Source organism: Rhinolophus hipposideros, assembly GCF_964194185.1.
Source record: "Rhinolophus hipposideros genome assembly, chromosome: 20".
NCBI lineage: Eukaryota > Metazoa > Chordata > Mammalia > Chiroptera > Rhinolophidae > Rhinolophus > Rhinolophus hipposideros.
Window position 1 is genome coordinate 10,229,953 of NC_138066.1, and position 107,721 is coordinate 10,337,673.

At 44.1% G+C, this 107,721-nt stretch overlaps 1 protein-coding gene across 1 annotated transcript; it reads right to left on the reverse strand.

Moving 5' to 3' along the window:
- Positions 1-3,302: 3,302 nt before the first annotated feature.
- DNAH2 (dynein axonemal heavy chain 2) lies at positions 3,303-100,716 on the reverse strand. The gene is made up of 87 exons (XM_081029769.1): positions 100,395-100,716; positions 96,754-96,815; positions 94,295-94,465; positions 86,048-86,276; positions 85,366-85,476; positions 84,988-85,226; positions 83,628-83,819; positions 82,794-82,951; positions 82,233-82,320; positions 81,687-81,892; positions 81,088-81,217; positions 80,634-80,816; positions 79,563-79,777; positions 68,992-69,138; positions 68,034-68,190; positions 67,544-67,783; positions 67,074-67,262; positions 66,728-66,875; positions 66,059-66,251; positions 64,407-64,607; positions 64,165-64,321; positions 63,641-63,815; positions 63,060-63,223; positions 61,816-61,977; positions 61,609-61,712; positions 60,473-60,629; positions 60,242-60,324; positions 59,945-60,125; positions 59,452-59,590; positions 58,182-58,399; positions 57,817-57,918; positions 57,345-57,470; positions 56,554-56,664; positions 56,063-56,251; positions 55,522-55,625; positions 55,234-55,423; positions 54,570-54,750; positions 53,716-53,843; positions 53,236-53,388; positions 52,832-52,957; positions 42,356-42,574; positions 41,997-42,114; positions 41,650-41,786; positions 40,690-40,827; positions 40,443-40,601; positions 37,751-37,903; positions 37,464-37,555; positions 36,931-37,129; positions 36,552-36,776; positions 35,505-35,609; positions 34,558-34,746; positions 34,261-34,346; positions 33,991-34,121; positions 33,687-33,836; positions 33,154-33,321; positions 32,736-32,896; positions 32,325-32,464; positions 31,039-31,171; positions 30,792-30,931; positions 29,286-29,496; positions 28,954-29,070; positions 28,638-28,779; positions 27,801-27,970; positions 27,522-27,638; positions 18,719-18,883; positions 17,890-18,015; positions 17,605-17,753; positions 17,466-17,532; positions 17,178-17,328; positions 16,561-16,709; positions 16,258-16,391; positions 15,971-16,115; positions 15,632-15,831; positions 14,023-14,149; positions 12,339-12,525; positions 11,988-12,136; positions 11,653-11,836; positions 11,227-11,417; positions 6,227-6,418; positions 5,871-6,055; positions 5,409-5,637; positions 5,180-5,331; positions 4,949-5,063; positions 4,294-4,470; positions 4,121-4,195; positions 3,813-3,963; positions 3,303-3,667 (listed from the first exon to the last, which is right to left on the reverse strand). The coding sequence occupies exons 1-87, from the start codon at positions 100,696-100,698 to the stop codon at positions 3,513-3,515; spliced, it is 13,668 nt and encodes a 4,555-aa protein (XP_080885895.1). The 5' UTR covers positions 100,699-100,716; the 3' UTR covers positions 3,303-3,512.
- Between the last annotated feature and the right edge of the window lie 7,005 nt (positions 100,717-107,721).

Consider the following 107,721-nt stretch of genomic DNA (forward strand, 5'->3'; position numbering starts at 1 on the left):
TAAAGTCTTTCCACCACACCACACCCGTGCCCCTCCCCCTCACAAAACTCCAGGCCAGGGTTTCCCACCTGCGGGATGCTAAGGCCAAGGGAAGGGAGAGAGGGAAAAGATGGCACGGGGATGGAACTGGACTCGGGGCAGAGGTGGGGGGCCGGAATGGAAAGGGGAGGAGGCCACATTGCCTGGCAACCATCCCAGGGCACGTGCACTGGTGACATCATTCCAGGCCACCTCTAACACAAACCTTTGACCCTTACGGGCGGAGAGGGCCGCTGGCTGAGCTTCCTGGGAAATAGCCTTAGGAATTCTGGGAACCCAAAAAGGAGAGGAAGCAAGGTGGGACCAGGACCCAGGCATCCTGCTCCTGCCTTGATCTCTTTTACTCCCAATACGAGTCCAATTCCAGGGACTCGGGCCGCTGGGCTCCACCTCTCCGCCTCCAGCCTTGACCTCCCAACCCATATTTCTGACGGAGTCCCGACACGCCTCTCAGAGATACTGTGCCTTCTCTCTCCTGGGCAAGATCTCAGGTGGGAAGCGGGAGGTATGGGGCGGGGGTACCAAGTCCCGCAGTACTTCGTCTCCCATCTGTGGGATCCCGCGTGCCCCTGCCGGCCGCCAGCCGGAATCTGTCTGGGTCCCTAACTCTCCTGCCCCTCCCCACGCTGTTCCAGGGCGGAGTCTGTGGAGTTGAAACCAGGACACGGCTAGAGGAAGTTATATAACCGGGAGAAGCCGGGAAGGACAAGTGGAGAGGGGTACAAACAGCTCGAAAGAAACCGAGGGAGGTGCAAAGAGCACCAGAACGAGTGGGGAAAAAACATCAGGAATGGGAAGGATTTGGGTGCACATCAAAGACGAGGAATTCACGCGAATAAGGGGCGTGACGATGGCCCGGGAAGAATCACCCGAGTTGTCCCGGGCTTCCCCGCAGCGCTCTCCCCCGCCACCAACAGCAGTTAAGCCTGAGCGAGTGAAGCCACGGGAAGGGGCTCTGGTCCCCGTTCCGTTCCTCTTGAGGCAACCCAAACCAGAACCCGGGAAGGCAGCGTTTGAGTATAGGGGCCAGAAACCACAGCTCCGCCCAGCCCACCTGGGAAAGTGGCGCGCCAGCTGGGGGGGTTGGTGGGAAATTCGGCCCATTCCACCCAAGGCTGAGCATTAATGGTTCGAGACCTCGCGAAAGATGGCAGGCGTACCCAGAGGTCTGAGTCCCAAGGGGGTGAGGAGCCCAGCCTAGGACCACTATACAAACACAGACTCAACGTGGGGGGTGGGGCAGCGAGCGCCGACTTGCGGCGCAGGCGCAGGGGGGATTCGGGCGCGTGTGGCGGAAGGAGGGGCACTGGGCGCGAGCGTGTGGGAGTGCACGTGCGGGTCCCGGACAGCTACTCCTTCCTTCCCTCTGCCTCTGCCCCTCCCCTCTCCCTCTTCCTGTCGCTCTATAATGCCTCCACCACATTGGCTGCCAGGAGCCTGATGTCAGGGACGTCTGCTGGAGCGGATTGGGCGGACGCGAGAGTTCGGGAATCTGGCTCTAGAGTCTGGCTCTCCAGTTACTCTGGCAACAGGGCAAGCAACCCCCGGGGGGAAGGGGAGCGGAGCGGAGCTCAGCGCTGCGCCTGGGTCCTTCCTCCCTCCGGAGGACCGTCGAGTCCATTTTGGTGGCAATTCGTTGCCTCCCTCCTTACTCCTAGGCTCTCCCTGTCCGGAGAACTAGGCGTCCTGCCCTCGACCATCCCCAGGCTCCCAGCCCCCCCACACTCACCAACTCCCATCCCAAGATACTGCCATAAGCCACCGTAGACTGGTAGCGAAGCTGCGTTGCTTAGGAACCAACCCGCTTGCCCCTCTCCACTATTTACCCCAGTCCGGAGAGGCGAAAACTGAGTCCCCAGCCCTCTCCCCATCCTCAGCCCTCCGCCCTCCCGTCCACAATTTCCTGTGAGGGACTGAGAAGACTGACTGGAAGCCAAAAGAGCACCTCAGCCCACCTTTCCTTCCGGCCGGGGTTAGGGGCTTCGGTTGTTTCATGGCTTTATCCCCCACCTCACTCCTCTCAGTTCGGGCTGTGCGTCTCGCCCTCGCCATCTCGTGGCAACGTCAGGAAGGTTCAGCACGAAAAAGGGCGAGGGGCAGGAACTCGGGAGAGGGCAGAGTGGGACAAGACCCACTTGCGGGAGACGAGCGGGGTGACGCCGAGTAAAGGGACGTGATGTGCAGTGGAGTGGATGAGGCGGAGGCCACTGCAGGGAGGTTATCGGGGCTCCTGGTGTGAGGGTCAGAGCTGAGGCTGTACCCCTCACCTGTGGGAAGTGGCCCAGGGACCGGAGACACATCCCTACTTGACCACGTCCGACCTCCAGAAGCCACCGCACAGATCTATCTGCAAACTCTGACCTTTAGTCCTACCCGTTAAGTGTTAGGGACCGCCGCGCCCCGCCCCCCCTCCCCATTGTCGGGAAGGGGAATCCCAGCCCTAGGTGGACTGGGAGTCCTTTCAGGCCCTTCTTGATACCCAGAACCCAAGCCACCTGCCTCTCAGCTCTTCCCCCATCCCACCCTGCTCTCTTCTAGGGGACCCGGACGTCCTGCGCCCCAGTCTTCCCAGTCCTTTACCGAGACCCAAACGTCCATCCACAGCTCTATTCCGCCTGCGACTCAGGCGTCCCGCCCCCCTGAGCGGAGATGGTTTTCCTCTTTCGCCGCTCCCCGTTACCTGATTCTAGGGCGTTCCAGGTGTTCAGGCTCCCCAAGGTCTCCTTGGGGGTCGAGCGGCCCCCCCTCTCCCAGGTCGGGGCTGGGGGGGCCGCTCCGCCCCGTGGCGCAGTTGGATTTTCCAACACAAACACCGCCCCCCCTCCCCAACCCCGCCTCCTTCTCGTTGTCCCGCCCCTCCTCGCGCCGAAGTCCTCCCTCTCGGGCCCTGCCCCGCCTTTCGCCAGTCCCGCTCGCTTCAGCGCAGGTGCAGAATAGGACGCCGAAAGCGGGTTGCGGAGTTCCGGGTGCAACGTACTGGGTCTAGCCCGGATCCCTATCTGACAAACTCTTATTCCATTTGGATCACGCGCCTTTCCAAGGTAGGCCCCGCCCCCATTCTAGTCCAGCACCAATTTAACCACACCCTCTTTAGGCCCCACGCCCTGCCCTTTCGTTCGAGGCCACGCCTCTGTCTCAAGGTCTCCCACTTCCCTTGCTCTTTTCCCCATCCAGTAGCCTCTCACTGCAGTTGTCATCCTTTGTAAGGCCTGCGCTTCATCTCTCCCCAAACCCTCACCATCCCATTGAGAGACATAGGGCTTGTGGTCTCGGGTGTTTTACTGCACTGAGCTCCAATGTAATTCTTCCACCTTTATAGCTAGCACGCTAGGTATCTCCAGGGTCTTATTGCACAACAAATTCAACCAAGGTCAAGGCCTGAGTGAGGTCCAGCCTCGGCATGAGGTGCATTGTCAGCTTTGGCTCCTAGAGTCCCTGACCCTCTCTCAAGCCAGGAAGAAGAGGAGGCCTTCTCAGTTGTCCAGGCTCATGAGTAGAGCGGTGCCCCTCTTGATCCAGTGATCAGATGTCATGGTCCCACACCGGAGGTCGATGCCAATCACAAAGGAGACTCTGTCTGAGCTGCCTGCCCGGTTGGGATAGTAGTAGCAGGGACAGGAGTACATGCCTGAGGGAAAGGAGAAGAAGGAGTCAGGCCCCTGGAGCCTGTGGGAGAACAGGGCAGCAGCAGGTGTGGGGGAGGAATGAAGCAGAAGACTGGGTTAGGAGCCAAACTAGGGGTGGGGCAGGCAGGTCTGAGGGAGTTGTCCCACCCTTGGCGCTCTTCTTTCGGCTCTCTGTAGGCCGAAAGTGGATGGTGGGCATGAGGCAGACAAGCTGCATGGGTTCTGCCTCCACCAAGCAGGAGTTCTTCTGATCCCAGCCAGCACCTTCCAGGTACAGGCCTCGAACCCAGACACCATCCTGGGGAGACATGGGGACAGATTGGGGAGAAGTCTAGACCTTGGTTGCCAGTATCCCTGACCTGCCATCTCTCTTCTCCCTTCTCAACCAATTAATTGTTTCCCACCTTTGCACCCCGTACCCGCCTCCACCACACCCAAGCACATCTGGCTCCCACCTTGGGTGGATACACTAGGTTGCTGTCATCCACAGTGGAAACGATAAACTCCCAAGAGAGGCTGTCCACTGAAATCTGGGGATTGAAGGTGAGAATACGGGAGGACCTCCAACGAGGAGAGTAAAGACATGTCCCCAGCATCCAATCCACATCACATTTTTCACATGGCTTACATTGTTTTGGCGAGCTGAAGACTGCAGTACAGCAGTGAGGAAGCCAGTGGGAAAGGTGAAGCCAGACAGCCAGAAGATCACAGGAGGCCGAGCACGGCTAGCCCACAGCTCAAACTGCTCCACACGCATGGCCAAGTCCCGGGTCCATGCAGCCAATGGCTTTTGTGAGGGATATGCCTGGAGAAGGAGGCAGTGTGTATTCATTCATTTATTCATGCGTTCACGTCCTTATTTATTGAGCACTTGGAGCAGAATATGTGGTGTCAGCCCCTGCTCCCCAACTTCAGTTGGGCGAAGCACTCCAAAAGCCAACTCCCAGGAAACAAGCATAAAATGACAGCTATTTATTAAGAATAGCAACAGTAATAGCAACCAGTTACCATTAATGAAGCACCTACTGTTATGTGCAATACTGGGAATCTTTGAAACATCCTTGGAGAGGTTAGTAACTTGCCCTAAGTAAGCTTCTAAATTAATAACTTGTGCAAAGTCAATCAGTGAGTGTCAGAGCCAGATTTCAACTTTGAACCTGTCTGGCTCCAAAGCCCAGGCTTACTGCATTTTGCTATATGCCTACCTAGAATAAGGAGATTGGGGGCACAGGGTAAGAGGGGAGCTTATTGTTGGAGTAGGATCAACAGTGGTATAATCTTGCCTTTCCCCAGAGTGGAGGAACATGGGCATCAAAGATGCAATTGAAAATCTCTTCCAGGTTTGTAGACATGACGATGAGACCCTGGATGCCTTTTTCCAGGTCTGTTAGTGAGAACCTGAGCAGGATAGGGTGGAGGGTTAGAGATGGGATGGAAGAGCCATCCTAGGCAGAGGGCGAAGGCCTTTCCTCTTGCCCCCTCCCAACATACCACAGAGTCCCTCTCCGTCTTACAGAATGGTCTCCATAAGCTTGTTGTATCTCTGGATCTCCTGCAGAAGGACCACATTGAGGGGGGAGGGGTCCAGAGCCAGAAGTTTTTGGGTCCCCTCATAGTCGATCATTTCAGGAATCTTCTGTTTCACATCAGTGGCCAACTCGAGGACCTGATGAGGCAGAAGCCCTGAGTGCAGCCCTCTCTTCCTAATGGCTTTCTCTCCCCCAGGTGTCTGTCTCTTCTTACCTTCTCTTCCCGGCTCTGGCCTCCAGCCCTGGTGGGTGTAATCTGGGGTTGCAGGGAAAGCAGAGTCTCAAAGAGAGTTCGTGCCTCAGTGATCTGGGAGGCCACATCTGCATTGGGGTGTTGGCCAAAGGCCTCAGGGGGGTCCATGCCAGGCAACATGCTGATGTATTCCTTGTAAGAGGCCAGGCTCCCATCTTTGGGGATGAAGTAAGTCTCCAATACTGACAACCTAGGGAGCCATAGCATAATTATCTGCACATTGTAGCGAGACTGAAGCTTCAAATACCAGGGCAAGACTCTAGTCCCTATGTATGTCCCATTTGTCCAACACCCCTCCCAACCCCACACATTCTGCCTTCTCCCAATCTCATATTCTCTCCTCAAACACTGCCCCTACCCCCTGTCTTTCCACCTGGTTTCTTTGTGTCCTCTGGCCCCTGTTCAGTGCCACCTCCCCCTCACCGGTAAAAGGGGGTTGATAGAGACTGGTCACAAAAATAGTCATTGATGTAGGTGGTGAGCAGACGCCGGTCCCAGTCATCTGTGACATGCCCACCGTAGTTGACACCGGCAATAAGGTACTTGAGTGCGTCCCAGGGTGTCTCTTCATACTCGTCCAGATAGAGGCTCAGCAAGTTCTCTGACACCTGTGAATAGTCCCAGCACACGCCCCCAGCCCCACACACAGTTATGGCAGAAACTCTTCCAATTAGACTTTAACACAGGCTTTCTGTCAGTGGGTATTCCCACAGGGGAGCCATGGGACAGGAATTATAAGGAGAGAGGGCAGGGATAAGGGACCCCTGGTTAGCACAAACCTCAAAGTCGGAGTCATTGAAGCCATAGACAATGTTCCAGCCAAGCTGCAGGAACTTTTTGCGTTCAAGTAACACAGAGTGGAAGAAGCAGAGTGCAAACAGCAGCTTCTTATACTTGGCTGGTTTGGAGCAGCGAGAAAACTGTGGTTCCATCATCAGTTGGTAAAGACGTGTCATGTTGGCCTTTAGGCCCTGAGGACAATAAAGTATAGAGGATAGAAGACATGAATCTTGCTCAGCCCTGCCACTAGCACCACCATGTACAGTTGTGGAGGTTGCTTACTGCACAAGGGCACTGGCTGAAGGGGTGAGTGGAGGCTGGAATTTAGCCCTTGATCAGCATACCAAGATGTGCACTCATTCACAAGGCTGAGTGCCTTTCTCTAATTCACACACAGGCACTGTATGGGCTAGTGGCAGTCCTACCTTCTTGTCGCCCGCCTTTTGATCCTCTCAGCCACAATGTTCTCAATGGTGGGTAGGCCTACTCAATTTGGGAGTACCAAAAAATAGGAACAAAGATATACATGCAACTATGAATGAACAAAAATGTCCACTATTATTTGCAAAGGTTCAGTGTAGATTGAAAGGGCCATAGTATATCATCAAAGAGGAATATTCTGTGTGATTGGATTTATCAGGTTTCATGAGCAAGCTGAGATTTGAACTAAGTTGTACAAATGGGAAGGATATGACTAGGCTGAGAGGAGAGCCTCGGTTTCTAGGAGATGGAAAGAACAGAAGGAATAAAAGCACAAAGGGGACAATAAGTGAGATGAATCTAACTAAAGTAAAGTGCAAGTGTTCCAGTGGGGTTAGAAGAGCAATTAACAAATGGAGGTGCAGTAAGAACAGTTTGAGGCATTTGGACTTGATTCACCAGGCCACTTTCTATCTTGAGTAGAACAGTGATATGTTGAAACAATGTTTTAAGAAGACTCATCTATGATGGACAGAATGGAATAGTGAGAAAACTAAAGAAAGAATATTGGATAGAGCAGTAACAAAAATTATGATTTTTTAAAATTCCATTTATAATATCAAAATACATAAAGTAGGAATAAATCCAATAAAATGTACAACGCTTTAGAGAGAAAATTGCAAAACTTTATTAAAATAAAGAATAAATTAAGAGACATAGCTATCCTCATGGATTAAGAGGCTCAATATCCTAAAGATGTCGATTTCCTCCATATTGATCAACAGGATTTTTTGTGTGGAACTTGACAAGCTAATTTCAAGAAGAATAAGGTAAGGAGACTTGCCTTACCAGTTATCAAGAATTATTATAGAGCTATAATGTAATTAAGACAGTGTATAGTGATCCCAATATAAACAACTTGATCAATGAACAGAATAAAGGGCTCAGAAATATATGTATGGAAACATGATTTAAGGCTGAGCAAGCATTGCAGATCACAAGGTTAATTGTAGGCTATTCGATAACGGTACTGGGAGAATTGGTTGTGGAAAAACATTAGACCTCTACTTCATTCCACACTAAGAAAAATCAATGTGAAGTGACTAAAAACCTGTAAGTGAAAGTCGAATTAAAAAATTGTTTTGAAGACAAGTATAAAAGAGTGTCTTACACACTTGGAGTAAGCAAAGGTTTCTTGAACAAGTCATAGGAAGACAAATCATAAAAAAGAAGCTAGCTAATTTCAACTTCATAAAAATTAAGAATTTCTATTCATTGAAAAATAACATAAAGAAAAAAGACAACCCACAAAACACATAACTGATAAAGGATTAGAATCTGGAATATAAGAACTACGCAGCATGAAGAACAGCATGAATGAATGTCAAGCACATAATATTCAATAAAAAAAGCAAGTTGCAGAAGAATGTATACAGCATGGTTCCATTAACCACACAATCTTTTGTGTTAAAATTGTAAAGATGGGGGTGGCCGGTTGGCTCAGTTGGTTAGAGCCTGAGCTCTTAACAACAAGGTTGCCGGTTCGATCCCCACATGGGCCACTGTGAGCTGTGCCCTCCACAACTAGATTGAAATAGTACTTGACTTGGAGCTGATGGGTCCTGAAAAAACACACTTAAGTAAATAAAAGGGTTTTTTTTTAATTGTAAAGTAAAGAAAGTGACAAACACAACATTCAGAATAGTGGCTTCTTCTGAATGGGGAGTGAAGGCAATGAAATTGGGGAGAAGTGCATCAAGACTTCGAAGAAAACAGTATTCTTTCTTACACAATATGATGGGCATACAGGTATTTATGGAATCTCAATCCTTTAAATTATCTTGACTATTTTATAAATATTATTTTGTATCTATTTAATTATTTAAAAATTATATATATATATATATATATATATATATATATATATATATATATATATTTTTTTTTTAAGGATAAGCAGGCAGTGATCAAAACTGGCTTCTTTCACAGGACAACAAAATGGCAATACTTGATCTAGAAAGGATCCTGTGCTGGGGATGGGAGGGGATTTATAAAGGACATGATTGGGTCATTTAACAAAATTGGAATATGTAATAGATTTGGATTAAAATATTGTATCAATTTACTGAAGTTGGCAACTGTGCTGCAGTTATATAAGAAAATATCCTTCTTGTTAGGGTTGAACCATTTACATTGAAATACACTGAAGTATTTAGTGGTAAAGGACCATGATATATGCATCTTGCCTTCAGATGGTTCAGAAAAGGTGTGTGTGTCAAGAGAGAAAGAGAAACAGAGAGAGAAATCCAATGGTATGGCAAGTGGGGCAATGTTAACAAGAGACGAATCTGGGTAACATACATGTGGGTGTTCTCACAACTTTTCTATTAAGTTTTAAATGATTTCCAATAAAATATTTAAAAACATTGGCCTCTTTGTTAGCTTCCAAAAGAAGTCCACTTGTACCAAGTAAACCCTGAATGTTTTACTTCTACTGACGGTATGGTGGATCGCATGGAGGTTCTGCCTTTCACAGGAAGCACTCCTGGGCAAAGCCAGGATGGACCCTCTACTCTTAGGACTGCCCCATTGCAGAGCCATCTTCTCTGATTCCTCTTTCCTTCCTCCTAGGGCTTCCTCAGATTCATTACTACCTCCCACTTCATTATGCAGACCTAAATAGCACCCACCTCCGCACTCACTCTACCCATCACAGTATGCTCAACCTAGCTACCAAGGCACACACCTCTCTTAGAAGGCAAAAAAATAAAAACAGAAAATAGAAAATATTCTGTTACACTCAGGACACATTTCTGGACTGTTCAAGATTTTGTAATGGGGGCACAGAATACTTTTGTTGGCAGAAGAGAATAAAAGGTAAATAGAAGTCAACTTTAAGCATATTTTTAAAGAAATTAGTGGCTTCATTAACAAAAATAAGATGAGGAGATAATCTATGGTGGAGAAGCTGACGACTTGTTTTGGGAGTATGGGATTTACAGTGCTGGTGTGCCAGGAAGAAATGTTTTATAACCAGATGGAATTCAGACCTGGAACTGAGTTTGATACTGGAGCCAGAGATGGGGATTGAGTTGAAATCAGGAAAAGGACAATTTCTCTGTCAAGTTGTGAAAGGAGAAAATGTAAAATAAGAAAAGTTGGAGGCCAAGGACTAAGTCTTGAGATATAACCACAGACAGGAGGAGAAAAACACAGAAGTAATAAATGACACGGAAAACCAGGGAAAGGGACAGTCAGCTGTGTCAACTACCCAAAATAGTCAAGGAGGGTTTAGAATGATGAAAGACACCCAATGCGTGGGTACATTCAAACAGTACTTATTTATTGAGAATCTACTATATACAGGTAGGTCCCTGTGCTACTCATAGGATGAGCAAACTGTTGAAAGAAAAAAAAACACCATATGTCCTCTGCCCTCGTGGAGCTTACCATCTAGAGAAGACAGGTATTAATGAGAATCACACAAATATATGTAAAATTACTGCAGTGGTAAGGACCAGAAGGACTGGTAAATGTTTCATGAGTGTGTGCCACTGGGATTTTTACCGAGAGATGGAGGTCAGAGGCTTCCTGAGACTAGAAGGAGCAAAGGAGGAGTGAAGAGAAAAGAAGGGAGAGCAGTATGCACAAAAGCCTTGGCACAAGAGAATGCAGGGTCTACTGAGGGAGGAGAACAAAACTATTTAAAAATTAATGGTGTAGGTAGAGCAAAGAAAGTAAAGGGGAGGATAGCTATGGATAAAGCCGGGGAGAGATACACAGGCAGTGTTTATACGGGTTTTGATCTTGACTAAATGCAATGAAAAGCTACTAAAATAGTTTAAGCAGGGGGTAAGTGGGTGGGGTGTAGCAACAGGATCAGATTTTTTTAAATAAAAAAGATGAAATGCTGTGATTTGAGACAACACAGATGGATCTTGAGAGTACTACACGCTAAATGAAATAAGTCAGACGGTAAAGGACATGAACTGTCTGATTTCACTCATATATGGAATGCAAAACAAAAACAAACAAATGAACAAACAAAAAAACAGACAACATGATCACATTTTTCATGGATCAGTATGATTGCATTCAATGGTGACCTTGTAATACGGAGATAAAAATTTCAATGAGAGTTGGAGGGAAGAAAGGAGAAAAGGGCTGGGAGTCCAGCAAGTGTGACATTAGGGAAAAAAATGTAAAAAAATTTTGGGAGGCTGGAAGGTTCTGTGGAGTATTTACTTTTCAGTGCCTCAGTTTCCTATCTATTAAATGGGTTAATAGTACTTACCCAGTGGGGTGTGTGTGTGTGTGTGTGTGTGTGTGTGTAATGAATTAATAAATGTAAAGAACTTAGAACAATGCCTGCCTGGAACATAACACTGAGGAAATGTTAGATATTACTATTATATTCTAAGAGTTTGGCACAAAGAGCAGAGAAACAAGGTGAAATTGTTTAGAGACAATAGAATCGAACAAGCCTGCTGTTGTTAAGGTTAAGCCCTCTCTGATGCTAGTAGGAGGAAAGGCTGACCAGAAGGCATGGTTGATGTTGGCTATCTACAGTCTCCCATACCTTTGGTGGTTCTGTGGTCATCTTGATGCTTGCCTGCAAGATTGAGATTGGGAAGTTGGGGTGGGGGCTAGAGCTGAGCCAGAGGCGGAAGGAAGGGTGAGGATCCTCCACTTGCAGCTGCTCCACCAGTTTGTCCAGATTAGGCATCCAAGATAGTGACAGGTGGCAGTTAGCCAGAAACACCCAATGTCCTGCAAGGAGATGTTGCATTCAGTGGTACCCATTCCCTAAGCTCCCTCTGTCCCCACACTTTCCATCTGATTGTGTGTGTGTGAGGAGGGAGGAGTCCAAATGCTCAGATCTGCCACTCCGTGGGCCTTCTGGAGAAGTGGGAGCTGCAGTTATGGTAGTGTGTTTGAAGCTGGAGGTTCTGGGGAGTAGGACCAGGGCCAAAGATGGGGATAAAAGAACAGGAATGACACTGACCCTGAATCACACCCTCTCGGAGGAGCCGAGCAGCAATGGGGGCCTGGCCCTGGCCCAGGGACAGGGCATGGAAACGCTGGGCCATGCCTGTGTGCTCTGCCAGCTGGAGCAGGGCATTGGTGGGGTCCACACCAGGAGACAGGATGAATACCAGTGGAGTTCGTGGTGTTGAATCCTCTATCACCTGCCAGAAGCACAGGGGAAGGCCTCAGGAAGAAGGCCAAGTAACACAGTGGGAGAAAGAGATTGAGGAAATGCATATGGTAGCTTGGAGTGAAGAGAGGGAAGCAAGAAGGACCCAGGGGTCGTGTGGGCAAAGAAACCAAGCCACTGACCAACTTCATGTTTAGTACAGGTGGCTCAGTGAAGCGGGAGCCAAGGTTGGAGATGATGAAAGAAGTAACACAGAATGCCACTCGGTCCTGCCGTAGGGAGCGAACAATCAACATCCGTTGCATCTCATTGCAGGCATTCTCCCATTCACCTGGAGATGAGATGAGGAGTTGCGGGGAAAGTCTGGGAGAGCAGGGAACATAAACAAAGGGACACCTACAGGGAAGGCTCTGCTAGGAGGCAGATGCACTGAGGGGAACTTGGAAGGGGGATGCAAAATAAAAGGAAGGGCAAGCACACTGGCTGAATGGAGAGAAGGAGAAAGGCAGGAGAGGGAGGAGATGCCTGGGCACCTGGCAGCATAGCCTTTTCCGGGGTGGGATTGGTATACCACAGGTGCCAGTCACGAGGATACTGTTCAAAGGAGTTCATGAGTCCGTGGAAGTTGGTCAGTTTGTCTAACTCTGTGATGTTATCCCAGTAGGCATCTGCCAGCCAGCTAGTACATGGGTTATCCATTTGGCCCTCCCGATCCAGGACCTGGGGGGAAGGAGAAAGGGAACTGATCCAGAACACTTCCAAAGAAGAGTTCCCTTTTTTGTTTTAAACTTGGGAAATCCAAGATGAGTCTTGCATGAAACAGAATGAAAAAGTGAATACAGGAATCTGAGATGGATTCGAATCCACTTTTATTGGGGAAATAAATGTGGGGGTCTAAGTCTCTGTGCTGATACCACAGTTCAAATTTAGGAAGCTGGCGCCCTCTGGTGGTTGTCTGGTAGTAATGTCTCTTGCCCCAATAATATCAATTGGCGCCCTCTCTCTTCAAAGAAGCGCAAACTATTTAACAGTTCATTCACTTATTTACTCTCTTTAACAAATATTTATTGTTCACAAACTATCAATTGTTTTAAGCACTTAGGATACATCACTAAACAAAAAAGACAAATATCTTTGCCCTTAAGGAGCTTATTTTCCAACATGGGAGGGCAGATAATGAACCAAAACATAACAAACAAGTAAATTATCTAGTATGTTAAAGATGGCAGTGCCATGGGGAAGTAGATTAAGTTGAGGAGGATATGGAAGGTTGGAAGTGCTGGGGGTAGTTTAAAGTATTAAATAAAGAAGTCAACAAGGTATCAGTGACGTGAGATTTGAATCAAGTCTTCGAGGAGGTGAGAGAGAGAGGCCAAATGACAGCTGGGGGAATAGTTTTCCGGCAGAAGAAACAGCCAGTGCAAAGGCCCTATGGTGGGAGAGGCCTGCTAGAGCCAGGAGGCCTGTGCAGCTGGAGTGGATGGAGTGAGGAGCTGGGCGGTGGCAGGTGACATCAGGGAATCCATTTTAAAAGAATCTCTCTTGTCCCTGTGTTGAGAAATCAGGGCTGGGGAAGCATTGGGAGGCTATTGCTAAAATCCAGATGAGAGATGAAGTGAAGGTTTCAAAAGGAGTGAAACTGCTATTCGAGAGGGTGGGAGAATTACTGGCCCAGGGAAATGTGGTATTGTCGTCTGGCAGGTTCAAGGGCCCACTGAGGTTCATGATGGTGGGTTTAAAGTGAGTCCAGTGAATGTGGATGTGTTTTTCTCCAGTCATGTTCAGCTACATGGGCCACACAGAACAGGAGAGCTGAATCTAACCAGAGTGGTAGTTTTGCCAAGCAAATGCAACACGGGTGAGGGAGAAGAGGGAAGGAGGTGAAGTGCTTGCAAGTGAGACAGTATCATGGTGACGATGGAAATCAGGCTGGGGAAGAAGTGGCTTGAGAAGCAGTGAAAGAGTGGCAAGATCATGCCAACCAGTAGGTCATAGGTAATGGGCCCCAAAGCCCTGTGTATAATGTGAGCAAGGGGAACGTGGCAAATCATCTCCAGAGGCCCAGGAAGCTCACCATACACCTGCTCCTGGAAATTCTCCTCAGCTCACTCGATGGAGCCTTGGGCCTTACCCTCTGCGTATGGAGTCCTCTTCATGCTCACCCCCATCCCCAACCTTGACCACCCCACACGCGGATGTGTCCTCTGCTCAACTCACCACGCCCCCACGTAGAAAGAAGTTGTACTCATCCATGTTGAGCTTGCCAGAGGTCTCCAGGATTTTGGCACACATCTGAAAACTGAACAGTAGCTTGTGGCGCTCAAAAAGGGTGCGGCAGGTGTACCTGGGAGAAGGGGACAGGGAGGGTGGAGGAGGCAGGACACTCAACATCAATGTTTACTGAGCAAAGATCATAAATCAGAGTCCTGCACAGAAGAAGGACCCTCATCAGCATCTAATCCAAATCTCCTGTAAACAGACAAACACTCAGGAACCTAGAGAGAACATGTGATTTTCTCAGAGTTCACTGCTAAAAGGCAGTCATTCATTTCCATTAAAAAATACCCAACATTGATTGGACCCCCTACTATGTGCCAGGCACTCTGCCAAGTCCTGAAAACACAAAGATGAATAAGCCAGAGTCTCTGTCCCAAAGGAAGTCAGGTAGTGTGGGAAGGACAGACGAGAGAGGCCACTGATCATGCTCCAGTGTGAGGAGTCGTGTACAGGGTGGCAGCACTGGGCAGGGGCACCCACCCTGCCTGGTGGACACAGGGGAAGTTCCTGAGAGGAGTTGCCCCAAGGTGCAGTGGAGTTATCAAGTGACATAGAAGAGGAAGGGAAGGGAGGACTCCAGGGAGAGCTTAGAGCAGAAGCAAAAGCAGGAGTCAGAGGGTGGGAGGAAGCAAGCATGGAGGGGAAGCAGGCATGGAGGCCAGTCAGCGGTGCTTGGGCATCCAGTGTACGGTGGGGAAAGGGGAGGCAAGAAGGGGCCAGGTCCCAGAGGGCCCTGTGGGCCCCCCGAAGAACAGCATGGTCAAACTTGTGTATTTCAAAGACTCACACTGGCAGCTGCAGGAGCACAGATTGGAGAGGGACAAAGAGGTAGGATAATCTGTTAGGAGATGGTTGTGCAATTCAGAAAGAAAGATCATTAAAGCCTGAACTAAAGTGCAGTCGTAGCAGTGGGGATAACAAGGAGGGAACAGTTTGCAGAAAGGCTTATAAGTAAAACCTGGTGACTAATCTGAGAGGCAGGGAGAGGGAAGAGTCAAGAACTTCCACTCTCTGGCTTGGGTGACTGGGAAGTGGATGTTGGTGCCATTCAGGGATGAGGGTAGATAATGAGTCTGATCTGAAACAAGCTAACCTTGAGGGGTCTGTGGAATGTCCAGGTAGAGAAGTCAAGTACCTTGCTACTTAGAGTTGTGAGCCACAGACCAGAAATGGCAGCATCACCTCGGAGAGTGTCACTCATGCAGACCCTCAGGCCCCACCCCAACCTACTGACTCCGAATCTGTATTTAACGATTCCCTGTGCTTTATAGGCAGGTGACCATTTGAGAAACACTGGTGTAGTAGACAATTATATATACAAGTCCAATGCTCAAGGAAGAGTTAAAGATATAAAACTGGGAGCAGTCAGCACACAGGTGATGGTTAGGCCATGATAATGGATGAGCTACCCAAGGAAGGTGTATGGGGAGGAAAGCAGGGGACCCCAGATGAGGCATGGGAAAGCACTAAGGCTGAAGTAGCAGGAAGGGTCGGGATTAGAGCCTGCCACGTGGCCTCCTGCCTAGGGCACAAGGGAGGAACCTCAGACCTGTAGACAGCGTAGGTGTGGTATTCATTCAGGTAGTCAATGCGGTCCTCCAGCTTGTTGCTACGATGGCTCTTGTCAATGCTGAGGATAAAGAGGCTGATGTAGGCATCCAAAGAGAATTGGTACATGGGGTCGATGCGGCCCATATCATTGAGCACGAAGAACAGGATCGATGCCCGCTGGGCACATGGGCGGTAAGCCTGCAGAGGGGGCAGTCAGGGCCACAGAGGGGCACGGTAAGGGGCAGGGGCTCAGGGAGGAAAGGGGCTTTAAGACAGCACAATTGGAGTTGGATCTTGATGGCTGGCAGGTGCCGGGCTGGAGGGCCCAGGAGCTCACCTCTCTCGCCAAGTCAATGTTGATCTCCGTGGTTTCACTGACCTCCAGCTGCTCAGTGACCTCGGTGGCAGTAATCTTAGAGGTCTGAAGGGCATTCACCAGCTGCAGGTCATCTAGCAGGGAGCCTGTGGCTTCATTCAGCAGCCTGCAGGGAAGCCAAGAAGCACATGGATGGAGGGGCTAGGAGCACTGGGTTGGATGGGGCAGGGACTCCATCAGCCTCCTGGGGTGCTAATTGTGTCTGCTACTAGACCAGTGGGAGGGTGGGACAGAGAAGGTAGTCTCACCGAAGGATCTCATCCTCCAGCTCCTGGAGCTTCCTCTTGCCAGCAGCAATATTGATGACTAGTGAATCCTTCTGCTCTTCCAGCTCAGGCCGCTCCTTCCGGACTACAATGCCCAGCAGTTGGGCCTCCAGGCCCTGGAAACACCAGGACTCATGGTCTCATTCCAGTGACCATCACCCTTTTCAGCCTTTTACACCTCCCAAGCCCATGATCCCCAGCTACCCAGCACAATCGCAGACTTTTTCTCGATCCTGCCGAACTCTACAGCACCCTAGTTCAGTCTAGGCATCAGCCCCCACCCACCTGTTCTTTGACTGCAAAGTTGACAATGGTGGTCTTGGCTGAGGTCTCAGGGCTGTAGTGGGGGTTGGAGAGCTTGGTGGTGATGTAGAAACGGAAATTGGTATTGTATTCCACCTCCTTATCTCCAATGCGCATCAGCAGCCGACCACCTGTACGCACAGGAGGATCAAGGGCAAGGACCCCATTGACCAGGTTCCCCAACCGGCATCTCCCCAACCGGCAGTGACTCAGACTGGCCTAATAGCCCTAGCCCAGAACTGTCTGAATAGAAGGTCAGGTACCCTGTTTCCCCCAAAATAAGACCTAGCTGGACCATCAGCTCTAATGCGTCTTTTGGAGCAAACATTAATATAAGACCCAGTCTTATTTTGCTATAAGACCGGGTCTAATATAATATAATATAATATAATATAATATAATATAATATAATATAATATAATACAATACGAGGTTTTATATTAATTTTTGCTCCAAAAGATGCATTAGAGCTGATGGTCTGGCTAGGTCTTATTTTCAGGGAAACACGGTAACTAGAGGACACAGCCCAAGAGTCAGCCCTTTCCTCCCCAGTGTCCTACTTGTCTGGTTCCAACCCCACAATAAGCCTGGACCCTGACCAATTCGAGATACAGATTTGTTGAGCACAGGGTTGAGTGTGGGGTCCAGATATTCCTGCACGTTCTGGAGCAGCACTGGGTATCCAAACTGGATGGCCTTTTCCAGGATTCGAAGGTAATCGTTCATCTGCAGATCAATAATCTGGAGGCCCTAGAGAGCAAGGAAAAAAGATGGAAGGAATACTGAAGGATTCAAAGGAAAAAACGGCCCCAGAGTAGGAGCTCAGGAAGAGACAGGCTTGGGAAGAGATTCCAAGGGGACATAGGCAGCCCCCGGCAGCATTATACCTGCTTTCCTTCCATGTTCTTGATCCATTTCAGGGCCTGTGCCTGAGGATCAATCATTAGTGCCCACCTGAAGGAGGAAGTGTCCGTCAAAAAACAGGTTCTGCCCTACTCCTCCTCAGGCTCCCAGCAGCATCCTTACCTGTTGCCACGGGTGACAATGATGCCATTCTCAGTGGAGAAGGCATCTGAGGGCAACCCTTGGATGTTCCAGTCCCGCACTTTGGTCGGATTGGACAGGAAGTTATCGATGGTGAAGCGAGGTGAGCAAGGAACCTGAAGCTCCCGAATCTGGGTAGGGAAGAGTCCCAAATTTCAGGATGGAGATCTGAGCCCAGCACCTCTTGCCCTTTCCCGACAACTCTTATTACTCCCAAAGGGCCTGATGTCAGAGCCCAAGATCTCACTCATCATGCCTGAGCCTCACCTTCCTGATCCAGATCTGGTTGACAATCTCATCCCGATAGTTGGTCAGGAAGGGTCCCATGTAGGACAGGAAGGCAGCTGCTAGGAGACAGTCGCCCACCAGGAACCCCAGGTCCTCCTCCAGGCCCTGGAGGACAGGAGGGGAGGCGTAAGCCTGCCTGGGCCCCCAGCATTGGGAAACACATGGACCGCTTTGAAGGCATTCTCCTCTGGACGCTATCTAGATCAAAGAGTTTCTTTTCCTCTCCTAACTCTTTGTGCCCTGAGAACTCTAACCTAGTTCTAATTATTTTTGAGTTCCCACCTTGGACAGCAATTCTATTTACATTCTGGTGATAAGGCCTCAGCTTTTTTTTTTTTTTTAATTGATTTTATTGGGGTGACAATTGTTAGTAAATTTACATAGATTTCAGGTGTACAATTCTGTATTACATCGTCTATAAATCCCATTGTGTGTTCACCACCCAGAGTCAGTTCTCCTTCCATCACCATATATTTGAAGGCCTCAGCTTTTGATGAAGCCAGGAGCTCACGGAAAGTAGAGACAAGATGCCTCGTGACTGTTTCTATCCAGTTGGTGTGTTATCTAAGGGTCCTCGTGTGTGCTTTCTAACACGGAAGCAGATCCCTAATGGTACAAAAATCTTTCCTTCCACTCTTCTCACCAAAGTGAGGAAGGGGAGGGGGGAAACTCCCATCCCCCATTCTTAGATGTCCCTACACCCAGGTATTCCCATTTCCCCTGATTATTCCTCAACCTAAAGGGGATGGGAGCTCTTGGAACTGGTGGGCAGAGAGGAAGGAGAACCAGGTGGTACAACTTATCTCACCTTTACTGTCTCCTCCCATCGGGCCTTCTCACCAGCCAAGCCTGACACCAACATCCCAGCTCGCTCCAGCTTCAGCTCCATTTCCTCAGACTTCTCGCGAAGCTCCTCCTTCTGTGCCAGCTTCTCATCATACTGTTTCTTCAGCATCTCCAGTTTCTCAGCCACCTGGGAGGCATCAGAGTACAGGGCTTGAGTCCAGATTGTTCTGGGTTCAAATAACCAATCTGCTATTTTGTGGCTGAATGACCTTGAGTAAACTGATCTCTTTGAGCCTCGGTTTCCTCATGTGCAAAATAAGAATGATAACACCCACCTTATAGGGTGTTGTAAGGAGAAAACAAGACAAAATATGTGTGATAAAATGAATTTTCTTTCTTTTCTCTCCTTGAGCCTGGAAACTACTTAGTAATGAAACTCAAGGCTGGGTAGGAGACATCCTCTTGCAGCACAGTAAAGCACACAAGATATGTTGGCAAGAGAGGATCAGATAGCACAAACATGACTGCCACTCCACGCCACAGGTCATACCTAAGGTGGGACCTTGAGAGAAGAAAAAGCTAGAAACGAACCCAGAAACTGCTGGACAGAGGAAGAGGGAGTCCATTCAAAGAAAAGGTCCTGGTCCAAGGTCCCACATCAGAGATGGAAACCTGGGAAGAGCTTTACCTACTAGAGAAGCCTCCCTCAATTCATTGCCAACCTGTGGGCTCTGTGGAGGTTGGAATATATCACTCAAATCTGAAGTAGAAAACTGATTGCGCTTCTTCCAGCACCCCATATGTGTGCCTGACTGGTGAACAATAATTGTGCCTGGGTACACACTGTTCCCTGTCCTTTTCATGATGAGGTATATGAGGTTAGAGTTACACTAAGTGCCTGGTACATAATATGCACATCATAAACGTTAATTCCCTATCCTGTTGCCATCCCCACTGGGAGAGGCAGCCTGCAAAAGTACAGAGTGTTCAGATCCTTGCCCTACTTTACTGAGTGAGCTTCATCTGGTTATTGAAGGATAAATGTGGATTGTAGCACAATACCTAGCACAGAGTAAGCAAGCAGTACCTGGGCCCAACCACTGAGACTGACTTCCAAGATGGTATAGATAACTCTCCAAGAATTAGTCTTTAAAGCAAGTGGAGGTTCAAAATGTCATCTCTGAGTTACAGGACAGCTTATAGGTCAAGCTGTTAGAAGGTAGTCATCTGTTAGGCGGTATTAACATCTAAAGAAAGACTGTGTCACTCAGAAGGGGCCACCCAGAGGAAACTCCGGCGAGGGGAAAGGGGCACCCTGGCACCCACACACATGGGTGGGGTTTAACTTCGATGGAGGCCATGTATCTTTGCCGCCTGACACCTGTCATCAAATTCACGTGACCTCCTTCCTGCACTGAGTTCTGACCATCAGCAACACTAATTGTAATTTGGCTTTCCATAGCCTGTGGGGAGGCAGCCAGCCACTTGATGGTTCTATACTTCCTTATTTATCTTGCCTGTGGTATTGTCTTCACTGTTTTTATGTTTTATACAAGAAATACTCATGTATGCACAGGGTTAAAACCCTAAGTAATATAATAAAAGGAGTTCTCAATGAAAAGCAGCAGTCCTCCAGCCCACCTGTTCCACTTCCAGTCCCATCTTCAGTAGCAAATTATTCTTTAACTATGCTTATTTCTTCTGGTAGTTAACTCCTTATCTCTGATAGTATGCTTATGCCACTATTTTTAATATATATTAAACTTTCGCAGTTTTTGAATTGTTGCAGTTTTAATCTTTTTAATTAAAAATGCTATGAAAAATTAAAAACCTAGGAAAAAGAATAATATAATAAACACCAATATACCCATCACATAGATTTAACAGATGTTGGCATTTTGCTGTATTTATTTCAATTACTCGGTTTTTTGCCAAAGTATCTTAAATCACAAACTCATGAAATTCCAGGCCTAAATACTTCATAATGCATCTCTCTAAAAAAAAAAATCATAATCATAATGATTTAGGCCATTACCACGCCTAACATCTTTGTCATTCAATTTCATTTCAATTTAGGCCATTACCATGATTTAGGCCATTACCACGCCTAACATTACCACGCTTAACATCTTTGTCTTTTTCAAAAAAATTTTTCATTGTTTGAACAGTGAATCAACATTCATAAGGAACAAAAACATATACCGTGAAGGATCTGTTTTCCTCCCACTCCTGACCCAGTCCCCAGTCCTAAGCCCCTGCCTGAGAGGCAACCACTATCAACAATTTCTTGTGTAGCTTTCTAGACAGAGTTCATACACAGAGTCCATTAATTATAAAGAAAATACAAACACCAGAAAGGTAGGGCCTTGTTTACCACTGAATCCTTACACCTCGACTAGTGCTCAGCACTTACTAAATATTTCTTGAGTGGATGAATTGTTTCATAAAGATAAATGGTAACATACAACAACACTGTTCTCTACTATTTTTTACTTGTCTCCAAATCGGTTCTTGTTGAGCTACCTCATTCTTTTTAAAAGCTGCAAAATAATCTTGTGTATGATTGGACCATTTTTATATAACAAGTCTCCTACTGGTAGACATTTGTGTCTTTCCAACATTTTCTATTATTAATGCTGTAATGAATGTCCTTGTAGGGGCATAAGCACATCTTGATGCTATTTTTTTTATTTTTATTTTGTTTACTTTGTGAATAAGCAACTTAAAAATTCAAAAGGCATAAGGGCAAAAGAAGTCTTCCTCCCAACTGTGCTCCATCCACCCAGCTCCCTTCTGAAGGTAGCCAATGTGACCTGTTTCTTGAATATCTTTCCAGAGACATTCTCTACATACCATGTTTCCCCAAAAATAAGACCTAACTGGAAAATAAGCCGTAGCTTATTATGACATTGCCCTGAACATAAGCCCTAATGCGTTTTTTGGAGCAAAAAGTAATATAAGAACCGGTCTTATTTTCGGGGAAACATGGTTTACAGGTGTATTCTATGCTGCTGTTTCCTGGTTTATGAATTTCAGATTATTTCTACTGATTTTATGCTATGATAAATGAAGACTTAATCCCCATCCCTCCACACCACCATACCTTTCTCTCTACTCCCAATAGTTTCAGTTCTTCTAGGTACACTTATAACTTTAAATAACATATTGAACCCTTGCTTTATAATATCTACTACAAAAGCATTGAGTCTGATGTTTCCTTCACCTCCCCCACCTGCAGCCACCTCCCAACATTTTTAGCTGCGCTTTTATTTTTACATTGTCAAGGTTGATAACTTCCCCACTCAGAAGCCACAATCAGTCTTCTGTACTTTGTCTTTAGGTTGATTATAAAGGTCGAATGCCATAAAGAGCATCAATGTTGTTACGATCTGGGCTGGTGCCCAGTGTGAACGGGGCAGCTGGCTGAGCTGCTTGTGGCTGAGGCACATTCTACTAGGTCACTGTCCATGCTGAACTGGTTGTAAAACATTTTTCTGTTACACCTGATTATGTGTTTTCTCTTTCAGAAATTCTTACTGGTTGGATTGTCTCTTTTATATCTCCGTTTTCTGGTTTTGCTTTGTTTTTGTATTATATTCCTTGACTCTATCCACCCACTCTTCTATTGAATGTTATACTTTGATCATTTTAAAATTTTCCAGAATTCTTTCTTTTTCTGTTTGATCTTTTTCTCTTACCATCCTAGTTTTGTTTTGTGAATGTCATTTCTTCCTTAATCACTCTCTGATGATACCAATATTTGGATTAGGTTTGCTTTTCAAGTTCTTCATTGTAGTCTGAATTATCTCTCGGTTTAGTTTTTCTTCTGGGGTTGTGTTTTGTTATAATTTTTTATCTTGATCATTCCTTTGCATGTTGGAAGACTTCTTCCACGCCTTTCCTCACCCCTTCTCTGGGGGAGGTGCGTGTCTGATCTGATTGGTGAAACTGGGAAGAATAAACTGGGAATGCTCAACAGAGCTCATGCCCTTTCTTTTTAAGGGGTGAATACAAGTTCCACTCTGCCTGCCCCAGCAATGCCCAAAACTGGGTAAGTCTGTTTGAATAAGGGGTCACTACTAATAGAGCCACTCCCCCACAGATATCAGCCACATCCTCCAACTTTGTCTTTAAAGGTGATGCTTTGGCCTTTTGTTTTCTTAATTTGTTTAGAACCCAGGGATAGGACAAGGCTTCTAGTTCTTGTATCCCCTCAAGAGTATATTTGCAGACCAGAAAACCCATTAAGAAGCTTTGGGTGGGGCTTGGGGTTTCCTGGGCATACTGTGGGGTGTGGACAGGTGTTTTGACTCAGGTGATTTGTAGAGGCTCATGTTAGGCCCCATGAGTTTTTATACTTGTGTGGTTGACTTTTAATTGCTGTCACCTGGGTGAAAGGCTTTAAGCCGACCCTGCATTATTTTGACCTTGGCAGATGACTGTGGCTTTGTCCATAGGTGAATGGCTGTTTATATAGAGGCAGGACTGTTTAAAGCAGGGCAGGTTCAAGGAAACAGGGTCTGGGCAAAAAAAGATGTGGTCTGCAAGGATGGCCTTGACTAAGAGTGGGGGCGGGGGGTGTCTCAGGATAAAGGTTGCTATAGTTACAACACAAAGATGGCCCCATATTGCTGACTAGGTTGAAGCGGGGTTAGATCATTTTTAGGCACTGATAGACCATTAGACTTGCAGCTTTTAAACTGGCAAGGCATTAGGTTTTGTGTGTACTCTAGATTTTAGCTTTAAATGGTTATTGCCAGGCCTAGGTAGACAGCACTAGATCAGCTGTCCCATCATTCAATTTTCTACTCCAGGCTAAGGAAGCAAGGGTGCTGGCACTAACTTGAAATCCATGTGGCTTGTCCAGAGGCTTATGGAATGGAAATATTCCGTTTGGGTTGAGATTCCAGGTGATACAGTTAGAGTAGAAAGCACACAGGTAGTACCTACACCTTAAGGGAACATCTGTGAACAACTTAGGAGATTCAAAAGGGAGCAAAGCCAGGTCTTGGGACACAAATGGCAGAGAACTGGTTCCCCACGAGGCCCTGGGGCACAGGCTTCAGCAGCTTCAATAGCAGCTTCAGTTCAGGAATCTTCTGGAAGTAATTTTCTAGTTAAAATAAGAATGGGGACAAGGTAAAAAAACCTTCCCCAAGGGGCAGTTTTTGTAGACCTCAGCAATTCCACAAAGAGAGGCAGCACTATTAGCCACTATAGAACAGGACTGACCATATCTGATCACAACACAGAGCACGGAACCCTGAGCTCCAGGTGGGAACTGAAATTAAAAGGATATACACGGGGTTACCATTTGGGTGATGAAAAGTTCTGGGACTAGATAGTGGTGATGGCCGCACAACATGGCGAATGTACTTAAAACTACTGACTTGTACACCTTAAAATGGTTACAATGGTAAATTGTATGCGCATTTTACCACAGTAACCCCCCCTCCAAAAAAGAAGGTATACATATGTGGATTCCCAATGCCCCCAATACAGCAAATACTTATTGATTGCATTATATCCCTTATGTTAGTCTATTGCTGGAGGTTTCTCCCAGTTTAAGTTCACAGGTCACGGTTTCCAGATAACTGACATTCTGGTGAAGCTGAAAGCATGATTTTCTCCACGTATCCTTATTCCTGAAAAATACCAATGAGTTTTTACTCTGGCCTTTGGGGCAATAACAACTGGTTTCTGGGAACATAATTGTATCTGGAAGTCCTATGTGCCTTATTAACTCCTTGAATTCTTTTTTATTTTCAAGTGATGCTCATGAGAGACTTGATTTTGAACGAACATAGCCTCTGAAGTCCTACAGGAACCACGTCCATTTCCAGTGAGTGACAGCCCTGATTATAACATGAGGAAACAGACCGAGATCCTGAGAACCCCTCAGCTAAGACTGGGCAGAATAAGAAATCGGGGAGGATGGATTGGGGACTTTAAGAATCTTGGCTTCTCTAGATTTTTAACTCACGAAAGCAAGATGATTTGATTTCAGATTTTAATTTATTTGGACTTTAGTTTGCAAAGAGATTTCATCTTTGAAATTTAATTTCTCCCTGGGGGTTATATTCAAATTTGTGGAATTTCTATGTATTGTTATTATTGTAGCATTTTAATGCTGTCAGTTAATCTCACTGCATAACCTCTACTATACTATGTTGGACAATGTGACACATTTGGAATGGGAAGTAAGAAAGAAAGTGAATTCTCAGCCTTGAGTACACCATTGCCTTGAAGTAGATTAAAATTCTGTCCTGACCCATTTGAGAGCCTTCTGGGGCAATTTCTAAGCTGGTGGATCATAACCCTTGCTGCATGTCAGAATCTGACCTGTAGAAAACATATTTTCAGGGCCCCAAACAAGTGAGCAATGGTTAAAACTCTACTCAAGCTTTGGATTGATATACAATATATTTGGGCTCTGGGCCCCTTTCCAGACCTTGGGAGCCTAGAGCTATGTACAGGCTTTCCTACCTCTGACTGGCTCTGACAGGGAAGCTTTCAAAATGCTGATTTCCAGGCTCTGAGAAATCTCTGAGTACCAGAGAGTCGTACTTAGTTGGCCTGGTGGGAAACCCAGCATCAGCACAATGCTCTCTGCAAGCGGGTGAGTAAGCGGGCCTGCTTCTGAGGTGCTATTAAAAGAGGCATTCGGCTCTTATACGTCACTGCCTTTATCAGTAACAAAAGAGGAATTCCAGTTCCCTGTCTACTTACCCTTATCAATTAGGGGTTCTCAAGAGTCCTAATTTGGGGTGCTCTGTTAATATTTGTCCAGTGAATGACATTGTTGGCAGCTGACCCCAGAGGTCCCATTTTTCTCATGTGAAGGAAACAACCCCTAATTATTTGGCCCAGGATATGATGAGAAAACTTTCCAAATGGGTCACCACACCTGTGATTATCCGGGCTTGAAAAAGAGAGTAAAAGAGTGAAGGTTTCGGGAGAGGTTGGGAGGTGACAATGGCAGCAGGAACGGGGTAACGGAGGAGCGTGTGCAGACAGAAGCCCACTCGCCCCAGCCAGGTTAATTCTGCACGAACAGAATCAGAAGAGGCCTTAAGGGCAGCTTCACTCCTGACAGTAAAGATGTTGCAGCAGGAAAAGACCAGATGAACCGTGGTGGCAATGGGCTTAGAGTCAGGAAACGTGGGTTATCGCCCAGGTCTGTTAGTAACGAGCAAGTCACTTAATCTCACTGAACCTTGAGCTCTTCATCCGATTTGAAGAGGTCAGACCTGGCTGTTCTCCATAGTTAGTTTTGGTTAAAACCTTTTGAAATAGTATGACCAGCTTCAGTTATATAAAAATTTTAAACTTCTATATCGTTAAAGACAGCACCAATAAAGTTGGAGGACAAATGAAGATTAAAAAATTGAAAACAGGGCCGGCCTGGTGGCTCAGGCGGTTAGAGCTCCATGCTCCTAACTCTGAAGGTTGCCGGTTCTATTCCCACATGGGCCAGTGGGCTCTCAACCACAAGGCTGCCAGTTCAACTCCCGCAAGGGATGGTGGGCTGTGCCCCCTGCAACTAACAATGGCAACTGGACCTGGAGCTGAGCTGCGCCCTCCACAACAAAGATTGAAAGGACAACAACTTGAAGCTGAACGGCACCCTCCACAACTAAGATTGAAAGGACAACAACTTGACTTGGAAAAAAGTCCTGGAAGTACACACTGTTCCCCAATAAAGGCCTGTTCCCCTTCCCCAATAAAATCTAAAAAACAAGAAAAAAAAGAAAGAAATGGTTAAATAAATAATGGTATAGCCATCCACTGGAATAGCATGCAGTGATAAAAAGAAAGCAGAAACTTGTTATTACCAATATGGAACAATCGTCAACATATAGGTAAATAAGATAGAAGGTGCAGAACAGTGTGTATAATGTAAAAAATTATAACATATATATTATAATTTATATATAATATATTACATAATATAATATGTAATTATATAATATAATAATTGTATAATTATATTATTATAATTATAATTATTATATGATAATTATATTATTATATAATTATAATTATATAATATATTATATTATATAATATATACATATTCTTATATAAGCATAGAACACCCCAGATGGATAAACAAGAATTTGTAATATTGGTAGCTTTCACGGGAGGGGAGCTGGTGGCTAGAAAGCAGAAGATGGGAGGCAGCCTTTTTACTGGATATTCTTTTGTACTTTTTGAATTTCAAGCCATGTGATTGTGTTACCTATTAAATTGATAGAAAAATTAAATAATAGACTGGAAGAATTTTGAACTCTTAATAATAGCGCTTTACATTCTGCCTTATTTGAGAGTTGTTTGTACACATATCTTACAGGAAATCACCTTTGGATTGTCTAGCCTGCTTACAATAAATAACCACCTCTGCTCCAAGATGATCCTGTCCCCCCAAGTATTTGCTCAGACACCCTCACATTCTTCCTCGTCCACAGTGATATCGACACTCTTGCCCTATTCCACCCTATCTCCCCTTTCCAGTGAAGACCAATTTGCCACAGAGATTTCGTCAGTTAATATCTCAGGGCTCATCTCCAGAGGCCATGACAGAGACGGCCAGCTCCCAAGTCACCTTGCCAAGGGCTCCTCGGGGACAGTGCCCTCTGTGCCTTCTATAATCAGCTTAGCTTTCTGAGCCAGAGGCTGCCCATCTAAACACAACATAGTGAGGGAGTCAGACAGGACTAGAAGGGAGAGAGGAGGAGAATTAGATGAGAAGAGATGGATGGTAATGAAGCATCCTAGAAATTAGGGAGAAGGACCACTGTAGAAGAGACTGGTATCAGGCTCACCTCCCGCAGCTTCTCCTGGGCCTCAGCCAATGCTGCTTGCTTCTCCTGAAGTTGGGCCAATGCAGCATTCATTCGGATCCGCTTGGGCTCCACCACCCGATACAGCCGCCCGTACATCTGCAGGGAGAAAGCCAGGCTGTGGGGTTGCCCACCCCCCCATTCACCTGCCAGCCATCTTTCCTTCCCACCTGGGTCTTCCATCCCTCCAGCTTTCTCCTGTGTGCATTGCCCTCTTCACAGGCCTGCCTCTGCTCCCCAGCCCTGCCCTCCACTGCTTACCTCCATGGCCCGTACCCACATGCAGAGGGACTTGGCAGCAAGCGAAACACGGCCGATAATGTCAGGCTGGAAGTCGGGCTGCGCACAGTAGGCCCCGATCTTCTTTAGAACCTTATCTGAGATATTGTCCTTATCAAAGTTGATCAGTGATTTAATGAAGTTCTGTTCCCCTGTGGGATGAAGATTGGGGGTCTCAGCCAGAAGGCCTAACCACCCCTTCCTGGTCCAGGTTTCACGCCCACTGCTTAGGCATAGCCATGTTTTTCCTGGACTCAGTTCCCAAGGCCAGAATATCTGATTTCCACCTGAATTCCTTCCACTGACCTTGCCCTTTCCTCTAGAACCTCAAAGTCCCCAGGGCCCTCCACAATCTTCCCAGCCTCATCTCCCATCACTTACCTGAACACTCTCACCTGAACCACCCCACCATCACTCTTTCAGGCTTGCAGGCTATATTCTCTCAAGGGGACTCAAAGCAGAGGAAAACCACAAGAATAAAACAGAAAGACTCTTGTTTTCCATTTTCTGATTTTTGTCCTTTTTTGGAGGGAGTAGGGGGTTGGGGGGGCATAGACATGCCTGCCTTTGGAGTATGAGATGTATTCCAATATCTTTATGACAATTCTCCCCCCTTTTTTTTGCTTAAGTTGAGTTTTCTGTTACTTACAACCAAAGAATATTAACTGATATTTGTCTTTACTTCTAGGCTCTACGCTCTCAAGGGTCAGTACAATGTCTCATTCATTTCTGCCTCTCAGAGTGCCTTCCACACAGCAGACGATTAATAATAAATGGTGGGTGAATTGATGTTAATTATCTCTTGGTTCTCTAGCTTACCTAGCTGCCTCTTGGCCTCTGCCCAAGTGGGCTCATTGCCTCGAAGGATCATGACTGCCTGCATCACTATCTCCACTTGGGCAGGCGGCCGTCCATAAGACTTGATCTCTCCTATATCCTTCTTGTTCAGAGACTCCAGGGCCTGGGAAAAGGGATTTACTTAGGAAGCAGCAGCAGTTAACTCAGGGGGCAAGAAAGGTCCTTCATGGAGACAGGACCCAGCTGAGGCACCCCCTCTTCTCCCCAGAACCCCGGGGACTTTGAAGACAAAGAAGGCCGGCCCTACTCCCTTCCCTGGGCCTTCCCATTGAGATACCCGCATGGCCTCTTCCAGGGCTGGCAATGCCTCTTCTAGATCCTTCTGGGCATTGTCAGCCAGTGCTTGGCACTTCACTTCCTCAATTGCAATCTTCTCACTATTGGCTGTGACGGCCTAGGAATAAAAAGAGGATGAGGGATTTGTCTTCGCTTTGGACAAAGGTGGGGTAACAGTGTTGGTGTTAAGGAGGAAAGATAAAGCTAAAGAAAACCGGGGGAGTGGAACGTGTCTCCCCTGAGGCAGTGACTGATGGGGACCGGGAAGCCTCTGCCCAGTGGGTGCTGATAATAGGTAGGCATGAGGGGCGGGACCATTGTGGATCCCCCAACCTTCTGTTGCTCATCCGCTTCCCGCTTCTGCTGCACAATGATGACCAAGTACTCCTCACACTGTTTCTGGAACTCAGCCACCTTTTTCTTGGCATCCTCCAGCTCCAGTGACATCAGTTCCACCTTTTCCCTTGTTTCATCAATCTTAAACAATCCTGTACGCAGCTTATTGGCCTGGTCCAGCAGCTCCTGCCGCTTCTCTGCCAGCAGCCTGGGGGACAAAGTAGAATAAGGTCTGGAGAGGCTGGGCTCCCAGAAAGGGGAGTGCCCCAGAAAGTCTCCCTTCTCAGTATGTCTCGGGTCCCTGTCCTCCTTTCCGTTGTCACCACTACCCTCGTCAGTTTTTTATCATTTCCTTCCTGGATCATTGCCAACTGCTTCCTAATTTGTCTTGGTGCTTCCAGAATCTCATCTCTCTGATTTATTCTATACACGACTGTCAATATAAGCTTGCTAGACACTGTTTTTATCACACCACTTCCCTACTTGAGAATCTTCCACTGTTCCCCACTGTGCAGAAGGCAGGGGTGCTGCAGTGAAACAGAAAACACAAACCTGTCCCGAGGGGGTGGCCATCCCTTATCCTCAGCCTGTTTTTTCCATGTGGGAATGAAAGTGGGCTCAGTATTGTCAAAATTTCTGATTTTTAGAGAGAAGCTAGAAATCTGGATTTTTCTAACGCTCCCAATTTTTAATTGTTGGCAACTCATTCAAAAAGTTTTAACATCATACGAGCCAAAAAACAAAGTCTATGCAGGATTGTTTTCTGGACAAAATAAGAAAATGCATGTAAAGGGTTTAGCATGGTGACCAGTAAATAGTAAACACAATGTAAGCCTATGACCCCATGAAGGCAAAGACTTAATTTTGTTAACTGGTATATTGTGAGTATCTAGAATAATGCCTGCCACATAGTAGGTGCTCTAAAAATACTTATTAAATTAATAAATGTTAACCATCATTATTATTACCAATAGCTTTTTCTTCACCTTGATTAAAATATTGAATCCAATAAATGAGGTGTTTTTTCTTACCTTTCTCTTATATCCTTCAAAGCAAATTATTATTGTTACGCACATAAAAAGACAGCACAATTTAATGAATGAATATATAATTCTTGGGAATGGTGGAAAGTCTAGAAACGTCAAAAGTAGAGAGGAGAGGACTGAGTGTATATACCAGGGGTATATATATATGGCAGTGTCTCCATTGTGCTGTGGTTGGATAAAGAAACATCATTCCAGAAAATAAGGACAGAGTGTGGAGAGGGGTCATTGCCAGAGGGCTCTAGAGATGGCCATACCCCCTGGGAGGCCCATCTCTCTTTTATTAACTTCCTGGGCAAAATTAAGACCCCTTGCATCTCTGCCATTCCACATCAGAACCTGGGCCCTTGAGTCAGTTCCCTTGGCTAACTGCGGGATCATTTCCATGATATCATTTCCCCGATTGTCCTCAAAGACACCAAGCTCCGTGGCCCTCCACGTCCCCTACTCTGCTTCATACTTCTTATATCCAGACACAAGTTCCAGGTAGTTGGTGGGTGTGACGTAGTTGTGTCTTCGCAGTTCCAGAAGCATCTTCTGGGAATACTGAGCCACTGACCAGTGCATGGTGACGAAGATCTTGGCCACCTTCCTGTGGATCTGAGGTTAATGGAGAAAGGATGTAGGACAGAGAGTGAAGGCAGACAGAGCACGGAACTGGAGGAGAGCCCAGGGGATGTGGAGAGAGCTGGGGATGAGGGTCTCACATTCTCCTGAGTCCCTAGGTCCACTCCCATGAGGTACTTCTCCGCCACCTCTAGCAGAGCCTCATGGGGCCATTCCGAGAACCAGTTGATAGTTGTGCAGTTCACCAAGGCAGGGTACTGACGGATCCAGTTCCTGGTGAAGGGTTTTAAGAGGTGGTTGAGTCCATTCACAGACTCAGCCGCCAACTACTAGCTTTGTCACAGGTCCACCCGCTTTCCAGGACCCTAACATAAGTGCCCCATCCTCGTGCTCCTGTATCTCTTTGTCCAGATTCTACTCGCCTCAGAACTAGATCAGTGTAGTATTTAGAAACAGGTTCTGGGATCAGAAAGACCTAGTTCCACATCTGCTAGGTGTGGATCTTGGGCAAGTGACCTAACCTTGTGAACATCAGTTTCCTCATCTCTAAAATGGGAATAACAAAACATATTAATTAGGGTTATTAGGAGACTCAATGAGGTGACACATGTAAAATACTTAGTACAATACCTGGTACATGGTAAATATACCATATACCATAACTATTTAAAAAAATGGTAACCCAAATTGTCTCTCTGTATAAGTTCTTTGTCCTACTGCTACTTTCTGATGTCCTTAAAAATCTCGCCATACCAAAAATGGACAAACAATATGTGGTTTATACATACAATTGAATATTCAGCCTTAAAAAGGAAGGAAATGCTGGCACATGCCATCATATGGATGAACCTTGAGGAGATTATGCTAAGTGAACTAAGCAAGTCACAAAAAGACAAATACTGTATGATTCCACTTATATGAGCTATCTAGAGTGGTCACTCCTAGAAATAGAAAGTAGAATGGTAGTTTTCAGGGGCTGGGGTTAGAGGAAATAGTTGTTCAGTGGGTATAGTTTCAATTCTGCAAGATGAGAATGTTCTAGATGTGTGTACAACAATGTGAGTGTGCTTACCGCTACTGAGCTGTACACTTAAAAATGGTTAAGATGGTAAATTTTATGTTACATATTTCTTACCACAATTAAACTTTTAAAAACTACTCCCTTACACCCCCCCCACACACACACACACGCACACAGAACAATCTAGTCATATCAAAAGGGAGTGGACAACTCCTCTGTAAGCAGCAGGAGCTGCCTGAAAGAAGGCCAGGTCTATGGAAAGGAGAGGGGGCGTTCATGGCATAGAGACTAGCGCATGGGACCACTCACAGAAGGCATGGGAGACGAAAATAGGGGAGGAGTACCCCTGTGGAGAGTGTGGGGCTATCACAGGGAGGGAGGGAGAAGGCTATCAACAGGAGTCACCTGAAAGGGTCGCCCACAGGGCTGAGGCAGAGAATGATGTGCAGGTTGTTGCGCACGCGCTCGATGAGGTAGGCAAAGAGGCTATCGGAAGACTGTGGCACCTGCTCTGCCCGGGCCTGCTCTACGATGTGTGTCTGAATCTGCACAGAACCCAGAGTCAGAGGGCTGCAGTTTCAATGGCAGAACCAGAGTGGGCAGCAAGTGAGGCTGAGCTGACAAGGGGTGGGGTTTTAAGCAGCTCCACCCAATAGGGTCCCTTGAAGGAAGATGGCTGAAGAGGAACAGCTCTTCCACCTGATGGGGGGATGGACAGAGGGGTTTCACAGTAGCATATTCTGGCATCTGTGCTTCTTCAGGTATTACTTGGAAGGCCAAAAAACCAACTGGCCAAGGGCATGGAAAGGATCATACCTCTTCAAATTCATCAGTCTTGTAGAGATTAGGGACCTCGCCTGAGCTGAGGATGTTGTTAATGTCCTCTAGGAATGATTCGTCAGCAATCTGGGTGTCCACAAAAAGGAAGGATGTCGCCTTGAGTTCTACTCCAGCCTGGCGGTACAGACGCTTGATATCTGGATCAGATAAGGGAACGAGAAAGAGGGGACCGACAGACTCTTCAGATTCACCAGCCTGTCCTTTATTCCTCTCCGGAGATTTAGGGGCCCTCCCCCAGTCTGCAACACACACAACACCATCCTATACCCACATGGGCCGGGTATGGCTCACTATCTGGCTTCCATTTCTCCTCTCTCTCATCATCACAGGAAGTTAAGCATCTGATCTTTCACTCCTAACCCCAAACCCACCCGTTTGAGAAACCCAGCTGTACCTTCTCGGAACTCCTGCTTCCGATAATGTTTGGTGACTTCGATCTGGAAGGTGATGTACTCGCAGATGGATGAGGCCAAGCGGGCAAGACTCTGGCGCCCACTGCCCCCAATGCCCACCAAGAGCATGTTGCCCCGAGGTTGTCCAATCACCCGCACAATCCGTGTGACTGGGGGTTGAGGGTGGGGGATGAGGGCAATGAGTTGGCTGAGCAAACCCAGGGGACCTCCAGGCCCTAGGCTAGAGATTGGGATCCCTGAAACGGAAGTAGAGGGACCAAGAGGTGTGGGAAGAAGTTAGGGCCTGAAGCCCTGGTGGCCATTCAACTTTTAATCTCCACCATGTCTGTTAAACACTACTGTCAAGGAAAAGCCCCACACATTGCCACAAGGGCATCTGGGGCCAGGGAGGAAGGTAACTTCCAGGACTTGATTTGGAAGAGATTTGGGAGAGACCTGAGAAGGGATCCATATTTCATTGGAAATACCCCATAATTGGGCTGCTGGGAAGGGTGTGGGATTAGGAAGTGCTCACTGTGTTCAATAGCCTCTCGGAAGAGCACTAGTTGCATCGGCACAACAGCAGGTGATAGATTGTATTCATTTAGAGCCGTTTCCATGGCTGTCTTCAGTACTGTCAGATCCGTTAGGTCTTCATACACCTTGGGCTCCCTCAGGAAGTCCCCTGGGCCACGGGAAGAGGGGTCAGAACCTCAAATGCCTGGCTTTCCCCAGACTTCTATAAAGGACCCTAAGCATCAGGACTCCATGCCCTGACCCTCCTTCTAACCCATCTCCGAAGAGTCTCCAACCTACAGTAGCCACAGCTCCCAGCTCACCAAAAATAGGAGAACGTTTGTTGGGACAAAGATGATGAAATGTGAGGTCAAAGAAGGAGCCGAGTTTGTCACTTAAGATGGCCACAAAGGCTTCCATGTCTGCTGCATCAACCAGTCGGTCAGAGAAGACTCTGTTGGGAGGGAGTTGGGATGAGATCTGGGAATAAGTAGGAGAATGGCCCTAGGGAAGGGAGCATCAGGGAGGGGTGGAGGCCGGGCTTGGAGCAAGGCTGCTGGAAGCCTGGACCTGGTGGGGCACAGGCATCTCACCTGAAACATTCATGGATCCAGAGTCGTGTGATACTGGGCTTGGTGTCGTGGAAGTCCTTGTTGGCTCTAAGCATGCCCTGGAACACCTGGGGAAGAGGTGTGGCTGGTGGAATGGAGGGAGGGAAGAGATTCCCTCTAGAAATTTTAGAGGTAAGGCCAGAGAATTTGGCATTCTAGGCTGGAGGGGATTGGGGGTGTGTGGGATGCTACTGAGCTCCAAGGCTTTCTTTGAGGAGAAGAAAATGCCTGTAAAGAGGTCGTGTCAGGCAAAAGGGGCAAGGTCAGATGGAGTTTCACCTTGGAGATGTCTCGAAGGTTGAAGAGGTAGTGGATCTTGGCGGGTGTGGGCAGGAAGCGCTGGACCACCGTGTTGTAAACCTCTAGGGTGGCCTCAGTCACCACATTCCCAATGGGCTTCACCTCTTCCTCAAAGTCCTGAAGCTTCTGATTGATCATGGTGCCAAATATTCGGATGATCTGGGACTCCTAGAAACAGGCCCTCGGATTCACTTTCACAGGCTCCTGGTCTTTCAGCCAGGCCTGGGATGAGGGTAAGGTGAGTGAAGAAGTACTCATCTTGGGCATAATTTAAAGGGCACCAAAAAAACCTCAGAAATCAAGAGAAATAACATTTTAATGCAATATTTAAAAATCAAAATTAATGCAAAATATCCGTGATGAACAAATACCAATATTTTAAATAAAGATAAGATCAGTATTATTGATTTTTCTTTTTGCCTCAGGCTCCAATATGGCTCAGCATGATACTGTGCCAACCTTATATTTATTTAAAGTTTTGGTATTTTTTTCATCATGAATTTTTGGCCTCAATTTTTTAAAAATATATTGCAATACAACATTATTTATCTTGATTACTGAATTTTGTTGGTGCATCTGAGTGCCACACTCGTGTCACCCTACCCCTGGAATTGCTCATAGCTCTCAGCCTTGTAGGATTTACCTTCCTTAGCTTATTTGGGACCCCTGTATTCTCCGCCCACTGGGATAATAAAGCTTCACATTCCAGAGCCAGCAAGCTATACTTTCATCTTGTGGCTCTCCGAGCTCAGGAAAAGCAAAGGCTCCTATGGATAGCAGTCTCTCCTCCATATATTATAGCTCCTTGTATGCGATTCTGCTCAAAGGTCCTTTGGCCCCATTCCTTGATCTGCCCCCTCATTTTTTGGGACATAGTTGCTTTTGCCTTCCACAGTCCTCCCTCCACCAGCCCCATTCGCCCTCACTGTGGGGAAGGTCATGTTGATGATGTTGAAGCGACTCTGCAGTCTTGGGGAAATGACAGTCCGTCCACCCCCGGGAGGGCCCATTGCAGCCATCAGGAACATGTCCTGGAGAGCAAAGACAAGATGGGGCAGAGAGACAGGTAGGAAGAAGGGATGAGAGGAAGCACAGAAATATGGAAGATGTGAAAGTAGCCGGGAGGAAGAGAGTATAGGAACGGACAAATGGGAAGAGGGAAGGGTACAGAATGAGCAGGAAGAAACATAGAGTGATAGTGGCAGGGGAAGGTGAAGGGAAGAAAGGGGACTTTTTTTAGAATTATTAAAGTAATGTATTTGGTTTTTTATTTCATCATTATAATCCATGTGCCCTAATTAGAAAATAGAGGTAAGTTAAAACCCAACATCTGATTACATCTTTTACACTTTCTTTTTTCTTTTTTTAATGTATATGTCTATCCAAGTGTGTGTATGTATGTATGTTCTTTCTCAGAAACATATAAATATATTAATTACTAGGTGAGTTTTAGGCCCAGATAGATGGGCACCCCAGATCAGGCTGGAATGGCTGCTGCCCCTTGACTCAGGAAAAAGAAACAAACAAGATCCCCAGAATTCCATGGGAAAAGAACCAGGCCTAAAAGGAAATGCCTGGCTCCTGGTTGGGGAGTAGAGAACTGATACAACAGGGGTGGTTACTGCAACAATGGGAGGCAGAGAAGCGCCGGACAGGGGAGATACAAACCCTGGGAACCTAGAAAGTTCTGGGTGGCATCAGGGTTGGCATGTGAGTGAGGTATAAGAGGCCTGGAAAAGGAGTGGAAGCTATAGGACAGGATCTTTTGGTCGCGAAGCACAAGACAGGGTCAATGAGGAGTTAGTAATAGGAATTCATAACCTAGGGAGCCAGTTATTTCGGTCCTGAGAAAGACAGGATACTCCTGTGTGAAGAGAAATACAGGATTATAGGATTCTATCCAGGCCTCTCACTGGAGGGGGAACTGAATTTATCATGGGAGGGAACAGAGAACAAATTCCCTGAACACTTACTCTGATGTACTTGATACTCTGCTTCGTACGATCATACCAGAAGCCATAGTCAATCCAGAGGCGAATCAGCTCCAGGGGCGGCTGGGACCCAAAAGTGTCCTTAGCTGGCATATTTAGGTCATCCATAAAGGTGATCATGCTTTTGCCCCCAGCTGGCACGTAGACACCCTTGGTTCTCTTTTCCACCCTGCTCTCAATGATGCTCTGCACATTATTGGATGTGGTCTGGTGACAAAGGTACAGAATGAATGTTTGGGTCCCCCAAGAGAAAAACGAAGATAGAGAGGAGCGTCCATCAGGTACTTGAATCCCAAGGGAGAGCAGAAGGCAGGGAGAGGGTGTGGAGCAGGCAGCCTGACCCCTGGGTCCTGTGACACACCTGTGCAGACATGTTGACAGTGAGCACCGACCACTGGCTGGAGGGCAAGGACTGCAGAACACTCTGGGCAATGGAGGTCTTCCCAGTCCCCACGGGACCCACCAGCAGGACAGGATTCTGGTTGACCACCAAGGCACTCACGAGGTGGTTGTAACGAACAGTGTCGACAGTGGGCACGATGATCTTATAGAAAGGGGAACTAGGGAGGAAAAGGAATTGTGTCTCAAGGATCATTGGCCCACTCATTTCTAACTCCCCCTTCATTCTGCCTCCCGGTATTTAGCTTCCTCTGGCATCACCATTCTCTAATCACCAACCCTGCCTCTTTTGGGGCCTGGGTATCAGGCATTCTCCTTAGGACGCTGTTCCATTTCCTCTCAATCGCATTTCCTATATTCAAGTGTCGTCTCTGCTCTGGAATCCACCCTCTCCTTTTATAAAGCTCACTTTTCCTTTTATCCCCAGCTCTTTCACCACATCTCCCACCTACAGCAGCCCCAAGTCCAAACCTCTCCCCAAGGCCTGGTTCTCACTTTGAAGGGTAGCGCCAACTCTTAGGGAGCTTATCCTCAAATGATGTCCAACTTCGTATCTTGGGATCCACAAAATACTCATACACCGTGTCCTGAGGAGGGAATGTGTCTCAGGTGACCAAAGCCTCCTTTAGTTCTCCCCAGCCCAGAAAATGAGCTCACAGACCCCTGGTGAAAGAAAGAGAGCTGGGCTGCCAGGCTGAGACTCAAGAAGAGTCTGAGGATCAGGGATATAAATGAGTTCTGGAAAAACGGGTAAATAGGACAGCTGGGTTTGGGCCCCTGACCTTATTGGGAAAAGAGCCCTCCATCTCTCGGAGGTAACTGTCAATCTTCTTGCGGCTCTCCTCATCCACAGAGGCACACACAGACCAGATCATGCTGAACACAAATGTCAACTCTACCATGGAGTTATAGTTTTCACCATCAGCTGGGTTCACCTGGATGGAAAAAGAGAAGGAAAAATACACTAAATCTGTAAGAGATGGAGGGATCTCCTTTGGCAGATCATCACTAAGGCTTTCCTCCATCCCTGGTTCTGTAGCCCAGCGGTGGCCCTGAGTTTCTTCTCTACTAAATTATAAAGACATGGCAGGGATCCAGCCACACCATGTCTACCCTGAATAAGCACCCACAGGTGCTCAAGAAGACAGGTCCAGAGACATTTGTGGTGACTTCTTCGTAACTGCAAAAAATGGAGATGACCTATATGTTCATCAGTAGAGGAATGGAAAAATAAAATGTCGTGTTCTACCATGGAATAGTATATAGCTGTTAAAAGCAATGAAATTAATCTACATGGAGCAGTGTAGAACTCAAACACATATTGTTGATTTAATAAGCATATTGCAAGAGTGGTATATAGCACAATACACTTTTTATTTTATTTTATTTTATTTTATTTATTTTTTAAGGGCACCAGGACCAACTATCACCAGCTGCCCAGGTACCAAAAAAATCATGCTTTCAAAATCTCTTGATGTCGATTCTGCATGCAGGGCAATCAAGCTGCCATGCATGTGTCACTCATGACAGAGCTCTTTTTGTGCACGATACATTTTTTTAAATCCCACATTTTCTATAGATACCTATGGACTTAGTATGTAAATGCGTATTTTTAAAAGGCCTGGAATGACACATACCATGTTTCCCCGAAAATAAGATCTAGCCAGACCATCAGCTCTAATGCGTCTTTTGGAGCAAAAATTAATATAAGACCCGGTATTATATTATATTAATTATATTATATTATATTATATTGTATTTATTATATTATATAAAACCGGGTCTTATAGTAAAATAAGACCAGGTCTTACATTAATTTTTGCTCCAAAAGACGCATTAGACTAGGTCTTATTTACGGTGAAACACGGTACAAACACACTACAATAGTTACTTGTGTGGAGAGGGGAGTAGACCAGGATTGGGAGGGCAAAGGTGATCAAAAATGACTTTACAGCTTTGTGCAGTGGCAGTATCATAGCCAATGGGGTTTATCCGAGGCGCGATCATTGCTAATTGAAAAATGACTTTAGCTTTGTATGAAACATTGTAATTTTTAGAAAGGAAACTAGATTCAACTGTTACCTGAGTAATTAAAAATTAAAATTTTAAATGTACCAACTGATAGCAGAAATAGCATGTTTAGAGCTCAGGCTCTCCACCTCCCATCCAGAGGACACGAACAGATGCTGTTCTTTCATAAGGTGCCTGTTGCACGCGGGGCCATGCAAACTCCACTGGACTCCTCGGGCAAAATGGCCAACAAATGGCTGACTCAGCATCATTTGTGTCGTCTCTAACCTACTATGTGAAACAGCCACAGGCCCATGGGCGGGGAGCTCTTAAGGATAGGTTCTGAATTAAGATAACGAAAATTGTAGGTAATGTGATATACAGGACGCTGTCCAATCCAGAATATTGTACTTGGTCTTAGAATAATCCTCAATCCTCAAAATATAGGTGGGAAATTGTGTTGAGACTCTATTGTCCAGCATATTCAATCTAGAATCCTTAGTCTATCCTTCCAGCTCACCCCAACACATAACACATCTCACTATCCTCTTCTGGAGAGGTCTCTGCTATACTGAAGAGGGTCTGCGTGCAAATACCATCCCCAGATACCATCCCCAAATACCATCTTCTCAGTGGGGAACGACTCTCTCATGTCTCTGTCTTTTTGTGAAGGCCATTCTCTTTCCCTAGAACGCCCTCCTCCTTTTGTTCTGTTCATCAGTTTTCCTCCCCCTCTGCTTAATCCCCTCCCCAGCCTGTCCTCCTCAGCACCCGGATGCCACTGACACTATATTATTGTCGTTTTCCCACGTTACTTTGAATGTTCATCTACATAGTTTTAATTTACATGAATTGTACCACGAATGGCATATACTGGTATAGCTCTTAATTATTTGTAACTTTATATTAACAGTTTAGCTATCTGACAATGTCTTTAAAAACAATACAAACCATTTCTAGGCAGTAATTTAATCTCAACAGAAAAACATCCAACTTTGGTCCTTACTCTATAATTCTAACTGAACAAAATTTCTTCTTAAATATCAATGAATCTAAAAATTTCTAAACCCCCTCATCAGATTAGGTTGGGAGCTCCTCCCAGCAGAAATATCCCAAGGCGTCATATATACCAAGACTTAATATTTATTTTTTGAAAGGATGGAGAAATGAGGAACCAAATGAACTGTCCCCAGTTCCCAAAATGTAAGTAGGAAATTACAGTGAGACCCATCGTGTACAATATCCAATTTAGAGACCTCAGGTTGGCCCTCCGGCGCATGTGCACAGTCACCACGTGTGCGCACACACCCCTCACTGCCTCCATGGTGGGTGAGGCCTCCCTTGCTAGTCTCCGCTCCACTCAAGCCAGGTGTTCAAATTGTGTCTCAGACACACGATTTCCCTGAAGTTGTCCCTGGGTGGTCATGAACGCTTCCTGCCTGGCCCTGCTCTGGTCCTCCTTACCCCATTCTCTGGCGTGGCCAGGGCCGAGTACAGCTTGCAGAGGGAGATGATTCCACTGTATTCGGGGAGGGGTACTGGCTCGTTGCAGTTGTCCTTCTTGAAGGTCAATATCTTGTTGATGAATTTTTCGAACATGCGTTGAAGGGGCTCTACCTCGGTCTGGAAATGAATATGAAGGGGCTCTTTATTCATTCTTGTGTCCATAGGCCACTCTGGTTACCTTCCCTCTCCTCAATTCCCATCATACCTTTGGCCTCTTCTCTAGCCATGACTGAACGTAAGGCTTCCAGCCAAGGTCAGCGTAGTCAGTGTACACCATCCCGCAGCGAGACACAGTGGCTGGAGAGGCCATGGCCAAGTTCTCCACTTCAAACAGGAGGGATACCTAAGGATAAACTTTGTCAAAACCTTGTCTTTTCCTCCACCCTGCCCAAAACTCTGATGTCCCAAGGTGTCTCTACCAAGTACTGTGTTTCCCCAAAAATAAGACTTAGCCGGACAATCAGCTCTAATGCATCTTTTGGAGCAAAAATTAATGTAAGACCAGGTCTTATATAATATAATATAATGTAATGTAATGTAATATAATATAATATAATGTAATGTAATGTAATGTAATGTAATGTAATGTAATGTAATGTAATATAATGTAATACAATACCAGGTCTTATATTAATTTTTGCTCCAAAAGATGCGTTAGAGCTGATTGTCCGACTAGGTCTTATTTTCAGAGAAACATGGTACCAAGTGTGGCAGGATGAATAAAGACCTGAGGTTTACAAAGATATGCTTGTTAAAAGAACTTAGATCTTAGTCAAAGTTATCTTTAGGAAAAAACACTTTCTTGCTCACATTGAATGGATGGAAAAGTGTGGGCTTTACAGCCCGTGAATTCAAAACCCCAGGTGCATAAGCAAAGGTCCTGCCTCCTATGTCAGTAGAAATGAGCCTCAGAAGGGCTCCCTCAGTCTACCCAGTGTTTCCTAGTACACAAGTTTCTTTTCTAAATAATAGTTCTCCACATCCATGGTAGACAGGCAATTTTTCTTCAGTCACAGCTTCCCCTGAATCCAGGCATCGTCCTCCTCAGCTCTCTCCTATAGAACTTCCTCTTCTCTTAGGATCCCCCAGCTCTTCCCCTTAGCTGTGCCTCAGGCCCTCCAGTTTCTGCGTCTGCTGGGCCTCGGTAGTCAGAGCACCCCCATACCTGCTCCGGCAATGCGATGCGCTCTCCATTGATAAGGGTCAATACTTTGTTATCATCCATGACGGAGTTCATGCTCTCAATCCACAGTGTGTCCACAGGGCCATCGAAAAGGATCCACTTCTCATCAGGTTTCTCATCTTGGTAGAAGATGGAGGATAAGGAAACCACAGCTTTCTCACCTAGCCCTCCTTCCACATTCATCTCCTCAGAGATGCAAGCTGATGCTTCCTTGTGCCTCAGCATTATCCAAGCAATTTTCTCCCAAATCGAGCTTTCTATCCCCAGAATGCCCACCCCCTTAGGAGATTTAAGCATCTGCTCTCCACACCCCATGATCCTTTGCATACCTGAACATGCTATGCGCATGACGCTGGACAGGATGCCATCTGTCCATTCATTAGTGTTGAGATCATATTCCCCATACAGCTCCCCTAGGGACAGTGCCTTAGGATTCAAAGGGAACTCCTAAAAATGACATAGGAAGGGATTTTGAGCTGCGGGCAGACACAGATCCCAAGATCTCCCTTTATTTCCAGGGATTTGTATTTGCCTCTTCTCTCTCATCTCCCCTAGGCCTCCTTGGACCCAGGCACTGCCTCCTCGCCTGCACTGCCTTCCCTGACACCTATGCTGCCTTGCTCCTAGCCTCCACCATCTTCCTGCTACTCAAGTCTCTGCCAGTGACTTCACCGTCCCAACTCCGTACTCTAACAATGTTGAAGTTGGGGTCTCCAGCGCGGCACAGGGAGGACAAGGAAGACTGAAGAATTCGCCACGAGGTAGTCTTGCCGCTGCCTGTGCAGCCCACAATCATGGTGGAGTGGCGGGAGTTCTTGGTCTCATACAACTGAATGACCTTGGTGAAGGTGAATGGCGTGGCCTGCAGGCCCATATCTCGACTCTCCTGTTCAATCGTCTCCTGCAGCTGAGAGAAGGGAAAATACAGGAAGTAGGAAAAAAAGGAGGAGGCGTGCAATGGACTTTCAAATCTCCCCAAGCCTGGGAAGATAATGCTCAAACTGTTAAAAATGGCAATAGGACCCTTTGCACTCTGGCAACTGTTCATTCCCTGGGAAACTGACCAATTGCACAGTTAAGAGATCGGGCTCTGGAGTGAGCCAGCCTGGGTCCCCAGCTTTCACCTTATGTGAACCTGAGTAAGTTACTTCTGAGTCTCAGTTTCCTCATCTGTTAAATAGATGATACTTTCCTCATCCAGATAAAATAGTCAGCATGAAACACAATGTCTGACACACACTGTACACATTTTTCCTAATATTATTCAACAAATATTTATTAAGCCTCTATAGTACGTGCCAAGCGGTGTGCTAGGTGCTGAGAACAAAGTAGAGTTCATCCTATTGCAGTCTTCGCAGTCTAGTGGGAGAGCCAGACAGGAAACAAATCATCACCTAAGTTAAAAAGGAATGCTTGTAGAACCATGACTATGTGGATCAGTCCAGAATCGTGTGACATTTTTAAACATACAGCCAATGCCACCAAATAATTTCAAATAGATGCGAGATCTTTACTTGTGTCTCTCAAACACCAGAGGCCTCACCACTACTATTTCTTTCCACTATTTGAGAATTCGTTTTAGTAGTATGTTTTTATATTACTGTAGAATGTGTTGTATAGATGTAGATGTGAAGAAAATCAACTCCATTATTGTATCACAACCTGAATGTCTTTAGCAAAGCATACCATGATTATCTGTGTTCCTTAAAATGTAGCCATAAATAGTTTTGTTAGTAATGGCTAGAATGGCATCACAACAGAGATAAATAGCAAACTAGTGATAGTATCCATTATAAACAATCATCTATCACAAGACCACCAGGAGGTATGACCCCTGGCACATACTGCATTCTTTGTCTTACCATTAGTACCTGAGTTAGATTATAAAAAAGCACTGTATAGGGGTCTGCTAGTGGATAACTGCTGGGTCATTGGTCCATTCCAACCCCACATTCCCGTAAGTAAATTATGCTATAATAAATTATGTTATATTCTATGGAGTTTTCTGCTTTGTTCGTCTTAAAATACCTTCTTGTTGTGGTGGCCATTACACGTTTTCCCCACCATAGGACACATGTGCATGTTTAGCATTATGCCATAAGTTTAAGATGTCACATTTTCTTTTTATTCAGTTTAAAATATTTTCTAATTTCTTCTTGGACCCATGAGTTATTTAGAATTGTATTACCTAATTTCTGACCACTTGGGATTTTAAATTATATTTTGTTATTGATTTCTAGTTGAATTCTATTGTGATCAGAGATCATCCTCTGTACGTTTTCAATCATTTTAAATTTATGAGCCCTATACTTAAAAACCCAGCACAAGGTCAATTTTGGTAAATGTTCCATGCACACTTGAGAAGAATATGTACCTGCAGTAGTTGCATATAATGTTCTATATGTGTCAGGTCAAATCTGTTGAAAGCATTCCAATCTGCATTTTATGGACTTTTTGATCTGCTTCCTTTATCAATTTCTAAGAGAATATCTCAAGATTTCTCACTAATGTTGTGGAAGTATCTATTTTTCCTTTTAGCTAGTCAATCCTGTTTTATGTATGTCATAGCTATATTATTAAGTGCATACAAATTTAGAATTGTTATTTTTCTGGGCATTGGCCCTTTTATCATTATAAAATATCCCCCTTTACCTTTAATAGTCTGCTTGCCAGAAAGTCTACTTTGCTTGATATCAGTAGAGTTACCATTGTGATCAGAAAAAATTTTTTAAGTAAATTCCTTTGAAATTTTTGAGGCAGATTTATGGCCTTTACATGGTCAATTTTCCTAAATATTCTATGTGTGCTTGAAAAAAACAATAGTTATTCTTCAATTATTGAATGTAATTGCTCATAAAATCAGCCTCAGCAAATTTAAGAAGATTAAAATCATACCAAGCATATTCTCTGATCACAAGGCTTTGAAATTGGATATCAACTGCAAAAAGAAAGCAGGAAAAAACACAAATACATGGAGATTAAACAACATACTTTTAAAGAATGACCGGGTCAAAGAAGAAATTAGAGGAGGGATCAAAAGATACATAGAAACAAATGACAATGAAAATACATCCTACCAAAATTTTTGGGATGCAGTGAAAGCAATTTTAAGAGGGAAATTTATATCATTACAGGCCTATCTCAAGAAACAAAAAAAATCCCAAATAAATAACCTCATGTTGCACATTAAAACACTAGAAAAAGAAGAACAAATGAAACCCAAGGTCAGCAGAAGAAAGGAAATAACAAAAATCAGAGCAGAACTAAATGAAATAGAGAACAAAAAGACAATAGAAAAAATTAATGTGACAAAGAGCTGGTTCTTTGAAAAGATTAACAAAATTGACAAACCCTTGGCTAGACTCACTAAGATAAAAAAGAGAGAAGACACTAAATAACAAAATCAGAAATGAAAAAGGGGAAGTTATCACGGGCACCACAGAAATACAAAGGATCATCCAAGAATACTGTGAAGGACTATATGCCACCAAATTCAATAACCTAGAAGAAATGGACAAGTTCTTAGAAACACATAGCCTTCCTAGGCTGAACCATGAAAAACTGGAAAATCTAAACAGACCAATCACCAGTAACGAAATTGAATCAGTCATCCAAAATCTTCCCAAAAGCAAAAGTCCTGGACCAGATGGCTTCACTAGTAAATTCTACCAAACCTTCAGAGAGGATCCAATACCAATCCTGCTCAAACTCTTCCAAAAAATTAAAGAAGAGACAGTACTCCCTAACTCATTTTATGAGGCCAACATTACCCTGATACCAAAACCTGGTAAGGACAACACAAAAAAAGAAAACTACAGACCAATATCTCTGATGAATACAGATGCAAAAATCCTAAACAAAATTCTAGCAAATCGAATACAACAATGCATTAAAAAGATTATTCATCACGACCAAGTGGGGTTCATCCCTGGGGCAAAAGGATGGTTCAACATCCGCAAATCCATCAATGTGATACATCACATAAAAAAAAATAAAAGACAAAAATCATATGATTATATCAATTGATACAGAAAAAGCATTTGACAAGATACAACATCTATTTATGATTAAAACACTTAATAAAATAGGTATAGAAGGAAAATACCTTAACATAATAAAGGCCATATATGACAAACCCTCAGCTAATCTCATAATTAATGGTGAAAAACTGAAGCCCTTTGCTCTACGTTCAGGAACACGACAGGGCTGTCCCCTATCACCTCTGCTTTTCAACATAGTGTTGGAAGTCCTTGCCAGAGCAATCAGGCAAGAGAAACAAATAAAAGGCATCCAAATTGGGAATGAAGAAGTTAAATTGTCACTCTTTGCAGATGACATGATGCTATATATAGAAAACCCTAAAGACTCCACCAAAAAGCTATTAGAAACAATCAATGAATACAGTAAAGTTGCCAGCTACAAAATCAACATACAAAAGTCCATTGCATTCCTATATACTAACAATGAAATCTCAGAAAAAGAAATACAAAACACAATTCCCTTTGCAATTGCAGCAAAAAGAGTAAAATACCTAGGAATAAACTTAACCAAGGATGTGAAAGACCTATATGCTGAAAACTATAAGACATTCTTAAAAGAAACTGAAGAAGACACAAAGAAATGGAAAGACATACGGTGCTCATGGATTGGAAGAATCAACATAGTTAAAATGGCTATATTACCCAAAGCAATATACAGATTCAATGCAATCCCTATCAAAATCCCAATGGCATTTTTTAAAGAAATAGAACAAAAAATCATCAGATTTGTTTGGAACCACAAAAGATCCTGAATAGCTAAAGCAATCTTAAAGAAAGAAGAACAATACTGGAGGTATCACACTCCCTGACTTTAGCTTGTACTACAGGGCTATAATAATCAAAACAGCATGGTATTGGCAGAAAAACAGACACATAGACCAATAGAATAGAATTGAGAACCCAGAAATAAAACCATATAAATATGGACAGATAATTTTTGACAAAGAAGCAAAAAACATACAATGGAGAAAAGACAGCCTCTTCAATAAATGGTGCTGAGAGAATTGGATAGCCACGTGCAAAAGAATGAAATTGGACTGCTATCTGTCACCGTGTACCAAAATTAATTCAAAATGGATCAAAGACTTAAGCATAAGACCTGACACAATAATAAACTGCATAGAAGAAAACATAGGTACTAAACTCATGGACCTTGGGTTCAAAGAGCATTTTATGAATGTGACTCCAGAGGCAAGGGAAGTAAAAGCTAAAATAAACAAATGGGACTACATGAAACTTAAAAGCTTCTGCACAGCAAAAAAAACCATCGACAAAATAAAGAGGCAACCAACTGAATGGGAGAAGATTTTTGCAAACAATGCCTCTGATAAGGGGCTAATATCCAAAATATACAAGGAACTCATGCAACTCAACAACAGAAAAACAAATAACCCAATTGAAAAATGGGCAGACGACCTGAAGAGACATTTATCCAAAGAGGACATACAAATGGCAAATAGACATATGAAAAAATGCTCAACATCACTAATCATCAGAGAAATGCAAATAAAAACCACAATGAGATATCACCTCACCCCAGTCAGAATGTCTATCATCAACAAGACAAATAGTAACAAATGTTGGAGAGGCCGTGGAGAAAAAGGAACCCTCATACACTGTTGGTGGGAATGCAGACTGGTACGGCCATTATGGAAGGCAATATGGAGGTTCCTGAAAAAATTACAAATAGAATTACCATATGACCCACCAATCCCTCTCCTGGGTATCTACCAAAAAAATCTGAAAACATTTATACATAAAGATATGTGTGCTCCAATGTTCATTGCAGCTTTGTTTACGGTGGCCAAGACATAGAAACAACCAAAATGTCCTTCGATAGATGAATGGATAAAGAAGTTGTGGTGTATATACACAATGGAATACTATATGGTGGTAAGGGAAAATGATATAGGAACATTTGTTACAACATGGATGGATCTTGAGAGTATAATGCTAAGCGAAATAAGTCAGACAGAAAAAGCAGAGAATCATGTGATTTCACTGATATGTGGTATATAAACCAAAAACAACAAAAGAACAAGAAAAACAAATGAGAAACAAAAACTCATAGACACAGACAATAGTTTAGTGGTTACCAGAGGGTAAAGGGGGTGGGGGATGGGAGATGAGGGTAAGGGTGATCAAATATATGGTGATGGAAGGAGAACTGACTCTGGGTGGTGAACACACAATGGGATTTATAGATGATGTAATACAGAATTGTACACCTGAAATCTATGTAATTTTACTAACAATTGTCACCCCAATAAATTTAAAAAAACCACTAATTGTTGATAAAAAATTATATTGTGATATTCTACTGAATAAAAGATAATTCTATTTGCCAACATGGAACAAAAAGAATGTAATTGTTATAGATGTTTTTATATCAAGATTGTGTTGTTCAAATCTTTTATATCATAACTGATTTTTAGTGTGCTTGGTCTATCAGTTACTAAAAGATGTTAAGATCTCCACTACAATGGTAGATTGTGTATTTCTCCTTGCATTTCTGCAAAATTTTGCTCTATTTATTTGGAGGCTATATTATTAGGTATCTCTAAATTTAGGAGAGTTTTATCTTCCTGGTGAATTGAACCTTTATTATTAAGTGATCCTTTTTATTTCTAGTAATGCTTTTTGCCTTAAAATCTATGTTGTCTGATATTGCTACCCCAGTTTTCTTTTGATTAGAATTTTCCTGATGCATCTTTTTCTATTCTTTGACTCTCAACCTGTTGTCTTTATGTTTTAGGTGTGTCTCTTGTAAACAGTATTAAATATTAGTATAATGTATATCAATAGATGCATTTGACAAGATACAACATCCATTTATCACTTAATAAAATGGGGATAGAAGGAAAATACCTTAATATAATAACGGCCATATATAACAAACCTCTAGCTAATATAATTAATGGTGAAAAATTGAAGCCCTTTGCTCTATATTCAGGAACAAAACAGGGCTGTCCCCTATCACCACTGCTATTCAACATAGTATTGGAAGTCCTAGCCAGAGCAATCAGGCAAGAGAAAGAAATATAAGACATCCGAATTGGGAATGAAGAAGTTACATTGTCATTTTTTGCAGATGACATGATGCTTTATATAGAAAACCCTAAAGACTCCAGCAAAAAGCTATTTTAAATAATAAATGAATACAGTAAATTTGCCGGCTACAAAATCAATGTACAAAAATCCATTGCATTCTTATATACTCACAATGAAATCTCAGAAAAAGAAATATTAAAAATTCCTTTTGCAATTGCAACAAAAAGAATACAATGCTTAGGAATAAACTTAACCAAGGATCTGAAGGACCTATACACTGAAAACTATACGACATTTTTTTAAAAAAGTGAAGAAGACACAAAGAAATGGAAAGACATTCCCTGTTCATGGAGTGGAAGAATCAACATAGTTAAAATGGCTATATTACCCAAAGCAATATACAGATTTAATGCAATCTCCATCAAAATCCCAATGGCATTTTTTAAAGAAATAGAACAAAAAAATCATCAGATTTGTTTGGAACCACAAAAGACCCCGAATAGCCAAAGCAATATTTAAAAAAAAGAACAATACTGGAGGTATCACACTCCCTGATTTTTGCTTGTACTACAGGGCTACAATAATCAAAACAGCTTGGTATTGGCGGAAAAACATAACATGGAAAACCATGTGCAAAAGAATAAAACTAGACTGCTATCTCTCACTATGTACCAAAATTAACTCAAAATGGATCAAAGACCTAAACATAAAATCTGAAACAATAAAATGCATAGAGGAAAACATAGGTACTAAACTTATGGACCTTGGGTTCAAATAGGATTTTATGAACTTGAAAGGGAAGTAAAGCTAAAATAAATGAATGGGACTATATCAAACTAAAGAACTTCTGCACAACAAAAGAAACCATCGACAAAACAAAGAGGCAACCAACTGAATGGGAGAAGATATTTGCAAACAACTCCTCTGAAAAGGGGCTAATATCCAAAATATATAAGAAACTCATACAACTCAATAACAAAAAGACAAACAATCCAATTAAAAAATGGGCAGAGGACCTGAATAGACATTCTCCAAAGAGGACATACAGATGGCCAACAGACATATGAAAAGATGTTCAACATCATTAATCATCGGAGAAATGCAAATAAAAACCACAATGAGATAGCACCTCACATCGGTTAGAATGGCTATCATCAATAAGACAAATAACAAGTGTTGGAGAGGCAGTGGAGAAAAAGGAACCCTTATACACTGTTGATGGGAATGCAGACTGGTGCAGCTGCCATGGAAGGCAGTGTGGAGGTTCCTCAAAAAATTAAGAATAGAATTACCATATGACCCAGCAATCCCTCTCCTAGGTATATACCAAAAAAAATCTGAAAACATTTACCCGTAAAGATACATGTGCTCTGGGCCAGCCCGGTGGCTCAGGCAGTTGGAGTTCAGTGCTCCTAACACCAAAGGCTGCCGGTTCGATTCTGACATGGGCCAGTGGGCTCTCAACCACAAGGTTGCCAGTTCAACTCCTGAGTCCCGCAAGGGATGGTGGGCAGCTGCCCCTGCAACTAAAAATTGAACACGGCACCTTGAGCTGAGCTGCTGCTGAGCTCCGGAATGGCTCAGTTGGTTGGAGCTCATCCTCTCAACCACAAGGTTGCCGGTTCAACTCCCTCAAGGGATGGTGGGCTGCGCCCCCTGCAACTAGAAAATGGCAACTGGACCTGGAGCTGAGCTGCGCCCTCCTTAACTAAGATTGAAAGGACAACTTGACTTGGAAAAAAAGGCCTAAAAGTACACACTGTTCCCCAATAAAGTCCTGTTCCCCTTCCCCAATAAAAAAATCTTAAAAAAAAAAACAGCTTTCCTTCTCTTGGCATTATCCATTTTCTCCAATATGTTTTTTCCTATTTGTTTTGGCTGCTTTCACATTAGAGGCTTTCCTCCGATGTGTGGTGACCCTTGATTTTCTGATTATATATAAGGGTGGAGGACTAAAAACTGAATGGAAGTCCTAAGTGTGAATGGGGCTGATAGACTGTGACTATATCTGTAGATGATTTATCTGGGACTTTCATTGGGAAATTACTATTCTCAATGTCTTGGGCATTCCTGTTAGGCTAGACAGATTCTCCAGAGAGAAGTCTTCCAATTTCCTGTCTGGCTGCCAGCATTCTGGGAGCTGAGAGATAAAAGAAAACTAAGAGTCTCAGCATTTGATGTGTAAACATTCACTTAATCCCCATTTTTAATAGGGTTTACTCAACTATACCTGGTGTCCCCTAGTCCAGAGACCTACTCTTTTGCCCTCTAGTCTTCTGCCAGTGTGGGAGAAACATGGTCAACCAGGGTCACAGAGAAGGAGAGATTTAGAGATCTAATTGCTTCCAAGACAGTTTGCCTCCAATCCTTCTTGTTTTAGCTACAACTCCTTTATTCCCTACTTTCAGAGGTATCTAATTCCACAAATGCTTAGCCTTTTGAGAATTGCCTCTCAGTTTCTCCCACTTTCAGCCCTCTCAGGTTTGCTGAGTAAGTCAAAACTTATTCATTTGTTTTTTTATGTCTAAAATTTTTGTTGTTATATCCTCTTCCATCCTCCCCATCCTTTTGGATATGGACACCTTATTTAAAAGTTCTCTTTAGAGTAGTTGTAGTAGATTTTCAAAAGTTAAAAAAGAAAAGTTTTTAATTCATCTTTCTTACCTGGAAGTATTCCCTCTATATATTGAGTTGTTTTTAATTTCAATTATACTATTTTTTTATTTACCGAAATTCTATTGGTTCTTTTTCAAATCTGCTTAGTTTAAAAGTCTCTTGTTCCTGGCTTATAGTTTCAAGCTTCTCTTTTATTTCTTTACACATATTAAATTTAGTTACTTTAAAATTCTGTGCTGATTATCTTCAATATCTGAAGTCTTTGGGGATCTGATTCTGCTGTTCTGTTGTTCTTCTGCTTCCCATTGACAGTATCTTGTTCCCTTGTGTGTTTTGGGACTTTTGACCAGAAGCTACTCATTTTCTTGGACTTTTATCTTGAATTTTTATGAGAATTCTCTGAGGCTTGAGTTGAAATTTCCTTCTTCCAGAAATAATTTGCATTGGCTCTGACAGTCACCTGGGGGAAGCTAACAATCTGGAACTACTTAAAATTAAGTTTTAAGTTTGAGATTTTTGGAATTACACAGTAGAATATATAATGACCAAAGACCGTGTGAGTGTGGCTTGTGGTTGGGAAATCTCAAAGGAGATTTTACCCCCTCCTCCCATCATCGGTCAAGACAAGAAGTCTCTTAGTTTTATGGACTATTTCAATGGTGGGTTCCTCATTTTCCCATTTACTAAGGGTGTCTTCCCTTGCAGGCGGAGGTTTATACAGGACTGGGTTTTCTATTGTAACTCTAACCTCGGGCTGCATTATCTCCTCTCCCAGTGCCTTAAACCTGACAAAAATTTTCAGGGAGAAAACCAGATTTCACATTCACTTATCTCCCTGTTTTTATCCTCCTCTCGCCATCCCAGAATTCTTTCCGTTTTGCCATCTTAGCAATGCATTTAAAAACATATTCTTTATATATTTTTATCAATCCATCATTTTAGTGGTTTCAATGGAAAGGATCATTTCAGGGTATCTAAACTGCCATAATGCCAGAAAAGAAAATTCCTGTACTTTCTAAAATCCTCCTCCGCCACTTACTTCCATTCCACTGCTCTCACATATCAAACAGCTCCTAGCAATCTCTCCATAAAACTCCCTGAATGAGGAGAGAAGTGGAGGCAGGAGAGGGTGATGGGTATAGAGAAAGTAGAAAGGCCAGTGGATTAGAAATCTCAATGAAGTTAAAGAACTGAAGAGTGGAAGTACCTGATCCAGTGAGTCAGATGGGGGGTGGAGCGGGTGGGTAGGTAGTTGTGGTGAGAGAGTAGAATGCTTGAATACCAGCTCTACATCCTCTTATAGACTAGGAAGCCCAAAGAGAGGCCAACTGGCTTGCTCAATGCCACAATTAGCGAATGAGAGAACAAGTCCTGGGAGCCAAGTGTAATGTTCCCAGACATATGAGATCACATATGAGATCACATTTGAGGTCAAATGAGTATTAAGGAACAAATACCTTGCCATAATCAATGACAGGCAGCTCAATGCTAGGGAATAGATCTTGCATGATGGCATTGAATAGTGGCACGTCGATTGAAGTTAGCTTGGCAATGTTCATATCTCTCATTGAGAGCAGCAAAACCTAGGTGGGAAAAGACAAAGAGTCAGGTTGGAGGAGTCAGGGCCTAGGTACTCACTAGGCCCTTCCTCTCCAAGGGGTGAGGGGCAGAAGCCAAGGACAATGGATACACCTGAGCTAATCTTTAAAAATATGACAGGTAAAACTCAGGCAACACAGGGGACAGGAAGAAAGGTGGGAATCCCAATCTGGGGAAAGAAAGGATCTGAAAAAGTTTAGTAAAGGTGTATAGGACCAGTGATGATGGAGGTGAAGGCTCGGGAGCTGTGTCCTTGATCTACCTCTTCATCAGACAGATCTGGCTGCAGACGGCGCTTCTTGCCAGCATAGCGCAGAAGGGAGGTGAGGGCACGTAGGCCAAAGTCATAATGGTCTTGTCTGGAGAGCTGCTGCACAGCCAGGGAGTAAAGTGTGTACACTTTCTTGGCCAGAATCTAGGGAATGAAAACAGAGGAGGAAACAACCCATCTCCGTACAAATCCTTCTGCTTCATCTAGGGACATTTATGGCTACAAAAAACTAGGTCCCAGGACTTGAAGCAGCTGGGAGGTGGTCTATGGACAATCCTAATGAAAAGACCTTGTGAATCATGCCATCATGGAGGAGAGACCTGTGAATATTTCTGCCTCCATATCCTACTGACAATAATCTATGTTCCTCAGAGGATAAACTGATTGTGGGGCCTTCACAGAGTTCCTTTATCCAGGAACTAATCATGGAAGGGAAAGAAAATAATTGGAGAAAAGAGATTATTGGAATACCTTGCAGTTGCCAAAGCCCTCCCCAAAAAGAATAATTTCTGCAATAAGAGTAGAATCAGGCACCACCATGGCAATTGGACGGAACATGGATTTAAGATTCTCAGGAAGCTCTGTGCGACCAGCATAGCCTGAAAAACAGCAACATTTGTTAGAATCTATACTGCTTCCCAAAGACCCACTCCCCAGTCAATCCCATTTTCCCAACCCTAGCTCCATCCCCATCTCCAACTCCAAGATCTCTTCCCTTCTCATCTGATTCCCGGCTCCCCCCATACTAATTTGCATCTCTTCCCTATCTCTGGGCCTTTCCTTACTCTCTGCATGGCCCTGTTCCAAATTCAAATCACAGAGCTGCCATTTTTTCATCTCTCCAAGTTCCATGTATAATTCACATCAGTCCTAATAGAAATCACAGCTGTTTCTCTGATTCTTAGTACCTAAGCCCTTTCTTATTTTCTTCTACACCCTTCCCCCAGGGCAATTCCTAGGGAACAGTAATGAGAGACCCTAGTGCCTGCACTTTGGGGAAATTCTCTGATCCTCAAAAGGGATGGCAGATAAATCAGAACTCTGGGAGCTAGCCCAATGGGAGAAGAGAGTTAAGTACCTTCAAAGCCTAGGGCTACATATATACACATAGCAGTTATTATATTAATCTCCTTAGGAAGAACAGTAAGATTGCCTCCCCTTCTCCCAAAAAGTCATATGTTTATCCTTCCCTCATACTTTATTGTCTTTAGCCACATTTCACTTGGCTAAATACACTGGCCTGAAAGGAGGGAGCGAAGGACACAGTCATTTGCCCTGGACACCGAGTTCTCCCCCAGGAGCCCCGTTTATTCCCTGGCTCTTACCAGGATTCATGGTGATAAAGATCCCACAGGACCACACCAGATTTATCTCAAAGCCCTCAAAATAGAAGCGGGTGAGGCTGGCAGCCAGGGCGGATAGGATGGACAGGATCTGCTGGGCCACCACCGACAGCACCTCAATGTTGATTCGGTTGAACTCATCAAAGCAGCCCCAGGCACCCGTCTGTGGGGCGGGAGGCAGAGTCATTGGGAGCAAGAGAGATACCCCAGATTGGGAGAAACTGGAAAGTGTGGCTAACATAGCCCTTCCTGAAGTGTTTTGATAGGTGAGGGGGGCATGGGAGCCCAGAATAGCACTGTTGTAGTTTCTGGCCAGAGCTTTCCGTCAGACACGGACAGTCTGGGGGAATGCTAGAAAAGGTGTGGGTTGGAAAGAGACCAGGATAGGGAACATGTGAACATTGAGTGCCTACACTATGTACTAGTTTACATGCATTATCTTATTTAATCCTTACATAATCTTTTGATTTTGCAAATAAGCAAAGTGCAGCTCAGGGAGATGCAGGAACTTCCCCAATTGTAAGAACTAACTAAGGCGATGCAATGTTATAAATTACAAAGCACTGAACCAGATCTGGGTTCCAGTTGATTTTCTGGGACTAAAGGTATTTAAGGGACCTCTGGGACAGGGTGGCAGGATGCTGACCTGGGCCAGGCCTGAGTACATTCGGCCCATGGATTTATAGTCCAGACCCTCGGAGCAGTTGACCACAATGACGTATATGCCAAGGGCCTTGCCCAGGTCCTTGACAGTCTCAGTCTTTCCTGTGCCTGCTGGACCTTTGGGGGAGCCTCCTCGATGCAAGTGCAATGCTGTGGTCAGTGTCATGTAACACCTAAGAATTGAGGACAGGACTCAAGTCAGACTGTTGGAAAACTTACTCAGCATTCACTGCCCCCACCCCGACCCCCCTGTTCATCCCACATGACCAACCTGTCTGTCAGAGGGGTGATGACAAGCCGACCAGAATTACCCAAGTACTCATAACTATACTGGAATTGTGTGTTGGTCTGGCGGATCATACAGTCGTCGAGATCCTGGAGAAACAGGGCAGAGTAAGAGAGAGGTGGCTTGGAGGAAGAGTTAGAGCTGGGAAATGAGTGAGAATAGCGCTGGAGATGGTGGGGAGGTTACAGTTAGAAGATGAGGGGTTCAGTTTAAAGTTAGGAGGAGAAAAGAGTTTAAGGCCAAGATGGAAAATGGGTTTGTATGGCATGTACACCCCAATCCACTGCAGGAGCTGCCTGAAGCCTTTCTGAATCCTGATGAAGTGACACACATAATGAACACCGACTAGAAAATGGTTTGCCACTGCTGACTTAGGAGATTTGCAGAAGAATTAAGAACTGGATTAGGGCACTGTGACGGGACTATGGCATGGATTAGGATATTACTGTATTTAGAGAATAGGAATTTAATTAATGCATTAGGATGAGGTTTAGGGTGTATGAGTGGGGAGCTAGCCCATCTGCACCTTCTCCCAATAGAAGCGCAGTTGGCTGAGCCAGTCAAAAGAATTGACATCCATGAGGCCACTCTTATAAAGCTTCTCCAACACATCTCGGGCATGAATTTCTATGGTCACCAGAGCCACAATTTTAAGCCGCATGATCTTGGTCAAGTTCCCCCTGATAGCTTCTGAATACTTATTCAGCATTGACACCTGTAGAATAAGGTGGTGAGGAAGAGAGTGGACAGAGCAACACATTCAGTCAATCATGCCTCATCCCAGCCTCACGCAACTTTCAGCCCCAGTGCTAATCCCAACCCCACTATAAGTCCTGACCCCCAATAACAGCACAGGAAAATGTTCTTCTAATCCACTCAAACTTTCCTCACTGGACTTCTCCCATAAAGCACCCTCACTATGACCCTTTCCCATCTCTAATACTGACTCCAAATTTATCATCCCCTCCCTCTCCAACTCTAACTCCAAGCTTATCACATACTTGTTGGGTTCCCCACCTGCTTCTTCTTCATGACCTTGAGGATTTTCTTGTCTCCCCGCTCCTTAGCTGTCAGCAGGCACTTGGTGACATCAGCCGTCCACTGGATCTGACTGGCAGTGATCACCATCTGAGGCATGTGCAGAGGTTTTATTCCAAAGCCCTGTCCCTGGCCACCCACACAGCCCAGCTCCCAAATCCCAGCTTCTCCCAGGACTAGGTGCTACTCCTCTCCATATGCTAATCTGCTCTGAAGGGTGGGGCAAATGCCTAAGGTCAGGAGCTAAGGGTCTGGCATGCAGGGTTCCAGTGCTGCAGCCCAGAATGAGGCAAGAAACCTGTATTTTGAGACTCAAGAGTCTGTCTTTACATTCGCTGCTCCCTCTCAGCCCTATCTTTCTTGTTCCCTCATTTCTATTGACTCAGCCTGTTAAGCCATATGTAGGTCAGGAGCAGAAACCTTATCTTAAAAGCCATTTTGTCTTGATCCTGTCTTGCTTAATCTTCTAGGGGCCTGTGATCAGCAGGTCTGGGTGGTCCGGACAGTGACCTCAGACCAGGGTGTGGAGCTAGAGGACTTGGTCATGCCCCGAAACCCTTTGTCAATGAAAACCCCTGAAGCATTGAAGGGGGAGTGGCCTCGTTTACCCCTCCTATAAAACTCCACACCCCTCTTTGCTTGGGGAGGTTATGATCTTTTCCCTCTGCTCTAGCCTGACCTCCCGCAGCTCAAACACGCCAAATGATTTCTAACAGACCAATCTTGGTCTCTCGCCACTCATTCCTCCAGCCGTGCCTAACACAGCTCACCTGGCCAGCCCACTCCTTCACCCATTTGTCCCTTTTGTTAAGAAACTTCTTGAGGGCCAGGCGGCAGTTCCGGAGAAGGTCTCGTAGGGTTACTCTCATGATCCGCTCCACTTCACCAAGCCAGGACTGGGGTGGGGGGGTGGGTGGTAAGAGAACAAGATGGCTCATCCTCAGAGCCAGAGATAAGAGTCCCCAGAGGGAAGATGCTTAAGAAACAGGACTGCAGGGCTTGGACCCAAGAGGAAAGCAGGACCTGAGCACCCTCTGGCTTGGGCCCCTGGGGGACATGGAGGACAGGAGGCAGATTCATTTTCAGGTTCAGGGAAGAAGTTACAGTTTTTAGGAACAGTCTGTGGGAGGGCAAAAAGTGACTAAAGTCCCTTCACAGAAACAGTTTTTCCTCACAGAGCAAAGCAAATTTCCTAATGGGAGGAAGCATCAGCTTGATTCTTAAACCCTCACCACAACTCACCTCCACAGGCCCTTCTAAAAGTACTGAGTGGAGAAAATCAATATATTCGCCATCACCTGAGAACATTCCTACAGCTTCCCATTTGCTGCTGGGTCCCCCAATCTGCAGAAACAAGAAGCTATTAATGGCCTGACCTGCCCACCCCTGGTATCTGCCTAGAAGGTATATGGGCCCTTTGAGGGTAATTTCTGTTCCTCTCCCCTGCCCTCAATATTACCAACTTTAAAGAGTTCTATCACAGGTGCTCCAGAATCATTAACATCCCCCTCCCATTGGGAGGTCAGGGTCCCCACCAAGGCCTTCCAATACCTTGACATCAGCATCCCTCCCCTGCCTTCCATCTCATCATGGCCACCTCTACTGACCTTCTGCAATCTCAGCAATTTGATGTTGTCAAAGCATTTTTTGAGGTGTGGCTGCACTGCCTCTGGGTTGCGAGACTGGCCCAGAATCTCCAGTAGGTCATCATTAGATAAGAAGTAGAAGCGGGGGAAAATATGGCGCTTGGTCTCTAAATACATATCTAGAGACTTCTGAATGTCTTCCAGGATTGTGTTCATTTCTATCAATGTGTCCAGGAGGCCTGGGAAGGAGAGCAATGAATGACATTTGGTGGCCCTTTACCATTGCCCTGAGTAGATCTGGAGTCTCCAACTATGTACACTTTGCCAGGTCTTGGGATACAAATTGCCATAATCATCTTAGGAAGCAGAGAAGAATCCCCAATCATTCTATCATGCTTATCTCATTCTCTTCATGAATCCATTATTAACTATTTATTACACATTATTACATACGTTATACATCATGCATTAATTACACATTGCATATGATTCTATTAATATAACTACATCATCCATCAGTATTTAGAACAGTCCCATTCCACCAAAGAACGTAGGGCTCTGCCAGTCATCCCAAGAGCCTGAAAATGAGAGATTATCCTACACATACACAATACAACAAGTGAAATCATTAAATTCAAATACAGATGACATACATATGCACACAACGAAAGAGGGCTGCAACCCCTGGAGGCTCCAGTGTCCCTTGTGACATAGTGAAAAGAGCACTAGACTGGGATTGGCATGAAATCTTCAAAGCGATAAAAAACAAGGACCTCTAACCAAGATTACTCTATCCGGCGAGGCTATCACTTAGAATCATAGGAGAGATAAAGAGCTTCCCAGACAAGAAAAAGCTGAAGGAGTTCATCACCACCAAACCAGTATTACAAGAAATGTAAAAGGGACTTCTTTAGAAAGAAAAAGAAAAAAAATAGAAATATGAATAAGAACTTATCACTAAGAAAAAAAAATCTCACTGACAAAGGCGAACATAATAAAAGCAGCGGATCAACCAACACTAAAGCTAGTACAAAGGTTAAGAGGCAAAAGTAGGAAAAGCCTGTGTAAGTACAACAGTAAATTCTCTTAATCACTACGTTGTACTCCACTCAAATATTTGTCGAATTTAATTTATTGAACTATTATTTAATGCTTAGAAGAGGCAATGGTAATGGTATGAGAGCCAGGTACAACAATCAATCTTTCAATAAATGAAGCCTGTGGCCATGATTTCACATATACACAGCACCAACTGAGGCTACGTCAGGGCAAGAGGCCCGGGAACTCAGACCTGGATAGTGGGTACTTCGGAGGGCATTATTGTCCTTGCTTATTCGGTCCATGATGGATTTCCAGTTGCTGTTGACCTGGTCAAATAAGGCTGATTCATTGGGCAGCTGCTTGCGGATGTCATCTCCTAGGAAGATATTCTGAAGGGCCAAGAATTGGGGTGAGAGGCTGTTTCTCATATACTCTTCACACTCTGTTCCCTCCTCCCAGACCAGGGATAACAGTTGAGTAGAAGATAAGGAGCATTGGAATCAAAGGCAAGAGGCCAGGTATCTGGGTCCAAGAAAAAAAAAAAGAAAAAGGAAGAACAACGAGGCTTTTCAGGGAGGGAACTGAAGATGAAAGGTAATAATTAAGTCAGATGCTTGGGTCCTCGATGAAGAATGGCTTTAGCGGTGGGGAAATGAGGCTGATAAAAGGGCAAATACCTAGGTCCTATGAAAATAAAGGAGTAAAATCAGGGTATAAGAAGAGCTCAGGCAGTGAATCCTGACCTCTAGGTACATCCACTGACGTTGTACTGTAAGCACCATCTCAATAACTTCCAAAATGAGGGAGAGGCAGCGCTCCCAGTGGTCCACATCCTTTTCGAAGGCCTTGACAAATTGAGATGCCTTCATGGTAGACAGAGCCACTTGGTTATCTTCCAGTGCCTGGAATACTTCCTCTGTACCTCTGCAGAAGAAGGCATCAAAATCATTTTCCATCCCCATCTGCCAGTCCTTGGTCCCCACTCTGCAGCCCAGGTCTCATAGCCTCCCCCCCTCCTCATGCCCAGAGGCCCTCTCTACCTGAGTCGGTGATAGCCCTTATCTTTGTAGGGTACTATATCCAACTGAATCACATCCCAAGTCTTAGCAATGTTTTGCAATGCCTGTAGAAAGAAATTGGGGGACAGAGAAATCAGGTATTTAGTCCCCAAGGGGAAGAGGAGCTGGGATAGACCATCAGATGATGAAAAGCTAGAAGCCTTTGCTCCAGGCTTAGGAAGTGGGGCAGTATGGGAAAGAATTCTGTCATACCAATTCGATAGCCAGCTCTTTGGTTGCTGAGGCAGAAATCTCCCCAATTTTCTCCACATGTTGATCCATCCCAAGCTCCACAATCTGCTCCAGGGTGAAGCTTTCAGATTCCTGATCAAACTCCCTTTCGATCTCATCCCTGACCTGGTCCCAGTGCCTGCAGCCAGGGACAGAAGGTCAGATCAGGAGGCTGACACTAAGCCCTACTGGAAAGTATCAGCTCCACTCCTCAGGCTTTCTCCCATTGGGATATTATCATTCCATGTATTGATGAAGTCATGATTCCATACCTATTTACTAAATAGTGTCTAGATGCAATCTTAGGCACTGTGGGGGAATACAGAAATTGAGGTACTGATTTTCTAGAGAGGGAGCTAAAATGGATTTACTGTAGGTTTTCTATAGATTATGCACTGAGCTAAGTGCCTTACATGAAACATGTCACTTAATTCTCACAACCACTCTATAAATGAGGAATTATTGTCATTGTATTTATATATAAAGAGACTGAGGCTTATAGAGGTTAAATAAGTTAAGAAAATAAAGTGGTTAGGTTATACGTAACCACATAACACTTAATGATGAAGCATTGCCAAAAATATTATACTGGAGAACATGCAAAAGAAGTAAACTTATTTTCTCCTAAGTGAATAGACAGATAATTAATTATTAAAACATCATTGATAGACTATTCTATCCTCAATGGTTTCAAGGTCCTCTACTATCACATAGTAAATTCCAGAAGCATTAAAAGAGTTCAACTTAAAAAACAAAATTATAAAGTATTAGGAGAAAGTCGTAGAGAATTTATAACTCTGGAATGGGGGAGGTCGTAAGGTACAGAAGCAAAAACCAAAATGGAAGAAAGTTATCCTTTTGGCTGAATTAACATGAAAACTTTGTACGATAGAAGGCATAAAGTTTAGCTATGACAGATAGCACAAAGTGAGAGGAGACAGAGAGGGCAGGAAACAGAAAATGAACCAGGAACAGTGGCAGGCTCTAGTGAAGTCTTCTTCCAGATTTGTGTTTGAGGACAGAGGGGCAGAGAGAGCTATGATCACCGTCGAGGGGACAATTGAAAGATTCAGGTGACAGCACAGGCCAGAGGGTCACCCCAGGAGAGGTCACCTTACCTCTCTCTAAGGGCAGGGTTTCGCAGGTCTGAGATGAGAGGCATGGTCCTCTTGAACTGCTCTATTTTGGAGCGAGTGGTTTCAATGATTTCCCAATTTCGGTCCTGAGCAAAAGTGGGAAGCATCAGAAGAGCTGACGATCTTTCCTACACAGTTCCCCTTCCTACATCGGCTTCTCTTCTGCCTCACCCTCCTTTCTCCACACACCTTATACTCTTTGGCTAGTCTTGTGAGGCGACGAAACAGCCCATGGGCCATAGTCTCCATGGCCTCTGTCTGCAGGGTCAGGAAACGGCCAGTCTTCCACTGGTTCCAGTTCTCCTCCCAGTCCCGTGTGATCTCCCAGACTTGCTGGAGTGCGTCCAGCTCCTTCATGACCGAGAGCAGAAAGATGTGTGTGTTAAGTGACATGACTCTTGCCTTCCTCCCTGACAAAACACTCAGGTTCTTTGCTCCTCTTATTCTGAAAAGCTTTTCCTTCCAGGCAATATAAATGCCTCCTCAGTTCAGATTGTTTTCTCCACTCTCTTGCCTTAAGAGCTCCTCAAGTAGCAAGCACATGAAAGTATCCTCAACATTAGTCATTAGAGAAATGCAAATCAAAACCACAATGAGATACCACTTCACATCCACCAGGATGGCTAGAACCCAAAAAAAGGAAGTAAGTGTTGGCAAGGATGTGGAGAAGCAGGAACCCTCCTACATTGCTAACAGGAGTGTAAAATGGTATAGCTGCTGTGGAAAATAGCTTGGCAATTCCTCAAAAAGTTAAACACAGAGTTACCATATGACCCAGCAATTCCACTCCCACCTACATACTCACAAGAACGGGGAACAGAGGCTCAAACAAATATAAGTACACACATGTTCATAGCAGCACTACTCACAATAGCTAAAAGGTGGAAACAATCCAAATGGCCATCAGCTTGGTAATGGATAAACAAATATGGTAAATTCATACAATAGAATATTATTCAGCCATAAAAAGCAATGAAGTACTGACACATGCCACAACCTGGGTGCACCTTGAAAACATTATGCTAAGTGAAAGAAGCCAGATTTTAAAAGCCACATATTGGATGATTCCATTTATATGAAATGTTTAGAATAGGCAAATCCATGTGCACAGAAAATAGATCAGCGGCCAAAAAGGGCTGGGGAGAGAGAGAATGGGGAATTATTGCTAATGAGTGTAGGGTTTCCTTTTGGGGTGATGAAAATGTTTGGAACTAGAGGGAATAGTTACACAACATGGTAAATATACTAAATGCCACTGAATCGTTCACTTTAAGATAGTTATTTTGTTATCTGAATTTTACATCAATTTTTTAAAAGCTCCTCATGCACCCATCTTTCCTGATCCTAGCTGTTCTTGTAGTCCCTTAGGACCCATTCTCCTGTCCCCTGCCCCCTATCTTTCGTTACCACGAGGGCCTAGCTCAGCACTCCACCTTCTCCAGGTTCTGCAGGTCCTTGGAGACTGGCTGCTCAATCTTGAAGATGCCCAAGTTGGAGCGGAGACTGTTTTCTTCTTCCCTCATGGCACTCAGCATGGCCCGCACTTGGGCGATCTGCTCTAGAGCAGAATGATGTCCCACACCACTGGTGAAGGGGCCTATGGGAAATCCAAGATGGAGTTCAGATTCCCACTCAAGGCCCCTGAAAAGACCATCATCGCTCTCCTGTCTTTTTGTGGGTAAATCCCACTTCTTCCTCACACGAGAGGGAAGGGAAGGAAAATAAGAAGGAATGCATTGAACAATTATGGTTAATCTTACCAAAACTATTAAATGTGGCTCAAGAATCAAAAACAGGTGGAACTCGAGAGGTGGGTATAAGAAAACTGGAAATATTGTGAGCTGGGCTGCCTGTGGACCAAGTCAATGTTTGTGCGGCTAACAGAAGTGCACAGTTCCTTTCTTACCCCAGCACCAGCCTTCCTCCACTTATCCTTGTTTGCACCTCTCCATAGGCTTTGAAAGGCTAGGTCAAAACGACAGTAAAGAAGGGGGAGAGGTTGATAAAACGATACCTTTGGCTTCAAATTCTTCCAGAAGATTATGTGCTTTCTTTTTGAAATCATCAGCTGAGTGAATAAGGCCTGTCTTGAATTTATCCTTGTATTTCTTCAGCATCTGTTCACTGTCCAACAGAGTTTGTTGGAAGATGACCCACTCGCCATTGAGACTGTCCAGCATCTCCAGTACCTGGGGACATCAAAGAAGGGAGGATGACCCACGAAAAGGAGGTCTATCCTTCTCCCTAATGCTTCTAAGGGCTCTTTTCTGATCATCTGACCAAGTCTGTGGCCAAGTTCTGCATGCAAAGAAGCCCAAAGAAATCAAGCAGTAAGCTGCTGGGCCTAAAAGAAAACCATAAATTGACCAGAAATATCATTTGAATTAGTTTTGGCTCTCAGAAGGTTTTGAAACTTGAGTCTTCTCCCGTGCTCTCCCTCCTGACAGCACAAGGGTCTGCTATGTGGGAAATTGGCTACCCCACAACCTGCTCCTGGCATGGGCCCAACTTGCTGGACCAAACACCACTGGAACTCACACTGTCCTGAACTGGCACCTCATACTTCTCAAGAATGGTGAATTGCTCATGTATGGGAGGGATCTGGGTCTCCACATTAAGCAAGTCATGCTGCAGAGTATCCATGAGTTGCAAACTGACCCCCAGTTCCTCCAACGTCTGGGGAGGGCGGCTGATCCTGAAGGCAGGCAAAGAGAGCACTGGTAAGTGGACAGGGCAGGGCCTGCCCTCCCCACACCTGTGCCTGGCACCCATGCCCATACTTCTCCGCGTTCTCCTTCAGGTAGGTATGCAGCTCCAGGAGGCGCCAGGCTGCCATCTCCTTGAGCAGACTCGTGAACTTGTTCTGCCACTCGTTGCAGTGCTGTACCAGCGAGAACTTGAGATGCGAGCAGTCCAGCAGCACAAACTGGATGTTGAGAACTGTCTCCTCCTTCTGCACATTATTAGCAACCTCCGTGTAGCTGCAAGGGCCCATATTCCCACTCAGATGTTGTTTTCTTCGCAGATGTGCCTACTGCCCCAATGCCAGTTCAAGTTCTCATTTCCTACTACCCAGACCTGTGCAGCAGCTCTAGCGCATTCTTCTATTCCCAGGTGTCCACCCCAGGCATACGGCTGTAATCATGTCATTTTCCCAACCACTGCCACCGGAGAGCTGCCAGAATCCTTAGCCTGGCTGGCATTCAAGGCTTTAGAGTGTCATAGATATGGGTCGAGTTCACACTGCTGCTCACTAACTCTATGACCTCAGGCAGGTTATTTAACTGTTGGGAGCCTGTTTCCTCATCTGTAACATGGTGATAGGAATAGACCCTACCTCAGGAAGTTGCTGAGAGAATGAAGTCGGCTGCTACATAGAAATTCCTTTGCATTCTTCCTTTTCTGTTCTAGACTACTCACTATTTGGTAAACACGCTTATGTGTTCCCATCTTTATGCCTTTGCTTATGCTATTTTCTTTACCTGGAATGCCCTCCCACTGCCCATCTCTGCCTGTTGAAATCTAACCCACTTTGTAAAGCCCAGCCCGAAAATCACTCCCTTCATGAAGACTTTCCTAACGTCCCTGGACTCGAAATTTCTCTCTCCTTCCATTGAATTGCCCCGGCACTTTATATACCTTAATCACACATCTATCACATTGAAGCCTGTATAATAATAATAAGTACATTAGCACAGTACTTTAGAGTTTACAAGATGCTTTCATATATATTTAATAGTCCCACAACCTTTTAAACTACGTAGTGTAATATCTATTTCATAGGAGACTGAGGCCCAAAGAATAGAAGTAACCTGCCTAAGAAAAAAAAAGTAACCTGCCTGAGATTACACAGGTATAAAGTGGTAGACCTGGGGTTTCAATCATTCTCAAGATGCTATGACCACTGCTCTTCCAGAAATACTTTTATCTCCCCTACTACATTATAGCCCTCAAGAAGAAAACATTTGTTTATTTCTTCTTTTTATTCCTCATGACCCATAGGACAGTGGTGTTTATTGAACAAATAAAAGAACTAGAGGATAAAGAGATGGGAGTTCTTTGCCTGCCTTCAGAATTTAAGATTCTACTTCAATTTAACTTCAATCTACCTTCTTAAAATGAAACTGTTCACTTCTCTCATCTTTCAGATCCCTAGTATTTCTTCCTTCCCAACAGAACAGATCCCTAGTATTTCTTCCTTCCCAACTGTGGGTATACCCCACCAAAACGGCTTTTTCCCTAAATCTTGTCCAGCTCTTATCTGATCCCTACCTCTGAGAAAGAAATGTCCAATGCCCTAGGTCCTGTTCTTTTCCTATAGTTGAGGAGACATTTCTGCACCTCCCCCTATACCCAACCCTCCTTCCTGAGCCTAGGTCTGGAACTCCTCCTGAAATTCTATACCTCTTCGAGACAGACCTACTCTCCTTACCGGGCAATGTCGGCATCAAAAGAAGAGACTGGGGGGTTGAGGCGCTGATAGCGACGAATGAAAGAGTCCTTGTTGATCTCCCAGATCTCCCGATACATATCCCAGGTCTTGAGGTAGTTCTGCAGCAGGCTTGCATTATTGGTCATACCACTGCTGATCTGGGCCTGGATCTTCTTGATGTCCTCATCTCGTTCTTCAAAACCCACCAAAGGCTTCTTACTAACTTCCATCCCAACCCAAGCTCTAGCCTGGCCCCGGGTCGCTGCCCCAGATCTTCTATGCCAGTACCCCTCCTCAAAGAAATATGGCTCACACTTGAGCATTAGAAAATAAAGGAGGCAGAAAGGAAAAGTATGACTCAAATCTGTACAATTTTGATGTCTCACCTGTTGATAACTAGACGTCTTATAACCCAGCCCCAGTCCCAAACTTGTCCTTCCTAATCTTCCAGCCCAAATCCCAAATCCCAAATCCCTTGAGCTTACTCACCTTATCTGACCTCTATCCCAGCCTTTGCTCCCTTCCCCAATCTGGCCCCTTGACCTGCATTTTCCATCATGGAGATGACTGGCCCAGTATGTCCGGTAACAGCCCTGGTCTCTTCTACTTCTTCCCATTCCTAAGCTTCTGATACCCCTGCACCAGGTGCCCCTCCCATTGTCCACTCACCCACGATTGTATGGATGGGGTCACGCTGAAACTTGTGTTTGGTGAGAATTTCAGGGAGGTGGCGGAATACAGAGATGGTGGAGAAAAGGTGGTTGCCAATGTCATTGACTACACTTGCTAAAGTCTGCAGAGTGGGTGAGAATTCCACCTGTGGGAACACCATGGAGAGAGCCTTGACACAGGCCATGGAAGAGGCAGGCCTCAGGACTGGAAAGGTAGAACACCTCAGAACCAGGCCTGGAGGCCATAGAATAAAGCCAAGGCCAAGGGCCAAGTTTAAGGATTGAGGGAAACTGGCAAATAAAGTGTGATGGTTTTGGGGAGTTGAGGGCAAACTGGTCCCCACCTGTGCTACACCTCCCTGCACGTCATGCTGCAAAATTACAAGAACTCGGAAGAGCGGGTTTGGGGTGGTTTTTCCATCCCCATTGATAGCTTTGGACAGTTCCAGCAGTGACCACTTCACGTTCAGGCGCAGGGCCTCCTCCATCATGTGGTCCAACCGAATTGTGTACAGCATCCACTGCTGCTGAATCTGGTGGGAAGAGGGTGGGGGGAGAGAATCCCTCAGGGAAGACAGAACAGGTCTTGAGAAATGAGAAGCAGCCAATAGGGACAGGAACAACCTAACCAAATAGAAAGACAGGACGCTGAGTCCCGAAGGAAGAAGGTTTGAAAGACTGAAGGTTATGTGAATCCAAGACTAGAGCAGGATGTTTGAGCAGCACACACTGGGAAAGACCAAGAGAATGGTCTGATGGGACTGGGGTACTGGGGACTTCCCCAACTTCAAAGCCCTGGTCATAGGACCCCTACCTCAGGACCATCATTCTTGAAGATTTCATAGGAGTTGGTCATGATTTCCACCACATCCTGGTGCAGGTTCACCAATTTCTGTTGCACAGCTGCCCGATGCTCTCTTTGGTCCTCCTCAAATTCCAGGTCCCTGTACACCCGTTTGCCACTAATGCGCACCAACAGGGTTTCTGATATCTCTTGGGCTCGCCAGCCAATGGTCAGAGTGGATGCCTTGAACTCATTCACAATTGTCTGCACCTGGAGTCGGACCCCACCCATGGTGGGGAGGGCATGTTTCAGCTTGGGAAGAGACCCTCTGGGCCTAATTCTATCCTCCCACCTGTCCTCTGGCTAGAGTTGCAGACTTTAAAACAAAGTCCTTCCCCAAGCACACTTAGTTTCTTTCACACTACGGCCTGGTCTCTCCACCACTACCCAAGACTCAGGTATTCATTTTCCATGCATCAATCTTTCAGTCAGCCTTTAGGGTCTAAGGACCACGGCCTACCTTGCTGGCATGTACGCGGCACTCTGTGATGAAGAAGGCACTGGCCCCCTTCAAGGCCCAGTGCAGTTTCTTGAGCCCAGGATGGATCTTCTTATCCAGGAATCGGATACGTTCTTTGAACAGGGCCTGCTCATCTGGGGACAGCATGGCAATAATCCTGTGTATAAGAGCAGACTGGTAGTGGATGGGGACAAGCTCTGAAGACGCCTCCTCCACACCAGGAAACTTGGTGTAAACTCTGAAAGTTCACAATTCTAGACTAGTGCTTTCCAATAAAACTTTCTGCAGTGAAGGAAATGTTCTACAGTTTGTGCTGTGCTGTCCAATACAGTGGCCAAGAGCCACATGTGACTACGGGGCATTTGAAATGTAGCCTGTGCAAATGAGTAACTGAAGTTTTAAAATTTATTTAATTTCAATTAATTAATAAAAATAGAAATAAACACATGCAGCCAGTGGCTACCATATTGGACAGTTCAATTCTAGATACCCAAATAAGACTGCTGGTTCCCACTCTTTGGAATTGAACTGGGCTAAGAAAGATATCCAACCCAAAACAAAGCCTCACTCCAGAAATAAGTGCCAAGGACGTTAAGAGAAGGGGTGCAAGCATGGCCTTGGTTCAATGAATCTGATGTTATTCTGTGCCCATAATAAATACCACCCAGTTTCATTCCTAGAGAAGTGACCCAGGCTTACAATATCTATGGCCCAAGTGCCCTGTGGGTGGGAGGGGACCTCGTTGCTTTTGCTCTCTACCCTAAAGTGAGAGGACAAAACTGCAAGAGACAGGAATCATCATAGAGCCATAAGAGAGAGTATGGGAAACATTTCTTTATGTTTGTGGACAATAAAAGGATGGATACGGTATGAAATGGACAACGTTCTGGAGCAGATAAGACAAAGAGGAAGCATAAAATAACATATAGAAGGGCTGCAAGGAGAACTGGAGCCCTACCTATTGTAATCTCGAGCAACAAGTAGCAGATTTTCACGAAGAATGCGCAAGTCCTCTGCGCATTCAGCAACATTCACCACATAATGGGGCGTCTCAAACAGCAGCCGCTCCCAGTAGTCAATCTCCACAAAGAGAATCAGCAGGAACCTTGGGGAGAAAAAAAAAGCAAAGCAGCTGAGGGTACCACTCAAGGGCATAAACTAGAACCAATGACAGACTGAGGGGGTGCAGGGCTAGGCAGCATTGAGGCATTTAATGACAAATGAATCAGAATCTCCAGGTAAGAAGGCTGACTGGACTCATGGGCTTTTGCTCCCCTCCCCAAAACACTAAAACAACAGTAAAGGGATTTTTTGTTATTTAAGGCATAAGCCCACAGATACAAGGAGACAACAACAGAATAATTTTGGAAGCTGAAAAGCAGATGGATAAGGAGCAGAACTGGAATCTAATCTAGTAATGGAGACAGATCAGAAGGCTCTCCTGATGGAGCTGGTTCATGCTATAGGGCTCTCTAAAGTCCCAGAGGCTGGTGGCTTCAGGGATCAAGGAAGTGGGTAAAGGAGGAACTAAAACATAAAGATGAGGTGAAAGTTTAGGAAGCAGCTCTCCATGTCTTCCCCAACTCTGCGCAGTTAAATAAGTGTACCCTTCACCTCAACAAAAGACTGAAGACTTCTTATCTGGAGAAGGTGATGGGGAAATTGACCTTAAAATGGTTCCCTGACACATGGAACTAAGCTAAAATGGTGACCTGAGCGGAGAGAGAGGTCCCTAGCCTAAGCCCCAGCCCACTTCCGCATAACCCCCTCCAAGCCACACTTTGAGCCAATCACCAGACGACACCTACCCCTTCCCCGACTCAAGGAAGTCCCCAACCCATAAAAACCTGCTCAAAACCTTACTAGGGGCTCAGTCTTTTGGGAAGGATCCCGCTGAGCCCACCTGCGTAATAAAGCTGACTCTCCTAACTCTCTGAGTGCCGCTTGGGTTCTTTCCGGTCTTGGATTCTGCAACAAAGGCAGTACAGAAACAGAGGGTCTTTGGACTGGGGTCCCCAGGCCCAGTTGAAAAAGAGGATAATGTACTGAAAGAAGGAGGCATTAAGTGACCATGTGCACACTGAAATTTAAGACCTCCAGCCTTCTTTTCCTACAGAGAAACCAGCACTCTGGCAGTTGGAACTTCATCCTCCAGAAGGAAATTTGAAAGATTGTTTTCTGTTGTTTTCTGTGGCCTATGACCAACCAAAGAGGAAAAGTGCCAAGGATAATGACCTCAGGATTCCCCCAGAAAGCAGTCCACCTGGATAACCCTAAAGTGAAGGTCACAGTTGAGAAACCCCACTACCTGCTCAACAGAGCTTCCAGTCAGCCCTCCAGCTCCCTTCCCTTAAAAATATGGACAGACAGCCAAGGATCAGTGGCCTCTGTCTTTCCTAGCACAGAAGGGAGTCCAAACAAACAAACAAACAAACAAACAGAAAAAAACATTTAAAGGGGAACAAAGATGGAACAGAAAAAAACGCTGCTCGTCCCAAATAAGAAAACTGCCACTAACGTCCTCAGAGATATAGAAGAAACAAAAGAGCATCCATGAAACAAAAACAAAGATGTCAAAAGAACACTTGGAGGTTAAAAATGATAGCAGAAAATTTAAAAATCAAAAGAAACATTAAAAAATAAAGTTGAGGACAGCCCGATAGCTCAGTTGATTAGGGCGCGAGCTCTTAACAACACAGTTGTTGGTTCAATTCCCGCATGGGATGGTGGGCTGCGCCCCCTGCAACTAAGATTGAGAACGGCGACTGGACTTGGAGCTGAGCTGTGCCCTCCACAGCTAGACTGAAAGTCAACAACTTGGAGCTGATGAGCCCTGGAGAAACACACTGTTCTCCAATAAAAATTTAAAAATAAAAGAAATAAAGTTGACAAAAATTTCTCAGAAAGTAAAGAAAAAGACACAAAGATAGAAGGCAGAGAGGACTTTGCATGAAAAAAGGAACAGAAAACTCTACATTAATATTTTTTCTATTGATTATATGTGGGAATGATAATATTTTGGAAAGATTGGGTTGAATATTAAAATTCATTTCACTTGTTTCCTTTTTCTTTTAAATGCAATGCCAGAAAAACCTTAATTACGGAAGTAGCCTTCATATCCAGTGACCTCCTCCTTCCCATTCCAGCTGCCACTCCTATGCCGCACCCTGGAACTCATGAGCTTCACAACACCTCCACCTCTGAGATAATACATTCAGACATCCCACCCCCTGAGCCCAGCTTCTTGCCCCCATTCCAAGCTCTTGTATTCAAGCCTTCTTAATGGACCTGTTCTTGGATCTCATGGAGACCTTCAGACCACTGACCCGTCATCTTTCTTCCTGCCTATTCATCCCTCCCATCTCTGCTTCCTTCTCCACAGACCCTGCCTTCTGTCACTTTCACCACTATTTTGTCAGTCCTCACTAATTTGCCTCATTCCTTAACCTAAGCCACCTGGCAAAAAAAAAAGAAAAAAGAAAAAGAAAATCCCAACCCTGGCTAAATCCGCTGTCCTCTCCCCTGTGCCCGTGTGAAGGAGGCCCAGCAAGGGTGGAGAAAATAACAGGACCACATAGGTTAGCACACTATACCTTCAAGTCTTGGGTCCCAGCTGCACTCCCCTTCCTGTTCTCACAGTGGCTGTTTGTAAAGTCCTCTCTACTTTCTCAAACCTGCCCCCTCCCCACTCCTCTCCACAGAAATACAACAGTCATCAGGTGAGAACTCCATGCATTTCCTGCTATAAAAATTAAACCTACAATTTCTCCCTTTTATGACAGAAGATGTCCTCCTTCCACCCAAGGCCAACCCCTCTTCCTGGGCTCTGTTCTGACAAGGTTTCTTCCTGCTTTTTCAGATGCCATCTTTTGCAGCTCTCTCATACCCACAACCTACTAGTTCCTCCCCATCAACATTTAAGTAATAAGGCCAAGTTTCTACAATCTTACAAAAAACAAAAACAAAAACAGCCCTCCCTCCACCCCGTATCCTCCTACAGGTCCCACACTGCGCTCCCCTTTTATAGCCTACGCTCTCACAAGGATTGTGCTCATGAACTCCCTTCATTTCCTTTCTTCCCACTCCTCAATCCCCTGACAGCTGCCTCCCCTTCACTTCTAACAGTGCTCTCATCAATTCTCGCCAGGACTTCTTGTAGCTAAACCTCACGGACCTCCTCAGGCCTTGTCTTCCTCCATAGGCCTTAACGTCATGGTGGATTCCTCTCCATCTTCCCTGGACACACTCTTTCCCTGGCTTCTAGACTACAGTTCTCCCCTTGTCTGCCCTGCCCTTCAGTAGAAGTATGCTTATCTCTCTAGTATTGGAAATCACATTCAGCTAGACACTGGAGACTCAGCAAAAAACCCACTTTCCCTGCAGCTCCCTTAAATTCGGTCTCCTCAAGCTGGGCCATGGCTTCAGCTGCCTTCTGATGACTCCCAAATCTACATGACTAACCTGAGCCCTAGACTTGAATGCCCACCTGTCTACCTCCCTTCTTGTCCACAGACACCTCACACTCACTGTGTCCAGAAACTCATCATATGCTCTGCAAACCTGGAGCTCCTGTCTCGGGGAATACCATCCCCACTGCCTAAACCACAATCACATGTTCTCCCTTGACCTCACTTTCCAACATCCAACCAACTACCAACTCTTGTGTTTCATAGTCAAAAGCAAACTTCAGAAATTCCAATATCTCCAAGGCAAGTATAGCTCAAGTGTGATGATAAATGGCAACTAACATTCGGCCTAAAGTTGAGCTAAAGAGTTCATGGTCCGTCTAGAAGAGTGACAGCTCCAAGGTCCAAGGCAATTGCTGCCATATGGGAATGGGGGCCCAGTGTGAATACATTGTCTGATATTTTTTCAAGAGAGGCCAGAAAGTGGGTTTTTATATAAAATCTCCTGACTTAAGTGCTGACAACCAATTCAACTGAAAAATAATTATAACTGGGGAGCTTCTGAACTGCTGACAATGTTCTTTCCTTGACCTGGATGATAGTTGCAAGGCTGTTTATTTTATACCTATTTGTTAAGCTGAACATGTATGTTTTAAGTACTTCTCTGTGTGTATATGTTTTGTAACAAAAAAATTTTTAGACGATAAAACTATTTAAACAATAAGATTATTTGTAAAAGTGGCTGGGTACTAAATTAACTTATTAAAATCAGTTTTCCAATATAAAACTGTAACCAGTTAAACATTATCATGGAGAAAGAGACCCATTATAATTAAAACAATAAAAAATTAACAAATTAACAAGAAATGTTTATATAACATTTATAATGTTATATTAACATTTATGTATTATAACATTATACATTATAACATTTCTTGTTAGTTGGTTTATATATGGAAAAATGAATTATGGACAAAAAAACAGGACTTAAAAAATTGAAAGAAAAATATAGTATTCTTGGATAGAAAGACTCAAATCTTAAAGATGTTCATTCTTCTTAAGTTAACTTATAAATTTAACCCAATCCTTATTCCTATAAAAATAGGAATGGGATGATTTTTGGAACTAAACAAATTGATTTTAAAGTTCTTATAGGAAATATATATTTAAAATATCCAGGAAAACTCTGAAAAAGGAGAGTAATGAGGACAATAATTAAAAGTTTGATTCCTGCACATGAACAGACGTCCCAGAACAGAATAGAGAATCCCAAAATAGACAAAAATATACTTGAGAATTTATTCTATTATAAAAATAGCAGTTCAATAAATGAGATTGGGTCAACCGGTTAGTCATCTGAGGACTAAAAAAAAATCTCAAGTTGCATCTGTTCCCTTCTCCCCTACATAAACAAAATTTTCAAATAGATCAAAGATCTAAATGTAAAGACTAAAATCACAGTGCTTACTTCAGCAGCACATATGCTAAAACTGGAATGATACAAAGAAAATTAGCATGGTCCCTGCGCAAGGAATGACATGCAAATTCACGAAGCGTTCCATATTTTTCCAACAACAAGGATGGGCCTTAAGGGTATTATGTTAAGTGAAATAAGTCAAACTGAGAAAGACAAATACCATATGATCTCACTTATATAGAGAATCTAAAGAACAAAATAAATGAACAAAGAAAACAGAAACAGACTCATAGGTACAAAGAACAAACTGATAGTTGCTAGAGGGAAGATGGGTCGGGGAGCTGGGTGAAAAAGCGGAAGGAATTAAGAAATACAAATTGGTAGATACAAAATAGTCATGGAGATGTGAAGTACAGCACAGAGAATACAGTCAATAATGTTACAACTATGTATAGTGTGGGGGGGTACTAGACTAATTGGGGGATCACTGCATAAATTATATAAATGTCTAACTACCATGCTATAGACCTGAAAGAAATATAAAATAATATTGAATGTCAACTGTAACTGAAAAAATAAATAAATAAATAAAATCACAAAATACCAGAAGAAAATATGGAATATTTTAAAAATAAAAATTCTTGAATAAAAATCACTTGATGTTTAAAATCTGTGTGGTTGCTTTTATTTTGTTAATGAAATTGCACTTTTTAATCACAGAACAAAAGGCCCCACAACCTGAAGATGTGCTCATGAAAATTTGCATTCTATTATTTAGAAAGAATATTGAGGTAAACATTCCAGAATATTTTGTCTGTTCTACAGGAAAGCACTGAATTAACAACATAGGAAATAATATCACATTTCAAGTTTTTCAAAAGATTATATTGTCACCTTTGTTGGAGAGGAATATTCCAATGAAGGGAATTATTCTCAAGTGCTCATTTATTTGTGATAAATGCTGTAAGAAATCATGGAAAAAGAAATGCTGTTTTTCAAATCTTGCCAATCTCTACTAAAGTATGTGTTATTTTTGAAACTGTCAAAAGTCTTCAAAGTGAATAAGCCTCTCAAATTACAAATGAACAGTAAATTACCATACATTTAAAGAAAGTCTCCAAAGTAAAAGAGAGAGGCAAAATTAAAGGAAAATTACCTTAAACCTAGAATACTAAACTCAGCCAAATGTCCAAGAAGTGAAACATAGGACACAGTTGTCTATCATACCAGAATTCAAAAAATTGACCTCCCGGGCTGGCCCCGTGGCTCAGGTGGTTGGAGCTCCGTGCTCCTAACTCCAAAGGCTGCCGGTTCAATTCCCACATGGGCCAGTGGGCTCTCAACCACAAGGTTGCCGGTTCAACTCCTCAAATCCTGCAAAGGATGGTGGGCTCCGCCCCCTGCAACTAAGATTGAACACGGCACCTTGAGCTGAGCTGCCTCCCGGATGGCTCAGTTGGTTGGAGCGCGTCCTCTCAACCACAAGATTGCCAATTCGACTCCCGCAAAGGATGGTGGGCTGCGCCCCCTGCAACTGGCAGCCAGGACTGGACCTGGAACTGAGCTGCGCCCTCCACAACTAAGACTGAAAGGACAACTTGAAGCTGAACAGCACCCTCCACAACTGGGATTGAAAGGACAAGAACTTGACTTGAAAAAAAAAAAAAGTCCTAGAAGTGCACACTGTACCTCAATAAAGTCCTGTTCCCCTTCCCCAATAAAAAAATCTTTAAGAAACAAAAATTGACCTCCCATGCACCATGTCTCAGAAAGCTAGTAATGGATGTACTCCACCAAACATAAACCAAGAAAGAGAAAGACAAAAGAGATAGGAAATCAAACAAGAAAAGAGGCTCAGGGAGGCCCCAAGATGACAACCCGATAGCAGGCCTCGAAACCAGACTGAAGCAGGAGGACAGGGAGTTCCAAGAGGTACAGCTCTAAGAACAACATGAAACCAGTACCATACCTTACAAGTCAGATAGTGAGGAAAAATATTATTCACAAGGGTTTTATTGGTTGGTCTGGAAGAATGAATGATAATGAACAGTGTGCTAACAGAAACAATAAGGTAATTATTAATTCCAAAATGAAGAAACATTGTACAAAGAACTGTAACAACAACAAATTACTTGGATCAGCAGTAAATAATAGTGTCATATTAAGATAAACACTGAATATTGATTTAACAAAAAATTGTGCTATAGCTATACTGGGAGGGCGGAGGGATGTGAATATATGTGGAAACATTGCTATTAGCATAAATATATTCTCGTATGTTCTTCAAACTGGAGGCCTTGAATTTGTCTCCCTAAGTATCATGGCAAGCCCACTTGGGCATGTATACTATCCAACATTGCACCAAAATGTTTCTTCATTTTCTCATCTTGATAAGATTGTCAAAATAACTTTAAAGCAAATTATCAAATTTTAGTCAAATGTCAGTCAACAGGATGGATTTGGTTAATACTTTCCTGATGTTGGGCTGAAAACCCTGTAAGAAACTTTTTTCACAGTGATGTTCACTCTTTGCCAGAAGTATGTCAATAAATTTCTGGAATGCAAATTTTATTTTATTGACAAATATACTTTCTAAAAATAAATCAGTCTAGGGTATCATTTTCGTAAAGTATTTTATAATTTGTCCTCAGACAAGTGGTCAGGCACTAGAGGTAGGAAAGTGAAGCTTAGCTTAGTTTAGTGTTGACAGCCCAGAATGAACTGACAGATGGAGAAAGCACTATATGATTAGGGAAAAAAGGAGAAAGTGAAAGACCTAGACACAAAAAACAAACAGATGTCAGTGTCCCCTATCCTGCTCTGGGGAAATTCCACCTCACAGAGCAATCTGCTACATACATAGTGATAACACAGCTCTTTTCAGCAAGGGTATAGACAACATCTGGAATATGTTTGTGGTTGAGTGCAGTCTGTAAAGCTGATCTGGCCATAAAAGGTGGTAAAAGCCAATTTGGACTTCAAAGTTCAAACATTTGGGATTTACGGTGGAGTAACAAAACCGCTTGTGAGATAAAATAGGTGCTATTAGGACTGGAAGGCTCCCAGAACTAAGGGAGAGGCAGGTAATTCTGAGGACAATCTGGACATCTGAAAAGCATGCAAGATCTTATCTAGACATTGAACACAAAAGAGTAAACCCGATAAAGTTATCTGTACCTCCTTGGAGTGTTAATACATTTTGGAAAAGCTGAAACTGTCTTGAATTTCTTTACTAGTTTGATAAGCCCAGACTTTTCAAAATCCTTCCCTGTCATAACATTCCCCACCCCCCATACATTATTTACTGCATTGAGGCAGTTTTACCGTGTTTCACCGAAAATAAGACCTAGATGGACAATCAGCTCTAATGCGTCTTTTGGAGCAAAAATTAATATAAGACCCAGTATTATATTACATTATATTGTATTATATTGTATTATATTATATTTTACCTGGTCTTATAGTAAAACAAGACCAAGTCTTATATTAATTCTTGCTCCAAAAGACGCATTAGAGCTGATTGTCCGGCTAGGTCTTATTTTCGGGGAAACATGGTATCTTAAAAATGTAAAGCAGCTTATAAGAGATCTCTCTAGAAAAAACTACCAAAGGATAGGAGCACCTCTTTTCTCTGGAAAAAGTGTCTAGCAATTATCTGGGTTTCAGCTAAACCTAGGGCATAAATAATTGGCCCAAAGTTGTGTTGTTATGGTGTACTATAAAGATTATGCAAACTGGGGGTGGCCAGTTAGCTCAGTTGGTTAGAGTGTGGTACTAATAACACCAAGGTTGCCTGTTCAGTCCCCGCATGGGCCAGTGAGCAGTGCCCTCCTTAAAAAAAAAAAAAAGATTATGCAAACTGTATTTTAGATAAATATCTAATGTATTCCTCCATAAGAGATGATGACAGCAGACAGAAATGTTCTCTCTTAAGTTTATCCTTACTAGATGGACACTAGCTCAAACATTAGGTAAACACATCGCTGTAGAGCGTAGGGAACAAGGTGTAGGAAACCTTGAAATCCTCTAGTATAGAATATTCAGAAAACTTATAGAAATTTTACAACTTATAAGTCCATCAATAGTGGACCAATTAATTAAATTACAGTATAGCCAAACTATGTGCTGTTATGAGCCATGAAAAATAATTACACATTTCTGTTCCTACAGAATGGAAAACCTCCCACATGTATTGTTAACGTTAAAAGAACTTGCAAAAATAACTGGTTATAATGTGATCCTATTTTATGTGAGCAGTGTATATTTTTTATTACATGGTAATCATGGTTATCTCTTAGAGGCTGTGTGCTGGATTTTCACTTTTTCCCTTATATACTTCTACATCAATCTTTTTTTTTTTTTTTGCAGTGAGTGTACACTACTTTTGTAATTTAAAAATACTCAGTAAATATTTTTAAAATTAAAGAAAAACAACCATATGAAATGGGGGGGAAGAATAATTAAAAATATATAATAAGTCTGTAAGAGTGGTTATCTTTGGGGCAAGTTTTTCTTTCTTCTACTTTTATGCATTTTGCAATTTTTTTAAATTATCAATCATTTTAATGGAAAATTAAATCATTTTGAAATACCATACAGAAGTGTGCATAGTATGCTAGTATTTATATTAAAAAGGATACTTATGTAGACATACACTCTTATCTCTGGAATGTTACACAAGAAACTGGTAATATTGAATCTTCAGAGAGAAACTGAGTCACTAAGGGGCAGAAGTGGAGGGAGATTTTTCATTCTCTACCATGGTATAACTTTCGAATCTTATAACGTGCATATATTATCCTTTCTGAAAGGTTAAAATGTTTTAAAAACTAAAATTAAAAATTAAAACTCTCTGTCTCCCGGACTCCATTTCTACACGGGCCTTCTCTGGCAAAGCCCCTTCTACATTTGCCCAACAAATAAGCGCAGTCTCTGAGTTAAAGCCAATGGTAATAGCAACAGTCTAGAAGCATGGGACGCAACTCTTATTATAAGAGCTGAAGCATAGCTGATAATAAGAGGGAGCCAAAACCAATCAAGTAGATATTTCCTTCCAATTAAGAAAAACACTATCACCAGAAGCTTTGTAGTCTCTGTGGGCAGATTTATTTTTCTCTTCTGCATCTTAGGTGGAAAGGAAGCATGGCTCCAAGGGTAGAACTATTCACTCACAGAGTAACAGAGGGCAGTGACTTTTCCATTGTAAACATTCCCTGTGCCTATCTCAGTTCCTAGCGTATGGAAGGCACTCACTATATATATATTTTAATAACTAATAATGAATCAATTAAATTTTAAGTAATTGTAATATGAAAGTGTCGTAATTATAAAGCTGCGGAAGAGGGCATACTCTGACAACCCCATCAATTCTCAGGAAAGCCCACACATCGTGGCTCGCGGTTTGGGTGATTTAGCTGAGCCATCATGGCCATCTAGTGGCAGAACACTTACATCACCAGTTTAGTAGGTTAGTGGGGGTTTTCTTTTTTTTAACCAATTTTTTGAAGATAAACTATCAAATTAAAATGAAGAAATGATAGCAAACATATTATAATATAAGAGAGAATTAGAGAGAGGAATGGAGAGAAAACCAAGAGATGGGAGTTAAACTCTTGGGAGAGTTGGGGAAAGGGAATGGTACCAAAGACACAATAAGTAAAAGGAGAAGTCAGGTAAAGGGAAAATGAGTGGAGTTGGGTCTTGTACTTGTCAAAGTTGACATCCAGCATGCCCGCCTTCTCTTGGTTGATTCGTAACAATGGTGTATCCAACCGCCGAATGCAGTCCTTGTCCAGTGTTGATGTCCAGTCTTGGAAGGTTTTTCGAACCAGTTCATCAATGGCCTGAACCATCTGCTGATAGGTATGTACACTCTCCTCTCCAGTTCCAATGTGAGGTAAGAAATGAGCACTAGAAAGACACTGAGGAGTAAGAACAACCAATGGGTAGAGCTTACTTGCCACATTCCTCCATGTTATCATCTCCCTGAGACCACACACACACACACACATCACCAACAACAACAATATGTGTAAGGCTTGCCATGGAAGTTGATTTTGACTACTTAGAGGAAAGGTAGAGCCCAAAAAGAAGGGTGAGAAGAAGAGACCAAGGCACAATGAGAAAGGGAGTCAAAATAAAGAAAGAGAAGCACAGAGATTCCGCTCAAGAAAAAAGTTAGGGGAAGAAAGTAAATTACAGAAGGTGAAGTATTTAAGAGGTACAAGACTGAAAACTAGTATGAGCCCTTCCTCACTGGTCTTAGCCCACCGCTTCCTAAGAAGCTTCCAGTTGTCTGCAGGTGGCCTTATTCTCTCCCTGAACCAATTAGACGATAGCAGGTACCTCAATAACTTTAGATCTACATTATCAAAGAGTTTTTTGGTTGCTTTTTTTGTCTGTTTCTTTGTGACTGTCCTTCTAGGGAGACCAGCCTTCTAAGGGCCTCACCTGTCCAGTTCTCTAGATTGTGAATTTGTATTACTCTTCTGGTGGCCCAACTTCACAAATGCTGACCCTATTCCTCCTGTCCACTTTGATATGAAATACCTAAAATGATCCACATTCTACCACACACTCGCCCTCGCTGCAAATTCAAGGCCATGGCCTGCCTCGCTGCAGAGCTGCCTCTGCCATTCCCCTGGGCAGATTTACTTTCTGGTCATGAAAACAGTCTAGGGAAACTCTGGACAGGTCCCCCATCTCTCCCAGCATGTGGCACAGTCTGCAAACTACCATCTCCCTGAAGCCAAGATTTGGAACAGGCCAGGTGCTTACATTCATCACTCTGTCAATGCGACGCCGTAGGATCCGCACCCAGTGTGCCTGCCCAGAATACTGGGCCATGTAGGGTTCCAGGTATGGCCATTTCTTTATCAGTTCACGGTTCACGAGGGCCAATTCACTATTAAACAACATGTAGAGATCCACAGCCTTCTTGTCATATGTTCGCTTGATAGCCTAAGGAAAAAGAGAAAGAAGTTGACAACATGCCCTGGGGATTCAGGTTCCTCCAGTTACTCATCCGATTGGAAAGTTACACCCTGTTGTGGGAGTCACACTCCTTAGTGATCTGGAAACCAGGGGAAGAGAAGGAAGAAAAGAGGCCCTGGCAAGTTAGGGCAGGAGAAAGAGCATGAATGGAGGCAGGATGGTTCCTGGAAGGCTCAAGAGAAACTGCAGGAAAGCACAAGAGAACCAGGGGTGGAGGAAGCAGGTGGGACAGCAGCACCTCACGGGCTGCAAGCCTGTGGAAGATGTCCAGCAGCAGCACTCCATGCTCCACGTCTCGAACTAACTCGAAGGCGGAGGTGATCAGGTTCTGAGTCATCACCTCCAGGTCCTTGACTCCAGCACGAAACCTGTACCATTAGAGAGGCATGGTGAATGGTGGGTGCCCTCGTTAGCCCCCAAGTCCATCCCCTGAGTAAGAATCCTGTGTTATGTACTGAGGGTTTTTTACATGCCAGCCACTGACTAAGTGCTTTACATGCACTAATGCATTCACTCCTTAAAACAAGGCAGTGAGACAGGTTCTATCGTTAACCTTATTTCATAGATGAGGAAACAGAGGCCCTAACTGGTAGGATAATTTGCCTAGTCACATATCTACGATGTGGCAGAACCGGGATTCAAGCCATGAAAGGCTAACTCTGGAACTCTTCCTCTGAACAGCCACCTCATTCCTTGCACTCTCTCCTGTCCATCCCATCCCTCATCTGACAGATGAGGGAGCTAGAATATCTGCATCCAGAGTGTACACAATCCTTTGTACCCTCTTACCTGACCTCCCTTCCCTGCTCTACCCCAGTCAGCCTGTGGTTCTCTCACCGATTGTAGTCTTCATGCCAAGAGGTGTTCTTGACATCCAGGATGGCCCCGCGAACAGCTCGCAGCATGTGCAGATTTTTATGAAAGATGTCCTCAATCTCCAGCAAGTTCCGTGTTATCTGGGGCCCTTGGGCACCAAAGAAGTAAGGAAGGGGACCTTGCTTGCCATCTTCCCAGCGGGCAAAGTGGTGCTGACAGTCACATACCTAGAAAGAAGTCAATGTGAGAATTCCTGCTCTCCCTTCTGAACTTGTAAACGCTGAGCTCTATGGTGTAGCTTAAAATGTCTAAAAACTAGGGAGGGCCAACCAGATGCAAGGGGCTAATGAGATGAATTTTGGCTGCAGAACGGAATATGAGATGCTAAGGCAATTATAACAGGCAAAGTCTAAAAGAACAGGATGGTGGTAGGTTACACAGTAACACAGGAAGCGCCAAAGAGGTAAATGCTATGTTTAGCCTCTACCCCAGCTCTCCCACTACTGGATGGGGATTCTGGAATGTCTGCAGTTGCCTTTGATTCTCCTTTCCTGACAGTCTTCCCACCTCAATCAGGTCCTTGCAGCGCTGCACAAAGGCATCAACCTGAGCAAATATGCTGGTCTGGTCTAGGACCCAGCCCCGACTGGAGAACCTGTGTTAGGGAAAAAATGGACCGACTCAAAAAGCAAGAACACTAGGTGTCGATCTGCCTATACAACGCTAGAACTGGTACCCTTGATTCAGGGGGAGCCTTAGAAAAGGAGACCCCAAGAAGTGGTTTTCCTGAACTCTGAGAGAGGAAACACAAAGGGAGGAGACAAAGTATGTTAGTTCTAGGAGATTTATACAGAATGGAATTTTAAACTTTAGGGCCAAGAAAGGAGGAGAAGACCAGGAAAGACTCCTGGAATCAGGGAGAAGTTATTAAAGTGAAGAAAACCTAGGGCTAGGAGCTAGAATAGCTGTATCCAGAGAGAAAACTCAGACCCATATAGAAACTCCTGGGTCTAGAGAAGTATAATCCACAGGCTTAAAAAATAAAAGTGCAAGTGAAAGGAGAGAGAACTACCCTCTATGGCAATGACACAGGGATAATATACGGGACATTAGGGAGACACATCGTACTGGGTATGCATCTGCACAGCCCGCAGGTAGTGATCTTTCCAGGCATGACAACAGGAAATGCAGCCTTGTAGGTCCTCCTTGCTCGAAGAAACATATCCCTCAAAGATTCGATCCAGGGAGATGGCATGACAGCATAAGCGGATGATCTCATTGCTCATCTGCAGAACGGGTCCCGACAGCCTCAATTCACAGCTTTAGTTGCACCCACCCCTTTCTCTGAATCTCCCTGACCATGCCTCAGGTCTCGGCCTCCTGCTTCCTGATCTGACTCCTGATATCCGCCGGCTGGGCGCTGTTCTCCACTTCTGGCGGGCAGCACCTCCCTCCCTGCCTCAGCCCAGCTTGCAACTGTGCTTGCCAGCGAGCACTCAGCTTGGTGCCTTTCTCCCACATGTGGGCTCTGGTACCCCAGTTGAAATGTGCCAGATCCTGCTCCTCAAAAGCCAATGTTCCTTTCTAAATCTACCTCTTGCCCACTGCAATTTCCATCTTTGGTATTGAGACGAAGAATCTTTCCCTTCTGTACAAGTCAGCCTGGGAGTCTGTCGTTCCTGCCTCCCTCCCCACACTCCATCACCTCTTCTCAAAGACCCTCCTCTCACCTAGGCTACTTCCCTCTGGGAGCAAAATGTTCATCCCAGACCCCAGCTCTGAGCATCACTAACATTGACAATGCAGGCAGGCGCCTTTGGTCGCTGTCTGACCAGAAGGGTGCTCCTGTTTTTTCACCACAGATCTTCTGCTAAGGGAATTCCACCGTCTTTAGAATATCTGAGTTCTGTCAATGTGGCCACCCTCTAAAAACCCTCTGCCCCACCGTCTGCTGACACACACCTTTCGGAAGAGGGAGGTCAGTCTCTCCCGAGTGTTGTAGTGGGGAGAGTTGACCCAGATGATGCGGATGAGACTGATCAACTTAGGAAGCTTATTAGGGATGTCCTTAGGCCGCACGAAGGCTAATTCCTGGTAAGGTTCCTTCAGGATTGACAGAAAAGTCAGGTTCGACTGTGCTTGACAAGAACCATCCTGGCAATAGAGAGAAACCAGGAGTAAACTTATCTACTGAAAAGAATTGGTTCAAAGCGAGTGCTTTTCATCCATCTTGAACCCCAACCTGTCTTGCTTCCACTGGGAAGTAGTCCCATAACCCAGCCCTACCTGCTACCAACCATTTCAGGTCTCTGCAGCGCCCAGGGTCACAGTTTACACACAATGACTTTCATTCATGTACTAGTTTCTGCGAAAGTATTTTTATGTCTTTTCTCATGTGTAGTCCCAGCTCCCCTACTAGACTGGGAGTTACCCAAGCTCAGGTTTTGTGTCTATTCCCCTAGTTCCTCCAGTTGAACTCAGCATTCTGCACAAAGTAGGTACTCAACAACTGTTGATCAACTATCATGTTTCCCCGAAAATAAGACCTAGCTGGACAATCAGCTCTAATGAATATTATATTATATTATATTATATTATATTATATTATATTATATTATATTATATTATATTATATTATATTATATTATACCTGGTCTTATAAGACCAGGTCTTATATTAATTTTTGCTCCAAAAGATGCATTAGAGCCAATTGTCCTGCTAGAACTTATTTTCGGGGAAACATTGTAACTGGACATCACTCCCATTCATCCCCATAGTTTCTTTCACTGCTCTGTACTCAACCAAGGTTTTAGACTTTCCACCTAGCTGTGCCTCAATTCCCTCAATACCTCGCTTAAAATTCCACCTAGGGAGAGAAGTCTTCTATCTCTGTACTCTATAGAGCACTCTGACCTTCTGTGTCTCCAACAATAACATAATCAGCTTGTCATACTATATCAAATTTATGCTTTACGTGTTTATCTTGCAACCCTCTTAGCTGAACCCCATGGGTTCCTCTCTGATCCCATGACATCTAGTAATCCTATTTTGCGTAAGTCTTATTTTCTCAGCTGGATTGGGCTCATAGAGGGTACTCAATGTATATTTGTTGATTAACTAGTTGTCTCTCTAACTAAACTAGAAGCTCCTTGAGACCTTATGTTCTGCTATTTTATACTCTCCCATCAGTACAAGCCCAGTCACGGGGTGAATCTATCTTCTCTGTTGATGATTATGTTGGATCCCTCTTCTTAGCACCCTATCTTGTCCGAATCACTGTCCACTTTCTGCTAAACCTCCGTCCTTCTAGCCACTCACACACCTGGATCTGCTGGGCCAGTTTCACAAAGGGTGCCAAGTAGGAAGACTTGGCAAGACGCAGGATGGACTCAATGTGTTTCACTCCTTCCTTCACCAGCTGTGTACTGATGCCAGACAGGTCCATGCATCGGTTGCGCCAGAACTCAATCTCCTCCAAAGGACCTAAATTTTCTCCTGTATCCACAGTCTCCTGGGCGCTGAGCACCTCCTTTATCTGCCGGGTCCAGTGGATCATGGAGGCTGCAGGAGAGAATGCAAAATCTCTTCATTTCTTCACTCCCCAATGTGTCCTTCCCTCTGCCTTCCTTTCCCAGCATCTGGGCTGCCCCTTTTCCTCTCCCCTAGGATCCCCGACACAATGGCAATGCCAGCCACTCACTCTCTAGCCGCTGCACCAGCTCTTTGTCCTTAAACACCACCTCAGGCTTCATGTTCATGGCCTCTGCAGGGATGTAGAGAACAGTGTGCCCCTCCAGTTTGTACCGAGTATCTAAGGAAAGGAAAGGACCATGGAAGTTCATAGAAAAGAAGGCGTTTATGTCACCCCAGTTTTGATCATGGTTAATGGTCTCGGGAGCAGGAAGTATATTTCAAAAGAGCAGGCAGGAGAAATTGACTCAAACTTTTTTAATATCAAAAGGAAACATGACAGAAGGCAAGAGAGAAACCTCATTGAGGTATACTAAGAGACTGTTATAAAACAAGGTCACAAATCTGTACCATGCCCTCAACACTCTCTTCTAAGACACATACACTGTCCTACTTCCTCCATGCCACCTACATTTCCTCTTGTTCCTCTACATTTCCCACATCTACTCTTGGAAATTTCCAACTCTAAGTTTGAGCAGGTTTGCCCAACTGCTCTATAGCAGAAAACTGTATCTGGATTAGAAGGCAAATTCTGTATCTTCTATTCATTCAACAAACACATACCAAGTACCTACTCGGTGCCAGGCAATGTAGGTACTCGGGTTGAGTCTCCCATGTGCCTCACCAGCTCTACTGTCAGCGGGGCACTAGAACAGTGTTGAGGCACCAGGCACTCACGCCTTTCTGCTCACCTGTCAGGCACGCCAAGAACCTATGCAGATGAGAAGCAAAATGATTCCGAATACTCTCAGGCCAAGTTGTGTTTGTAAAAATCTGAGGGGCAAAGACACCACTGAGGAGGCGAAGCAGGGCTGGGATGTAGGAACCCCGCACCGTCCCAAACTGCACAATTGCCTCAAAGTTCTCTGGAGTGATGGGAACCGGTGCTTGGCGGATGAAGTAGACAATCTGGTTCTGGGTCTGCATGAAAGACATTCGATCAGAGTTCAGTCACCAGGCCCAGCCATGATACCCAAAGGAACCTGAGGCTCCAATCATGAAAGCCTGACTGAGTTCCTTGTAACATTCCCTTATCAGATCCTGATCCGTCTCCAAATGTCAGTGTCATGAGGTACTCACTTTCTTTTCAGGTACATAATAGAGTCCATAGCCAGAGATGTAAGGAGAAAATGCAGAGAGCATGCCTTGAGGATAGAGACTGTGTATTACGTCCAATTTGGCTGCAGAACCAAGCACAGTGACTAGGATATATTAGATGCTCAATAAATGTTGGATGGATGGATGGATGGATGGATGGATGGATGGATGGATGGATGGATGCATGGATGGATGGATGGATGGATGGATGGATGGATGGATGGATGGATGGATGGATGGAATGAAAAGGATAGAATGGACAAAGCACTTTCAGCTATAGGAAAAGCAGAAAGGAGAAGGACTGGAAGAAAGAGATAATTGTTTAGGGTTTACCATTTCAATTGCATATATTTTTCTGTCAATTTTTCATTTATGTTTCAATTTTGTTTATAGTGAATTTTAGTTGCTTACATTCAGGAATGTATAACTTTCATGTATAATGGTTAAAACTTTTTAAAGTTTCTGACTTCTACATGCTTAGAAAGATCATTCCCACCCTAAGATCAGATTCACCTGTTTTTTTTTCTTTAGTGCTTTTGTAACTACTCTTTATAATTTATTTAATTTTTAAAACTGAAAACAAAACACAAATAAGAAATTAATAATCATCTAACTTCCCACTACCCAAAATTAAATGTTGGCATTTTGTGTCTATAGTTTTAAAAGCTTAACAACTATTATTATTTTTAAAGACATATGTTAATTATAAATAACCAAAACAATGCAGAAAAGTACAAAGATAAAGTTACAATGTCATATAAAATTCCACCATCCAGGCGATGTCATTAACATTAGAGAAAAAAATTATTCCGAACATCTTTTTATAGATATATACATGCAGAAAAATAAAATAGTTATTTCAAAATAGGATTACGCTATTTTTAATTAAAAGTATTAAATTTAATTTCACTTGGATTTAATAGAATAAAAAGACATTGATGTGACTATAAGGAATCGATAAGCTTCAAATAAATGTTTCTTTACCTGTAAGAGAGATTTCTTCTCAAAAGACCCCTTTCTAAAGTTATAAGCGAGATTATTAAAAATATTAAGAGGTTAGTTTTCTCACTACCTTTCCATTTTAATTTCTATTGACTCTGCTTTGAAAGATAAAAACACTGGCATCTCATATTCTCTCTCATTTTCTCACCGCTTCCCAACTTTTGTTACAGTACTATTTTTACATTGTCCAAATTGATAATATTCACATTTTATGGCATAGACATAATTCCCACAGTTATTTAGTTTAGATCTTTATGTAAATGAATTGAATGTTCATAGATTCTCTATTCCTAAATTTTTTATTTGGTTCATTTCTAAATAGGCTGAACTTTTGCTGATGATGTTATTTTTGTTTTTTTAAAGTAGGGTTCTTTCAAGATTGAAAATGACTGCCTGTCTGGTTGCCTTTATACTTAACCATCTAGGCCAGGAACAATACCTTTGGGTCACGCTATCTTTCCTGAAGGATGCTGTGGGAGTGGGCTTCTGGGTGTTCAGAGAAGTCTGAGACCAGCCTGATGTTTCCCTATGATAGATAATTTTAGATAGATAGATAGATAGATAGATAGATAGATAGATAGATAGATAGATAAGGTTTTTTGACTAGAGGCCTAAATAATATTTACCCAAGTTTTTATTTTGAAAACAATTCCAACCCATAAAAAAGGTGCAAGAAAAACACAATGAACAACAACATACGCTTCATCTAGATTCTCTAATTGTTAATAGTTTTCCATGTTTTACTTGATTGGGCCCTGTCCACCCCCTCCCTCTCTCTCTCTCTCTCTCTCAGCTTAGCCATTTGAAAATTAGCAGCAGACATCATAATACTACATCCTGAAATACTTCAGCGTACTCATATAGCTCCTAAAAACAAGGATATTCTCCAACATACCCAACACTAGTTATCACACTCAGAAAATTTAACTTCATATAATACTTATATAATACATAATCCATATTCAATTTTCCCCATTGTCCCAATAATGTAATTTACATCTGGTTTTTTCCCATCCAGGATCCATTCCAGGATCACATATGGTCATGTCTCCTTAGTCAACTTTAATCCCTCACAGTTCCCCAGTCTTTTTCTTTCTTCCATGACATTGATATTTCTAATCATTAAAGTCAGTTGTTTTCCAAAATGTCCCTTAATTTGGATTTATCTGATTATTTTCTCATTATTAGATTCAAGTTAAATATTCTTGGCAGGAATGCCACATAGCTGATACTTTGAAAGAATTAATTTCCTCAAATTTTAGTAGCTTAACTAAGATGTATTGATATTAGACATTGTGTAATAAATTTTGAAATAAAGTATGTCTTTTTAATTTCCAGATTCAGTTCCTTCTGCAGTTCAGGAAAATTATTTTACCTTTAAATTTATATACTGTTTCATTAATTGGCTCAATTAGATTACCTGTGTCTGTCTTTCATGTCTATTAACTTCTCTCTAATTGTGCTGTCATTGGATTTTCTCTTCTGCATGCACTGTAATTATCTCAAGCCTCTCTTCTACATCAGTTCAGATTTTCAAAGATAGTTATTCAGTCCCTTACTGTTTCTGACCTACCGTGTTTCCCAAAAATAAGATCTGGCCGGACATCAGTTCTAATGTATCTTTTGGAACAAAAATTAATATAAGACCTGGTATTATATTATATTATATTAAAAACCCAGTCTTACATTATATTAAAATAAGAGCGGGTCTTATGTTAATTTTTGCTCCAAAAGATGGATTAGAGCTGATGGTCCAGCTAGGTCTTATTTTTGGGGAAACATGGTACTAGTTTTGTAACATGGTGCTGTTTCCTAAAATCTGCAATCTCCCTCTTATCTCATTCTCATGTTTTATCATTTCACCTCTCAGCTTTCTAAAAAACTGAATTCATGCTCTTATTAAGTCATACTATAACAAGAAGTTGTTGTGAGGAATTTCCTTCTGTTCAGTGATGTTTTCCTTGTTTGCATGCTTTGCTCTGTTTTTGGTCTTTTTTCCCCCGCTTGATGAAATATGCTTTCAGATGCCATGCAATTTCTTTTCACTTTCCTCATGCTTGAGCAGCAATATGAATTCATTCTTTTTGCTATAATGTACCATGGGGTGACTTCTTGATGTCCCACTGTGAGAGCCAGTTTTTATCCCCCTCAAAATTAAAGTGAAATAGTTGAGTCTTTTATGTTTTATTCACTTTTCTCTAGCCTAAGAGAATTGCATGAGGGGGATGGGCAGGTGGTTAAGGCTAATTTAAAACAGTGTAAAATCTTTGTTAAAATACTTGGGTTCTTTCTCTCTTTTCAGATTATGTTAAATGCCCAATCTAAGGTTCAATCCGTATCACTGGGGTCCACCATTCCTGTGGGGAGAATGGTTTGCTTAACTCAGTGCATAGACTTTTCATTGACCACCACTTTTAAAGTTTATTAGATTAGATTATGCTTCTTTCCAAGTTTGTTTACTCTTGGGCGGGTTTTTTCTGGTTTTGCTTTTTGCTCATTTTATCAAGTATTCATGGGTAATAATTTTTTAAGGAAGTGTCAATTGACCACCTTAACCCAGGAGAATGTAATTAAGTCTGTGATCTATTTAGCAGGCATTTAAGCATGCTAAATAGTTTTTTTTAGGCTTTTTGAGGCATATTTGACAACTAAAAATTGTGTATTAAGGTGTACAACTTAATGTTTTAATATGTGTATATATTGTGAAATGATCACCACAATCAAGCTAATTAGCATATCCATCATCTCACATAGTTACCATTTCTTTCTTTTTGTGTGTGTGGTAAGAACACTTAAGATTTACTCTCTTAGCAAACTTCAAGTATACAATACACTATTATTAACTATCATTACCATGCTGCATATTAACTCTCCAGAATTTAATTCATATTGCATAACTGAAACTTTGTACCCTTTTCCCCCAGTTTAATTAAGATATGATTGACCTATAACATTATATTAGTTTCCCTAAAACTAATAAAAACAAATAAAACTTAAAAAAACCATTATATTAGTTTAACGTGTACAACATAATGATTTGATATATGAATTTATTGAAAAATGATTACAAGTTTAGTTAACATCCTCACATAGTTACAAATTTTCTTATCATGAGAACTTTTAAGACCTACTCACTTAACAACTTTCAAATATATAATACAGTCTTGTTAAGTACAGTCACCATGCTGTACATTGTATCCCCAGAACTTATTCATCTTATATCTGAAAGTTTGTGGGCCGGCCCGGTGGCTCCGGTGGTTAGAGCTCCGTGCTCCTAACTCTGAAGGCTGCCGGTTCGATTCCCACATGGGCCAGTGGGCTCTCAAAAAAAAAAAAAAAAAAAAAAAAAAAAAAAAGATGCTCCCTCCGGTGAGGGTCAGTGGCTAGCTGACACTCTTATATCTGAAAGTTTGTACCTTTTGACTACTTTCACCCATTTTCCCTATTCTCCAACCCCCTGACTCTGGCAACTACCAACCTGTTTCAATGAGTTAGGTTCTTTGTTTTTTTCCTAGATTCCACATATAAATGAGATGATACAATATGTATCTTTCTCTGTCTGACTTATTTCACTTAGTATAATGTGCTTAAGATCCATCCATGTTGTTGAAAATGGCAGGGGTTTTTTCCTTTCTCATTGCTGAAATATATACATATAATTCATCTTACATAACTGAAACTTTGTTTTATATATATATATATACATATATATATATGTATATATTTTCTGTATCCGTTCATCATCCATTAGTGGACACTTAGGCTGTTCCCATATCTTGGCTACTGTAAATAATGCTACAATGAACATGAGGGTGTACATATTGATTCAATATATTAATTTTATTTCCTTTGAATACTTAAGTGGAATTGCTAGATCAAATGGTAGTTCTATTTTAAATCTTTTGAAGAAACTCCATACTATTTTCTGTAGTGGCTGCACCAATTTACATTCCCAAGAACAATGCACAAGAGTTCCCTTTATTCACATCCTCACCAATATTTGTTATCTCTTGCCTTTTTTATGATAACCACTATAACAGGTGTGAGGTGAATGTCATTGTGGATTTGATTTTCATTTCCCTGATGATTAGTGATGTTGAGCATCTTTTCATGTATGAGGTCAGACAACTAAGTTCTCGAACTCATCCTAGAATAAATGCTACATACCTCACTGCTGAATATCACTATGGTCACCTTCAAAATACTCCCCTTGGGAAGCTATGCACCAGCACCAGCACCTCGTCCATTCTTCAAAGCAATTTTGGAACTCTTTTTCTGGAATGGCCATTAGAGCTGTGGTTGTATTACCCTTGATGTCCTGAATGTCACCAAAATGTCTTCCTTTCAATATTTCCTTTATCTTTGGGTAAAGAAGTCATTGAGGGCTAGATCAGGTGAGCATAAAGAGTGTTCCAACACAGTTGTTTGTTTACTGGTTAAAAACTCCCTCATAGATAGTGAGCTGGTCCATTGTCGTGATGCAGGAGCCATGAATTGTTGGTGAAAAGTTCAGGTCGTCTAACTTTTTCACGCAGCCTTTTTAGCACTTCCAAATAGTAGACTTGGTTAACTGTTTGTCCCATTGGTACAAATTCATAATGAATAATCCCTCTAATATCAAAAAAGGTTAGCAACATCGTTGCAACGTTCGCAAACTTAATTGTCAGACCATTAATTGTCAGACCATATGCTGGCCATTTGTACGTCTTGTTTGGAAAAATTTCTTTTCAATTCCTCTGCTCATTTTTTAATCAGATTGTCTATCTTTTTGCTATGAGTTCTTTACATTTTTTGGATAATAACTTCTATCAGATTTATAACTTGCAAATATCTTCTCCAGTACATTAGGTTGCCTTTTCATTTTGTTGATGGCTTCTTTTGCTGTGCAAGTTTTTCAGTATGATGTAGTTCCACTTGTTTATTTTTGCTTTTCCTGCCTTTGCTTTTGGTATCAGAATCTTTATACCCTTTGACCAAAGTCTCCCCTTTTCCCCCTCCCTCCAGATAAACAGATTGTTTTTTTAGTAAATTTTATTGGGGAATATTGGGGGACAGTGTGTTTCTCCAGGCCCATCAGCTCCAAGTCGTTGTCCTTCAATCTAGTTGTGGAGGGCACAGCTCAGCTCCATCTCCAGTTGCCGTTTTCAATCTTTAGTTGCAGGGGGCACAGCCCACCAACCCATAGTGGGACTGGCAACCTGGTTGTTGAGAGCTCGCACTCTAACCAACTGAGCCATTCGGCCACCCCTCCAGAAACTCAGCGGCAGCTCATTGTCTTCAATCTAGTTGTGGCCCATGTGAGAATCGAACCGGCAACCCTGTGGCTCAGATCTTGCACTCTCACCAACAGAGCCATGTAGTCGTCCCCTAGATTTTTTTTAATGGAAAAACATTATTTTCCATGTTGCCTAATTCTATTCATTGAATAATTCATCCTTCCCCTCAGATTTTAAGTGCCACTTTTATAGAAAATGCTTACATATATGCTTCTGTACTTTGTTTCTTTATTGTTGCTTATATAATGTATATTCCTGCTCCAGTACAACTGTTTTTAATTACTGCAGTTTAATAAAAGATTTTCATGTTCACAAATCTCCTCCATTACTTTCCTTCTTCATCATTTTGTTTGCTATTTTCATGCATTTTTCTGGATATATTTTAAAATCCTTTACACAAGGTATCTAGGGACTGTGGCACTTTGATTGGAATTACATTAAAATGGTACATGTTTTCAGATGGAATGATCTTTATAATATTAAGATTCCCTTCCAGAAACAGGGTATGGCTCACCATTTATTCAAATCTTTTTTGGCCTTCAACAAAGTTATTTTCATTCCATATAAATCCTACATACTTTTCGCAAAGTTTTGTTCCTTTTGTGAACGAAATCTTTTTTTCATAATGTTTTATAGGTGATTATTGTCAATATACAGGGGAAAAACATAGCCTGTTTTTGCCTTTGTTTCATATGGGACAATTCACAAATTGCCATTGCACAGGACCACGCTCATCTTCATTATCATTGAGATTTTTTTGTATGTGCTGTCAATAAAAGCAAAGCAATAGCCTTTTTCTTTTCCAACATTTTATTTCAAAAATTTTCAACATACAACAAAGTTAAAAGAACTTTACAATAATGACCAGTACACCCGCCACCCAGATTCTACCACTAACATTTTACTATACGAAAGGCCGACAATTAAGTTCACGAACTTTTTCACCGTGCACTTACGCGTACAATGATCTTTTAACTCTCTCCTTACCCATGGTTTACCCTTCACTAACGTATCTTCCACCTTGTTGAAATAGTTATCTATCTAACCATGAAAGCCTCCAATATTTCCCTCTAGGATAAAGGCCAAATTCTTTGCATGACATAAAAGTTCCCTCACAAGCTGACCCAAATCCACCATTTCAGTATCACTTCCCACAACTCCTCTTTTCTTTTACATAAAGTATTCTTTACCTGAACAGCTCTTACCCAGACTCGATGAAATCCTACTTACCCTTCATCCCCAATTCAAATATCATCTCCATTGCCAAGCCTTGCCAGTACTCCACTGGCTACATTAGTTTCTCCCATAAAGCTCCTATAAAGCTTAGCCCATGCATCATAATATGTTGTAAATATTTTTATACGTCTTGTCTTCCCCACTAGACCATGAGATCATCAAAAGCCTCATTCCTGTCTGTACCCTACTGCCAAGCAGGGTGTCTGACACCCTGTGAGGCTCAATAGACCTTAGGCACAGGAGATAAGACTCGAAGATGATGGAGATACACAGAACCCTCAGCTCCCTGGAAGACCACCTTGGAGTCTGGGAAAGTGGGGTACCCACCTGTACAGGCATGCCCAGATCTAGCTTCAGCCCCAAATAGGGGTCAATGAAGATGGTGAGGATAGGCTCTGAAGGATCCTGGGAAAAGTGTTCCAGAATGGCATCATGCTCCTCTGTCCATTTGGCATCTGCCAGTCCTGTCAGCACAGCTCGGGACAGGAAAAGGGGCTTCTACAGGAGAACAGAGAGCCAAGAAAAGGTACAGCTGTTAGGATGAGTCATTTCTCCCATCCACAATCACATGTGAGGACCTGGGAGATGAGAGAAGTCAGACAGGTCCAGAATGGTGAAGAGAAAGCTGAGGATGAACTGCTTTTAAAGAAACAAGATAGTAAGATTCTCTTGCCTCTATGAGTAAAAATAGAATGGATCATAGGGGAAAACTAAGCGCTTTCCTTAGTTTCCTTTCAAGGAAGCTATTTTTCCTTGGGATGTTATCTTCCCAAGATATTTCATTTATGCCTGTGATTGTAAAAATGCATTATCAAGCAACCCTCAACTTCAAAGTCAAACTAAATTATAGGAACATATTAACATAAATCAAGCAATTAGGAACAAGAAGATGACAAGCTGGAAAAGGGATAAGGGTGCGAGAGCAATTTCTTCATGATGCAGCCTCCTCAGGATACTGTAATAAGTATGAGATATTAGTTAAAAGTCAATTGGCATAGCAGTGAGGAAGAAGTGAGGGAAAAAGAAAATACTGGAGAACACCAAAGAACAACTCAATTAGATGAAAAATAAATTGTAACTGATTGCCAGAAAAAATAATTACTCTGATAGAGCTCAGTGAAACTGAGAAGCCATCCTATCCTTCTCCCAGTACTGCTGGAACATGAGAAGGAATCTATTTTATTTAAAGTTTCCAGCTCAACAAAACTTAGTGATCTAAATCTTTCCTGTGTAAAAACATAGGTGAACCAATGAGAAAAACACTGAGACCCCAATAAATAAATGGACATAAGGACATTAACAGACATGTCATGCCACAAAAAAGAGAAAGTGAAAATATGAAAAAGTGTTCAATTTATCTTAAAGTCAAAGAAATACAAATAAAAATAGTAAAAATATATCATTTATTGCCTATCATTTTTTAAATCCTTGCTAAACTGATAACACCCAGGCCTAGAAAGGGTTTGTTGCTAGTGTAAGAGCAAAAAGTACAATTCATTTGGAAAACAGCTTGGCATTATGTATTAAAAGCATTAGAAATGTTTTTTACTCTCTGATTCAATAATTCCATGTACAGGAATCTATCTAAGGAAATACTAAGTGTTTCAAAATGTGTTAGTTGTACTTATAATATTCATCACAGTATTATTTTGAAAGCAAAAATATAGAAATGGCAAAATGTCCAAGAGTCATGATTTAACTATGCTACATACATCTAATCAAGCACTACGTGGCCATTAAAAAAGTTGCTTCCAAAAAATATATAATAACATGAATAATAATAAAAAAATTTTGTGAAAAGGCTTACTAAAAAATGTGGAGGTGGCCGGATGGTTCAGTTGGTTAGAACATGCGCTCTCAACAACAAGGTTGCTGGTTCAGTTACCGCATGGGATGGTGGGCTGCGCCCCCTGCAACTAAGGTTGAAAATGGCGACTGGACTTGGAGCTAAGTTACACCCTCCACAACTACATTGAAGGACAACGACTAATGGGTCCTGGAAAAATACACTGTTCTCCAATATTCCCCAATTAAAATATACATATATATATATATGGTAGAGTTAGGTTTATTTTTTAAAAACTCACAAAACTATACACAGAAAGAAAAGACATGTACCAAAATATTAACATTGAATGTGTTTTGACAGTAATGCTATGACTTTTAGTTTCCTTTTCTTTGTTTTACTATCCTGTCCTTTCCAATGTTTTCTTTAATGACTTGTTATTACTTTTGTCTCCCTTTTTAAAAAATTTCAACTTCACCACTCTGTTCTTCTAACCCATGTAACTATGGGCATGGCTAGGCCCTGATGCAACTTGGAAATAAAGATGTAGGGGTCATTTAGTGCTAAATTCTACAAGTGCTTGAAGTGGCTTCTGTAAATTGTTCGGCCAAAGGAGAGAACTAAAGGAAAGGAAGAAAGTGAATGCCTTAGAAATTAGCATCCACTTAAGACAATATCTGCCCAGCTTGTTCCAGTTGTTCAGATATTCGCCATACAATTGACATAGCTATTGAAGTTTTACCTGAGGTGAGAAGACAAAGTAGGGACAACTAAGAGACCAGTTGCTCAGTTAAAACTGTCTTCTTCTGGAGAGGTGTGGATTATGGATACCTTGGCCCTTTCCTCAGTGAACTGCATTTGTGGTGAGGAGACTACCAGTAGAGTAAGTAGAAGGAAGTGATAGATTGAAGACAATTCCTCGTATGCCATTCTGTGACTAATCCTTTGATTCAGCAGTTGTTGAGGAGAAATATTTGTCCCAAGGAAAACCCAAACTTACCACATCCACCTCAGGTTCCTGTAATTCTTCTTTTTGTACTTCAGTGTTCTCCAATGCTGGCTCTAAGAATAAAAATTTTAAAATGAAGGCATTCCTTAAAAAGTTAAAACATAGAGTCACCATATGACCCAGCAATTCTACTTCTAGTTACATAACCAAAAGAATTGGAAGCAGGGACTCGAATAGACATTTGTGTGCCAATGTTCCACAGCAGCGTTATTCACAATAGCCAAAAGGTGGAAATAAGCCACATGTCCATCAACAGATGAATGGATAAAAAAAATTGCACTGGAATATTACTCAGCCATGAAAAGGAAATTTCTGCTACACCATGAATGAACCTTAAAAACACTACGCCAAGTGAAAGAAGCCAGTCACAAAAGACCATATACTGTATGATTCCATTTATAATGAAATGTCCAGAATAGGCAAATCCATAAAGACAGAAAGTTATTGGTGGTTAATAGGATCTGGGGGGAAAGGGGAATGGGGAGTGGCTGGTAAAAGTCTAGGCTGGGATGCAACTTAGAATTAGAGATATAGGAAACACCTAGTGCCAATTTCTCAGGGTACTCAAAGTGACTTACTGGGGGTGGAATGAAAATGCTTTAGTGGTGATGGTTGCACAGCTTTGTGAATATACCAAAAATCACTGAACTGTATACTTTAAAAGACTGAATTTTATATTAAGTAAATTATGTCTTAATTTCTTTTAAAAAGCTGACTGGTGCTGGGAGAAACAGGGGAGGTAGCGAGGGGAGGCAGGGGAATGAGGGCAGTTAATATTAAGGTTATTCTAGGCATTCAGCTTCTGGCCTCCCGTTCCTCCCCCAATCCTCTTCCCACATGGAGAAGTTGGGTCCATAGAAATTGGTCCCTCTCCAAACAATCAGGCTGCTGGGTACTCATTTCTGCCACACCCATTCTGGAACCCCCTTAAAACCCGGATCAGGGTTTCTCTCCTGATCTCCCCTGACCCAGGTGTACCTCCTGATCTGTTGCTCACACAGGAGACGAGGGTAAAATTGATAGGTTTCCTATCACCCATGGGCTGAAAGGAAGAAGGAACAATGAAATAGAACCAAGATTTTGGGGAATAGGACACTCCAACTTCCAGAAAGAAAAATTAAGAGGGGAGTGAGGCACAGAGGCCAAGGAAGGAAATCATGAAAAAGATAGAGTAGATGATTCCAGGAGTTTTGTGGTGAGTGAGACAGGTAATCAAGAAATCTAACACCCTTTCGCCCTTTGAGAAAACTAAGGGTATTTACGATTTCAGAGAGGAACTAGGCTGGGGGAGAGAGATTGAGACAATCTGAAAAGTAAACTGGTTTTGTCTTCTATAATACAATTTATATAAAGTCTAACTCATGCAATATTATACTAGTATATGATGTTCATGGATACATGCAGTAAAAAAAAATCTTGAGAGTAATAAACACCAACTCAGGATAGCGGTGACCTGTGGTAAAGGAGAGGAGAGCTTTTGGGACCAAGGCAGAGGGCAAACAGGGATTTCCTTGTTGCCATCACACTTTATTCGTACATTGGATGATGGGTACATAGATATTCATTATATTATTTTCTGTACTTTTTCTGATTTGTATGAAAAATGGGTCTACAATCCCTTATCCAAAACCCTTGAGGTCAAGTATATTTCAAAATTTAGACTTGTAATATAGTATGGTATGTAATACCCACCACCCCCCAGCAGGCTCTGGAACAGCACTCCACAATCAAACTTTTAATATTAGTAGTATCTCTGCAGTAAAACATGAAAAATTTATGCTAAGGGGCTTAAATAGACTATAAACACCTTCATGTCAGTTTAGGTTATGTTTTACCACCAAATAAGTTTGGATACCAAACTTTGGGGGGGGAAATCTGTTAGTTCCTAGTGCTTTTTAAAATTAGAGATATGGGATTAGGAACCTGTATTTCTTCTTCTCTTAATGGGCATTAAAAGGCACTTAGGGACGCAAAGGATGTCAATACAACTTCAAAAGGGTGTTTGCCATTTAACACCATCCTTTACCAAAAAATGTTTTCGGCCCTGTCTTAACCCATCCAGCTGCTATAACAAAATACCGCGGACTGGGTGGTTTATGAACAGCAGAAATTTATTTCTCACAGTTCTGGGGGCTGGAAATCTTAGATCAGGGTGCCAGCATGGTCAAGTAAGAGCCCTCTTCCCGGTTATTGACTTCTCATTGTCACACAGTGGAAGAGGGCAAGGGACTTCTCTCTAGCCACTTTTATCAGGCATTAATCCCATTCATGACAGTTCCACCCTCCTGATTTAAGCATCTCCCAAAGGTCCCACATACTAATACTGTCACATTAGGATTTCAACATATAAGTTTTGGGTGGACACAAACACTCAGACCATAGCAGGCCCCCTCTGTCTCCAGTGGGATAGGCCTCAATCCCTGCCCAACTCCAATGATTACAGGGATTAATGTTCGTTTCAGGGAGCCTGGAAGGGCCCAAGTCTTCTCTGAACCTCTATTAAGGTTACATGTCAGCTGGAAAGTTTCATATCAAACAATAAAAAAGACCTAGAGCTAAGGGAGTCAGAGATCCTTGGTGTTTGATGGTCAGTGCTTTCATTCAGAAGTTCCTTCTCTTCCCACCCCCGAGGATTCCCCAAACTGAAGCTCACTGCTTTCCCTTCTCCCTCACCCTATTCCTGGGTACCCAGCTTCTGGGAGCCAGACCCATTTTAACCTGCTTTCAAGAGAACTCAAAAGAAAAAATGTTGTACATTTCTAATGTCTGGATCCTAGGGCAAGGTCCTACGTACCCTGGACCTTTCTCCCAAACCCACGATTAATCTCTCAATCTTTAAAATGAAAAAGGGATTCTACCTCTCTCCATTTTTACAGGCTGCTAGCAGTGTAAAGAAGCCCCAGGGAAAAGGAGAGAGCTATACGTAGCTCACAGTCATATCTGCACTGGCCCATGCTCTAAGGGACAGCCCAGTGACAGCAATAGCTACCAAAAACCTTCCAACCCTATTGGCCCAGCTCATCTCCACGGAAGGAATCTCTCAGATCACAGCTGCAAGAGGCAGCCTCTTTAAATTCTTTATTCCCTCAATCTAAACATCAGGCTTCTTTTCCTGTGGCCCTGAACCTGAACCTCTTTAGTCTACCAAGGCCCTGCCAAAATGAGGGTGGAGACACAAGAGCCTCAAACAGACGGAAGAAAGCATCAGTCAGGCTTAGGATTCAAAGGGTGGCAAAGCAGGCTGAGTCTCCATGGTGATGGGTTTAATGGGAGAAAAACATTATTTGTTTTGCCACCCAGGGTGAAAATGGAAAAAAGGAAGAGATCAAACCCTCTCCAGTGGGGTAGGAGCAACCAGGACACTTGAAATAAGGAGGAAGAGGCTAAAATAAAGGATTGGCTGGTGAGCTCTTGGCGAGGGACAGGTGGGGGGGGGGTAGGTAATTTTAAGACAAAAAGAACAAGTATAAGGCTGGTCAGGAAGAAAACACACAAAAAAGGAACCAGCGGCAGACCTGAGATTCTGCTGAGCCCCCTGCTTCTTACCAGAAGCATCAGAACCTGCTCCCTACCCTAAGACCCTCCTGAAACACAAACATTCTCCCTCCAAACCCCTGGCAGCATGTACCCACCAGGCTCCTCCTTGAGAGGTTCGGGCTTAGGCTCGGGCTTCGGCTCAGGCTGGCTGGCCAGCACGGTGTCCTCTGAAGCCTGCGCGGGCAGACCATCCTGAGCAGCCAGAGGAGGCCGAGCAGCTTGCTTGCGGGCACTCCCCCGGCCATTCACTTTCCGCTTCTTCTCCACTTTGCTGGACATTGTGTAGGCAAAACCTGAAGACACATGGGAAGCTGGGAGTGCACAATGAGGCCCACCCCCAACCCAGACCCCTGATACATGCATTTTGAATTTATAAACTGACTGAGATCCCAATATCATAATCTTATCTGGGGGTAATATCATAATCTGAGACCCCAATATCATAATCTTATCTACACCCTGCTCCATTAACCACAAGGGGCCTTGCAGTCCTCACTTCTTTCCCTGGGATATTCCACTTTCTTCTGAGCATTAGGTTATAAAACAAAGTCATGCCTCAAAGCATTAGGAATAAATGGAAGTTAAAGATGGCAGGCTAACAGACATCCCACTAATGAGGGTTTAGGAACGCCTATCTCCGCCCAGAGGTATGAGAACATAAGATAACCAGGAAAAGATCTACCAAGCTGAGGTGTCGTTGCTTCTCTCAACTACTCTACTCCTGAGGGCCATGAGTGAGTGAGAGAAATTGCAAGGAAGACCAGATGGTCCCCAGGTTCCCCACCCTTTGTCACTGTACCAAGTCAGTGAAGCAAACCAAGATGATTTTCCTATGTACCTCCTTTCTTCCCAAGTTACCCATGGAAATGGGGAAATGGGAAATTCACACATTGAAATCTGTGACATCTTTAAACAAAGAAAAAGCATACTTACAACATGTCTCATTAACTTTTAATTTCTGAGGGGTAGAAACCCTGTTTTTTGTGTACTGAAAAGGTCTAAGTATACTTGGCTGAGTAATTCTGTGCTGACTGATAATGAAAACCAAGATCATTTAACTCCAAATGCCCTGAGAACAAACTGGAAGGACAAAAGTCACCCAACACTGAATTTTTTTTTTTTTTTTTTTTGTAATATGGAACGCTTCACGAATTTGCGTGTCATCCTTGCGCAGGGGTCATGCTAATCTTCTCTGTATGGTTCCAATTTTAGTGTATGTGCTGCCGAAGCCAGCACTGAATTTTGAATTGTGTCTGGGGAAAGAGGAAACAGGGAATGAGGAAGACCACAATAGTGCTTCTCTCAGAAAAACTGGATGGCCAAAAGCAAGGGCCTCTCTGGCAGGCGGTCAGGATCCCAAGGGCAACATGTCTGATTCTCTGGGCATTCCCTCTCCATTCAGCTATCTCCTGACAGCCACCTGTAGCTTTCCTTCCTCATCCCCACAGGTTGCCACAGGCATTGATCATAGGTTATGAATTTCAAACGTGAAGGATTTGTACTTTGCTGGAAGCAGAAACGTTCTATTAGGCCAACACATCAATAAAACCAACTACACCAGCGCAGCCTAGCCTCCTCCACCAGTCTCCAAAGAAGTGTCAGGCAGTGCTTCCCTGCCTCCTGCTGGAGCCTCAGGAGCATTCCGCCGGCAAGCTTGGGAGCCCCCTCCCCATGGGATTCATCCCAGGATCCCACACGGCAGGTCTCAGGAGCTGTTTTACTAGTCTGCGACTAGTCCATTACTCAAAATTAAATTAAATACAATAGGGGACTGGCCCTCCTCAAACTGGATACCAGTGGGCAAATTTCCCTTCAACAATGGCTTTCTCAACCGTCGCGACTGTCCCCGCTTCTTTATCTCAACCCCAATTGCCCCTTCTTATCCCCTCCCCCCACAACTGCCCCCCACAAATGCTCCTTCCCTCCCCCAACTGCCCTTTGCTCTCTCCTCCTCCCCTACAACTGCCCCTTCCTCCCCTCTCCCCACAACAGTCCCTGCTAACCCCTCACCACTGGCCCTTCTCCCCGCAGCTTCCCACTTCTCCCCAGCACTCCTTTTCTCCTCCTCTCTGCCCACAACACACACCTCACGACGCCGACCCTCTCCTCCCTAGACCGACTCACGGGCCACTCCAGCTAAGGAGTTGCCGGGGGCCCGCGCTTGCACGCGTCGCCATGACAACCCCGGGCAGGGAGGGGGCAAACGGCGGGACCCGGAGCCCGCGGAGCCAGCCTCCTCCGCGCAGGCGCAGGCGCAGTGACGCCCTGTTCTGCTGCCCCACTTGGCCCGCGTTTCCCCCGCGGGGACCCGGGGCAAAAGAGCTGAGGGCAAGCAAAGCTGCTAAATTTGGCAGGCTGCAGGGTGTGGGGGGCCTGGGCTGAGGACGGGGCTTAAAGGGCTGGGGCTAGAAACAATGAGCTACCCTCCCGCAGGATACTGAAAAGGCAGGGGGAACCCAAGGGCCCGACCCTGCGCCCGGGTCTAAGGGCTCCATCCCGAGTGAGTCCAGCAGATGGCGCCCGGGGTCTCGCCTGGGAGGCTCATGGGCGCTCTGGAAGACGCTCCAGGATTTCGAGGCAGCCGTGCCTGCAGCTGGGTCGGGGGTAAAAAGCGGGGCTGGAGCACCCCCTGCCCTCCCGCTCGTTCCCCCTTCTTGGTTCGGACTGGGGTCTAGGATAGCCGGGCAGCGCGGGGCGGGGGGAAGGGAGGGAAGAACGGAACTGGAATTTTTGGAATCTGAGGATTGGCTTTGGAAAGCGTCGCTCATTTTGGGGGGAACAGGAGGCGGGGACTCCCTGGGGAAGGTGACCAGGCCGGGGAGGGGCTCGGCTCTCCATTAAGAACAAAGGCTCAGTCCTGGGGAAGCGAGAGGAGAGGGGTGTGAGAGGAGGGGCAGATTTCAACCGCTGCTAGGGGGCGCTGCGGGTGGGGCCGCAGATAGAGGCGCCTAGAAGACTGAGGTGTAAGGGGATCTGGAGAAGCTTCTGGGAGGCCTGGGAGAAACAGGGAGGAAGCCGATCCAGGAGGATCGGAAGGCACCCTCCCTGCTTCCATCAATAGTGCCTAATTAAGACAAAGCCAGCAGTGAGCCCACTGATTGCATTTCCATGCGGAGCTAAATTGATGACATTTTCTTTGCTGGATGAGGAGGGGAGAAGCTGGCACCTCAGTTCCCCCTTTTCCTGGTGGGTGTTCACACCTGACAGGTCTCATTATGGCAGTCTCTGGTACTCCTGAAGGGCCAGGGGATTAACCCACGCCCAGACACACCTCGCCTTTCTTTAGAATTGACAGCACCTGCCCTTGGCACCCCATACCATCAACACCACCATTATCTGTAAGATGGGTTTCTGGGCTCTGATTTGTGGCTTCCTGCCCAACCCAAACTCCTGTTGCTGAGGGCAAGGATTGAAGGAGAGAGGGGTCCTGCCATACCCCCAAACCAGCTGCACAGCAAGCAGGATTAAGTGGGTGATCCTCTAATCAGATAGGCAGTAAGTGGCAGAGAGAGGTGACATAATTGGTCAGATCCCCCAGGGAAAAGTCCCAAAGGAATGAAGATTTGAGGGGAGGCCTGGGGTGGGGAGCCTTAGAGGCAGGGCTCCTGGCTCCCTCAGGCTAAGGAATGTTGTGCAGACCCCATTTATTTTCTGACCCCCACCCCCCAACAACCTTGGCTGTGCCTCGGGATCCCAGCCCCCTACATTATGCTAAATAGGTAATCAAACATCTCGCTTTGCTAATTACTGCTCAATCCGATTAAACGCTGCCAAAGCTCATCAACAGAGGTGAAGGTGGGGGGGGGAGACAAAGGGGGGCCAACCACAGCTGTGATGGGGGTCTCCTCCCCAGGGGCTCTGGGGACAGCTGAGAAACAGCAAAACTCAGTACCTCCCAAAGGAAAGAAGCAGAAGAGTTGCACCCGCAAGACCTTTAGTCTTACTGTATCCTCCCAACCTCAAACTTTCCCTCCTCCCAGAACCTTTACTACCCTCAGAACCCAGGCATCCAGCCATTCCCACAGCTCCCCACACACACCCCTGTCTCAGCTTTAATAAATTCTGTTCTTTCACTGTCAATATTTGATTTCTCAGAGCCATCTCCACGGAGAGAAGGGGGCTCTTCCCTCGCTTCCCCCCTACCTTGGCCTTCTTTTGCCCACCCCAGTCTCTTTGTGCCCCCAACCTTCTCTGAACTAGCTGACTTAATGAAATGATATTCAAGTCTTAAGCAACTCCAAAAGAATGGTTGTTATGGTGAAGGGAGTGGGCAGGACGCCTGGGTCCCTGAGGGGAGCAAGGGCTGGGGCGGGGGAAGAGTGAGCCCAAGGCTAAGGTCTGGAGGCCCCAGTCCCCAACGGGGAGCAACAGATTTGGGGTGAGGTAGGAGTCAGACCTCTGGATCTTGGTGGGAAGTGGGGAGGGCTGGGGCTAGGAGAAGGTGGGAAGAGAGGACATTCAGGGGTCAAGGTCTCCGCCTGCTGTCTAGAGCATCAGTCAGGGATGGAGAGGCCAGCTGGGGGCACAGGGCCTCTGTGCCAACAGCCTCCCTGCAGATTGTGCCCTGGGCTGGTCCCGTGAGAACCAGAGTAGATTCCTCTTCATCCCTGACTTATCCCTCTTCCCCCCAACCGCCCCACCAGCAGACCCCCACAGGTGATTTGTAGCTGATGCCCTCACGATGGTTAAGGGCCAGGAGAGTCATTCCATGATGCATAGAGCTTCCAGGAGAGGAGAGAACAGAGGCCAAGAGATGGGAAGCCAAGCACCACCCCCTCCTCCCCCAGCCATCCCCATCTCACTCCCCTGGGGACCCTGGCCCAGCCCCAGTCCCCTTGGGGTGGTGGGAATGCAAGGACATTTGGCTGGGGCTGATTGATGAGGGAGGATGCAGCCACTGAGCACCGAGGCTGCTGTTTGCTGAGCACACAGATTCCTCCCCACTCACCAGCTGCCGCCCCCTGAGGCTGCTCCATCTCCCCACCACCACCACCAGCCACTGGGCTTGGAGGGAGCTGATGCCTGAGTTTTCGATAGCAACTGGGGGAAGTGGAAGAACCAGAACACCGAATGCTTGAATTCCCTGTGGGAATCGGGTACCTGGGACTTGGTCCCCACAAAACTGCCTTCAGGACTCCACCTTCTCTTCTACCAAATCTCTCTCCTGTTGCCCTGTTTTCACTCCCATTTATGTTACATCCTTTTTCTACCCCCACCCACCTCTCTGAGTCCATCCTAGCCAACCCCCTGCCTCCAAACCCTGCAACATTTCTCTTAGCCTGCCTACAGATCTCAAAACTTTGCCTGGGGAACGGGGTGCCCCATGTTCATGATTCCCCATGCAGCCCCTTAGGAAGCTCCCTTTGTCATTCTCACTGAAATTCCAGTTGTTATGTCAACCATTCCCCATCAGAAATTCCTCCTGCAACCCTTTGCTCTATTCTGCTTTCCTTAAAACCCCCAACATAAAACACATATACAAATACATACGCCTCAACCTCATTTGTATCCTGCTTCTGTTTGCAAGGATGGCAAAGTCTGAGCTTCTGTCTGCAGCACAGCCCCCAGAACAGCTTCAACCCCATGCAGTCGAGGTGGGGGCAACTTTCGCTTTTGGGGTCCTCAGCCCTCTGTTCATTTCCACTCTGCCTGCCTGCTCTAAATTCTGTTCCAGCAGCTGTACCAGAGCCCCCAAGAAGCTCAGAGCACCATCCTTGCCCTCCCAGAGCTTCAAATTTAGTTGAGGAAAACACAACTCACATACGCATGAGAAACAAAGCAGGAAAAAAAAAAGGAAGCCTGAGTTAGATCAACTTCCTAAATATGGATTCTAGACCCTAAGTGACTTGCTCCCCTACAGGTGGAGGCTGGGACAGGACAGGACACATCTGGAATGTATGTGAGGTTGTGATGTCCTTCTCACTATTCCCAAACACGCCAAGATTTCACCTCTATGCTTTCCACTGGCTGTTCCCTCTGTTGGGTATGCCCTTCCTCATACTGCATGCATTATTCTACTTTATTCAAGGTCCTCATCAAATGTCACCTTTTCAAAGGGACCTTCCTGACCTCCTAATTGAGAGCATCTCCTTATTAGTCTCCATCCTCTTCATCCTGTTACTTTTGTTTACACTACTGATCACTGCCAGAAATTTTATGATGTTGTTCCCACCGCCATGTGGACTTCAGGAAAGCAGGGACTTTGCCCTATTCACCATAGATGCTCAGTGTCTGAAACAGGACCTGGAACAAAGTAGACACTTAATGTGATGTGCAATACACGAATGACTGAATGAACAAATGAATGTCTTCCTACCTCTCTATTTGCTTTGTCGCAGTCATAACCCTAGGAGTATATTTCTGTACTTATACCCAGAATGTGAACGGGATGGCATGTGTTGTTCTGTGTGGAAGCCACCGGCGCTTTCAAATAGCTCAAAAGATACATAAGTCACTACACATGTGGAAAGCTGTAAGGCTTGTGTTGTTAATTTGGGGGTTGATAGGGAGTCTATCGATGCCAGTGCTCCAAGGAGGGGTGTCCCAGGGTGTGATGCAGAAAGTGCTGTTTCTCCCCTCAGCTGTGAATCTGTCCCCAGGTGTCTTCCTGTTTCTCAGCGTGTTATGATGTCTCAGCAGCTTTGGTGAGGTATTTGTCTGTCACAAAGAACATTTATCCTGACTTCTCCTCCCTCTTGTTTCCACCTGTGCCTCTAGATGTGTGTATAGGAGGAGTCTCCCTGAGCTCCCTTGCCCCCTCTCACACTCAGCCCAGCCCTCGTCTTGGACCCCTCCCTTTCTCACTGCGCCCTGTTGCTGGGCTCTGGGTTGCCATAGTGACGGTTGCCAAGTCCCTGAGGCTGATAGCCAGCGATGGGGCTGTCGGCTCCATCCACGCGGGAGGCTGAGGGGGGCTTCCCATTGTGAGAAGGGGATGTTGCCATGACAACAAACCCCCACTAAGGGGCAAGGGACCAGCCCTTCCACCCCCCTCAAGCGTCCCCACCTCAGGCAACTCCAGTTTGGGCCCAGAAGGCAGAAGTCCATTCCAGACAGCCCAGCACCTGGCCTCCCAGTTTTCAACTTCCCTCCTACAGCGCCTGCACCTCTAGGGACACAGGCATCTTGCTCAGACCGGGGGAGGGGCAGGGGTCCCACTGGACAGAGGAGGAACAGGAGGACCCCTTGACCTCCAGGCAGATGGGAGACAGCGGGAGGGGACCTAGAATCAGGGGAGGGGCAGACAGGGCAGAGGTTGTGACCCCTGCCAATGGGCTCTAATGATGCTCCTGATGGCTGCTTTTGTGGTTGAAGAATGGGGCTGAGTCTAGGGGGCTGGGCACCTGGGCTTTTTAGGGGAGAAGAGCCTAGGTTGTGGGTATACAGGGAGCCAGGGGACAGGCAGCGTGAGTCTTCTGGGCA

Bases quoted from the DNA above. Each gene is read 5' to 3' on its own strand.
- DNAH2 (XM_081029769.1), bottom strand. From the start codon at position 100,698: ATGATATTGGGATCTCAGTCAGTTTATAAATTCAAAATGCATGTATCA. The intron at 37,904-40,442 runs GTAAGGAGGACC...TTTTCCATCCAG, and splicing joins TGGCCACGCCAGAGAATGGG to GTGAACCCAGCTGATGGTGA. The intron at 33,837-33,990 runs GTGAGCTGGGAG...CCCGTGGCCCAG, and splicing joins CAAACGTTCTCCTATTTTTG to GGGACTTCCTGAGGGAGCCC.